Source organism: Peromyscus leucopus, chromosome 5 (genome assembly GCF_004664715.2).
Source record: "Peromyscus leucopus breed LL Stock chromosome 5, UCI_PerLeu_2.1, whole genome shotgun sequence".
Taxonomy (NCBI): Eukaryota; Metazoa; Chordata; class Mammalia; order Rodentia; family Cricetidae; genus Peromyscus; species Peromyscus leucopus.
Genome location: NC_051067.1, coordinates 25,919,214 through 26,063,392, shown reverse-complemented (window position 1 = coordinate 26,063,392; position 144,179 = coordinate 25,919,214). Strand labels below are relative to the sequence as shown.

General features: G+C 43.9%; 2 protein-coding genes across 3 annotated transcripts; both read left to right on the top strand.

Moving 5' to 3' along the window:
* The first annotated feature begins 32,107 nt into the window (after positions 1 to 32,107).
* Positions 32,108 to 79,127, top strand: LOC114710563 (desmoplakin). Of its 2 annotated transcripts, none has more exons than XM_028894724.1 (24): positions 32,108 to 32,587; positions 45,867 to 45,969; positions 48,445 to 48,593; positions 49,497 to 49,671; positions 53,624 to 53,752; positions 54,712 to 54,762; positions 55,946 to 56,107; positions 57,270 to 57,374; positions 57,582 to 57,677; positions 58,819 to 58,944; positions 59,431 to 59,583; positions 61,462 to 61,616; positions 62,339 to 62,465; positions 63,249 to 63,450; positions 64,083 to 64,309; positions 65,160 to 65,326; positions 65,678 to 65,816; positions 66,761 to 66,954; positions 67,838 to 68,000; positions 68,569 to 68,652; positions 69,810 to 69,917; positions 70,463 to 70,561; positions 71,918 to 74,212; positions 75,271 to 79,127. In XM_028894724.1, the coding sequence occupies exons 1-24, from the start codon at positions 32,382 to 32,384 to the stop codon at positions 78,508 to 78,510; spliced, it is 8,655 nt and encodes a 2,884-aa protein (XP_028750557.1). In that variant the 5' UTR covers positions 32,108 to 32,381; the 3' UTR covers positions 78,511 to 79,127. The 2 variants fall into 2 exon arrangements, with proteins under 2 accessions (XP_028750557.1, XP_028750558.1); XM_028894725.1 differs by having other exon boundaries at positions 32,367 to 32,587; positions 71,918 to 72,415; positions 75,271 to 78,510.
* Positions 79,128 to 88,018: 8,891 nt separating this feature from the next.
* On the top strand, positions 88,019 to 116,585 carry Snrnp48 (small nuclear ribonucleoprotein U11/U12 subunit 48). The gene is made up of 9 exons (XM_028894721.2): positions 88,019 to 88,214; positions 93,572 to 93,685; positions 94,322 to 94,382; positions 95,682 to 95,756; positions 100,964 to 101,152; positions 101,601 to 101,722; positions 106,386 to 106,474; positions 106,980 to 107,138; positions 115,731 to 116,585. Exons 1-9 carry the CDS (start codon positions 88,059 to 88,061, stop codon positions 115,777 to 115,779), a joined length of 1,014 nt encoding a protein of 337 aa, XP_028750554.1. The 5' UTR covers positions 88,019 to 88,058; the 3' UTR covers positions 115,780 to 116,585.
* Positions 116,586 to 144,179: the final 27,594 nt, after the last annotated feature.

Sequence of the window (144,179 nt, the reverse complement as noted above, 5' to 3'; positions counted from 1 at the left end):
AATGTCAGTCAGGTGGAGAATTCGCCTAGACCAAGCACCCTTGATCAAGTCAGAACAGGTTTCCTAAAGATTGGGCCCACTAAGACTAATGGACTCAGAATAGGCCAATCTCTTCTGAAATGTGCTTTCTTTCTGTTCTATTTGTAGTGAGAGCTGAACATATAGGGGAGAGAGAGGGGAGGAGGGGGAGGGAGAGGGAGGGGGAGAGAGGGAGAGAGGGAGGGAGGGAGAGGGAGGGAGAGGGAAGAAGAGGGAGGGAGAGGGAAGAAGAGGGAGGGAGAGGGAAGAAGAGGGAGGGAGAGGGAAAGGGGAAAGGAGAGGGAGAGGGAGGCAGGGAGGGAGACAGAGAGAGAGAGAGAGAGAGAGAGAGAGAGAGAGAGAGAGAGAGAGAGAGAGAGCAACAAGCATATTTTGCCTGTATCTAGGAGACTGGGGGAATGGCAGAGAAAAGGGCTGGACTCACACAGTGTCTTCCTAACCTTCCTGACCAGATTGTTAAAGAACTAGTGAGCTGAGAGCAGTGGGGAATGTCTGACATGGTTACTTACAACTTAACCATACTGCAGTCAAGATCTGTCCATTGTGAGTGTACGTGTGCACAACACGGTCACTGAATTACGGGAAGATCTAGCATGGGTTTATAGGTGAACTTGAAATCCTGAGGGACACAGCTCACTCACATCAGGATGGATACTATCCAAGACAAAAATAAAATAAAATAAAATAAAATAAACAGAAAAGAACAGGTATTGGCAAAAATTCAGAGAAATTGGAAGCCCTTAGGACCATTCTTGGGAATATAAAATTTTTTAGCCATTTTAGGAGGCAAAATGTCAGTCTTTCAAAAAAGTAAACATAGAATTATATGACCCAGCAATCCCACTTCTGGGTATACACTGAAAGAATTGGAAACAGGGTGTGTGTGTGTGTGTGTGTGTGTGTGTGTGTGTGTGTGTGCACATGCATGGTGAATGTGCTGAAGTCAGAGAAGAACAAGAATTAGACCTCAAAAGGGTCTCTCTTCTTGTTCACTGCTGTCTATACCAGGTTAGCTGGCCCTCAGGTTTCGGGTGATTCTCCTTTATCTGCCTCCCATTGCTCTAGAGCACTCTGGGGTTACAGATAAGTGTGCTACTGCATCCAGCTTTCACCTAGGCCCTGGGGATCGAAACTCTGCTCATCAGGTTTATACAGCAAGTGCCTTACCCACCCAGTCATCACCACAGCCTAGAAGTAGGGTCTCAGAGAAATATTTGCACACCCATGTTCATTCTAGCCCAAAGGTGAAAGTACCCCAAATGCCCACTAATGGTGATTAAGTAAGCTGTGCTATATTGTACAACAAAATAGTATTTGGCTTTGGAAGAGAGGGAATTCTGACACAGGCTGAAAGATGGGTGAGCCTTGAGGACATTATACAAATTGAAAGAGGCCAATCACAGCACGCAACTACTGCGGGATTCCACTTACTTGAGTTTCCTAGAACAAAGTTCATAAGGACAGAAATGGAGCTGTGGTCCCCAGAGACAAAAGAAGGTAACTATCTTTCTTTTCTTAATGACTACAGTGTTTCAGTTTTGCAAGATGAAGAGAAATCTGTGGGTGGATGGTGGCGTTGGTGGGGCAACACAACAAATGTGTTCAATGTTGCTGAACTGGATGCTTAAAGCGATTTAGATGGCCAATGTGACGCTACGCATATCTTCCCGTAATTTGAAAAACAATTCTATATGCACAACAATGACCAAAACCCTTGGGGACAAACGGCCTGGATTTTAAGGTTTTACAATAAATATGACTTTGACCAAGTAATGGGACCAGTGTGAGTCTGTTTTGTCCTATCAGAGACAGTGATGACAATCGGTCCCTAAGGCTAGCCTAAGGTCTAAGCAAGATCGTACAGGTAAAGATGCTGATATGCTTTTGGCATACAGCAAGTGCTCAATAAGTGTTAGCTATTGCTATTACTGAAACATGCCATTCTTGGACTTCGACAGACAAAGGTCAGAAGAAGCTGGCCATGGGCAGTCTTATCTCAGCTGTCTTTTTTGACTTGGTTCAAAAGGGGGAAAATGAATTTTTGACCATTCATATTCACATCCAGAAATGAATGTATCATAAGACTGTAATCATACACGTGGGTAAAGACTAGCTAAGAGCTCTAGTTAGCATTTTTAAGTTTATTTTTCCCCATGCTGAGAACAGAAGCCAACATCTTGCATGTGGTAGGTCAGTGCTCTAACCACTGAACTCCACCTCCAGCCCTAGTCAGCACTCTTAATTTGTCTTTTCTGCTCTTCGAGCAGAGTCTCTCTTTGCCTCTAGGCCGGCTGCATTTAGAAGTGGTTTAGGTTTATCAGCACCATCAGATTATACTTTCGTTTTCTCTGAGGAACCACTAGACTGATGTCTGAAGTGTGTGGTCCTCATAAGCTTTAGGGGAAAGCCCACAGGCCCCAAGCCAACAGAGGTGGCAGGGCAGATCTCAGCCCCACCCAGAATCCTCATCTGCACACGGGGGTCCCTGCAGGTTCCCCTGTGCTCAGCTGCCAACACACCGCACTCTCAGAGCCTCCTGAGCAAGCTCATCCTCTCTCAGTGATGTTCAAAAGACAAGGACAGGGAGAAAGTGCCAGACTTTATACAAGATCCTAGTATTTAGGGATGGAATAGGCAAACAGTGAAAACGTTCTGTGAAAAAGATTTGCAGGACAGGGGTTCTCAGATGGGGATGGCTTGCCCCCACTGCGGCCTGGGAGTCACATGCAGGGCATTCTTGGTTGTCACAGGCTTGAGTCCAGTGCTTGGAGGCCAGGGATCCTGCAGAAATTCTAAATCCCTCACAAAGACAATTGTCCATCCCACAAGGCCAGCTGCTCTGAGGTTAAGAACTCTTGTCCCAGAACAACCAGGAAGAATGGAAATCAACCATTTTCTCCCTGAAAAAAAAAAAAAAGGGGGTGAGAGAAAAGAGCTGTTATAAATGGCATGATTAGAGGGGAGGCCCAAAGGAAAAATTTGAGAATAAAAAAATCATCTCTTACTTTTAATTATATTCATGAATGTGTGTGTAGTCACATGCCTACACATGCACACCTGAACAAGACTTCATTAACTTATTCATTTATTATTGTTATTGTTTTCGTTTGTTTGCTTATTTGTTTTGAGGTAGGGTTTTGCTCTGTAGCCCAAGCTAGCCTCGAACTCACCATGAGCCTCCTGTCTTAGCTCCCTGAGTGCTGAGACTACAGGCAGGGTCCACCACACCTAGTGTCATATACGTGACTACTATTTGTTTGGTAGCATATTTCTTTTGGAAACATGTAACGCTAGATTTGGTAAAGCCAGAGAGCTTACACTATGTGTTCTGGCTCATGCCCCAATCCCAGCACCTGGGAAGCTGAGGCAAAATTACCATGATCTGGCTACACAGTGAATTTCTGGCCAGTCTGGAAACCTTGTCTAAAACCAAACCAAACCAAACCTGTTTTTTTTAGAGAGGATTTCCTCCCTAAAACATCTAGGCTGCTTTAGTGATACCTTGGCCAGCACCGGTCTGAACTTGTTTCCTATCTTGTCCCACTTTCAGGGGGAATTTGTCCAAACATGAAATCCTTTTAAGCTTCACAGTGGGTTACCCCTGGGAAACAGCTTTACGAGGCACAGATAAAAGTGGGAAAGGGTTTGGGAAAGCTGCCCTGAGTGATCTGTGGAGGACTCTGCGAGCGTAAGAGCCTCCCTGTGTCCTGGGACCCTAAACCTCTGCTGTATGTTCATGGATAGTAACCTCAGCTGAAGACATGGCCAAATAGCCACAGACATGTTCCTGTCATCCAAGAAATGAGGGTAACAACAGAATGTCCTTTACCTGGTTGTTGGGTAGCTCACATGAGAAAGCAAGTCCTCGGGAAATGTTAGCTGTTCCAGTTGGGATCTAAAAGCCAAACAGCAGCCTTGTCGTTTGCTACTGACTTGGGGGGCGGGGGGAGCTCCCACCAGCACAGTTTTGAACCAGGCTTCTCACTTAAGCCCAGCCCATGGAGAATCTCCAACAGTTTAGCCATTCGCCATTTGCACCTGACTTTCAAAGCCGGTAAGTTGGCAAATACAGCTGTCAGCTGTCAGCACCCAAGGGGTGTATCAGGAATCTTTTGGATTACTTTCTCTTCACACCTTCTCTATGGACCTATGGATGATGGCAATCCAATACAAAGAACATTCAAATTCAGAACTACTTCTGTTAGAGTCGGCCACAGGTGGACTGACAGGGTTTGCCAGGAATCTCATCTTCGTCGGTTACCTGTCTGATACCAACTTTGCTGAGCCTGGCAAGCTCAGCCGGGCTTGCGACACCTCTCTCTCTGCTTGTGAAATAGGCCACAAATATGCCACCGAGCTTTCGGGCTGCAGTACAAACCTGCTCTCCTGCCCTGCACGCCAGCGGGTGCAGAGATGCCTTTGACAGACAATCCCTATGGTTTGGGTTACAAGTACCTCTTTAAAAAGGGCAGTGTGAGGAAGAGGTTCCCAAGAGCCAGCCAAAGAACGGGGACAGTCCCTGCTCCCATTACATGGAGTCCCACAAATAGAACAAGCTACACAACTGTCTCATACATGCAGAGGGCCTATGTCTGTCCCATGCAGCCTCTCTGGTTGTTGGTTTAGACCGTGTGAGTTCCCATGACCCAGGCTAGCCATTTCTGTGGGTTTTCCTGTGATATCCCTGATACCCTGGCTCCTACAATCTCTCCTCTCTCTCCTCAGCAGGGTTCCCTGAGGTCAGCCCAATGTTTGGCCATGGGTCCCTGAATCAGCCTCCGTCAGTCGCTGGATGAAGACTCTCTGATGATGACTGGGGTAGTCACCAATCCTATCACATGGCCAAGCTATGCATCCACTGCTGCCAGGAGTCTTAGCTGGAGCCATCCTTGTAGACTCGTGGAAGTTTCCCTTGCATTAGGCTTCTACCCAACCCAGTAAAGCCCCCCTTTCCAGTCCTTTCTCAGCACTGTCCCCCTGCACCCACCATCCAACCCGATACCTCAAGTTCCCATGCCCACCCACCCCCTGTCCACTCAGGAGATCTCTATTTCCCCTTCCCAGGGAGATCCATGCGTCCCCGCCCCCACTGGGCCCTCCCTGTTACTTAGCCTCTCTGGGTCTATGGGTTGTAGCATGGTTATCCTTTACTTTACAGTTAATATCCATTTATGAGTAAATACATACCGTGTTTGTCTTTCTGGATCTGGGTTACCTCACTCAGGATGGTATTTTCTAGTTCCATACATTTGCCTTCAAATTTCCTAATGTTATTATTTTTGACAGCCGAGTAATACTCCATTGTGTATATGTACCACATTTTCTTTATCCATTCTTCAGTCCAGGGGCATCTAGGTTGTTTCCAGGTTCTGGCTATTACAAACAAAGCTGCTATGGACATAGCTGAGCAAGTTTCCTTATGGTATGATTGAGCATCCTTTGGGTATATGCCCTTGCCCAGACTGAATACAAGGGGAGCTACTTAGTCTTAAGGCAGCTTGATAGTCCATGCTTTACACAGGAGAGGCCTGCCCTTTTCTAAGTGAATGTGGAGGAGGGGTGGGTTGGAAGGGGCCAGAAGGGAGGAGGGGGAGGGAGTAGGAGAAGAGGAGGGAGGAGAGGCTGAGGTCAGGATGTAAAATAAATAAATAAAATAAAAATTTTTTAAAGGGCAGTGTGGACTTTTCCTTATTAAAAGTGATAGTTGCTGAGTGTGGCGGCATATGCCTGTAGTCCCAGCCACCAGGAGGCTGATGCAGAAGGACTGCAAGTTTAAAATTAGCCTGGGCAATTCAGCTGGACCCTGTCTCAAAATGAAATGAAGTAAAATAAGTATGAGTGGTAGGAGCTCATCTCAGTGGTAAGATTTTAGCTAACATGGGAGAAGTCCTGAGTTAAGTCAAATTAGCCTGATAAATTTCTTCCCATTTTTTGAAATGAAATTATCTGCTGGACACATGGTTCTAATTGTTCACTGTAACCACACACTAAGGGTGGGGATACCCAGATAGGCACCTGTTTTTTCATGCTTTTGTTTGTTTACAATTTGTGGGATGATGTAGTACACACGACTTATTTCTAAGGGAAGAAGGGTTTATTTAGCCTCACAGTTTGTGGGGTGCCATCTGTCAAGGCCGAAAGGCGTGGCAGTAGATGACTCTGTGACCGCTGGTGGCTGAGGCTGTAGAGCATGCAGCAGCTAGTTATGTCACATCTACAGTCAAGAAGACAATGTTCTTGTTAAATGATGGTAAATGCAAATCCTTTTTCTTTCTGGTTTCTCATATTCACTAGGGAAAATGGACTGATGACCATCCCACTGATGGTCACATTTTCCATTATAATCTGCACACAGCTTTTGGTCTGTGCTCCAGAGGTCTTCTGCTGAGTTTATTGGTCTTTTAAAAATAAGGTTCTGTGGTAGAAATTGGTTCAAATAGGTAGAGTCCCTTCCAATGGAGTTATCAGTTCTCGCTTTTTGTGACAGGGTCTTGCTATGTAGTCTAGGCTGGCCTTGAACTTGCAACTCTTCTGCCTTAGTTTGCAGCATTCTGAGATTACTCCAGAGCATGAGCCAGCACATCATTACTATCACAATACCCTTGAGGATGGGGCATCCTGGGGTTAGGAGGACAGCTGAACAGCAACAGAGAACCACTTGCACTCCTATAAGCTAACCGGCTTCGCTGACTGTCCCTTGTTGGACAGTTTTATGTCAAATGCTCATTATTTCTGCAGCTTGCCCTTCCCTTTTCATTCATCTAACAGAGGGAGCATCACCAGGCAGTTTTTCCTACGACCACTACTGAATACCGAAAGCTTTGGGGATTTAAGAATGGAGAGGAGGGCCCGTAAGAAAGCTCAGCCCGTAAAGGCACTCGCCAACAAGCTTGATGATCTGAGTCCAGTCCCTGGGGCTCACATGATAGAAGGAGAGATGCAATTATACAAGCTGTCATCTGACCTCCACATGTATGATATGGAGGGGCATGCTCCTCTCCTCATTGACACTAAATCAGAAAATTCGATGACTTCCCACAGGAGACGATTCTGGACTAGGAATGTGTGGGTTAGGAAGACCATGAGTCATGGTTCTCATGTGTGAGCATCACCTAGGGAGATTTGATAAGGTCCTGTGTCCAGGCCACACTGGACCAGGTGATTCAGCATCTCGAAGGAGATGACGCAGCTGTGTGCTTTTTAAAGCTGCCTGAGCAATGCCGGTGTAAAGCTGGGGTCAGCCAGGCCCCTGAGCAATGTCTGCCATCATATAGGCTGTGTGGTGGAACCTTCCGGGAGATTTTTGTAAATAAATTAAACTGCGCAAGCCTCACTCCAGAACAGATGAGTGAGAATCGTTGGGACAGGGGTCTGGGCCACTGGAGTTTTCCAAAGCTCTTCCTATTGGTGAAATTATTAAGGCCACTCCATGTAGTTAAAAGGGAGGTTTATTTTGTGGGGTAACTTACAAGTGAAGGGATAGGTTGCAGGGTCTTGGAGAGGTGTAGCGTCCGGTGGTGTTCTCTGGAGAACTCTGCTCGGTCTACCTCCAGTGTCCAGGGTCCAAGAACCAAGAGAGCCAGCACAACCAGATCTCCAGTCTTCAGGGTCCTCTCTCAGCCCTGCCTTGTAGGCGTGACAGTTAACGAAGCCTCAATGGGCTTGGAACTTCCAAGTCAAAGCTGGAATGGCTACCCACTACATCTCCCAGATGATTTGAAAAGCACCAAGTGTTGGAAATCATGACTATATGCACTCATAGATTGAAGCCATGTCCATCTCTTTGATCCTGATTCACACATGGCTGTGTAAGATGGGTTACTTCCACCAGGACACATGGAAAAATGGAGGCAGTATGGCCAAGAAGCTTGAGAAGCTGAAGGTATGGGCCACACTGTGGCTCTGTGACCTGGTATTTTCTGTGCCATGTCCGACAAGACACATTCCTCTTGCTGTGAGAGTTCAGCTCACCAAACTGCGAGCCTGTCCTCTTCCCACCACACAGTGTTCCTTAGCACTTTTCCCTTTAATTAATATTTTTCTGTCTTTTGTTTGTTGATCTAAAGCGGGCCTAATGATTCGGGTGTCTCTTATAAGTGTCTACATCAATACAGATGCGGGTAGTTTTTCATACAAGTTCTGAAAATGTAAAAAGCTAAGCAGCTGTTAATTGCTTCATCATTGTCCTATTGACTTTTCAGCTCACAAACTGAGAACAGCGTGCTCTTTAAAAGAGGCTTTTTGCGCTAGGGAGACGGCTCTGTTGGTATGGCACTTACACTGCAAGCACCAAGTTTGAGCTCTGCAACTCGTGTCCAGGTGTTGGGGTTACAAAAATGGGCCACCGTGACCATCAGTGAGGTGGAAGAGACAGGCACATTCCTGGACTTGCTGGCTAGCCAGCCTTGCCTACTTGGCAAATTCCAGGCCAGTGAGAGACCCTGTCAAAAACAGAAAAAAAAAGACAAAACTGAAAAAGGTAGGTGACGCCTGAGGAATGACAGCCGAGGTTGTCTTCCGGCCTCCACAGACATGCGCACGCACATGAATGCATGTGGGCACAAACACACACAAAGAAACTTTTAAATGTCATCATCTTAAAATAATGGTAATTTTTTATGTTTCATTTTTTTTCCCCTGATGGTTGGTGACATGGCTCGTAGTGTAAGAACACTAGTTCTGCAAGCGTGAGGACCTGTGTTCAAATCCCCTAGCTCCCGTGTAAAAAGCTGGGTGTGACTATGCATGATTGTGAACACAGGACTGGGGTGCAGAGACAGGAGAACCCCAATAGCTTGCTGGCGAGTCAGCATAGCCAAACTAGTGTGCTTCAGTGAGACTGTGTCAAGGCAATAGTGGCTCACAGAGGATTCGTACAGGAAAGCACTCTGTCCTTCTCTGACTATCATATGGGCACACACAGGCACACATGTCCACACACTCACTCATGTGCACACGCCCCCCCCCCCACATACTTATAATTCATGATTTCGTATCATATGCCCCTGCTCAGCGTGTCCAGTCTTTCACAACACATCACTAAAGGCACGAGGAAAGCCGGACCACCATAAACAAGGACGCTATTGGGGACACTCCAGAGAACTCAGATCAGGAAGCAGTTTTAGAAATAATTCTACCAGAAGACGACAGAACACGACCAAGCGTGTGAAATGTTCACAGCAAGGCAGGTACAGGACTGCGGCTTCGCATGGACACTGAATGACGTGTCTTGCTATAGGATAGCCTTTTGACGGTTTCTACCTGTATCAAATGTATATGCATCTGACTCCATGGGCGGTGTGGCCCAGTGCTTTGTCCTCAGGATGCCCTGGTTCCACCCTCAGCATCAAACCCACCCTCTGCATATATGAAATGGTTAACAAACAACTCATCAGGCTCTTCAAGAAGATGATACTGGGATAACTCTGAGACTCAGTATCATAGGTCCTGGCTGCTTATCTGATTTGGCTTCGTGCTCTCCTGCCTTACCACAGGCTGATTTCTCCTCGCCTGAGCAGCTTGCTCTTCCGTGGGTGAATCTTTAATTTCTGGATCAAGCAGGTGGACTCTTTTCCTCCTGCTTCCTTCTGCAATTTCCTGCTGTTTTTTATTTGTTTTCTTTTGCTTGCGGGCTGGCTGATTGGTTGGCTTCTAGATGACTTTTGCTATTTCACGAACAGGCTCTGGTGAGAGATCACCAGCCTTCCTTTGGGCTCTCCCATGACAGAGAGGAGATGCCCCATTTCCCAGGCATTTTGTCAGGATATGGAAGGCAAAAGTGTTTGTGGGGATGGCTCAGCGCATGTCTGGGCTGACTGCTGCTGCGACACTTACCATGGCTGAGCTGATGACAAAGACTGTTTCCAAACTTCTTAAGTGTACCAGATCCTCTGTGTGTGCGTGTGTGTGTGTGTGTGTGTGTGTGTGTGTGTGCATGTGTGTGTGCGTGTGTGTGTGTGAGTGTGTGTGTGTGTGTGTGTGTGTGTGTGCCAGAGATCAACCTTGGGTGTCATTCCTAAGGAGCCATTCTCCTTGTGTATTAAAACAGGGTCTCTAATTAGCCTGGATCTTGTTGAGTAGGCTAGCCTGTTCCAGCAAGTTCCAGAGGTCTGCCTATCTCTATCTCCTTAGCCCTGGAATTACAAGCTTCTGCCACTATGCCCATCTGTTTGTTTATTTGTTGTTTGTTTGTTTGTTTTTATAACTTGGGTTCTGAGGATGGAACTCAGGTCCTCATCCTTCCTCAGCAAACACTTTACTGATTGATCCAGTTCCATAACTGTAGAAATTATTTCATATATGACATCTTGCAGAAATCCTGATGTTTCGTAGGACTGACTGGAAGAGGCTGCCAAAGCGGTAGTGTGTTTTGCAGAAATGCTGATAAACTTGCCTCAAATACCTTGCCAGGCCATCACGTAACTCTGACTTAGCTTTGACTATGAAGGATGATCAGCCGGGCAGTGGTGGCGCACGCCTTTAATCCCAGCACTTGGGAGGCAGAGGCAGGCTGATCTCTGTGAGTTCGAGGCCAGCCTGGGCTACAGAGTGAGTTCCAGAATGTCCAGGGCTACACAGAGAAACCCTATCTCAAAAAACCAAAAGAAAAAAGAAAGAAAAAGAAAGATGATAAAAGGCCTTTTGAGGTTTTCTTTTCATAAGTAGAATCACTGATCCTGTTTCCCATTTCTTTTTTTTTTTTTTTTTTTTTTTTTTTTTTGGTTTTTTCGAGACAGGGTTTCTCTGTGTAGCTTTGCGCCTTTCCTGGAACTCACTTTGGAGACCAGGCTGGCCTCGAACTCACAGAGATCCACCTGCCTCTGCCTCCCAAGTGCTGGGATTAAAGCTGTGCGCCACCACCGCCAGGCCCCATTTCTTAAAGAAAGCTGGATGAAAGGGTAGATACTGACGGCATGTTCCCAGGAACCTGCAGCTCCCATAGTCCTGAAGTATGTCAGTGGAGGAGGGGAATCCCTGGGTGAAATGGGAAAGAAGTCAAGGCTGAAGTCTGACCAGAGAAGAATGTGGGGTCTCCGTCCACCAGAGATGGGTCATTTGCTCCTAGGTGAGAACGTGGCTGTGGCACAGGAAGAGCAGATTCCATCGCTCCGGGTGACTGATCAAGACCTGTCAGTCAGCAGTCTGTTGCTGTAACAGAATCCCTGGGCTCAGCGGCAGATCTGGAGGAAAGGCTGAATTCCGGAGTTTCACTCACGGTCTCTAGTCTTACTGGGGACATTTGGCAGCACAAGTCAAGGTAGCAGAAGAAAGCTGGTCATCTTAGAGCAGCCAGGAAGCAAAGAGAAGGAGGAAGGGATGGGGGTTCCCTTCGAGGACACACGCCAGTGACCTAACTTCCTTCCCCCAACTTCCCATAGTGTTGCAGGTGGGAGACCAAGCCCATTTGTAAGACTCACACCTCAAACGGTAGCAAGTGCTACCTAAGTCCATCAGTGACTGCTGACTGAACAGTCCCTACCAGGTGACCCATGACCTTGGTTAATGACCACTAATCTGGATTCATTGTTTACCAGCAGCTTCATAAGGCCTTTAATGACCTCAGTGAAGAAAACAATTAGGAAAGTACAGTCTAGATGACCCGGTGACCTGCTGAGAGTCTGGACTTTTATCTGGCCGATCGGTTTGGGATCTGAAGTAAGTGTCGCCAATATTTCTTTTAATTATATCAGACGAGTGTCTCATCCCTGTGGGAAATTCCAAATGCTTGACTCAGTAGGCTCTTCATGGTTAGTGTGCTATCCATCAGCTGCACTTTTTAAAGAACATATGCATATGTTTTGAAATTGTTTGTGCTTGTGTGGTGATTTCTATATGGGTATTTAAAGTAAACTCTCATTAAAGTTTAACATACATTGATTAATAGGCACAAACAATAAGCACATCACTGGATGGTTTTTCACACTCATGGACGTGCCATGTCCCTAAGTCAAGAAATAAAATTACCATCACTCCAGAAGCCCCTCTTTGTCCCTCTCTGTCACCATCTACCCAAAGTACCCCAGCTCAAGTTCTAATGCCGTATGCTAATATCTCTGCCTTTGTGGGTTTCTATTATAACAGCCAGCCACTTTAAATACACTTCCATAGACGGAGAACACGCTTGCTAATATTTCACCTCAGCACCGATAATAAGTGGCTCTTTCCTCGCCCTCTTCTTCAATGCCCCAACGTGAACTGCACAAGTTTAATAGAGCATTATAGAGTTCAGAGACTGCAGATGGTTCATTTGTTAGCTTTCAGTTACTGTAACAAGTACCCAAGACACTCAACTTATAACAAGGAAAGGTCTGTTTGAGGTGGGAATTTTGGAAGTGTTAGTCCCTGGTCAGGTGGTCTTGTTGTTTTGAGGCCTGTGTTAGGTGTACTGTCAAAGTGGGGAATTTATGGTAGATGCAAGCCACCCACCTCATAGCTGGGGGGTGGGATGGAGGTGGAGTGGGGTGGGATGGGATGAAGTGAGGGTGAGGGTGAGGGGGGAGTGGGAGTGAAATCTTCTTCAAGGGCATACCTCCGATGATCAGAAGACCTCTCACTCGGCCCCACCCCTTAAAGCATTCACCATCTCCCAACAGCCCAAAGCTGAGCCTCTGGATCTGTGACTAGATCCAAGCTACAGCAGATGGAGCCAGCCTTGTTATTTAACCATTTGACCAAGAATCTGAACATGTCTTGGATGACTGATACATTTCAATGATACTTCTGCATCAAATTTAAGCCAAGTATATTTGCATGCGCTAGACACTTGTGGAATGTGCACACACACATGTGACTTCCTTTTCTCCAGCTTGGTTTCTCTCTTTTTGTCCTTCTTATTTTCAGGAGACATCTTTACTTGGAGCTTCTTGTGCATATCTTCCTTAGCAAGCCTTGCTCTCCAGAGTCGATCATGCTCCCACCTCCATCCCCAGACTGCCCAGAGTGACTTACTGCTTATTACTCAAAAAACATCACAGCCATCAGGAGTTCCCTTGTATTACTACTATTTCCTCCTCCTTTTCTAGACAAAGTCTCATTACGTAGCCCAGGTTGACTTGGAACTTGGGGTTCTCTTGCCTCTACCTTCCCTTACTTCTACTATTAATGCAAAAAGCACAAGGAATGTAGGTTGGAAAGAGACAGAGGACAGTAAAAGAGAACGTTAAAAACCAGGAGGGCAAGTTGGTGTGTAGGCTAGGGAGGGAGACCCTGTCTTAAAAGACAAAAAATACTCAAAAGCAAGGACTGAATGCATGAATTTTCATTATTTGCATGAAGTTCTATCTTAGGGGTTTTCTCCTCCTCTCTTTATCCCTTTGTCTTTCCCTCCCTCCTTTTTGGTGGCTGGGGATCAAACCCAGGGCCCTGAACATGCTGAGCACATGCTTTACCACTGAGCTGCATCCCTAGCCCTCAGCCTGAGTTTTTCTTGGATGGGGTGAGTATCTGCGTCTCTACATGTGTTTGTGAAGTGGTAGGCATCCTGTATGTTCAGCAAATCATTCCAAGACCTACCATGTGCTAGCCATTGTGTTAGAGACTGAGTTCCCAATGAGGAGGTCTATTCAGACCTCAGGGGAACCTGGAATCCCATACTGGAATATTTTACAGATGGGACCCTCAGAGTATAAGTTGCATTTAATACCTTCTGTGTGTGGTTCTGGGGAGCTGGAAGTGTTCTAGCAAGCTACACCCTCAGCCCCCTAACTCCTCAAATTGGGGACTGGGTGGAGAGATGGCTCAGCAGTCAAGAGCACTTGCTCTTGCAGAGGACCTGGGTTCTAGTCTCAGCACCCACATCTGTCTGTAACTCCAGTTCCAGGGGATCTGACACCCTCTTTTGGGCTCTCCAGGCGCTGCATTGGACATGGTGCCCATACATACATACATGCATGCAGGTAAGGTATTCAAACACATGAAATAAAATAAATATATCTTTATTTATAAAAAAACTTTTAATGGATGAGATAATAATAGTACTATGCATGTTCTTCTGGGACAAATGGACAAACTCTGAGTGTTTAGAGGAAATCCAGAGAATTACTTTCTATATTAAATCTAAAGCTGCACACATGGCCCTGGGTTTGATTCTCATCACACACAGACACAGACACACACAGACACACAGGCACACACACACAGACACACAGACACACAGACACACACACACACACACACACACGCACACACAAATGAATAAATATCATTTTAAAAATGAGAGAAAAACAGAAAACAAAAAAATCAAACATATGAAGAAAATGGTAAGCATCTGGTTATACAAGTCAATTGTGTGCTCTTACAATGACTCCTTCTAGATTCACTCAGAAGCATTCTTTAGTATTTCATTTTAAAAAATTGACATGCATGGGTGCGGTATTTTTGCCTGTCTGTGTACTACATGTGTGCTTATTGCTCATGGAGGTCAGAAGAGGGCATGGGATCCCCTGGGACTGGAGTAACATCTGGTTGTGAACCGCTATGTGGGTGCTAGGAATCAAACCCAGTTCCTCTAGAAAAGCAGCCAGTGCTCTTGACCACTAGTTCATCTCTCCAGTCCCTATCCACTGAGTCTTGATATATACATAGTTGCTGTGTAAGGAAGACAGCCTTTCTGTTTCATATTCATTCTTTCTTACTTATGTATTATTTGTTTAGTGTGCATGCATATGTGTGTGTATGTTTATGTTGTGTATGTGTTCTTGTGGGTTGCGTGTGCATGCCTGTGAGCAAGAAGCCCGAGGAGGATATCTGGTGTCTTGCTCTATCACTTCATGCCTTATTGCTTTGACACAGAGTCTCCCACTGAACTTGGAGCTTGCTGTTTTACAGCTAGGCTACCTGGTCAGCAAGCCCTGCTGATTTTCACATCTTTGCCTCCAACCCCCCAGTACTGTAGTTACAGCTGCACCTGGCTACGCCTCGCTTGTTAAAAGTGGGTGCTGGTGGGGAGGTTCCCAGCTCAGATTTTCACACTTACTCAGCACATGTTCCTACCCTCTGAAACTTCTCCCCAGCCCTCTCCTTCTTATTGAAAATATCCAAGCATCAAAGTGTTGTCTTATATCGGAAGCCCTTCCCAAAAAAGAATCCTGGATGCATAAGTGAGGTGAGTCTGCTCTGCAAGGTACCATTACCCTATCTGCTTGGGGCTGTGGGTGAGCAAACTGCTAGATGTGTGGCTCTTCACCCACATGATGTGATTGCCTCAGGGAGGAGTTGTTTTGTAATGAGGCTTATGGGCACTGTCCATAGACTGCATAAAGTTTTATACCCACAATTATAATCTTTAAAAGCATGGAGATGTTCAATTATGGTTAATAAAATATAGCATTTTGAAGGGGCCATACTTGAGATTGAATTCAGGGTACATAGTAAGCACATATAGTCTACTATTTAGCTACACCCTCAGTTCTTAAAATATGAATTTGTATAAAGATGTATTTAAACTCATGGAAATTTGAAAGATATTATACTGTCAGTGAGTAAAGTCTCCCCCACCAAGTTCTGTCTTTCTAAAAGAAAGAATTCAGCCAAGAGACAGAGGTCATCTCAGCAGAAATATATTTAGTATAGTAAAGCAAAGCACATAATGCGAACAGAGACTGAAGTGGCCTGGTCCACAGTGGGAGCTGGGTAGTAAACCACCTGTGCCTTGTGTGTCCCCTGGCCACTTGTTGTTGTTGTTGTTGTTGTTGTTTTTGGTGGTGGTGGTGGTGGTGGTGTGTGTGTGTGTGTGTGTGTGTGTGTGTCTACCTCGGTCAGTAGAGCATGAGACTCTTAATCTTAGGGTTGTGGGTTCATGTCCCACATTGGGTGCCAGTTGTAGGGGGAAGTTTCTCAGTCTCGTCTAGCCCCACGACTGGACGAATCTCTCCCACCCAAGCTCTCACAGCCACTTATAAAATAATCACTCAGAGGCTTATATTAATTACAAACTGTATGACCTATGGCTCAGTCTTCTTGCTAGCTAGCTCTTTCATCTTAAGTTAACCCATTTCTATTAATCTATATTAATATAGATAATATAATATATCAATCTAATTAATAGAATCTATATTAATTAATCTAATTAATATAATAATCTAATACACGTGGCCATGGTGTTACCAATCTGCTGGCATCTTGTTGCTCCTTGGGTGGTAGTGTGGTGTCTCTCATCACTCCACCCTTCTTCCTCTCTGTCTCCAGTTTGAATGTCCTGCCTAACCTTATTCTGCCTCACCAATGGCCAAACAGCTTTATTTATCAACCAATGAGAACAACATATATCCACAACGTACAGAAAGACAAAGACATCCCATAGCACTTCCCCTGTTTTGTCTAATAAAAAAGGAAGGTTTTAACTTTAACATAGTAAAAGTTGGGGCACCCATCTTCAGCCTACAGGCTTAGAGTCTCTGGCAGACTTATTTTGTGAAGCAGGAAATTCCCCAACATGGTGGAGGTATGTTTACCGCCAGCTTGGGAAGCCATGCTCACCAATTCTGGGAAGCAGTGGGTCTATGCTTCCATCAAGCAGCATGTAGCCCATGAAACCTTTTCTTTCTTTTTTTTTTTTTTGTCTGTACTAGCAAAAGCTAAATCCACTGCGTGGCTTGGAGATGCCTCTGTGCACAGCGGCACAAGCTCAAATGCCTCAGCGTCTCTGTGCCATGGCCTGCATGAGAGACACAAACTAGGAGGCTGCTCTTGACTCTGTTTTAGAACCTTTTTTAAAGCTTTCTCAGGTTTTAGGTGGAAATTCTTTTTTTTTCTTTTCTTTTATTTTACAATACCATTCAGTTCTACCTATCAGGCACGGATTCCCTTGTTCTCCCCCTCCTGCCCCCTCCCCTTCCCCCAGCCCACTCCCCATTTCCACCTCCTCCAGGGCAAAGCCCCCCCCCCCCCAGGACTGACACTGACATGGTAGACTGAGTCCAGGCAGGTCCAGTCCCCTCCTCCCAGACTGAGCCAAGCGTCCCTGCATAAGCCCCAGGTTTCAATTTAGGTGGAAATTCTTGTCCTACATTGGAATGCCATGGTTGTCTATGTGGGGGTCAAAAGACAACTTGAGGGAGACTGTTCTCTCCTGCTACCTCCTGCTCTGTGGGTCCCAGGGGTTGAACTCAGGTCACCAGGCTTGGTGACAATGTGCCCATTGAGCCACGTCATTGGCACACATTGTGGATTTTGAAGGAATTTTCATGAATATTTATTTGCCTGGAGGTGATCATTTTCCCCCTCCCAAAGCTTGATGAACCGATCTCTGTTTCAGAACATCTTCGCCAGATGATCCTTTTTAAAAACGCACAAGAGGGAAGGCCAAACCACAAAGTGAATGCTATTAGAATGAAGTTGGGGTCACGGGAAGATGCACACCCTCTTGCTAGTGCTCATATGTGGCACCTGAGGAGGTCCCATGGCACCTTTCTGGTAAGCAGAAAGATCACAACTGCAGCTTCCAAGATTTTAACCACAAACGGGCATTCTGACCACCAGGAAATACAGCTGCTAGGATGCAGCTTCCGTTTCCTTGGCTCTCCAGTACCTGCTTGCCTCCCTGTTCTCAATACTAACACATAATTACTGTTCCCTTCATTGTTTGCTGTCAGAAGTATAATTTTGCTTGGGTGCAAGATACACAATTTTCAATAATAAAATGGTTCTGTATAATTTAAAAGTTCAGGGGTTTATTGAGAGTGTTAGCGATCTGTTTAACTCATGTTTGAGCTCCTCTTACCTCTGTGCAAATGAGGTGTTGACTTTACAAGGCGATTAGAGTGTCTAGAACCAATCTGTGATTCCCACTCTGTACATGCTGTGATAGTTCGCGATTGTCTCACGGTGTTTACAAATCTACGTGGGGAAACAGGAAGTGGGCACACAGAGGACTAAATGACAAGTTAAGAAAACACAACACTGTGAGGTCCGCCAAGAGGCTGTGGGCATAGAAGAAAGGGGAAGGGAGAAAAAAGATAAGAGAGGGAGAAATAGGAGAAGAAGGGAGAGAAAAAGAGAACCTGAGAATGCCAGCCTTGCTAATTAGTGCTCAATGACCATGGAGTGATAGCCTGGTCCGTGAACTTATTTTATCTCAATAAAATCAAGATTACATAATGCCCTTCAAGGTGTTATTCTGGAGATAATGGCAAAACATTTGATGTGTGTTGCCCCTGGAATGTAGGGCACGGTGTTGGTTTCTTTCCTGTGGCTGAGGCGATACCCCGGAAAACAAAGAGGAGAGTTTTGTTTTGTTTTGTCCCGGTTTCAGAGGTTTCACTCCAGGGTGCTGGCTGTACTACTCTGGGGTTGAAGCAAATTGAAACATCACGCTGATGGGAGTGTGTGCTGAAGATTGCAGTCACCAACCAGGAAGCAGAGAGAGGGCAGCATGAGGGAAAGATCAACATGGTACACACCTTCAAAGGCATGAGCCTATGGGATAAGTCCATTGAGTCTATTTGTGATCAAAGGAATTTATGTGGGGGTAAACTCACAACCACAGGAGATTTATCATAGGGTCCAGGAAAGCTGGACTGTGTCCCACGCTGAACAACTTGGTCCAAAATCTCAGCATCCAGAGCCACGAGGTAGCCAAGGGGGGCCAGAGTAGGTGTGTCCCGGGTCTTAAGGGTCCCCAATGGCCAGGCCCACAGAGGCTGGTACCTCAAGGTCATAGGCAGGTGCAATGGCTACAGCTGCCTCATTAGGGGCGATGCTTCAGGGCATGGCTCACACAGCTGCCCACTACATGAGCCCACCTTCCCCATTCCTCAAATCAGGCCCCTCTCAATAGTCCGCTTAATTGTGAAGTCATCAATGGATTGATCTACTGAGTAGGTCTAAGCTCTCATGATCCAGTCACCTCAATGATGGGATCCACTACCTAGAGACCAAGCCTTCATATATGAACTCTTGAGAGTGCAGCAGGGGGAACACAGCTTATCTAAACTGTAACATATACACAAACTAAGTGGCAACAATTGTAGACCAATTGCTAAACAGTCTTATTAAATAAAAACCATGGAGCCAGATATAAGGTTGAAAACCTGAGAGATCAGGGAAATAGGAAAAGCCACAAGCTAACCTCACCTCACCTACACCTAAGTCTCCAAAGAGAGAGACTTGCTTCCTGTATACCCACACCTATATGCCTTGCTGTTCTGCTCCCTCATTTGCTCTCTCTGTCCAGCTACATCACTTCCTCTTCCTGCCCAGCTCTGTCACTTCTTGTCTGTCTATACAGACCTCCAGACCTCTTTGGTTAGTGCTGGGATTAAAGGTGTGTGTCACCACACCTGGCTCTGTTCCCTAGTGTGGCCTTGGACTCACAGAGATCCAGACAGATCTCTGCCTCCCAAGTGATAGGATTAAAGGCATGTGCTACCATTGCCTGACTTCTATATTTACTATAATGGCTGGCTTTTTCCTCTGATCCTTATGTAACTTTTATTGGGGGACACAGTATATTGGGGGACACAATACATCACCACAAACAACTTCCTGTTTTATTAGGCCGTGAACCCTCCAGGATGGGAAATATGACTTGCCTATTTTTGCTCTCCAGGAATCTAGCACAGTGTCTGGTTCATAATAGGGACTTCAAAAAAGTTGCCGAGTGAATAGATGGAAGGATGGTATGGTGAGTGTTTTGTTTTGAATGAATCATGGACTTGAGGAACCTGGGAGAGTCTTTGGATGTGAAGACTCAAAGTCTTGTGAGGAGCAAGTCAGAAGCATTGCAACAGGGGAGAAGCAAGGACCAAAGAAAAGAGGCAGGGGAGGACCAGGTCGTCTGTGCGGCGTAGGACCAGGTCTGTGCAGGGGAGGTTAGGATTTAGTTGTGGGATTTCCTGCCTTGAGCTCCACAGGCCAAGCTGGCAGGGTGTCTCTCATCTGCTGACAGAGAGGGCTGACAGAGAATTTTTAGGAGGATGACATGAGAGAGAACGTCTTGAAGGCTAGCCTGGTGGTGACGTACAGTATGGAGAGTGGCTAGGGAGGGTTAACCTGTTCTACTCAGAAGGTGGTCAAGTCTGACCAGGGTGGCACCCGTCAGTGTGAAGAAGGACAAAAGGCAGATTAAGGAGAGGATGGGACTCTCCTCTATGAATTCTCAGAGTGGCCATTTAAGCCATGGAACCATGCACACGGACTCCTGAAGTGTGATGTTATGAAAATTTCTGGGTGAGTTCTGAGTTGGAGACGAGACATGTTTAAGTTGGAGGATGGACTGAGGAGTGTGGAGCACGTGACATGAGCTGATGAAGGCATTTCCTTATCCAAGGTTCCTTCTTCTCAGATGACTCTAGCTTGTGTCAAGTTGACAAAAACGCTGACCAGCACAAAAGTCAACTTTCATGATTGTTGTGACTTACTCCTAAAAGGTGATGTGTGTTGTTGGTGAGTCCCCTGGCAATCGGACCAGGACTCATCCCGAGTACATAAAATGGCTTTTTCAGAGCCCATTCCCTGTGGTGCCATGCCTTACTCAGCCTTGAGGCGGGGAGGGGGAGAGGGGCTTGGGCCTGCCCCACCTTGGTGTGCCAACCTATGTTGAATACCCAAGGGAGGCCTTACCCCCTATGAGGAGTAGGTGGTTGTGGGATGAGGGTGCCGGAGGGGGAGTGGGAGAAGGAGACAGTGGGGGAACAGTGGCCTATATACATAAACAACCTTTAAATAAACAAGTAAACCTTAAAAAAAGGTGATGTGTGGTCTGGGGTAGAAAAGCACACACAGATGCTGTGGATTATGCTCATTGTTAATAATAAAGTTCATTGGCCAATGGCTGGGCAGGAAGAGATTGAGCATGAGAGACAGAATAGGAGAATTCTGGGTAGAGGAAAAGCAGAGTCAGGGCAGACGCTAGTCAGCTGCCGAGGAAGCAAGACATATAGAAAATGAGGTAACAAGCCACGAACCACGTGGCAAAGCATAGATAAGAAATAGGGGTTAATTTAAATGTAACAAACAAAATATCATACAACACATAGAAGTCAGAAGCAGTTCAAAGACTGAGGATTCATTGCAGCTCATGGCTCAGGGTGGGGAAGGCATGGCCACACAACCCACTCATGTCCCTGGTGGTGGGAGTATAAGGTGGTTGGTCACATCATGTGGCAAGTCAGGAAGCAGGGAGCACATAGGAACCAGAGTTGGTTATCACCAACCTCCAGGGACCCATTCCTCCATCCAGGCTAGGCCAGGTTCCACCTCCCCAAACAGCACCACCAACTGGGGACTAAGTGTTCAAACACGCGAGCCCGGGGTCGGGGTGGGGGGCGTTTCACATTCATCCTGTAGCCTGGACCAGCGGTGAGTACATGCCATGAGCAAAGAAGCCTGTTCCATTCAACTCTGCATATGTGGGTGGGGTGTGGACCGACCTGTTCCAGGGCCTGAAGGATGCTGCCGAGCTGCTAGGTTTTCAGATGGAAAAGTAGGCTAAGAAGACAGAAGAATGGAGAGTTATATCATTAGAGTTTATCATCCAGGGCCTGGCAAGGTGATCAGTGCTAAGGACAATTCTCCTGCTCCTGGGAGTTTTCAACCTGTCCCAAATGAACCAAACAAGAACCAATACACGGAATCTGATTTATATGGCTGGGAAGTCCATTATTTCTATTGTATTTTTCCTTATTATAAAGTTATTATCACTCAAGTGTTTTCATTATATTTTTTTCAGTAATAAATAAAACAATTTGAAAAACAAACAAAAAGCATACAGAAGACCATCTACTTGCTATTCTAAGTTCAGAGATAATTATTCTGAGAGTTTGGAGCATTTGCCGACTAGGGTTTGGTGAGAATCTTGGGGTGCCCACAAATTGTATGCTCACTGACCAAAGCAATCCAGCAGTTGGGTTCAGAGCACAGCACTTTTGGATTAAGAGACCTGAACCTGAATCTCAGCCTTGGTTCTGTCCTGTTGGCAAGCCAATCACGTCCGGACCTCAGCTACATCTCATCATACCTGGTTTGGCCTCAAGGATTAACTCAGACAAAAGGTGGAACAATTAGCAATAAATTATGTCTGGAGTCATCCAGAGTTTGCTTTTCTATTGATGTCAGATAAAATATTCTGACTCAAAGCAACTCGGGGAAGAAAGAGTTTCCTTGGTTTACACTTCCAATGTCACGATCACCAAGAGAAATCAGGGCAGGACTGAGGCTAGCATTCAAGCAGAGACCAGAGGAGAATGCTCTTTCCTGGCTTGTTCTCCAAGGTTTGCTCAGTTTGCTGTCTTATACTACCCATTACCACCTGCCCAGGCGTGGCACAGCCCACAGTGAGCAGGGCACTCCCACATCAATCGGGAATCAATGCCCCTCAGACTTGCCTACGGACTTCTCTCAGTGGAGGGTCCCACTTCTCAGATGATCTTAGCTCTTGTGTCAAATTAACACAAAAGTGAGCTGTGCAAGAACTCACCTTCCTTGTAGTTGTGACGTAGTCCTGAAAGGTGGTGTGTGATCTGGGGCAGAGGAGTGCCTTAAGTGACAGACCCGGAAGTTGGAAGGACACCCAAAGACCAACAGTGGGGACTCTACGGTTATGAACACAGTAGAAAGTTCTGTGGAGATCTTTGATGACAACCTGGAGGGGACTTCCAATATGTGAGAATTGAGGCCTTGAGGACTCAGGGACTCAGGGACCCAGGCAAGTGAGTGCATGTCTGCCTTACAGCATACTAGGCGATGTATCCTTCTCTAGCAAGGAATAAAAGGTCTCTAGCCTGAGACAAGGACAGAGGAGTGGTGGCAGTGGTGGGGGCAGAGGAGGCATCAGGACCTTTGGAGGCTTTGTCTTGGCCAGAGACCCTCTGAGGACAGTAACAATGTCTCTCCTGCACTGGGTATCCAGCCAGAAGAGCTTGTAGTTTAAGATCTAAAAATGATGGGGTCTGGGAGTATGTCTCAGTGTAGAACACTTACCTAGCATCATGAGTCCCTGGGTTCCATCTCCAGGACCACAAGGAAAATAAAACACAAAACAAAAAAGGAGCATCCTGATGTCTTAAAGTTTTATAAAACGCACAGGGAGACAGGGTAGGTTTGTGCCTCTTAACGGCACTCTGAAAGCAATAAAGATAAGAGTAATTCTCTCGACCACATGAGAGAAAACTGTTCCCAAGCTGGAATTCCATATCTGGCCAAAGGATCAATTAAAGTGAATGCTGGAATGAGGACACTTTCAGACAAACAAGTCCTTGAAAAATGGACCTTGCATGTACTCATAGTCAGTCAGTCAAGTTTCTGGAAGATGTGCGTCTCCAAAATGAGGGCGTAAGTGAAGTAAAGGAAAGCCACTGGCCCCAGAAGGGAGGATATAGCTCACACTTGGCAGAGGCCAGAGCTCCTCACAGGAGCTAAGGGGCTCACTTGAAAACCAACCCGAAGATTTCAGCTGATTCCTTTAGGGAATGAAATCAATAAAATAACTATTGTGAGAGTTTGTACTGAGAAGACAATTACTCAACAAGAGAAGAGTTTGGGGATGCGTTGATGATAATAACAGCAACTAAACGAAGAGGGAAGAGTTATAGCTCTGAGGGATGGGGAAGTTGTAATAGGAAAGGATTATGATAAATTTATTGCATAAAACCATCTGCCAGTGTTGTTTACAATAGCCAATAGGTGGAAGCAATCCAGATGTCCGTCAACAGGTGAGTGGGCAAACAGAATGTGGTGTGTCCATACAATGGAATATTATTCAGCCTTAAGAAGGAAGGAAATTCTGAAACATGCTGCAGCTTAGATAAACCTTGAAGGATTACGGTCAGTGAAATATGCCAGAAATGAGGAATGACAGTGTAATCCTACTTATATCCCATCTCTGGGGCCGTCAGATTCATAGAGTTAGAATAATGGTGTCAGGGGTAGTAAGGTGGGAGGAATGAGGCGTTAGTATTTAATGGAGTTTCAGTTTCAAATGGTGTCAGAGTTCAGGAGGTGAATATGATGATGGCTGTACTTAATATCACCAAGAGCGCTTGTAGAGTAAGTGTGAAGACCTAAATTGGAATTCCCAGACCTGAGCATAACACCGGACTCCCTGGAAGTTCTCAGGCCAGCGTCTGTGAGCAGGAGACCTGCCTCTAACAAGGTGAGAAGTGAGGTCTTATCCTCTGACCTCTATATATGTGTCTGGCATATGAACATCTGCATTCACACACATGAACATGCACACACATCATACAAGTGCATACACATTGATTTAAAAACTTTTCATTTTGTTTTCTTTCATGTCTGTATTTACATAAATGTACTCATTTCTTAATATTTATTTGTAATAACAAATGGAAAAATGTTTTATATTATTTTAAGTCCTTCTTTAAAGCCACATTCATCATAATTATAAAGGAAACTTTCAGATACCTCCTTTTGTATATCACATTCTCCAGGGAAGTAAACACTGACTTTTTTTAAGAAGACAGGAGTTTTCTTTTTAAAGTCATGAAATTATTTTTTCCCTATTTAGTAAAGCATAGTCAAAGGTTTGGGGGTAATGACAAATGACATTTCTTCTGGGCGCCATGATGGGAAAGGACGCTTTGTTCCAGTTCACTTGAAGCCAAACTGCTAAGTAGTTAAAACTCAGGAGCGGTCAGGCTGGTTTAGCCAGAATGACGCATCCCTCTCAACATCCACCTTTGTAAGACAAAACTGATTCACTGGTTTGTGGAGCCTGCATGGAACGTGCTTAGCCTTCCTTCCCTATAGTTGAAGTGTGTCTGTCTCCTGACAGTCTAGCTTAGATATTCCAGAGTGAAACCCTGCAAGCGTGTAGACAACACACAAAGCAGAATGCAGGGTCTCCCCGCATGACATGCACAACTTTTCTTGCTGAAGGAAGGGATCAGTTCACTTAAGTTGTGGTGCGGCAGTTCAAGAAGCCGGAAGTAGCTCCCTTGTCTCTGAAGCAGGGGTAGTTCATGCAGGGAAGGTAATTGCACCTCTGACATCTGCAGCCCTATGCTGAGCGCTCAGGACTGTTGGGAACCCTACAAGGAAATGCCTGCATTCCTCAGGGTAGGATCGTTTCCTTAAACACCCGTTTGACATGGTTGTAACTGTTCTACACTAAGTCATTGCTCACTGCCCTCCCTCTCCTCGGTTTCTATCAAGAGTGAATCCTACTTACTGTGGATATGAAAAATTCTAGAACAAAGGTGAATCATCACTTCCATGGAAGGCGCTGGGATGTGTGCTTGACCATTTCCAAAGAACCTTAAACAACAATGAAACGAGACAAAAACCATCAACCACTAAAACACATGCAATACTTTAAAAGCAATACTGACAATATGTTTTAAAAAAAGTGAAAAGTTGCTTATGATAGACAAGTTTCAAGTAAGAAGCTAAACACAAAATTGTGTATATAATCGGACTTCAGTCAGGAGAAATGTCTGTTGTGGGGGAGGAAACCTGGAAGTAAACCAAAGATATATAGTATGATTGCTTTGGGTTGTTGGCATAGTTATAGATGGGTTTCTTAGCCTTCTCTCCATTTCCACTGTCTTTGTGAGTGTTTGTATGGTGGTGGGGGTGTGGCAACAGAATATCACTGTGCATGCTTCAGATAATGGTGTGGGAACTGGGAACTTATCTATTGGGGTACTTGTGAATCTCTAGGACTTTGAAAGAGTCACTTCAGAAACTAGATTATGGCTTCAAATCTGAATCTATGTTGTTTTAGTATATGAACCTCTGATTTCACTTTTTCCGTACATTGAAAACTGTGTTCAAAACCAAACCAAAGGCCAAGGCGCCAGGAAGATGACTCAGTTAGAGAAAAGCACTTGAAACCCATGCAAAAGCTGGATGAAGTTGTGTGTGTCTGTAATTGCAGCATTTCTACAGTGAGATGGGAAGCAGACACAAGAGGAGGCTCCTGGAAACTCACTGGCCAGCTGCCCTGGAGTACACAGTCTAGTGGCAGATGGCAAGAATGACCCTTCTGCAGACAATGTAGAGAGCAAGGCTGACACCTGAGGTTATCTTCTTCTTTTTGTTTGTTGTTTTTCAAGACAGAGTTTCTCTGTGTAACATGTAATTATGTTCTGACATCCACAAGCATGACATTCACATGCACGCACACACACACACACACACACACACACACACACACACACACACACACAGTCTCTATAATGATCAGGCATTAATGCTAGGGTTCTCCTCAGATAGCAAAAAGCATGAATGCTCAAGTCCCTTGCATGTTTTAAATAATCTCTAGTTGTGTATAATTTCCAGTATAATGAAACTGTAGTTTTTACACTCTATAAAGAAATAATGTGTATGTTCAGTGCAGAGGCTTATTTTTCAATCTGAATTTACTGGTAGTAGGAGGAGAAGGATTTCACAGAACTCTGGCTGTCCATGCTTTGTGACTTGAGATCATCAACAAAAGCAGGAGTAAGACCAAATATAACAATGCCTATGCTTTTGTGACCCCAGGAAGCAGGCACATCACTTTATTATTATCAAGTATCCAGACACCCCATTCACTTAGTTTAGGAAAATAACAATTAATAGAACGCTTTCTTGGTTTCAGGTAGATATGAAATCTTGCTCAGAAATGTGTTCTTTCATGCCTGACTGGACAGGAATTTTGGCACAGTGACACAAGATTAGAAACAGACAGAATTCTGATATTTGAAATATCGAGTAACTCAAGGAAGGGTCGAATGTCCTGGGTCTCACTGTTTTCTCCTATTAAAATGCGGGCTTGGATTACGTGACACTTACAATGTGGAAAAGCTTTTGGGTCAGAGCCTCAGAGGAGGTCCAGGCATGATGGGTAAGACCAATTCTACCCAGGCTATAGCCCAACTGGCCTCACTCTGATGTTTCTTCTGTTGACTGTCTTCACAGGGCTTCTTGTGCGGAGAGTCTACAAGTTTTGGAACCATAGGGCCTGTGGATGCAACACAGTGACAGAGTTGCATCTGCAAAGCCCTGGGTTCCAACCCCAGTACCCAAGAGGAGACTACAAAGTCAAGCATCTAACATAAACGATCTTTAGTCAGCTTTCATTTCTGAAGTTCTCCGCGGGTATGAGTTTTGAATTCTTTCAGTCAAGGCTGGGGAGCGCCCCATTCCTGGTTTCCATTCAGTACTTAATATATGCACGTGGTGTCCACTGAAAGCTGAGCTACATCATAACTGAATATAGTTCGAATAAGGAAGTTTGAGAAAATGTTTCCACTCTGGCATGCATTTCAGATTGATGGTTCCTCACCATCACGAAGAACTTAGGAAACTACTTAGAGAGAATATTAAAAAGGGGGACTTGGGGTGTGTGTGACGAGTCTGTGCAGCAGGTCCTTGCCTGGAGGAGAGAAGGCCAGAGATGCCTGATGCCTCCATCTGGGGAGTGGGCAGCAGGCAAGGCAGAGAGCAAGGCATTAAATCAGAGCTTCCCCCCCCCCCCCCCCCCCCCCCCGCTAGCCTAGCTCAAGAGGACTAGGTTCTCTTGCCCTGCTCTATAAAAGCACACTGGGTGGGGTGAGGCTGGGGAGATGTTCACTGGTTAAGAGTGATGGCTGCTCTTCCAGAGGATCTGGGTCCCATTCCCAGTACCTACATGACAGTTCACAATCATCCATAGCACCAGCATCAGGGGATCTGACGCCTTCTTCCGGTTTCCATGGGCACCAAGTATTGTAGGATAATCTTTTTGTACACTGTGAAGATGTGTCTCTGCCAAGACACCTTCTGATTGGTTTAATGAAGAGATGAATGGCCAATAGCTAGGCAGGAGAGGACAGGTGGGACTTCTGGACAGAGGTAGGAACTCAGGAAGAATCAGTGAGGTGGAGATTTGCCAGCAAAACATGGAATCGGTTATATAGTATGGAGGAGAGGTAATGAGCCATGCTGCAGAACATAGATTATTATAAGAGGGTTGATTGAAGTTATAAGATCTATTTGGGAGCAAGCCTAAGCTAAGGCCAAGCTTCTATACTTAATAAGAAGTCTTTGTGTCATTATTTAGGAGCTGGCAGTCCAAAGACAGTCCGACTACAACAAAGTATGCATGTGGCAGATAATACATACAGGCAAAACACCTATACACATAAAATAAAACAAAATTAAAAAAATTAAAAAACACACCATGATGGTGGTGGTGGTGCACAATTTTAACCTCAGCATTTGGGAGGCAGAGGCAGGCAGCCTGTTCTACAGAGTGAGTTACAGGACAGCCAGGACTGCACAGTGCAAGCCTGTCTTAAAAAACAAACAAAAAAAAATATCCACAAAGTTTCAACTAAGCATGGTGGTACATGCCTGTAATCCCAGAACTCAGGAGGCAGAAGCAGGAGGAGGATGAATTCTAGACTAGCCTAGATTATAGAATAATACCCTGTTTAGAATACCAAACAACATACATAAACAAACTACATGAAAATCAGTACAATTTATTAGCTATTACCAGAGTGAAAACCAAGACAAGGGGCAGAAGGAGTGTGTGAGAATTTCATCACTGCAATGGAGAGTGCATTTGAAATGTTCCTCTCAGATCTTTAATTTTTACAAACTATAACACCTTCCTTGGCAATAAACAAAAACCAAAATAGACAAACAGACAAAACTCACTGCAAACAGAAAAATTCTCCTGTTTATCAGAAACTTAAATTAAGAAAAATAAAGATAGTTTTGGCCTGAAAAACATACTTTAACGTTTCCCTATTTCTGAAGTAGATGTTATTTGCTTTATCAAAATGCTCTCCTCAATTAAATCTCTGAAAAGAAAGGTCATATATACTTATGTGTTTTACACACACACACACACACACACACACACACACACACACACACACTTGCAGTGCCGTGGGTCAAGCACAGGCTCAAATGTGTCAAATACTTTCCCTCAGAATCACATTTCTAGTCACTACACATTCTGCAGCTAAAAAGTTATCTGCCATTTCAATAGATCTTTTCCTTTATTGCACATACTTTAGTCCAAGCGTCTGTGTGTTCTGGTTTATTAAAATATTCCTCATCTAGCAGGCAAACTGGCTATTTTGAACTCGGGGGCTGTCAATGGCTTTGGAACAAAGATGTATCACTTACTACAATGAGATAATGAGGGATCCCATGGGATTCTGAGCCAGCAAATGGTATCTCTTAATCTTATTGAAATCAAGGTGTTCTGTTCAGTGTTTCAAATCTGCTCAGGATACGACTGAGGGCTCTTTCCTAACTGCAAGGTCATTTCTAGGGTCAGCCAGAGACAAGGTTGCCTGTCAGGAAACTGTCTCTGTCAGCACAAGGGGAGCTATCTACAAGTGGCAGGGAAAAAATAGCTGACCTCAGTCAGCCCGGCTCGTGAAGACTTCCAGACTTCCAAGCCTGCACTTTGAAAACCCAGTTGTAGAAAACAAGCTTTACGACCCTTTACTGTGTGCTCACAGTTCCATGAATGTAACAGCATATGCAATGCCCTGTTGTGATTGCTTTCCTCATGCAGATTGTGATATTCTACAGGACAAGGGCTGCATCTTCTTCGTGTGTCTAGCATCGAACCTGTGGGGTGGAGGAGATTTCCAATCTAGAGATAAAGATGGAAACACTAAAGCTTCACACCTAGCAAAAAGTTTTTGGTTCAGTGGGTGGTGCCTTAAGCTTTATACACAATTTCCATTTTTTTTTCTTTTTGTTCATCTATTTTACATCCCAGCTGCAGCCTGCAATTTCCATTTTTAAAGAATGACTCCATGTGGTACTTCATCTCTGGTCCTTACTACAGAAGGTCGGCAAGGCAGATATTGCGTTTTCCATTTTCTGAGCTGCATTCTTGCCTGAGTAAATTATAGCACAAAGCTAAGAGCGATGGCCTTCTGATGTTCAACCTTTATCACGACATGAGCCAGCGTAGACAGCTAATGTTGTGTGCATGTCTGGAGTCCATCTTCCTACTGTGCCAACCTACTTATTTCATCCCTTTATCTTCCTGACTCGCCTTAGAGAAAGATAAACGAAATCACTGTCTTCACAGACAGGCGTGCTTGGTTAGTTTTGGAGCCACCAATATTCTTGGGAGGACCCGAAGAAGAGCAGGATGCAGTGAGGTAGGTCAGGATGCAATGATGGCCACAAGTCCACATCTGATGGGCTGCGGGTTTCATTTCTTCTCCTGCTTTGTAACTAGATTGACCAACTGTGAAGTCGGGGTGGTGTGGGCAGCCTGGCTCCTGACTAGCCAATGCGAGAGCTCAGACTGTCTTTGGCTGAGAAGAGCTTTTCTTGCTGCAAGGTGTTTTGTAGATAAATGGCTTGTGTTTAAGGTGAATTCACAGGTCCTTTTCAGTACTGGAGAAAGGGGCTCTCTGAATTGTTTAAACTGAAGTTCTACTATAGCTTTTATGAGAACAGTGGCTACATGCTCTTTATTGCTGTCTTTTGTGCAGTCTGATATCGGCCCTTCCGTACGGTATGTGATAGTTATTTGCTGGACAAACAAGATGTGTAAGAGGGGAAACATCCCAAACCAAATTTTGTGCATTGGTTACTGACACCTCAAATGTCTTTGGATATTATGGGTTGTTTGTGTGGAGGTTGGCATCCAGATACTGATGCTATTTCCGAAAAAGCAGTTTTGTCTGTACTCTTTTGGCCAGGTGAGTTTATTAGAAACAGGAAATCGAGATGGTAGTAGAAATCAGTAGTAGGAGTGCTAACACAGTAAACTGTGGCCTCACTGTGCGTTTGTCTCCTTGGGTTTAAGCTGGTCTGCTCAGGCCAATCTTGAAGCAAAAGTGCAAGCCAGATCTGTCAAAACTGTGTCCAAAAGGTTGAAGTGTTGACGGAGAAGTACATATGGCACACATTTTATGATGTCCCCTTCTCCCATGCGGGTGTGGTTTGATTGTTCTCCCCCCCCCCAAGACAGAGTTTCTCTGTGTAACAGCTCTGACTGTCCTGGAACTTACTTTGTAGACCAGGCTGGCCTCGAACTCACAGAGATTCACCTGCTTCTGTTTCCCAACTGTTGGAATTAAAGGCATGTGCCACCACAGTCCGGCTGATATTTACTTTTTGGGTTGCTTTAACCAGCTCATAAACATTTGAGAATACATTGTACAACCAGGAAAGCTAACTGGCATTATTTAGGAAGATGAGAAATATTTATTGCAAAGTTCTTTAAGTATTGTTTACTAAAGAACATTTAATACTGTCTCAAGTTATCCGAACAGCTCTAAATGTCAAGTGTACGGAGTCTGTATCTAAAGCGACTTCATGGAGACTATGGTGTAGTTAACACATGTCTACTAACCGGGAGTGGACTTGGAACAAATCAGTGGAATGTTCTGACTGGGTGTTACTCATCGGGGATGGTATCTGTCTGGGTTCTTGGGCGCAGAAAGGGACCCAGGTTGGGGCTCAGGAGCCTATCACAAGCGCGCTCATGATTCTTTCAGCGAAATGGAAAGCCGTGTCTTGTCTCTGTTTGAGGCAAAGTTCTTGTATGTAGCCCAAATTAGCCTTGAACTCAGTCCTGCTTCGGGAGTGCCAGGATACAGGACTACACCAAGTCTTCACAGCTTCTTGTTGAAAACGAGAGTCAAAAGGGAAAATAAAAAACTTATATTGTTCTGTCTTCCCATGAAAAACAGCGGGAGTGTTTTTATCCTCATGACAAATCATTTCTGGAGAAGCCCTTTTCGGGGTTCTCTGTAAAACTTGTCTTTACACAACAGAAATCGAACTCCTGGGGCAATTTAAATAGAAGCTGGCGTGGCTTCCCTGAGATAAGCAAAAAGTCAATGTTTCACTAGAGTCGTCCAATCGAGCGGCCCTGCCAATCCGCTTTATTTCCGCCCCTGGCACGTAGGGGGATCCCCAAAAGGTGGGCCACTGTGGCCGAGCTGGGCACCTAGCGCTGGAGCATGTCCCATGGGGTCGCGGCGCCCAGAGGAGGTCGGGTCGCCAGGTCCCCGCCCCTCTCCGCCGCTCAGGCTGCTCAGGCTTAGGTGGCGCAGGGCGGAGCCGCAGGTTGGGGAGGGCGGCCCCAGGCGTCGGTGACACGCGGGGGGCGGGGGAGGCGAGGCGGCCGCACCCGGCCCTGGGAAGAAGCCGTCCAGGTGTGGCCTGGGCGCCTGGTGCCAGCGGGGAGGAGGAGACTCGCGCCGCCTCGACCAACACCAACACCCAGCCGCGACCCAGCTCCTCTGAGCCCGCGCCGCCCTGCGAGCCACAGCTCCGGTCCGGCTCCCGCGCCCAGCCAGTCGCCGTCCCCGTCTCCGCCAGCCTCCCGCGCCCCCCGCGCTCCTCTCCCGGGAGCCCCTCGCGTGCTCCGAGGCTGAGCCTCGCGTATGCCGCGGTGCTGAGCCGCTCTCGGAGTGACCGGCGACATGAGCTGCAACGGCGGCTCCCACCCGCGGATCAACACGCTGGGCCGCATGACCCGCGCGGAGTCCGGCCCTGACCTGCGCTATGAGATGACCTGCGGCGGCGTCGGTGGCGGCGGCGGCGGCGGCGGCGGCGGGGGCGGTGGCACCAGCAGGATGTACTACTCCCGGCGCTGCACGGTCAACGACCAGAACTCCGACGGCTACTGGTGGGTACCCGCCGGCCGCCGCCTAGCTCAGTCCAGGACCTTGGGCCTGGGAGGGGCCCGGCTCCGGGGCGGACCAGGAAACCCAGGTCTAGGCCGAGGAAAGTGCTATGCACGAGGTCGCGGAAGCGCAGGGCCGGGTGTCCAGACGCCCAGCGCTCTCCACTGAGACCAGGGAGCGTGGGTGTGCGGGAACCCGGGCAACCGCCTTACGGTGAGCCTGGGCCGGGTCCCACGGTCCTCATCTCCCTTCTGCCCTAGCGGGTGGTCCTAGGGGCGCCACCTTTCCGCCTCCACTATGAAGGCGAGCCATAGACGGCAGGGACACAGGGCCCTCCGTTGTGTCCGTGGTCCGTCTGTCCCCTGCATGGTGGCTGCGATAGCCTTTGTTCCAGCCGGCAGGTGGGAGGTCAGGCAATGCGGGGCAGCGACCTCAAAACCCAGCTTGCAAACTAATGAAAAGGAAAACTGTGAAGGGGTGGGGTCCCCCTTGCTGTCCTGTGGCCTCGGAGGGGACTCAGGGCTCACAACTCATAGTCACCCTAGGGCGACGGCGGCGTCGGAGCTTAGGTTACTCGGCTGCTCGAGGGTATTTGCACAGAAGTTTGCGTCCTCCGCCCGACCGGAGACTCCCCTAACACGCAAACGGGGCTCCCCTGCAAGAATGGGCTCTGGGCACCGGGTGCAAGCTTGGCCTGGACGGGCCTGTTTCGCTCCCACTTCCCCACTCTGGCCACTCGGTAACCCCGATCGCACCCGAGGCTCGGCACCTCTTTAAAAAAAAAATCGGATAAGTCTCCTGGGTGACTTTGTAATAGGTATTAGTCATCTCTTTGATCTGTATAGAGTGGGCTCAAGTTCTGGATGAGAGGGTGGCCCTGGAGAAAGCACTGTGGCGCCCTAGCCCAGGAGCCGCAGAGGAACCCCACGGCGCAAAGGGCTGGGTCCTCCTCGCGGGACCGTCGGGTAAATACTGCGAGGGAGTCACGGGTGGGTGGGAGAAGGTAATGAGCATCCTTTCACACAGTCCCCAGAGCGGCTTGCTCTCGGTAAGCCCACGTGAGCCGTGAGACTTTGGCGACCCGCCCCTTCCCAGCCCTGCCCTGGTCGCGCCTCTGGGAAAGAGGCGGCTCTCCCACTACCTGAATACTTCCGCTGCGCTGTGCCCGCAGGCGGAGGAGGAGAAACCTGATGGCTCTGGCGGAGTTTTGTTTTGCAAGCAGTTTTAGAGACCCGGCCATCTTTCCAGTAGCAACCTGATTTCTGTTTAAATTTGTTTCTCGAGCGTCAGGGTACTTTGCTTTAGAGATCTTTGTTTTCTGAACAAAATGTGCCCGGGGATTTCCATGAACGATTGTGTCTGGGAACACCAGATTTGAAAACTTGGTTTTTAAAGTTTATTTTAAAATTTGGCCAGTCACCTACATCTCAAATTTCCTTTCTGTCTTAGCCTTCCCGGAATTAAGGAGCCCCCCGTCCCCCTTTTTTTCAATGTGTGGATTACACAATTTTAGTCTGGGACAGAATATGTAGGAATTCTTTAGTAGTTCTTTTCAACACTATGAACCAAGTTATTATTATTAGTCTTATTATTTAGTCTGTTTCTACTAGCCTAGGTTTCTTATCTTTTGTTATTTTTTGCCGTCTTGGGAATCAAACCCAAGGCCTTGCACACGGTAGGCAAGTGTTCCACTCCTGATCTGTTACACCCCATCTCTCTTAAATGACAACCATCAGTGCCTAGTAATTGGATATTTTATTTCCTTGGTTGGCTCCTTAAAGTTTTATAGAGAAGTAATATTTTTAATTTATTCATCGATATGTGAACTGTGATACATGTTTTATTAGGATTCTTCTCTAAAACATTTAATTTGGTGGAGGAAGGATGTATTTTCGTTGGACAGCATTTTTGTGCGCCCCCCCACCCCCGCCCCCAACACACACAAAGGAAAGCCTGTTTATAAACCTGTCAAACGTTGTATCTTCTGGAAGGCAAAAGAGACCAAAGTGGAAAATGACCTCACTTCGAGAGAGGATTTTTTCCCCTTAAGGAGTGATGTTTGTCAGCGGCCACGCTGTGTCAGGGGGTGGACCTTGAGTCAGAGGCTGTCACTCTTCTCTTGAGCCCCAGGTGATAGAGCCCCTCCCCCAAGCCTGCTGGACCTGTCCTAGTGCAGCTGAATAGAAAATGGCCCGTAAATGCTGACTTCTGCATTTTCAATTAATGGAGGCTGAGTGGGGAGTCGGACCATGCACACAGACCTGTTTTTCTGGTAGCATTTTAGTTCTGTGTGGAGGGAGCTGTTTGTTCATGGCTTAGGCTCAGCAGAAACAGGAGGCCCTTGTCAGCCTGACAGAGCTGGGGACTTCTGCTAAATGAACGATTAAGAATTTAATAAGTTTTTTTTTTCCTAAGTAAAATTTATGTATTTTTCCTTCCTCTCCGTACAAAACTCAGTTTAGAAACTACTAGTTGAATTGAAACGTATTTGTCTCTATGGGTTGAGTTAGAGTGGTGGTTTTTGAAATAAGTGTACGTAGCTCTTCCTTATGTCAACCAGTCACTGTCTGTAGAGAACCCGGATCTTGTTTTGCCATTGAAATCACCTTACAGTGTCTCTCCTCTGTCTCTTTTTCATTACTAACTCTTAGATCACATTTATATCACAGTGCAGTTCCTGCTCCTTTCCTCCAGTACTCCCCCCTCCAGTGTTTATTTTAGGTTAGATGGAATCTATATCTACTTCAACTTCTCCTTCTCTTCTACTTAACGGATGGTTAGTAAGTTTTACACACTTGCTAATATAAAAGGTACGAATCTTGAAAATAAATTTTGAATTTTTTTTCTTGCATAAGACATCATACTAATGCTCCTTTCAATTAAAGCAGAATTCCTGGAATCTTATTCTTGTAGCTAAAATACAATACTGATCACCAAAATACATTTGTCACTGAAGTAACCAAATCTCACACTCAGCTCTTCGACCAATCCAAGTGTAGATTTTTGTGGATGGATTAAAGGCAGTAGGCATTAAGCTTCGGAAATATGTGGTTGTAATGCTAAGGCTTATTCTTATCCAGATCTCATTATTTCAAAACCAAAATGGGGGCTGAGAATGTGGCTTAGGAGAAGAGTTCTTGCTTACCATACTCCATCTTCAGCACAGCAAAACATAGTAATAATAATACAATAAAATAAATCAAAACTAACAAGAAGCAAGCCTCTAAACTTCAGAGTGAAATGAACCATTAAGGATTACCTAGCCTCACCTTGGTCTTTCCACATCAACTTTTAGACTGAAGAGGCTGTTGTTACATGTTAATGTATGTAAAATTCCATTTTTCCCCCACTGACTTAGCAAGTATTTTCTGAGCATTTGCTGGATGCATGTGTGAAGTGTCTGGAGAGTTAAGGTGAACCAACAGAAAACAGGAGAGGAGTGTGTACCCTGAGACCATGCAACTGCAAGGATATGAAGGGGTAGAGTTGAGGGTATAGCCCGGCGCTATAGTGCTTGCCTAGGATTCTCAAGGCCTTGGCTTCCATCCTTTGCAACACACACACACACACACACACACACAAGTTGGAGGTGTGTAAAAAGCTTTCACAAGTAGAGATAACATCTGTCATAGGGCATTGGTGAGACTTTATTAAAAAAGTGGTGTTTACTTAGTGTAGTAATGCAGCAGGTATAGATGGGTAAAGCATGGGCAAAGTTCAAGACGTATGTAGAGTGGGCTCCTGGTTGAACATTCACTGAAAAGGGGAAAACGGCAAGGGGAAAGGAGGAAGGTTTTTGGGAAAACCTGGCGGAGGGATTTGGCTGGAGATGGGATCCATGCCAGGTTTTCATTGCTGCCAGACTTGCCTGCATTCTTGGGCACAGGGAGATGTGGTGGTCACCGAGCCTCAAGAGGGCTGTCTCTGTGACAGCTCTGTGACAGGAGGGTAGTGCCATGTGTACAACCTACCAGAAGTCTGGGTGACATGGCCATTGCCCCACTGCAGAAGGACGAAAGGAAAGTCTGGGTGTGGGGGGTGGTGCCGTATGGGAAAGTAGACACTGCCCAGGCGGGGTTACAATGTCACCTGATGTGAGATGTTAAGAGAGTATGAGGACACACAAAGCTCAGAGCCTAGGTAACTCAGAGGATGCATATTCTAATTTTTTTTTTTAAATGATGGTAAAATAAAATTCAGGTAAATTCAATACACAACAGATAACATTAGCAGTGTTATTAAACCTAGGTAAATTGTATTTAAAACATTAGATCTATGGTTAATAATAGTTCCCATCACCTGCTTTAACACCTGCGATAAGCCAGATATTATGCAAGCCTTGTGTAATCGAAAACCTCACAACCAACATCCCAATTTACAGATGGAAAACTGAGGTTAAAGTAGTTAAAACACTTTGCCCAAGGTCTTACAGCTAACAAGTGGTTTAATTTATTATCCAGATTATCACACCATCTGAGAAAAGATCAAACCTCTGTAGTTAGAATTCATCTTTTCTACCTGCAAACTTTTTCTAGCTAACACAACGTTTGACTTTATTTTAATTCTGTTGCATCCTCATTCTGCATTTGGTAAGATACTTATGCCTAATGCATTGCTTTATTTTTGTTAATATTCTTATGAGGCGTTTCATGCGCTTAGAAAAACCCCACCCAACATGATTCTGTATTACACAGACTAATTGTTGATTCTGTGTATGATGCTGGCTGATTGTTCTTTAATGGGACAAAACTGCTCTCAACAGTAGTTTATTTTTTTTTTCTAAACATGGGCATGGTTTCATTGTAGTTCAGGAGACTGAAATGTCTTGGGAAGAGAAGATCCGCTGATGGTTTGATGTCTCAGTGCTGACTTCTTAAGGTGGAGCAAAGAGAAGCTGGGTGTGACTTTGTGAGTCCACCTTGACTTGCATAACCAGTCTTTCCAGATGAGGAACTTCTAGAAGATTTTAGAAGTGTTTCGGTCTGGATGAGTGGCTGGGAGTTCTGCTCCCTGCTCAGCTCTCCTTCTCCATCCTACTGGGTCTCAGTGGCCCTGACTCTTTAAAACTGAAAACGGTCAGATGTGGTTCTGGGGGTGAAACCACAGCCCCAAAGATCCCAAGACAACGAGCCATCATTGGAAGCAACATCAGAGAAAATGCTATCCAGACCTACAGTTTACACCTTGGGTTAGAGGGATTCATTTACTTTACAGCCATGGATGAGAACACTACATTCCATCAAACAAGGATCCCTTAGTGAAAAGTAACAGCAAACAGTCGAATGTTTTGCTTGGAAATAAGATTTTTGACACACAAACATCACAGCTCTGGCTATATCCATCTGGGGGATGAAAAGGAGCAGACATCTTCATGGATGACAGGACAATATATAATGGTTTTTTTTTTTTTGAGGTTTAGTAAAATAAATGTTTTTGCATAGGAAAGTATTTCAAAACCGAAATTTCTATTTGGGCATTGAATTTGTAAAAACCGAATATTTTGGTGTCATTTCCACTGAACAATTAAAAAAAAAAAACAAATAAGGAAGACATCTTTCTCTGAATTTTCTTACTCCTTCAAGAATTCTTTTGTACTGCTAAAATACATCATTCTCACTTAATTGCCTGAAATAGTTGTTTTTGAGTCTTATAGGACTCCTGAATGCCACATACTTGATACCCAATCTGTTCCTTCTTTTTCTTCTTTCCTCTTTAAATATAAATTTATTTTAATGGCTGCACTACAGCATAAAAGTTGCATGTATTCACAGAGTATGCTTCGGAATTTCAATGTATGAATCACAGTCATTTCTCCTGTAAGACCGTGTCTACTTTTTCTGCACACTGTCCTTAGAAGAAGAGCTTGGGGCAAAGACAGAGACACAAAAAGGAAGTTTCAGAACAATGTCTTAAAGGCAGGAGCAGCCCCCACAGGCAGAGGCAGCCGGAGTTCACTTCCACAGCCCTCTGGAGACCTAACTACACACCTAAGGCTCACCCACCCCTGGAGGCGGGGGTTCCCACCTGTTGGAGATGCAGGCAGCCAGGCAGCAGCCCGAGAGGCACTCCCCCTTCGTGATAAAGTCACAGACAGTTTATCTGGGAGTGGTGGAGCTCACTCCCAGTGCCAACTTTGGGGTCTCGGTGAAGGTTGTGGCAGGTGTGGCCAGTCTGTCCCTTCCTCTGGAGGAGCCACCTGACACATAGTAAATGGTGGAGAGTCACCCCAAAAGAAGTGGGACATTTTATTGGAATACTGCCCCCCCCCACTGGGTTTTGTTTGTTTTGTTTTTATTTATTATTTTATTTTATTTTTATTTTTATTGAGACAGGGTTTCTTTGTGTAGCCCTGGCTGCCCCGGAACTAGCTCTGTAGACCAGGACCGCTTCTGTCTCGGAAGGCTGGGGTTAAATGTGTGTGCCACTGCCAGCACCACCACTCGGCCACAGTTCCTATACTGGGACAAAATTAAGGTCAGAGGGGACCTGGGCATTTAAACCTATATGGGAAGAGTCCTTTACCCCTCATGTGTGCATGTGAGCAGTGACTGGGATAGATTCACTCCCCGGCTGAACTGCTAAATCAGGGCGATCAGTTGAATGCCGTCAAATTGTCTCGTATTTGCCTTTGTTTTTCTTCTGTTCTCCTGAGCTGGACAAGCAGGCATTGAACACCTGCATGGGCAAAGCCTTATGTTGTTAGGTGTGTGTAGGAGGGGCAGGCGAAGAAGGTGTGGGGTAGCCACACCTGTGTGTAAATAAGTCGTGCAGAAGTGTGGGCAGAAGAGTGTGGGTAAGCCCTGGGGAGGAGGTATCATGGGGCCTGTCACTTCTGAGGAGTGGCCATCCAACAATTCAGCCTGATGGCTAGGGTGCTAAGTGAGTTGAGTGTTAATGGGCTAAAATTACACTTTTTATTTTTTTTGGTGTGTGTGTGTGTGTGTGTGTGTGTGTGTGTGTGTGTGTGTGTGTTTTACTTAAGATTCTTTAAAGAACGCCGGGTGGTGGTGGCACACACCTTGATTCTTTAAAGAAAATAACAATGTAGGATACATGAAAGACACTTTAAAAATTATCAAGAGAGAATTGATTAGGCCTGAAAATTAGTGCATTTTTAATGTTTTGTGTAGTTGCAATTTCCAACAGACATTTACTGAGCTTTTTGGGGGCATTATTGGATGAATCTGAATACAGAGAGCCATATAACTTCATTTCAGGCATATATACAAGATCCTAATGGGCCGGGCGGTGGTGGCACACACCTTTAAATGCCAGCGCTCAGGAGGCAGAGCCAGGCGGATCTCTGTGAGTTTGAGGCCAGCATGGTCTACAGAGGGAGTTCCAGGAAAGGTGCACAACTACACAGAGAAACCCTGTCTCAAAAACCAAAACCAAAACCAAAAACAAAAACAAAAAAAGACCCTAACAACATAGAGAAAGAAGAAAAGAGAGAGAAAGGAAAGATATAGCATATGGAAGAGAGATTGTGTACACACAGGAAGACATATAGTAAGGTGGCATGGATGTCTAAAGAACCATAAAAGTTATTATGAAGTTATTTTGTAAATAAAGCATTTTTACCTTGTAATGTTTCATGTCAGTCATCAATTTTTCCCCCTATTATATCCTGGAAGCAGATGTTCAGCAAATGTTTCAAGATAGCTAGTTTTGGAATCTTTTTCCTTTTTAAGAAACGAGATCAAACGTAGCTGGATGCTGTTCATACACACAATTGTGTGGTCTGTTTTTGGATTTTACTCCAGAACACATTTTCCTTTTAGCCACCGATGAAGGCATCCTTTTACAAAAGCTTAGAGTCATTCTTGTTTAAACAGGTTTTAGAATGAATTTTTAAAAGTGTTTGCGCAGGCAGGTTCTGTGCGGGATGAGTCACTGGTCTTTCTGAGTTTGAAGATAAAACAATGTCGGGAGAGTTCCTCTTCTAAGGATGACTCTTTAATTACCCAAGAACATCTATCAATTTTAGCTTAGAAGTCAATAGTCATATCATTTAACCCACATGAGCTTTCTTTTTCTTCCCCCTTCTGGTATCTTTTACCTTCAACGTGTATAAAACAAAACACATTTTGAAGTGGAACATAGATGCTGAATGAATGCTTGCTAGTTCAATTCTGAATGTGGTTTGTAAGCTTGCCTCTCTGGGTTGGGAATGAAGCTCGGTTGGCAGAGTGGTTGCCTAGCATGCACAGAGCCCAGGGTACATCCCTGGCACCACATAAACTGAGTGTGGAAGAAGCCTGTTGATCCTAGCACTCAGAGGTGGAGTAAGAGGATTGTAAAAGTCCACACTGCATTACAGAGTAAGCTTAAGCCCAAACTGTGATGTATACCAGCAGTCCAACACTTGCCTAAACTTGCTTGAAGACCAGGGTTTGATTCCTAATACCAAAAAGGAAGGAAGGAAGAAAGAAAAGGTAGTGTGTTCCCTTAAACTGCTCCCAACTCTCATGGTGAGGGATCTGTACTCACTGCATGCCGGGAAGGTGAATATCTAACCTAGTAGGTCAAAATCCTCTCTGCTTGCCCTTCTCCTTGACTAAGCACAGCCAGGTTTATATATGAAGCATCCTCTGGGGCTGAAATGGCAGGGTGGATGCCCCCTTCCCCAGTTGCTAACTCCGGCTGGCCAGAATCTATCTTTTGAGATGGACAGAGCCAATATGCACCTAGTTCTTTCTTACCTCACTCCATTTCCAAAGCTCGTTTTGACTGCACCTCAGTTAGCAGTGGGATTTTTGTTTGCTTGTTTGTTTTACAAATGGAGACTGGATAAGGAAGAGGCTTTCTTTAGGATGAGATAATAGACCCCTCTCTGCTCCCGATGGTTTCTCTTTCTGCTCTTTGAGTTGCCGGTGGTCAACCACTGTCCAAAAATATCAAGTGGATGTTAGCCATGAGTGGTGGCTCATGCTTGTAATCTCAGCGCTGGGGAGATGGCGGCGGCAGGATGGGAAATTCAAGGTTACCCTCAGCCATGGAGCTGGTCTGAGGCCCACATGGGAACATGGGATCTTGTCTCAAAAATAAATAAATAAGTGGGGTGAGGGGAGTGGCTCGCTCCTGTAATCTCAACACTCAAAAGACTGAAGGAGGAGGAGGATTGCCCTGAGAGTAGGAGGCTAGCCTCGGTTACACATTAAGATCCTGTCTCAAAACCAATGTGCAAAAAGCAAAACCAACAGAGAAGCTGGATAAATCTAGGAATAACATTCTGAAGTTTGAGATGCCCTTTACTACAATGTATTGTTATATTTAAATATAACAGTTCTGTAATATTATTATTCTCTTATTGTACCTAATTTATAGATTAGGCATCACCGTATATATGTATGAATAGGGAAGAAAACAATAGTTTTTCAGTACTGTGGAATAGAGTTGTAAGACAATAATAGTAAAACAGGATTCACACCCAGCTTGGGGACTATAATTCTAGCACTCAGGAGGTCAAGGCAGGATTACCATGAGTTTGAAGTCAGCCTGGTTACAGTCTGACTTCTGGGCTAGCCTGTGCTATAGAATGAGCTATTGCTTCAACAACACATAGATACTGGTCAAGATTTCAGACATCCTGCAGAGAGTCTTAGCACTCAGCCACGTGGATACAGTAAATTAGACAAATAACAATGCAGAGCTTTTTACCTTCACTATTCAAACATTTAGTCTTTCTTTTGTTTGTTTCAGTTTGAAAGAACCTTGATTCCTGTGTATCCTCTTCATCTACTAAGATGCAAGGCAAAACACAGGGTTAGTGTATCTAGGGCAGTTGGTGAACGCATGCAAAGCCTTTAGTAAAGGGAAGAGTTTTAAAATTATTAACAGCACACAGAGTCCACTTTTTTAAAAGACTATTCAGATACGCGTGGGCACAGGAAGAGGATAAGACGTCTTGTCTTAGGCAGGATCCAACAGATCTCTAGTAATAGAACTGTATTCCACACTACGAGGGCAGAACGAAGCGGGGCGACCCCAGTGCTTTGACCCAGTGTGTGATCCCCCAGCTCCCTCTCCCTGGAGGCAGCTCCTGTGTGAGTGTTGTGCAGCATACGGAATAGCGGGCTTTCAGAAGCTCCAGAATTTGTGTTTTGTTATCCAAAGAATTTCATCTTGTAAATTGATTTAAAATGTGTATGGCCCTCTGGATATGTTTATTCATAACTGAATTTGAACTTCCTGTATCTGTATATATCTAGAGAGAGAGAGAGAGAGAGAGAGAGAGAGAGAGAGAGAGAGAGAGGTGCTGGGGATTGAACTCATGGCTTTGCACATGTTGAGCTCATCCTCTACCAGCCAACCCCACATTTTTATTCTGAAGTAGATTTTAATTTACAAGAAAGTTGCCAAGATGGTACAAAGTTCTTATGTATGTCATACCAGTTGCCCTTAATTGTCTGTGTTATGGCTCAGTTTATGGTAGTTTTTACTGTGGCATACCTTGTTAAATCGGTAAGAAAGTCTGGCTTTTATTGTGTGGCAAGATACCTCTTTCATTCATGTGCTTAGAACTGGCATTGTTTGTGGACATCACCTCCCAAGCCACCTTGCTGAACAGAACTTTCCAAATGTTTCAGAAGAAAGGTACTCGCCTTTCAATGAAGAAAAAACACTCTCTGTAAATCCTAGTACTTGGTAAGCTGAGGCAGGAGGATTGCTATGAGAGTGAAGCCAGTCTGGGCTACATTAGGGAGTTTCAGGCCTGTCTAGTCTATGGGGTGAGACCCTGTCTCAAATAACTAAAAGAGCAGAAGGAGAAAAAAAAGAAGAAAAAAAAAAGAAAAGAAAACAATTGTAATTATATAGAACTTTCCTAATCCTTCCTTTCCTCCCTCTGTTTCTTCCTTCCTCCTTTATTTTATGTGGAATCTCTCTGTTGCCCAGCTTGGTTTTGAACTCCTGAACTCAAGCCGTCTTCTCCCCCCAGCCTCCCCTAAGACCTTCGTGATTTCTTATTTATCCTAGGATTCTCAACGAGGTGCCTGTGTTTCTCTGTTTTTCTGTTTCTTACGTTTCCTCCTGCTTTCTGGCAGGTACATTGGGAAAGTGTTCTAAGGCAGCTGGAATCCTGTACAAGTTAGGACAACAGATGTAGTCTTGTCTCTGTCCCAGCGGTGTGGGAATCCTGCCAGATTTCCTGTGTAATGCTGAGAGGAAGCGAGACTGGTTGTCCTCACGGGGCAGGAGTGGGGGAGGCTGTCCAGGTTTTGACAGGTGGACGCTCAGGCAGCGTGCTGCCCGGGCCTGCCTCAAGGAGCCAGTGTCGTCATTTGGGAGTGGTTCCCAGGGAAAGCTGGGATCCTCACCCACCTCCAGCTAGTGCTGGCTTGTTGGGGAGCCTTGCTTGCAGGGAGGAACCCCAAATAGGTGGCAGAAAAAAAGAAAGAAAATGCTTTCCTGTGGTGTGGTAATATGTAGTCAGACACTGTGGGAGAGGTTCCCACATTCAGGTGGGCCTCCCCATCTCGGTATGTTACAGCTATTGTTTTCTCAAGTGTTTTCCCCATTACTAAGCTTGTAACCCAGGGCACATACCAGGCAAATGCTGTGCCATTGAATGGAACCCCCAGCTCAACACCCCATTTAACAGTGGAATTCTTTCTTTAAAACCTACAGGGTGGGCTGGAGAGATGGCTCAGCTGTGAAGAGCATTAACTGGTCTTGCAGAAGACCTAAGTTCGGTTCCTAGTACCAAAGTCGGGCAGCTCACAACCACCTTGTAACAACACCAGCTCCAGGGGATCAAATGTCCTCCTGCCTCCGCGGGCACCTGCTCTCCAGTGCACAGATTGGCACACACTAAGATACATAATTAAAAACCAAATAAACCTTTCAAACAAGATAACGAGGGACACACGCAGATTTCATTCTGCTAGAAAGGCATCAAACTGATAGAAGCTGGGACAAGTTGGAGCTAACTAATGGACCAGGTGCCTCTGAAGCCCTATAAGGAAGTTCGTCCATTTTTTTAATTGAAATTTGTTTAAAGTATGTGTATGTGTATGTGTATGTGTGTGCATATGCAGGTGTTTCTGGGGGCCAGAAGAGGGTGTCTGAGCCCCTGGAGTTGGAGTTCCGGGGACTTCACGTATGAGCTACCCAGTGTGGGTGTTGGGAGTTGAATCCAGGTCCTCTGCAAGAGTGTTGGATGTTCTTAATCACTAAGCTAGCTCTCTACCCCCGAAGTTCAGCCGCCTGAGGCATATTCATCCAGCCATTCTCACGTATTAAACACAATCCGATGGGCTTTAAATCTCTTTTCAACCAAGCTGTGGCAGGCAGGGCTGCAGCTTGATTTATATCACAAAATTAAGAACATAGACTGAGCCTCATTGTGGGAAGAAACTTCTCTTCAAGGGCTGTCTAAAGCTACTGAATATGCTTAAAATTTCCATCTTCTCCCTCATACTGTGATTTTTTTGCTCTTCCTGCCTCTTGGTGTGAATGTAGAAAATACTTTTGTAGAATTAGCCTTGCTCTTGTCCCCTTTGTTTTCCTGGACTTGCTAGTGACGTCCCTGGGCCTGTGCTTGACCTGCTGTCATCTTGCCGTAGAAGGACATGTGCTGGGGACCTGGCTGTCGGGAGGGAGTATGAGCAATGAATGACAGACCAGATGAGATCACTGGCTGCCATTGCTGGTCACGTGTGGTCACACGTCAGAAAGTTGTTCTGACTTAGATCTTTGACCTGAGGAGAAATTGGTTTGAAGGACAATTTTGGGTTAATCTATGGAATTTTGGTGGCACACGGCTCTAGTCCCAGCACTTGTGAGGCAGAGACAAAGAACTCTATGAATTCGAGGCCAGCCTGGTCTACATAGTGAGTTCCAGGCCAGCCAGAAATGCACAGTGAGACCTTGTCTCAAAAAACAAAAACAAACAAAACAACAAACACAACCCCCCCCCCCCCCGCAAAGTTCTAGAGATTAAAAAATAGTATGATATCCATTTTATTTTCCCTGACTTGGACAATTGCACTGTGGTTATATAACTATTTGTCTTCATTATTAGGAAATACATTTTGAAATATTTTGGTGTGAAAGGACACTGTCATTGTCAAATGAGTCAGAAAAAGGTGACAGACACACACACACACACACACACATATGCATTTATGGGGGGGACATCAACGTGTGAACAGCTGTGAAGTGTGGAATTTCACAGGACCACTTTCGTGCTATTTTTTTTTTTTGCAACTTTTATGAAAGTTTGGTATTATGTTTAAATTACTGAAAGTCATCTCCTGTCTGGTTTCTTTGTCTCTACAGTCAAACTGGCACCATGTCCAGGCACCAGAACCAGAACACCATCCAGGAGCTGCTGCAGAACTGTGCGGATTGTCTGATGCGGGCAGAGCTGATCGCGCAGCCAGTAAGCTCTCTCTTCTCCCTTCTTCTCAGAGTCTGGTCCCGGCCCACGCCGGTGTCTGAGGAGCTCTCGCCCTCCTGCAGCCTGTGCCTGCCTGCTGTTGGGCTTCTCACGCTGTTAGTGTCTGGGGATGGTCCTCTCAGACCAGACGAGACAGGGGTATTATCTTAATCTATTTTCTGTTGCTAGTAACAACGCCACAGACTGGGCAAACTACAAAAGACAAGAAGTTTGCTTTGGCTTGTGGTTCTGGCCCAAGCGGAGGGCAGCATCTGGTGATGACCTTCTTCCTGGCAGAGTCCCCAGGGGGCAGAAGGCATCACATGGCAACAGACAAAGAGCACACAATACTCCTAGCCAAATTGGCTTTTATAACAGACCCACTCTGAAAATAACCTATTCATCCACTAATCACATGAATTGATTAGTCACCTCTTAGTTAGTTTAAAAAAAATATGATTAGTTCTCACTTTTTAAAAGATTTTTTTTCCTTGACTTTTATTTTCTGTGTCTGGGTGTTTTGTCTAAAAGTATGGTGTGTCTGTGCTCCACATGCCAGGTGCCTGCCGGAGCCGGAAGCGGGTGTCAGGTCCTCTGGAACTGGAGTTACAGGTGGTTGTGAGCAGCCATGTGGGTGTTGGGAATCAAACCTGGGTCCTCTGGAAGAGGAGCCTGTTTTCTTAACCATTGAGCCATCTCTCCAGCTCTAAGTCTTTTTAAAACACTGTGGCACTCACAGTGGTTCTGGGTTTTCTAAAAGCTGGCCAGGGAATGATGGGTGTGGTCCCCTCTCCTAGTTTCTCCGTGCATGATATGTGTTTTCAGCGAAGGAACTGAGATTAGTCTCTCCTGAGTTAACATCCAGAACCTGCCACACTGCAAACATTTCAATCCAGACAATTTATGATTTTTTCCCCGTTTAAAGACTATCTTAATGTTCTCATTTCTTAACTTAGTTACTGTGTAGATTCTCATAGTGCCTAGTTCAAAGAATATGTCCATTCCTGTGTGCTGACACATGCTGGTGATAACAGCCAGCACTTGGGAAGCAGAGGCAGGAGGATTCTAAGTTGAAGGCCAGCCTTAGCTGCATAGTGAAGCTCTACCAACGAACCAGAAGGGATCGACAGTGTTGAGAAGGAGAGCGGGAGGGAAGGAGAGGAGGAAAATACCTATTTTCAGTTCATGGTAAGAGGATTTGGGGGTCAGTGCACTAGTTCAGTTTAACACACACCCCTCCAACTCCTGGCTGACTCCTTCATCCAAGGCAGGGAGTGGGTTATCAGTCCTCAATTTAGGACATGCAGGAAGCCCTGCCTGTAGTTTGTAGTGACTGGGTACATCTACCCACAGTGTGATGGCATCGTGTTGCCAGTTTGTGTCTATGGACATGCATTCAAATGCTAAAATGAGTGCTTGGGAAGTAGTGTCGCATTTGCTGACATCACTGTGTGTAGAGGTAAGGTTCATTTGTCTGCAGCTGAAGAGAGCAGCAAGTGCAAAGTGGAGACCACACTGCTCATTGGCACCGAAGCGGCCGAGGAGGGTTTCTGTTCAAAAATGATTTCAGTGTGAAGTAGAGACCCACAAAAAGCTACAAAATGGGTCTCATGCACCTGTCACCCAGCCCCCTCCATTGGTGACATCTGACACAACTGTAGTGTGTCATTTTTTTCTTAAAGAGCTGAAGAAGTTCTGGTCCTCTGTAATACAGGGAAGGCTCGGCGGGGTTTAAAGCCCCCACCTTGTAAATGGTCCAGCCGTCTTAGCTCGTCAAATTCACGGTAAATAGGAATTGGGTGTAAAATGAAAGATGGAAATTGAAGGAAGGGGAAAATGAACATTCTATAAATTTACCTTTAAAATCCAGCGGAAGGGCTGGCAAGTTGGCTCAGTGGGTAAAGGCTGCAACCTGGCGACTTTAGCTAGATTCCTGGAGCCCATGTAAATGTGGAAGGAAAGAACTGACTCCACATATAAATACGCACACATACATACATACATATATAATACTTTGAATTGTTTTTATTTACATTTATTTGTGTGTGAGTGAGTGAGTGAGTGAGTGAGTGAGTGAGTGAGTGCCAGGGAATGAGTGTGGAGGTCAAAGGACAACTTCCAGGATTTGGTTCTCTCCTTCCACCATGAGGTTGCCAGGCATCAAACTCAGGTTGCCAGGCTTGGTGACAGGCACCTTTACCCACTGAGCCATTTTGCTGGCCCTGTTTTTTTTTTTTTTTTTTAAGGACAGAGTCACTCTGTATAGTACAGGCCAGCCTCAAACTACTGATCCTCCTGCCTCCCCCTCCAAAGGTGTGGGATTTGGGGTGTGTACCATGCATGCTCAGCTCAGTTAGAAACAAGCAGTTTGACTAGGGGGCTTATACTGTCTGTTACATTATGAGGTTTGCTTTCATTGATGCACATGAAGCTTTTCCTTACAATCTTACACATTTTCGTGCCAATTCTTTCTGCCAGGAACTGAAATATGGAGATGGAATACAGCTGGCTCGGAGCAGAGAGCTGGATGAGTGTTTTGCACAGGCCAATGATCAGATGGAAATCACAGACAGCCTGATCCGGGAGATGCGGCAGATGGGCCAGCCCTGTGATGCTTATCAGAAAAGGTAAGGCTTGCCTGCAGAGCATGGTTGGGGGACCTCCAGCAGGTGACCTCAGGCTTTTTCCAGAAGAAGCACACACATACCTCAAGAACACCTGCCTTACTTGGGGCTTTGCAGCATTATCCATTTCAAATATAAAACTGCAACCTTCATCTTTGATGGACCCCAGAGATGCTACAAGAATTAAATAGACCCACAGGAAAATAACTACTCAAAAACTCTAGCTCTTCCTGGAATGGTAGCAGAGCCCTGCCATCCTAGGTACTCAGGAGGCCGAGGCAGGAGCATCTAAAGTTCAATGCTTGCCTGGACAATTTAGTGAGACCTTATCTCAAAAGTAATTAATTGATTAAATAGTTGTTGTTTTTTAAAGAAGGACACAGGATGTGGTGGAGTACTTGCCTTGGATTCTGCCCCCAGTGCTGTAATAATTCTATCATAGTTGGAACGGCCGAATGGGTCATGAGCCTTCCCTCCATTTAGACAGCCACAGAGGTCTGGTGCAGCACCTGACCTTTCCAGAGGCTAATATAGAGCTTTATTTAATCAAGTGAGACTCTTGGAGTTGGAAGTGACCGCTCCACAGTGGAGATGTGTAGTCTAAATTTGCTCTCATGTTGTTGAGGCCCAGGGTACTAGAAAGATAAATTCCAAGCATGAAACTCAAAAGAACTGGAGGCGCTGCCAGGTTAGGCACAGACGGTGACACTTTTCATGATGTTCAGGTTGTAAGTGACTTCCTAGCATTTATACTTCCATGTAATCAAGTTGGAGGTCATAAGGTAAAGAAAAACAAATCTTCCAATGCAACATCGTTGGCCTGTAGATTGACCCAAAGAAAACGCAGGAAAGGGTTTTCATAGGCTATTTTCTTGCGATGACATCGTTGTTTCCCTTTCCTGTTAGACTGCTTCAGCTCCAGGAACAGATGCGAGCCCTTTACAAGGCCATCAGCGTCCCTCGAGTCCGCAGGGCCAGCTCCAAGGGAGGTGGAGGATACACCTGCCAGAGCGGCTCTGGGTGGGATGAGTTCACCAAACGCCTCACAGGAGAGTGTCTGGGCTGGATGAGGCAGCAGAGGGTAAGTGGTGCCCAGGTAAACCTATGTGTGCTGGTTCTTAGACCCCTGAACGCAGGTAGTGCAGATGAAGAGGGTGGTACAGTCAGCCCCAGACCTCCAGCGGCAGCAACCTGCTAAGTCCCGGGGTCATTCTGCAACCGACCTCATCTGTATCACACATAGACTGAAACGAGAGAAAGAATTCTCCGATGGCTCATTTGAAAGAGTAACACGAGAGTGAGAAAATAAAAAATAAGTTATAGAATCTGATCACGTGGGAAGAGCTGGACACGTGACACTGGATGTTTGGATTTGGGTTCCTTGGTGGTTTTTGAGGTTCAGTTGTCTGGCTTGTAAGTCTCACTTGTGTGGGTGAGACGTCAAATAATGGCCCCAGAAGTATGTGCTGGTTTTTTCCCTGCGACTGGAATTCCTACAAAGTATTTTTCAATGCTAATTACTGTTTTGTTGTTTTATGTAGTAATTAAGCCCGATAATGAACAGGTGGCCGGAGAAACATGCCATAATCATGCAGATGGGAAATTTATAATGAAAACCTTCTAACGAGCCGTCCTTCTCTGAGAGGTGGATGTGTTAGAGTAATACATTGTGGAGAGATTGTTATGCAGTGCTGTAAGAACTTGACTAATTGTTGGACCAATTTCTAAGTGGTTCTAAAATTTTTTAGCTATTTTAACATTCCCCCTTACCCTTTCTTTGAGTCTGTGTTGAATCATGCTGCCTAGGCTAGTCTTGAACATGCAGACTCAAGCCATTCTCCCAGGTCAACCTTCAGAATATTTAGGACCACAGGCAAGTGCCGCTTACACCCAACTCAGCCTTTAAAAAGTTTCGGGTGTATTCTTGTGTGGTAATTTTTTTTTTTTTTACTACTAATCATTCACTCATTCAGTTATTTTTTTTTCATTTTTATTCACTCACTTATTCAGTTATTTATTCCATTTACTTTTTATTTGTTTGTTTGTTTGTGTGTGTGTGTGTGTATGTGTGTGTGTGTGTGTATGGTGTTTTGTCTGCGTATATATCTATGTACCATGTGCATGCAGTGCCCACAGAGGCCAGAAGAGGGCACTGAATCCCCTGGAACTGGAGTTACAGAGTGTTGTGAGTCACCACGTGGGTGCTGGGAATCCAACCCAGGTCCTCTAAAAGAACAGTCAGGGCTCTTAACCAATGAGCCATCTCTCCAGCCCTTATTTGCTTTTGTTTTTGAGACAGGGTCTTGCTTTGTAGCTTAGGCGTGCCTTGAACTTGTGACCTCCTGTCTCATCCTCCAAGATACTGGGATTATAGTGTGTTCTACCATGCCTACCCCCACACCCCTATTTATTATGAAGACCGTAAATTATTGTGGAAGGTGGAGCAGATAGTGGGGAGACGTCAGCAATTACCTCAGCAACTTAACTATAAACTTGTTTGCACGTCTTCAGATTCCCTGAAAGCCTTTGAAAACCTCTTTATTTTTTGAGACAGGGTCTCATAAAGCCTTGAACTAGCTATGAAGCTCGTGATGACTTTGAGCTGCCCAGGCCCTGGCCTCTGTCTCTGAACACACATCTCTTGAGGGTTTATATATATTGGTACAGTGGTAGAAACCGAGGGACCAAGAATTATGATCCATAGTTATGAAGGTGAATATTGAAGACAGCAAGATGCACCTCAAATGCCAAATAATGGCTTTGTGAGAGCCATGTGCTTCGGAGTGGGGAGAGCGTAGCACTCCTGAGGAAGACTTGGGTTAATGGGGCTTGAACTGTACCTTCAAGGATCCTTGATGGGAGGCAAGACAAACTTTGAACCAAAGTGATTATGAGACGTCATACTCCCTGATGTCTTCTGAGACAGTATGACAGTTACATTGAGTGACAGCTCAGAGTTAGTCATTTTCTGTATTACTGTGGGTGTAGCTTTGTAAGAACGCTTTGTAGAGCTGGGTGTGGTGGTGCTTGCCTATAATCTCAGCCGGGGCTAGGTAGGGAAACTGTCTCCAACACCAACAAATGGACAAACAACAGCCACAGGAAGAAAAAAATTAAAACAAAGAATATTTGGTAGAAAAAAACCTCTTTATCTTTAAACTTCAGGAAATAGCAGTCTCACGCAAACATAGGATTCCATCGATGAGCGATGCTTTTGATAGCATTTGATTGGGCTTAGGGCTCTCAGCAAACTAAAAGCTGTTTGATTCCTGCTAGAGGTTTGCAGGGATTCTGTGTGGCCTTTTCCTTATCATCCCACCTCCCCCCACACATAGTCTGCATTCTTCACTCACTCCCAGGAGACCCAGTGGAGGCCTCTGCTGATAAGGGAGTCCTTTCACTGGCAGTGTGTTCAGGAGGCCGACACACATCTTCCTGCCAGGGTTCTGCTTTATTTCCCTGCTCTGTGCGTCTGCTGATGGGCGAGCCAGATACTATACACCTGGCAGGTAATGAGCTGTGTGAGCCGGTCCTGGGTCATCTCTACCTTCCCAGCGTGGCACCTGTGGTTTCCAGTTTGAAGCACGGGCAGTTGCGGGAGACAAGGGCAAAGTCCTTGCTAACCTTCAGTTCTCTGACTCTGAAAGGGCTCCTCTCTGAAGCCTTGCCAAGGGCAGAGAACACGGGCGTGGCTTAGGACAATTGTGTTCCTTCTGTTCTTGCTGCCGTTCCAGCTTGGGATGTTTGCCCTTGGCAGGTCCGAGAGATGACACAGGTGATTTAGAAATTTACATGTGCTCATGCAAAAGGAGGAAGAGAGGCTGGACTGGACCAGATTGAAACTTGCCAGATAATGAAACAATGTATTTGATTCTTACCGTGAAACATTCTTACATTTCAGACTTAAGTGATAAATCTAGTCTGATTTCACATCTAAAAAAGCAAATGTAAACCCATAATCCTAGTATTGTTACCAACATTAATCAGAATGAAGAATCTTGAGTTTGCATAGTAACTTCCCTTTGAAATGGACCTCAGAGAGTCTTTACAGTTTGAAAGGTAATTTTAAAGTGCTGTATTTCTGAGCCAACAGTTAACTATAACATTCATCAACATAACTAAGGACTGGATATGCAGCCTAATGGTAAGGCACTTGCCTAGCTTTTGTGAGGCTATAGGTTCAGTCCCCCATATAGCAATAAGAAACAAAAGATGATTTAAAGAAATAAACAATGACAACTTCTTTAGTGATTTAGTTTGAGAGGCAGTGTGTGATTATGTCATTAATGATTTCTGACATGCATTTAAAAATGATTGAATAAAGAAATGTCTATTAGTACTTATAATGCATCATATGCATACTAACTAGTATCTAGTCATGCAAATTTACATTCTCCTTTTTATCCTTTTTTTTTTTTTAAATGTAATCATTATTATTGTGTGTGAGTGCAGGACATAGATGCCAAGGTATAGGGGTCAGAGGACAGTTTTTGAGCATCAGTTCTCTCCTTCAGAATCCTGTAGCAATTCCTTTTACCTGCTGAGCCATTCACCAGCCCCACCCCACCCCTGCATTCTCACGTGTAGATGCTCTTTCTTCAGAAGAATGATCTGGATTGCAAGGAACCCATTACTGAATTTCCTCCTCAGTTCATCCTGGGCTGGAGCCAAACTAATGAACAAAAAATATTTGGCTTCAGACATACTTCGTATAGTTTTTTTCCTTTCTTTCTTTCTTTCTTTCTTTCTTTCTTTCTTTCTTTCTTTCTTTCTTTCTTTCTTTCTTTCTTCCTTCTTTCTCCCCCCCCTCTTGCTTTTCTTCCTTCCGATGGGGCCTTGCTGTTTTGAACTTAGGCTAGTTTTGAACACCTGTGCTCAAGCAATCCTCCTGCCTCAGCCTTCTGGGTGGTTGTCCGTTTTGAGTTTTATCTGAGGCAGAGCTGTGTATGATTACCTTGATCCCTGGTGCTATAGAGGAATGAGTCTGTTGCAGAGGAGGACCACTAACGGGTGTGCCCCCTCTCTCTCTGCAGGCAGAGATGGACCTGATGGCCTGGGGTGTGGACTCGGGCGCGGTGGAGCAGCACATCAACAACCACAGGAGCATCCACAACGCCATCGGGGACTACCGCTGGCAGCTGGACAAAATCAAGGCAGATCTGGTACTGCTCACATCCACCACGGGGCCTCTAGAAGGGTGTATCACTTAGCAGAGTCCATAAAAAGGTGTATCACTTAGGCAGATTTGCTTGAAACACAAGACTATTCTTTTCTTTCCAAGAGACTAGACATTAAAACAAACAAAACAAAACAAAACTCCACTGAGTGAAAAAGAAGTGGAAACATATTATTGGACCTGGAGAAGGAGTTGAAGCAAATGCTAAGTTCATGCAGGACATCAAGAGTTTATGGTTTATGAATAAGTATCGGGGAGGTGGTAGGTAGACTGTTACTGCAGAAGGCAGAACATCACCTACCAGAAGAAAATGAAGTTATCATGTAGCTTATATTGCTGGCAAGTTGTTGAGTTCTCTTCTGGGTGAGAATAAGGTCACATTTGTCCTGAAGGAAATTGTGTCTCATGTTGATACCTCTCCTGTGCTGGAAAAAAGTCAGACTTGGGTCGAGTGGAGAGGCACAGCACACGTCTGATCTCAGTGCTCAGTCCTGTCCCCATGTCCACCTGTCCGCTCCCCCCTACCCCTACCCCCGCTCCATGCATGAAATCACTAAATCACTAGCTGCAATACTTACACCAAAGTTTTCATTTTCACCTTGCCCTGCCTTTTTAACATTTTAAACCTTACTCTTGTCCACTTGAGGGTCGGCCCAGCTTTCTCCTTCATGTCTCTAAGATCTGGAGGATCCAAAATCCTATTTTCTACAGCAAGTCTTTAAGTGATAGAGTATTTACTTTGTGGAGAAGGTATGAGCATCCAGAGAGGGGCCTTCAAGCCATCTGGGGAAAGGTTACTGTGGGTAAAAGGCTTCCTAGAGCAATTGCATCTTTTTACTGAGGGAGCCTAGGCCAGCATCTTACAAGGAGGCGTAGGAGGGCTACACTTTCTATAGACCTCCATGAAGGGGACTAAATCATTCCCTGCATTTTCTTATTTCCCAGCGCGAGAAGTCTGCAATCTACCAGTTGGAGGAGGAATATGAAAACCTGCTGGTAAGCCAATTTATCCTTTGCTGTCAATTTAGTTCAGTTCCTCAGGTGGTAAGCTTCTCCAGTGGACCATACCCTGGCCTAGTGTTCACCGAAGAACCTGGACACACACTGTGTTCATAGATAATAATCTTGTTGCTGTTGCTGATTTTCTTCCGGAATTGACGTTCCAAAGGTTTGGCTTTGGTTTGGTTTCTGAAGGCAGTGCCTAGCACTGTTCTGTTTTCAGGTTAAATTTCATAAAAGTGACTCTTGTTAGATGCATGTAAAGTGATAAAGGACTGCAGCCTTTTTAAACAAATACGAACAGAGACAAAGTGTGTTTTCCTCACATATTTTACAAGCCGGTCATCATCTCATGACAGACAGTGTCAGTTGCTTGATTCCTAAGCAGAGATCTCCACCCTTTTATCTGTATCATCTTAGTTTCAGCTTTCCCATATGGCCTTGCTGGGATCAATGCTTTTAAAACAGGGTGGCTGCTGGTAACACACTACTTTTCCTGTTGGGATGGGCATAAACTGATGGCACCTTAAATTCATGTGGGCAAAGCCTGACTTACCTAAGAGACAAAACTTGACTTCTCCTAGAGTCTAGTTCCCCTTAATTATTTAAAATTATTAAACCCAAACATCATTATCTTTTAATTTTTGTGCATTATAATTGGTGTGTGCATGTGTGTATGTGTATGTATATAGGTATGTATGCATATGCTATAATGCGTATGGAGGTCAGAGAACAACTTTCTAGAGTCAGTTCTTTGTGTGGGTTCTGGGGATTGAACTCAGGTCATCAGGCATATCCAGAAAATGCTTTATCTGCTGAGCCATTTATCTGGCTTCAAATATCCTTGCCTGAATCAAGACTCTTCAGAGGCTGGAGTCGTAGCTCAAAAGCAGAGTGCTTCTCTAGCCTGAGGGAGACCATGAGTTTCCCCCGAACCAGGGGAAAAAAAGATGAGAATTGACCCTTTGGAATTCGGATGTTTGAATCTGAGATTGCATGGCCTCACAAGCATCACAATTTGGACAGGGCTTCTCCCCTATACCAGGTGAATGGTTAAGAGGTTTCACCTGGTCTCGGGTGGTCTGGGTAAAGAACGACACTGGCTTGTCTGCACGGTCTGCAGCGAATGCTGTCCACCTGCCCGTTGTGACCCTAACGCTGCTCTTGGTCTTGTCTGCAGAAAGCGTCCTTCGAGAGGATGGATCACCTGCGCCAGCTGCAGAACATCATCCAGGCTACCTCTCGCGAGATCATGTGGATCAATGACTGTGAGGAGGAGGAGCTGCTTTACGACTGGAGCGACAAGAACACAAACATCGCTCAGAAGCAGGAGGCTTTCTCTGTAAGCGCCCCCACCTTGCCTTTAGTGTGTTGCTGTGGGGTGGGGGCACAGATGAGAGGTCTTTTAAATAAATTGATCAGCCACTTGTAATTTAACTTTGGGAACACTGTTCAGTGATGTAAGATTTATTTAGTTTTATTTTATGTGTTTGCGCGTGTATCCGTGTACTATGTGCATGCAGTGCCCACAAGTGCCAGAAGAGGGCATCAGATCCCCAGGAACTGGAGTTACAGGAGCTTGTTAGCGTCTGTGTGGGTGCTGGGAATGGAAACCAGGTCCTCTGGAAGAGTAGTCAGTGCCCTTAACTGAGCATCTCTCATCCTCTCCCCCCCTTTATTCTTAAAGATAGGCTTTCCCTCTGTTAGTCAGAAAGGCCACTACATTTTGGAACTCAAATAATCATCTTGCCTTATCCTACCAAGTAGAGGGGACTATAGGAATGTACCACTGCTGGCTAATCAACCCCCACCCTCAGGGTCATGGCTTAATATCCCTAAACACAGTGATTCATAGGTAGTGTGGGAATTAGTCCACCCAGAAACCCTAGAGTGGATGGCACTGTAGAACAGTGGATCAAAACCTGGAGTCAGAAATCAGAATGTGTTGAGCACCTGAAAATCTGAAGTCCAGAATGCTCTCTCTGAAACTTTCTGAGTACCACCATGATACCATAAGTAGAATTATTCCACACCTGACTTTAGGTGACAGGTGGCAATCAAAATCCCAGGACCCCCCCAAATATTGTATATAATTACCTTCAGGCTATGTGGGTAGGAAACATAAATGAATTTTATCTTTAGACTTGGGTCCTATCTCCAAAATATTTCTCTGTATATGCAAATGTTCTACAATAGCAAATCCCAAATCTGAAACACTGTGGTCCCAAGCATCTGGAGTTAGGGGTGTTCCATCCGTGTTAGTGGCCATGCTGTCAATCACCTGAGTGGTCTTAGGTCATGCCACAAGTCTTGCTTCAGCTCCTTTCTAACCTTAGTTCCCAGCATTGAAAATGCTGTATTTCTGAGGGCAATGAAATATGAGTCCTTAGCAGCCATCATTTCCAAAATGCAATTTTGTAGGTAGCCACTTCTAAACAGTGTGATGTAACAGAACCCTAACTGTGACTCTCCGTAAAGGATTTGGGTTTTCTTTTCCTTCACAGATACGCATGAGTCAACTGGAAGTCAAGGAAAAGGAACTAAATAAACTTAAACAAGAAAGTGACCAACTTGTCCTCAATCAGCATCCAGCTTCTGACAAAATTGAGGTAGGCTTCATGGGATTTACATTTTCCCTAGGAAAAACATGTTTTGCATAAAAGACATCTTTGTGGGTAAATGATGCTTCTCTATTATGAAGCTATGCCAACTTTATCTTCTGCTTCGGGATCAACACCCTAGGGTAGGGATTGGCACAGTCCCCCTCCCCCCTGTCCTGAGTGGAGAGCTGATACCTTGATGCTTTTTTGTTTCAGGCATATATGGACACACTCCAGACACAGTGGAGTTGGATTCTGCAAATCACCAAGTGCATTGATGTCCATCTCAAAGAAAATGCTGCCTACTTTCAGGTTTTTAGATATACCTTTTTTAAAAAAAAATCTACATTCGTGTGTGTGTGTGTGTGTGTGTGTGTGTGTGTGTGTGTGTGGTGGTTGCATTCCATAATGGGCATGTGGAGGTTGGAGGACAACCTGCTTGAGCTGGCCCTCTTCTTCCATTGTGTGGGTCCTGGAGATAGGGCTCAGCTCATCAGGCCTGGTGACAGGCATCTTTACCCACTGAGCCATCTTGCTGGCCCTGGCTGATATTTCAGAGTGGCTATGGAGCCGTGAGAAGAAGGGTTGATGATGATGATGAAATCTGGTTCCAGCCCTTCTACCATGTAATTGTGTAACTTTAGAACAAGTCATAACTCCAGGCTTCCGTGTCTCATGTACCAAATAGGGAGATCAGACCCATGGTGATCTCCAGGGAGCTTTTCCTAGTCTAAAATAGTATGGCACATGCGTGCATTGTATGGATGAGGTGTTAATAAGCACATATGCTACACAGATGTGGAAATAATGGGGTCATATGCATTGCAGTGTCATCACTGCTTTATCTTTTGAGTATGTTTTTGAAGCAGGGAGGCACTCTCGAAGGTATTGCATAGACCCTACCTGTTGTCCTCGGTTTAGAGCAACACAGATTTGTAATGTGGTCACCAGTCACTCAGTCCTGCTACCAAGTCTGTGAATGTTTCTGCTCTAATCTTTTCCTTTAGCCACTTAGCAGAGGCTTGGGGTCGTGGTGGGTCCTGAAACAGAACTATTAAATGATTGTGATGGTTAGCTTTCCCCTAATTTTAGCAAAACGCCCAGGATAATTAACTAATACAGAGAAAACATTTATTTGGCCAATAGTTTCAGATGGTCCAGTCTGTGGCCCATGGGCCCCATTATTCTAGTCAGTGGAGAGGTAGCACATCATAGTGGAGGATGCAGGACAGAACAGAACTGCCAGAGAGGAAGCGGAGGAAGAAGAGGAGGCTAGGGTCCCATGATTCTCTCTGGGGTACACCCCAATGATCCAAAGACCACCCTTGATGCACTTTCTTCTAAAGATGTCACCCCATTAAGTGCCACTCTGGGAACCTAGCATTTAACACCAAAGCCTTTGGGTGACATTAAGGGCCTTTCCATTGACTGGGGTTGTTGTCATCCCTAACAGTTTTTTGAAGAGGCGCAGTCAACTGAAGCCTACCTGAAGGGCCTGCAGGACTCCATCAGGAAGAAGTACCCCTGTGACAAGAACATGCCCCTGCAGCACCTGCTGGAGCAGATCAAAGAGCTGGAGGTACTGTGCCACACCCAGACCCTCAGCCGCTGCACCCTCAGCAGTGCGTCCAGGGGCGCTGAGGCGCCCCAGACACAGGGCAGGCTGTGATGGAATACAGCGCACACCCAGAGCCTACGCCTCAATTTCTTCATCTTTTAGTGGCATCTGTGTGCCCAGCTGTGGAAGGGAAGGGCCTTTGCTTCAGTATCGCAGTAATTTACCGAAAACAAAGAGTGGAGAGAATGTCGTGACTTGCCAAGTCCCTTGGGAAAGCACACTTCTCATTTTATCCACCTCGGCCCTTTCACAGAGATGGTCTTTCCTGCCCACTTAACTCAACAGGCTCACTATGGAAGGTGATCTTCCCTCATGAGGAATTTGTGCCTTATTCTTGCTAATGGAACTATAGTGATACTTAACTGCCATGTTGTGGCAGCTTCCCCAAGAGGTCGCTGAAACTCACGGGGCAGCCATGTTTAGGGCAGATTGTATTTGTAATTGCAGAAAGAACGGGAGAAAATCCTCGAATACAAGCGCCAGGTGCAGAACTTGGTCAACAAGTCTAAGAAGATTGTGCAGCTGAAGCCTCGGAACCCAGACTACAGGAGCAACAAGCCCATTATCCTCAGGGCTCTGTGCGACTACAAACAAGACCAGGTGTGTACCCCGCGTCCGGAAGCATCGCAGCGCCTTCCCTTTCTTTACAGAAGCTTTTGTCCGCCAGGAGAGCGAAACCAGTCTTGGTTTCCATAGATATCACAGTCATGACTTTTCTGAATAAAGCTATCTCCTGTGGAACCAATGCAGTAACTCTGAGCTGAATCGCTGGGAACTGTCAGGAATCAGGACAGTTCTTCTTTCTCTGGGTGCTGGGGAAGGAAGGCAAGGCTTCACGCTATGCTGAGCATGTACTGTACTTCTGAGCTCCACCCCTCACCTAGACACTGGCTGTCTGGAAAGTTTAAAATCTTCTCAAGGTTGACCGCTTCCTTTGTGTGGTACCTGAAGCTGACTTATTTGTGACCACCCCATCTTTAAGTTTCTGACAAGATCAATGCAGATGGGAAATGGCACTAACATAGGTCCTGCAGAGTTTTGGCGGTTCTGGATCGCACCAATCCTGTAGGCTCTGTGAGAAGCACAGGTTTATAGAGAAATGGACTAGTTTCTGTTCTTATCTCTATGACTCCCACAGTTCTGCTTTCTTACTATAAAATGTCGAAGGATCTAAGAAACAAAATGTGATCATCTGGTTAGAAGAGCTTTATAAAACAGGGGTCTGTTCGTCCCTGTGGACTGAACACGGTGGAGACACATACCTGTAATCCCAGTATTCAGAAGGCTGAAACATATTCCCTCAGATTGAAAGCCAGCCCAGGGTACAGAGTGAGACCTTGTTTCAAGCAACAACCAAAAACAATGTTAAAAAAAATCAGATTAAATATGAGGTGAGAAAAAAATTCCTGTTTCACCAGTTCAGATAGTTGCCTTCATATGTAGTCGGGGCTAAGCAGCACTTTGCCACGGAGCTGCAACTCTAGCCCTTATCTTAAGAAGCTACATGGTGGGGGTGCTGGAAAGATGGCTCAGAGGTTAAGAGCACTGGGTACTCTTCCAGAGGTCCTGAGTTCAATTCCCAGCATCTATAATGAGGTCTGGTGCCCTCTTCTGGCATGCAGGCATACGTGCAGGCAGAACACTGTATACATAATAAATAAATCTATTTAAAAAAAAAAAAAGTTACATAGGACCAAGTATGGTGGTGCTGTGAGTTCAAGGCCATCCTGGTCTATACAATGAGTTTCAGACCAGCCCAGGCTACACAGTGAGAGTCTGCCCTAAAAACAACAACAACAAAAAGACAAACAAACAAACAAAAAAACATGGAATTAATTAATACAATTTATTTACTTTTTATTTATAGGCTACTGAACCGAGGGCCTCACATAAAGGAGGCAGTCACATATGTTCAGGCCTTCTTTTACTTGCTATTTTGAGACATGATCTTGCTAAATTGGCCAGGCTATCCTTACTCTTGCTGGTATCACAGGCAGTCTTTGAACTTGTAACCCTCATGCCTCTGCCTCATGAATAGGTGGGACTACAGGCCTGAGCCACCAGGTCTGGCAGAAGTTCATTCAGAAGCTTTGTTTGTTTGTTTGTTTGTTTTTCAACAGACTAATGCCAGGATGTTTTTATTTGTAAAGTTTAAGAGCAAATGAGTGAGACAAGTGACCCCCCCCCCTCGCATTTTAAAATCTGCTATATAAAGCGTGAACTCAAAACAGGAAGAAGATATGATGAGGGTTTGCCTTGTGGAAGAGGTTTGCTCACATTGCTGGGCAATCTTCCAAGAGTTTCTTTCCCTGACTCCCTCAGGATGTAGCTAATGTCTTAGGTACCCTTAGATGTACCATTCACACAGAGGTACCGCTTGCGCATGTCATGACCGTCTTCACTGGATGGGGGAAGCAAGTGTAAGTGTGTCAGCAGTTCATACGTCTTCATCTTCACCCCCGCTTCTTTGCCTGACAGAAAATCGTGCACAAAGGTGATGAGTGCATCCTGAAGGACAACAATGAACGCAGCAAGTGGTACGTGACGGGTCCTGGAGGCGTCGACATGCTCGTGCCCTCCGTGGGCCTGATCATCCCTCCTCCAAACCCACTGGCCGTGGACCTTTCCTGCAAGTAAGTTCTCAGGTTCCTCGTGGCTGGGACACTGAACGGTGGGGGCAGGAGGGCTCGTGCCTGAAGTGTTTGCTTACTGTAGTCGTCCCCCAGAAAGGGGACTTCAGGAAGCCACTTTGCTGTGCCTTGAAGATTTTATTATTTTATTAAGAGAGACTATCTGACCAGACAGGAGCGCCAGGGGCAAGCATCAGTGACACTTGCCACACCCTCTGAAGCTCCTGTTTTGAAGCTCTTCCCTTTTCCAGCATATAAGTTATTTCAAATGTAGTCATGCCCCTCATGGCAGCGTTTGTTCCCAGCAGGTGGAACGTACATTTTATAGACTGTCCACAGCAGAGTCTTTCGAATGTTTTAGTTCGGAAATCTTGAGCCTCACACAGAGTGGGGAGTGCTGGGTAATGCCATCCATCCCTCGCCTGTCCAAGGTTCAGGGGTGATCAGCGTTTGAGCCACTTGCCAATCAAAACACTGCTAACGGTCAATACAACAAAACATTGGATAGGCCTGTCTCAACCACAATGATTTAAATGATCTGTATGACTGTAGATAAAGTTGAGAATTTACTTCTGGGAAGTAGGTCAGTCTGAATCTATTGAAGTGTTGACGGTTTAAAAATTACACAGTCACTTCATAAGGTGTTGGGTTGATTTCTGGGCAGCTGTGCGCACCTGTCTGGGTTTTCTGATTGGGCTGGAGTGTTCTCCTTCTCTGCCTTCCAGGATCGAGCAGTACTATGAAGCCATCCTGGCTCTGTGGAACCAGCTCTACATCAACATGAAGAGCCTGGTGTCCTGGCACTACTGCATGATTGACATTGAGAAGATCAGGGCCATGACTATCGCCAAGGTATGTCCTCTGGGCTGCCTAGCGGGTCACTTCCTGCTTGACCTGGTCCCTGGACACATGAGGATTTTGTGTCTCACCACATGAGGCCTCTTACCCTTCCACAGGACTGGTCTGTCCAGGACTGTACAGAATGGGGTGGGGCTCGGGTAGAGAGCTTGCTTAGCATGTGTGAAGCCTTGAGTACCTCTGCTAGCACCACAAAACCAGGAGGAATTGGCACATGGCGGGTTATGAGATGAACAGAAACACTCACTGAAGTGACCCGAAAAGCCAGAAATAGCTATGGAAGAGATAGCGTGGGCCCCCAGTTCCTTAACGATAATGGGAATGAGGTCATACATAGCCACATGGCAGAGGGGAAGTCAGGCTGATTCTTGGAAGAGCTCTGAGAGTATTCCTCTAAGTCAGAGGCCATTAAGGGATGGGTGGCAGAGCCTTGGGTCGAGGAGGCCTTTAATGGAATGATAAGTGAGAAGGGAACAGGCTGGGAAGTTTTAGGGCCCCCGCGCCCCTTTATCTTGTGGAATGGCTGTGCTTCATTGTGCTTTATTTACATTTGAGTTTCTGCACAATATTTTGTTGGAAGAAAAATATCCCGTGAAGGAAAAAGCCAGTGGCAAGCTACTGCTGTGTCCCTTAGCAACAGGGATGAAGCCTCAAGGCTTTAAAAAAAAAGTTGGCCTATAATGAGGGTTGCCCCGCCTCCTCTGCCTTGCACTCTTCCTGCATGGGGATATGAGACATTTGTGTCTTCTCAACTCCCTGTACCTGATTCACTCCTAGCTGAAAACGATGAGACAGGAGGATTACATGAAGACCATTGAAGACCTTGAGCTCCATTACCAAGATTTCATCAAAAACAGCCAAGGCTCGGAGATGTTCGGCGATGATGACAAGCGGCGGATGCAGTCTCAGTTCACTGATGCCCAGAAGCATTACCAGACCCTGGTCATCCAGCTCCCTGGCCACCCCCAGCACCAGACAGGTCAGCCTGGACCACCTTTTCTCTTTGTATCAGTCACATATGTGGTTTTGTGGAAAGCTGTTCCTTTGAATGATACTTAGTAAGCTCTGTGTTGATATAACAAAACACCTGAGACTGGATAGTTTGTAAAGAAAAGAAGTGTGTTTAGTTCATTACTCTGATGGCTGGGAAACAGTATAGAGCCTGGCAAGTGATCCATGGCTCTGTCATAATTCAACAGAGAAGGAGAAAGGGGAACAGTAACGTGCAGAAAGGACTGAATGCCTGCAGTGACTTTAGAATAGTGAATCTGTTGGGGACTGGTCAGTGCGAGAACTTAACGACACCCAGGAGATGGGTGTTCATCTTTGCTGAGGGTGGTACCCTCATCATCTCACCATCTTCTGCTAGGTCCACATCTTAAAAGCCCCACTACATCAGTACTCTTTCATTAGGGACCAGTCTTCCAGCACGTGAATACATGGGGGAACCATAAGCCTTATCTGCTACATAGCAGATACATAAAATACTTTGTATGCCAGAGTTTTAGAATTAAGTCACGGGGAATAGGCATATTTTTGTATAGTTGAGGTGCCCGGCACCTTGATAACTTGGCAGTCTGTCATATTTATGGTCCTAACTTATTTTTACAGTCACCAAAACTGAAATCACTCATGTGGGCTCCTGCCAAGATGTCAACCACAATAAAGTAATTGAAACCAACAGAGAGAACGACAAACAGGAGACATGGCTGCTGATGGAGCTGCAGAAGATCCGCAGGCAGATGGAGCATTGTGAGGGCAGGATGACGCTTAAAAACCTCCTGCTCACAGACCAAGGCTCTACACACCACATCACAGTGAAAATCAACGAGCTCAAGGTAGGAGCTGTTAACAGTAAATCTCCTGATTCCACAGGCCCTTATGTTCATCTATGAATGAGGGAAAACCCCATGGCTTACATGTTTATAGGCAAGTGTATACTATGGAATATGTACTTATTTTAAATTATGGCAAGGTCAGGGAGGTATGGGCACATGAGTACGGGTACCCAGAGAGGCCAGAAGAGGGTGTCAGATCCTAGAGCTGAAGTTATAGACAGTTGTGAGCTACCCCAGGGAGGTGCCGGGACCCCCAACTCAGGTCTTCTGCAGCAGTAGTACAGGCTTCTAACTCCTGAGCCATTTCTCCAGCCCAACGTGGAATATTATTCAGTTTTACAAAAGAAAGAAACATTGAGAAGTATGTGAACCTGGGGGATGTTATGCTGAGAGAAATGGACCAAGTGCACAAAGACAAACAGTGTGTGATCTCACTGACACGTGCAATTAAAAAGGAGTCAAACATATAGAAACAGAATTGTAGTGATGACCCAGGATGGGGCCATGGAGGAAGTGAGGAGATGTGGGTCTGCAGTAAGGTATGTCTGAGACCTGGCATGCAGCAGAGGTAATAATGTATTTATTGAAATGTTGCTAAGAGGTTAGACTATAGGTGCTCTTAACTGCTGGGTGCCTGCCACATTACTTGTATATATGCAAATTATCATAGGTGTATACAGTACACACATGCATACCTATGCATATATGCATGCATAGTTATGCATATATGGAACAGTGATTTTCTTATGCATAGCAGAACAGCACGCTGCAGACCTTAAAGGCGCATGATAAAAATAAGTTTAAATCAATTGCACAGCTAGTGAGATGTGCTTCCCTTCTTTTCTGACAGAGTGTGCAGAATGACTCACAAGCCATCGCCGATGTTCTCAATCAGCTTAAAGACATGCTTGCCAACTTCCGAGGCTCCGAAAAATACTGCTATTTACAGAATGAGATATTTGGACTATTTCAGAAGCTGGAAAATATCAACGGTGTCACAGATGGCTACTTAAACAGGTGAGCACAGATAATAGCCCTCAAGAGTAGTTTTTGTTTTCAAATTTTCTTTTGTTTTCCCTTTTGGTGTGGGTGGGGATTGGGGTGAATGGGGTGGAGAGTGGGGTGGGTGATGGAATCCAGTGTGACTACTCTCTCACTGAGCCACATCCCCAACCCTGTCAAGCCTCATTCTTGCCTGACTTCATCTGTTGTATGTGCTTGGCTTTTTGGAGCTTGTGCCTTATAGACGCCCACCCTCCCTTTCCCACCGCTGTAACATCCTCCTGTTTCCTGAATAGTGACGAGAGCCAATAGTCACCGTGTGATTACGTCACTGGAAACCTCATCCACCTCTCTTGTTCTTTCCAGCCTGTGCTCCGTGAGAGCTCTTCTCCAGGCTATTCTGCAAACGGAAGACATGCTGAAGGTCTATGAAGCGAGGCTGACGGAGGAGGAAACTGTCTGTCTGGACCTAGATAAAGTGGAAGCTTACCGCTGTGGACTGAAGGTAGCTCAAAGGGTCGTGACTGTCGCCTGGCCTCCAGGAAGTGATAGGGGACTTGGCCCTCTACAGCAAAGCCTCACAAAGTTTCCATGAGTGTTTTCCTTTATTTCACTTGTTGAAATGACGTTTTATTTGTAGAATAATTGTAGATTTACAGGAAAACTGACAGGATAGAGCCCATATACCCTGTATCTAGTTTCTTCTAGTGTCAGCATCATACATTTGTGTGATCTCTTTGATAGAATTGATGAGTCAGTAATGACATAGGACTACAGGCTGAAGTCCACGCCTTTTGGCTCTTTTTAAAGAGAGGGTCTCATGTATGTCACACTGGTCTCAAAAGCACTATGTAGCTGAGGCTGACCTAGAACTCCTGATCCTCTTGCCTCTCCCTTCTGGCACTGGGATTACAGGTGTGCACTACCCCACCCACAGCCCATACTTTATTCATATGTGCAACTAGGTTTCATGGGGTTTGAGACTTTCTTGCTTTCTTGGCCACACGTGGCTGATGTCAGTCACTGTTAGCAGGAACAGTATGTTCTCCAGTGGTTTGTAATGGGAATTGGTGGTAGAGGGCTGGGTTAGAATAATTTCTTCACTTTGGGACCTCTCAGCCAAGTGTGGTACTTCATGCCTGTAATCCCAATACTTGAGAGGCAGAGGCAGAGGGATTGCCATCTTTGAGATACTGAGGATCAAGCTCAAAGCCTTGTGACTGCTCAGCTCCTGCTCCAATGCAGGGCTATACATTATATGCAAGTATATATTAACTTTCAAGGTTAATGAGATGAGCTAGTATGCAGCTTAGTGGTAAGTGGTAGAATGTTGCTTGCCTCAGCACCAGGAATCGATAAATCAGTAAACAAAATAAACAGTGACTTGGGGGTGGCATACAGTGGCGGAAGAGATTAATTTGTATGTACTTCCCCCCCTTTAATTTGTAGAAAATAAAAAATGACCTGAACTTGAAGAAGTCCCTGTTGGCCACCATGAAGACAGAGCTTCAGAAGGCTCAGCAGATCCACTCCCAGTCCTCACAGCAGTACCCTCTCTATGACCTGGACCTGGGCAAATTCAGCGAGAAAGTGATGCAGCTGACAGATCGCTGGCAAAAGATAGATAAACAGATAGACTTCAGGTGTGTCAGCCTCCTTGCCCAGGGTCTTCCCGCTGGGCGGTTCAAAGGCCACCAGAAGCCGTTGTTGTCAAAAAGCAGTGCCTTTGCTTGGGCAGACTACTTTCTGTCACCTGTTTTGACTATGTTGGATATTTTATACAAGTGTACTCATACGGTGTGTAGACTTTTATGACTGGCTTCCACATCGTGTGCAGCGTCCATGCTTCATGTCTATTGTGGCATGTTTTGTGCACTGTTTATTTAGTCTTATTTTTGTGGGGGTGGGGATTGAACCCATGGCCTTCCCCACTCCAGACAAGTTGCACTACCTCTGATCTACTTCTTCAAGCCCTGGGTGTTTTGAAATAGGGCCGTGCTATGTAGCTTAGGCTAGTTTGAAACTTGAGATCCTCCTACCTCAGCCTTCTGAGTACTAGGATTCACCTGAGGTTTTTTTTTTCTTCTCATCGATCTTTAAAAATTAAATTAACTTTCCACCAGTTGAATTTTGTCTGTGTTTTAGTTTTTTATGGAGGAGGTGGTAAGACAGGATCTCATGTGCCACTGGCTGGCTTCCAATGCCCTCTGCAGCCAAGATTGGCTTTAAACTCTTGGTCTTCCTGCCTCTACCTCCCAAGTGCTACCACACCCAGTTTTTCATCTCTTTTTATGGCTGGGTTCTATTCCTTTGTTTGGCATTGTACCATAGTTGACGGACATTTGTGGTTTTAGTTTGGGGATATGATGAAAAAATGCTATGATGAATATTCACATTTAAGTTTTTGTGTTTGCATGTTTTCAGTTCTCTTAGGTAGACACCAAGGAGAATTGCTGGGTGACATAATGTGTTACATATTTTAGGAACTAATAAGAGTGTCTTGGTAATTGTATACATTTTCCCTAGATTGTGGGACCTGGAGAAACAAATCAAACAGCTGAGGAATTATCGCGATAACTACCAGAGCTTCTGCAAGTGGCTATACGATGCTAAACGCCGCCAAGACTCTTTGGAGTCCATGAAGTTTGGAGACACCAACACAGTCATGCGGTTTTTGAATGAGCAGAAGGTATAAACACACTTGTCATTACAAAGCTGTCTGTGGAGATTAACTGGCTTTAAGCTGTGTTTGCCTCTGGTTTTAAATGATGAATACTTCATATTATAAATCCACCTTGTGAATGTTTAAAGCATGCACAGAGGAGAAACCACTGGGATGTTTAAGAAGAAATACAACTGAAAAATAGTAATAGTGGAGGTTTTGTTTTCATGCCATAGTAAAGAATTGTTATGAGTTGATGTAGTGCATGCCTGTAATTCCAAGGCTCGGGAGCTGAGATAGGAGGACCTTGAGTTCAAGGCCACCCTTCATCCCTATCTCAAAAAGGAAAAGAAAAAGTAAAAAAAGAAGTGATAGGCATGTATAGTAATGCTGGTTGAAAGTATCCCCTTGTAAGTAATAAATCACAGGGCTTTCTTTTCCTTTCTGAATGGAGGAAAGTTCTTCTCCTCTCAAGCCATTACTGAACGTAAGTCTACCTAGTGATAAGCTGAAGGAAAAAGTAACCACCGTAAAAGTGAAATCACACTTGTATTTGTCTGCTTTAACCTTTGTAAATATTTTATTCTCTGTATAGAACCTGCACAGTGAAATATCTGGCAAGCGAGATAAGTCAGAAGAAGTGCACAAAATTGCTGAACTCTGTGCAAACTCAATTAAGGTATCTTGGTTTCATTAAGAATGTTGGCACAGTGAGGGAGGGTATAGAATCGAAATTCACTGTATTCATGGGTGAAAATACCAAAGAATTAAAAAAAGAATGGTTGGTGTTGGCTGGACGATGACTCACTTAGATAAAGGTGCTTGCAAGCCGGGCGGTGGTGGCGCACGCCTTTAATCCCAGCACTTGGGAGGCAGAGGCAGGCAGATCTCTGTGAGTTCAAGGCCAGCCTGGGCTACCAAGTGAGTTCCAGGAAAGGCGTAAAGCTACACAGAGAAACCCTGTCTTGAAAAACCAAAAAAAAAAAAAAAAAAAAAAAAAAAAAAGATAAAGGTGCTTGCCACCAAGTCTGACAGCCTGAGTTTGATCCCCAGAACTCACGTTAGGAGAAAACTGACTTTGCAAGTTCTCCTCTGACCTCCACTTGCCCTCAAAGTAAATACTTTAAAAATTGAAAGTTTGATGTTATTTCATCAAGAATATTAGTAATTGCATTATTTGTTGTTTTGCTTTAACGATTATAAACTTCTTAAGGGTGGCTATCGTGTATATTCTGGCCTGAAGAACCTGTGAAAGGTTGTTATTCATTTACTTGAATTCAGGCTGGAGAGATAGCTCAACCATTCAAGGCCCACACTTCTATATGGCAAAGTTTGGGTCCTGTTTATTTGAATTCATTGCACTTTGGAAATATCCCTGTGAAATGGGCTGGTCTTTCATCATTAGGTTGGTGCTCTAAGCAAAAATGAACATTCCACTTAGTAACAATATTAACTGATTATTGCTAATGGCCTCTGTAGGTAATTTTTAGAAATAATTTGTGATATAAATCTGTGGAATTATAATCTCTTAGTAACTCTTTTTAAGTCAATTAGGACTGTTTTTTTAGCTAGATGTAATGGATTCCATATGTAGTCCTAGCACTCAAAAGGCTGAGGTAGGAGAATTGCCGTGAATTCAAGCCCGCCTGAACAAGACAGTGAGTTCCAGGCCATTCTGAACAGAGGGAGACTTAGTCTCAAAAAAATGAAAACAAAAACAGGTTTTTCTAAGGGCTGAGGTATAGCTTGGTCGTAGTATTTGTCTGGTAGTCGAGATCCTGGGTTTGCGTACCCACCAAAGCAAAAATGCCTTTCTTAAACTTTGTTATTCCGCAGGATTATGAACTCCAGCTGGCATCATACACCTCCGGGCTGGAAACTCTACTGAACATACCTATCAAGAGGACCATGGTTCAGTCCCCATCTGGGGTGATTCTTCAAGAGGTATATAAGTCATTACATATCTCATAATGTCTGTAGTCCCTTCTGCTTGTCTTTCCCTCATTCCCTGCCCAGCCTCCCTATCATGCTTGAATACACCCCCGTTATAGAGTACCCACTGAAATTCAGGGCTTATTGGCTCCCTTCTGTGTGAGTCATCTACACATGACACAGTTTAGGAAATGATCCTTGAAGTCCAAGTGTGTCATTTTTATATTGGACTTGACTTGCTGAATTTGCTGTAAGGTAGACTCCTAGTAGTGGAAGTTACATAGTATATTTCTAAACGACCGCTTTTCCCCAGAGATGTCAGAGAATGTGGACAGTGGGCTGGGGGAAAGCCTGGAATGATGAGGCTGGAACACAGATGGCCCTGGTCCTTTGTGTTGCTATATTTTTAGATTCTGGATCCAGCACAACTGATAGAAGGGAATTTACTCTTATAATGCCACTGTTCTATTATTTTAAGAAAACAAAATTAGTCAACTTGCACAGAGCTTTTCAGAAATGTAGTATACATGGATTTTTTTTTTTCTCATTTCCTCAAGGCTGCCGACATTCATGCACGGTACATAGAACTACTGACGAGGTCTGGAGACTACTATAGGTTCTTAAGTGAGATGCTGAAGAGTTTGGAAGATCTGAAGGTAATTTGTTTCCTTGGAGTTTGGTTGTCTGTTTTTAAAGAAAGAAAGAAACAGCATAGAACCTTATTATCTCTGCTTCATTATAACACAGGTTGGCCAGGCTGCATTTCCTCCAAACTGTTGACACACTTTGAGCCTGGTCTCAGTGCTGTGCTCTTGTGTAGCTGGTCCAAATGAACTTTGTAGCATGAATCTTAAAAGTTCTTATTAATAAAATCAAACCCGAGGCAAGTTATCGGGGTCCATGCTGGTAGATCAGAGAGACAGAACAAACCACAGCTATCTCACCTCGCCAATTCCTCAGCTGGTCTTGTCTCCTCAGACTGGAGGCCTCTGAGTCCTCATACAAATGGGTCCCAGCTGAACTGTGTTGCTCCAAAGCCTGAATGCTTAACCAGCCAAATGCTTAACCAGCCAAATGCCTCTAGTTTCTGGTCCTCAAGCCTTATATATCTTCCTGTTTTCTACCACCACTCCCTGGGATTAAAGGCTGGCTTTCTGGGATTAAAGGCGTGTCACCATGCTTGGCTATTTCCAATGTGGCCTTGAACTCACACAGATCCAGAGGGATTTCTATCTCTGGAATGCTAGGATTAAAGGTGTGAGTGCCACCATTTTCTAGCCTTTGTATCTAGTGGCTGTCTGTTCTCTGACCCCAGATAAATTTATTAGAATACACAATACCACCACAGAACTTAGGAAGTATTTGCTAAATCCTGATTACATTACTTTGCACAAGCCCATGGTTTCATTCAGTGCTTAGCCAAGGAATTTTCTTTCTTTATGTAAGTTTCAGAGAAGCTCACCCTGGGCTAGCTGGATTTTAATCTTTAACATCAAGTAATTATTCAATTTTTTCTCCCTTTTTAAGAGAAGAATCAAGTTCATATGGATATTTGCTCTATATCTTTGAATATAAGATACACGATTCATCAAATCATAAGCTTTTGGGTTTTGTTTTTAAGACAAAAACCAAAAGTATGCTGGCCTCAAATTCATAATCCTCCTGCCTCAGCCTCTGAAGTGTAGGATTATAGGCTGTGCCACTATGTGCAGTTAATCATAAGCTTTTGATCAAGGGGAAAATGACTTTGTTTTAAAAACCGAGGAGACTGAGGTTCAAAGTTGATATATTATTCCCTAAGGTTGTATGAGCAGTTGATGGGAGCATTATGATAGGCATGGAGGGTCTTTGAATTTTTTTCTGGTGATTTTTGTGTGATATCATTGTGTGCATGTGTACGTGTGTATGTGTGTAAAGAAAATACACACAGGGCCGAAGAGGAAAGGTGCTGTTTCTTCCTTGTGGTACAAAGTGCTTTCTTCTCAACATGACTTCTAATTTCCTATCCACAGCTGAAAAATACCAAGATTGAAGTTTTGGAAGAGGAGCTAAGACTGGCCCGAGACGCCAACTCTGAAAACTGCAATAAGAATAAGTTCCTGGATCAGAACCTGCAGAAATACCAGGCAGAGTGTTCCCAGTTCAAAGCAAAGCTCGTGAGTCTGGAGGAGCTGAAGAGACAAGCTGAGCTGGATGGAAAATCAGCCAAGCAAAACCTGGACAAGTGCTATGGCCAAATCAAGGAGCTCAATGAGAAGATCACCCGGCTGACGTACGAGATCGAAGACGAAAAGCGCAGGAGGAAGACTGTGGAGGACAGATTCGACCAACAGAAGAACGACTATGATCAGTTGCAGAAGGCAAGGCAGTGTGAGAAGGAGAACCTTGGCTGGCAGAAGCTGGAGTCCGAGAAAGCCATCAAGGAGAAGGAGTACGAGATAGAGAGGTTGAGGGTTCTGCTGCAGGAGGAGGGCGCCCGGAAGAGAGAATATGAAAATGAGCTGGCAAAGGTAAGAAACCACTATAATGAGGAGATGAGTAATTTAAGGAACAAGTACGAAACAGAGATTAACATTACGAAGACCACCATCAAGGAGATCTCCATGCAGAAGGAAGACGACTCTAAGAATCTCAGAAACCAGCTTGACAGACTGTCCCGGGAGAACCGAGATCTCAAGGATGAGATAGTCAGGCTCAATGACAGTATCTTGCAGGCCACAGAGCAGCGAAGGCGGGCTGAGGAAAATGCCCTTCAGCAGAAAGCCTGTGGCTCAGAAATCATGCAAAAGAAGCAACATCTGGAGATCGAACTGAAGCAGGTCATTCAGCAGCGCTCAGAGGACAATGCGAGGCACAAGCAGTCCCTGGAGGAGGCTGCCAAGACAATTCAGGACAAAAACAAAGAGATCGAAAGACTCAAAGCCGAGTTTCAGGATGAGGCCAAGCGCCGCTGGGAATATGAAAATGAACTGAGTAAGGTAAGAAACAGTTACGATGAGGAGATCATTAGCTTAAAAAACCAGTTTGAGACTGAGATCAACATCACCAAGACCACCATCCACCAGCTGACCATGCAAAAGGAGGAAGACACCAGTGGCTACCGAGCTCAGATAGACAATCTCACCAGAGAAAACAGGAGCTTGTCTGAGGAGGTAAAGAGGCTGAAGAACACACTAGCCCAGACCACCGAGAATCTCAGGAGGGTCGAAGAAAACGTCCAGCAGCAGAAGGCCACTGGCTCAGAGATGTCTCAGAGGAAACAGCAGTTGGAGATCGAGCTGAGACAGGTCACACAGATGCGAACGGAAGAGAGCATGAGATACAAGCAGTCCCTGGATGATGCTGCCAAGACCATCCAAGATAAAAACAAGGAGATCGAAAGGCTCAAACAATTGGTAGAAAAAGAAACCAATGAGAGGAAATGCCTGGAGGATGAAAATTCCAAGTTGCAGAGAGTCCAGTATGACCTGCAGAAAGCCAATAACAGCGCAACCGAGACCATCAGCAAGCTGAAGGTGCAGGAACAGGAATTAACACGCCTGAGAATTGACTATGAGAGGGTTTCCCAGGAGAGGACAGTGAAGGATCAGGACATCACGAGGTTCCAGAGCTCCCTGAAGGATCTGCAGCTGCAGAAGCAGAAAGTGGAAGAGGAGCTGAATAGGCTGAAAAGGACAGCCTCCGACGACTCCTCCAAGAGGAAGATGCTGGAGGAGGAGCTGGAAGGCATGAGGAGGTCTTTGAAAGAGCAAGCCATTAAAATCACCAACCTGACCCAGCAGCTGGAGCAGGCATCCATTGTTAAGAAAAGGAGTGAGGATGATCTCAGGCAGCAGAGGGATGTGCTGGATGGCCACCTGAGGGAGAAGCAGAGGACCCAGGAGGAGCTGAGGAGGCTCTCCTTGGATGTGGAGGCCCTTAGGCGGCAGTTGGTGCAGGAACAAGAAAATGTCAAGCAGGCTCATTTGAGGAATGAGCATTTCCAGAAGGCCATAGAAGACAAAAGTAGAAGCCTCAATGAAAGTAAGATAGAGATTGAGAGGTTACAGTCTCTCACTGAGAATTTGACCAAGGAGCACTTGATGTTGGAGGAAGAACTGCGTAACCTGAGGCTGGAATACGATGACCTGCGAAGGGGCCGCAGTGAAGCAGATAGCGATAAAAACGCAACCATCTCGGAGCTAAGGAGCCAGCTGCAGATCAGCAACAACCGAACCCTGGAACTGCAGGGGCTGATTAATGATTTACAGAGAGAGAGGGAAAATTTGAGACAGGAAATTGAGAAATTCCAAAAGCAGGCTTTAGAGGTATTCACAAATATTTGATCAAAGCTTCACTGTTTCTCAGATAACTGACACCATATCTTCTCTCGCTGCTTCCAGAGCGTCTAACTTTCCCTTTTTACTGCTCATGTACTTACCACCTGTCAGATCTATACTGTGGCTTGCAAAGAATTCTAATGCCATTTGTCCTTCGTCCTGTCACTGCCTTGAATGCTAGTCTGTTGGAACCCTGTGCTTGGCCCTACTTTAAAAACTTTAGCATGAGAAAAGCATCTAAGATATTTCCCATGAATGTTCCACTCTCCTTTCTAGAAAGTAGCTCTTGGCTGGGGTTTTCACTGAGTGGTAGATCATGCACTTTGGTGCACAAGGTCCTGGGTTCAATTCCCAACATCAAAATTTTAACATACTAAAATAGAAGGTGGTTCTTATTTTGTGGTCTGAATGTACATCTTCAATTCAATTTTTTTTCTCAGTGAAATGTATTAATTCTTACACAATTTTAAGTTTCCACCTTGCTTAGATGACTTTTCTGCATGCATTATCCTGTTGTCTTTTGATTATGATCCTAATATTTCTTTCTGTTTGACTTTTCTTCTAACAAGTCCTAATTTTAAAATAACTTCTAATATATTTGACTTCTATAGACAATATTTGTGTGGGGTGGGGTGGGGTGTGGGTATTTGTAAGTTTGTAATGCTTTATTAAATGTGTCAGTATAACATACAGGTGAGGTATAGGTACAGCAGGGATGCTAACTTGGAAGAAAATTACCCTTTTATTTTTCCAAACTATAATTACTGTTAAAAGTAAGGCAGGTCTACAACTTCTAGTTCTGTCTATGGAAAATGAACACAGAACAGTAAGTATGAAGCCATTTACCAAAGTGGCAATCTACATTTTCATAATTCTTTCCAGGAATGTGTAAGGTAACAAATTAACAGTATATGTAGGGAAAATACAGACAGGGAAAAATGAGACTATGTTTAAAATTTATAGGAAAAGAGGTTAAATTGAAATGACCAGATGTTACTATCTAGATAAACAATATTTTTCCCCATTTCTTTCTTTTTAAATTCTAGGCATCTAATAGGATCCAGGAGTCAAAGAGTCAGTGTACCCAAGTGGTTCAGGAGAGAGAGAGCCTGCTGGTGAAAATTAAAGTCCTGGAGCAGGACAAGGCAAGGCTGCAGAGGCTGGAGGACGAACTGAACCGTGCCAAAGCAACGCTGGAGGCTGAAAGCCGGGTCAAACAGCGCTTGGAGTGTGAGAAACAGCAGATCCAGAACGACCTGAACCAGTGGAAGACTCAGTACTCCCGCAAGGAGGAGGCCATTAGGAAGATAGAGTCCGAAAGAGAGAAGAGTGAGAGAGAGAAAAACAGCCTTCGGAGTGAGATTGAGAGACTCCAGGCGGAGATCAAGAGGATCGAAGAGAGGTGCAGGCGGAAGCTGGAGGATTCGACCAGGGAGACTCAGTCCCAGCTGGAAACGGAACGCTGCCGGCTTCAGAGGGAGATCGACAAACTCAAGCAGCGCCCATATGGCTCCCATCGGGAGACCCAGACGGAGTATGAGTGGACTGTTGATTCCTCTAAGCTGGTGTTTGATGGGCTGAGGAAGAAGGTGACGGCCATGCAGCTCTATGAGTGCCAACTGATCGACAAGACAACGCTGGACAAGCTGTTGAAGGGGAAGAAGTCAGTGGAGGAGGTGGCTTCCGAGATCCAGCCTTTCCTCCGCGGCGCGGGGGCCATTGCTGGTGCTTCCGCTTCTCCCAAGGAAAAATACTCTTTGGTGGAGGCCAAGAGAAAGAAATTCATCACCCCAGAATCCACGGTCATGCTTCTGGAGGCCCAGGCAGCCACCGGTGGTATCATTGACCCCCATCGGAATGAGAAGCTCACGGTGGACAATGCCATAGCACGCGATCTCATTGACTTCGATGACCGCCAGCAGATCTACACAGCGGAGAAAGCCATCACTGGCTTTGATGACCCATTTTCAGGCAAGACAGTATCTGTGTCAGAAGCCATCAAGAAGAATTTGATTGACAGAGAAACCGGGATGCGCCTGCTGGAAGCCCAGCTTGCTTCAGGGGGTGTAGTAGACCCCGTCAACAGTGTCTTTTTGCCAAAAGATGTCGCCTTGGCCCGTGGGCTGATTGATAGAGATTTGTATCGCTCCCTGAATGATCCCCGAGATAGTCAGAAAAACTTCGTGGACCCAATCACCAAGAAGAAGGTCAGCTACATGCAGCTGAGAGAACGGTGCAGAATCGAACCGCACACGGGTCTGCTCCTGCTGTCGGTACAGAAGAGAAGCATGTCCTTCCAAGGAATCAGACAACCTGTGACCGTCACGGAGCTGGTTGATTCTGGCATATTGAGACCATCCACTGTAAATGAACTGGAATCCGGTCAGATTTCTTATGACGAGGTTGGTGAAAGAATTAAGGACTTCCTCCAGGGTTCCAGCTGCATAGCAGGTATATACAATGAGACCACGAAGCAGAAGCTTGGCATTTATGAGGCTATGAAGATTGGCTTGGTTCGACCTGGGACCGCTCTGGAGCTGCTGGAAGCCCAGGCAGCTACTGGTTTTATCGTGGATCCTGTCAGCAATTTGAGGTTACCTGTGGAGGAAGCCTACAAGAGAGGTCTGGTGGGCATTGAGTTCAAAGAGAAGCTTCTGTCCGCAGAGCGAGCCGTCACCGGGTATAATGACCCTGAAACCGGAAACATCATCTCTTTGTTCCAAGCAATGAACAAGGAACTCATTGAGAAGGGCCATGGCATTCGCCTGCTGGAAGCACAGATTGCAACCGGCGGTATCATCGATCCAAAGGAGAGCCATCGTTTACCGGTGGACATGGCATATAAGAGGGGGTATTTCAATGAGGAGCTTAGCGAGATCCTCTCAGACCCAAGTGATGACACCAAGGGCTTTTTTGATCCGAACACTGAAGAAAATCTTACTTATCTGCAGCTGAAGGAAAGATGTATCAAGGATGAGGAGACGGGGCTCTGTCTCCTGCCGCTGAAAGAAAAGAAGAAGCAGGTGCAGACGTCACAAAAGAACACCCTCCGGAAGCGGCGAGTGGTCATAGTCGACCCAGAAACCGACAAGGAGATGTCTGTTCAGGAGGCCTACAAGAAAGGCCTTATTGATTACGAAACCTTCAAAGAGCTATGTGAGCAGGAGTGTGAGTGGGAAGAAATCACCATCACTGGATCAGATGGCTCTACCAGGGTGGTCCTGGTAGACAGGAAGACCGGCAGTCAGTATGACATCCAAGAGGCTATTGACAAAGGCTTGGTTGACAGGAAGTTTTTTGATCAGTACCGATCCGGCAGCCTGAGCCTCACGCAGTTTGCTGATATGATCTCCTTGAAAAACGGAGTCGCCAACAATGGCGGCTTGAGCGGAAGTGTCAACGATGATGTCTTTAGCAGCTCCCGACACGAATCAGTAAGTAAGATTTCCACCATATCCAGCGTTAGAAATTTAACCATCAGAAGTAGCTCTCTGTCTGACCCCCTGGAGGAGTCAAGCCCCATTGCAGCCATCTTCGACACAGAAAACCTGGAGAAAATCTCGATTACAGAAGGTATAGAGAGGGGCATCGTGGATAGCATCACCGGTCAGAGGCTTCTGGAGGCCCAGGCCTGCACCGGTGGCATCATCCACCCTACCACGGGTCAGAAGCTGTCACTTCAAGATGCAGTCTCCCAAGGTCTCATTGACCAAGATATGGCCACCAGGCTGAAGCCTGCCCAGAAGGCCTTCATTGGCTTTGAAGGTGTGAAGGGAAAGAAGAAGATGTCTGCAGCCGAGGCCGTGAAAGAAAAATGGCTCCCCTATGAAGCAGGCCAGCGCTTCCTGGAGTTCCAGTTCCTCACTGGAGGCCTTGTTGACCCGGAAGTGCATGGGAGGATCAGTACAGAAGAAGCCATTCGGAAGGGTTTCATCGATGGCCGTGCAGCTCAGAGGCTGCAGGACGTCAGCAGCTATGCCAAAATCCTCACCTGCCCCAAAACCAAATTAAAAATCTCCTACAAGGATGCCATGAATCGCTCCATGGTGGAAGATATCACTGGGCTGCGCCTCCTGGAAGCCGCCTCCGTGTCCTCCAAGGGCTTGCCTAGCCCTTACAACATGTCTGCGCCAGGTTCCCGCTCTGGGTCGAGGTCCGGATCACGCTCAGGCTCCCGCTCTGGTTCCCGCAGCGGGTCCCGGAGAGGAAGCTTCGATGCTACGGGGAATTCCTCCTCTTCCTACTCCTACTCCTACACTTTCAGCAGCAGCTCCATTGGGCACTAGTGGCCAGAAATGGTTGCCATACTTTAGGATCATTTGTATGAATTTCTACTTTATCTCAAATAACCAAGTAAACCTGGTGCTTGCAGTATAGCGGTAGACCGTTCTGTGCTTAAAACGTAGCTGTGATAAAATTCCAGTAGTAAAGGCTCGTTTGGTTCCAGCTTTTGGCTCAACTAAGGTAGTACACTTCCATGTAGTGTGTGTGAAGTGGTAATCACTTGTAAGGATAGCACAAATTGAATTTAGAATTTATTTCTTCTCTGCTGTGTTTGGATCAATTTTCTGTAACTTTTCTTGGCCTGTAAGGCCCAATTTCTGCGCTTGGAGTTAGAAATTAGACTGATTGCTGGTGTTTCAGTCCTCAGTTTGCTGTTTCTCAGTTCCTTAATAGTTATACTTTCTGTAGTAGGAGAAAACTGCCCCTCCCCGGTCAACCATTTTGCCCCAGTTTCCTTTAGTTTGAGAACATAGATTGTATTACCCATATACTCTTCAATGCACTTGTTAGTCAAGTTAGTCAAGGTTTTCTGTTTATTTGGCTTGTCATCTTCTATGTACTTTAAAAAGGTGTCTTCATGAAGTTTGCTGTTCTGGCAATAAACTTTTAGACTTTGGAATTTTTTGTGTATTGATTTAATAATGCCTTATACTTACAAAGACATTTAGTTAGTGGCTGGTTTTTATGTATCATAAAATAGGTCTAAACCATTTGTTTACTAACTTAATAAGAAAACCCCTCAAAATACAAATTTGAACTTTTTTTTTTTTTTTTTTTTTTTTTTTTTTTTAAGAAGAGATGGTCTTCTGAATTTAGTTCTTTCAATTTAGCTCCTTGGAAAGAAGCTCATGGAAGTAGATCATTCTAGAGACCAAAGCCCTGTTCTGGTTTATTCGGGATAAGTTTAGTAATAAATATATAAAAATACTGGGAGAAAATACAATAGCTGAGATTCCTTTCTGGATAGCCTCAAAATAAGTAATGTTGTGTTTTATCCTCCAAAAGGGAAAAAAAAATGTTCTTAAGTCTATGGGAATGGTCCCAGAAGAGTTCTTGACTCTACATTGAAAAATAATGAAATGTGAGCTTATATGTAAGGAATGATTTATTCTGCCTCATGGCTTCAGTTCATAATCCTTGGCTCCATTGCTTCTGGGAGCATAGTGAGGCAGAACTTCATGGCAGGGGGGATATATGGTAGAGGATACTTCAGGGTGGACAGGAAGGGGAGGGGAAATGGAAGGGGCATGCCTCCAGTGACCTACTTCCTCTATCTAGGCTCCGCCCCCTAAAATTCCCAACATCTCTAAGTAGCTCTACCATTTGGGGACCAACCCTTCCACAACAGGCCTGTGGAAGACATTTCAAACACGTATGGTGTCTGGTATTAGGCAAGGTACTGCAAGAATTCCGTAGAATTTACAAGTCCACTGCCTGCAAGGCATTTGCAGTTTGGGTGGGGACGGGACACATAAACCAGTGGGACAACTGCCATCCACCAACACAATATACACTAATGAGTTTTGTATAGATAGAATATAGAAGAGCAAATAAAATGCTGAATAAGCAGAACAAGAAAATCACTAAGATCAGATATGCTATTGGGGACTTTTGGTACCAACTGAAAGTTGGAAGTTACTTTATTTTCATTGAACATGGTATTTTTCCTTCATAGTATTCACACACACACACACAGTACATCTCCTCTTTATTTCCATCTCCTAATTTGGAGGACTTGAAGTTAATTGCATCCACTGAGTTCTGTATGCCATGCCATAGGTCTTCGGTTAGAAAAACAGTATGAAAATAGCCCTTGTTAGTCTAAGAGGAAGAAGAAAACTTTACATTTGTTTAATTAAACCCAATTCACAGTGAAATAAGCAACAAAATGGAGGTGATGCTTAAAGAGAGATGAACAGCGTTATTATAGAGTGGTTCCTCGGGTTAAAACTAACCAGAGAAATAGGGTCAGTCGGCAAATTTTCCCTGTGTCCTCTAGGTTTCTGCAAAAGTTGCCACTAAACTCTGAGGTAGATGGGACTTTTAGGCTGGCAAGATGACTCGGTGCATAAAAATCCTTGCTGTGCAAGCTTGAAGCCCAGAGTTTGATCCTGGAAGCCACAAAAAGGCGGGAAGAGAACTGGATCCCCAAAGCTGTCCTCTGACCTCCACACACATGCTTTGGTACTGACCAAAACCAACTTGGGGAGGAAAGGGTCTATTTTTCATCTTATAGGTTACAGTCCAAGGCACGAACTTGAGTAGAAACTGTGAAGGGATGCTACTTACTAGCTTGCTTTCCATTGGCTTGCTCAACTTGCTTGCAGCTAGATCTGGGACTAGCTGCCCAGGAGTGGCCCTGCCCACCTCAGTCATTAATCAAGGATATGCCTCACAGAAATGCCCACAAGCCAACCTGATAGAAACAATTTCTCAATTGAGATTCCCTCTTGTCAGGTAACTCAAGATTCTGTCGAACTGACAAACACTAACCAGCATGCATTGATGAGAAATTTTAAAGTATTATTTAAAATATAGGACAGTCCTAGAAATAGCACAGACTTGACCTGGGTGGAGTTGTGACTTCTTTCACACACACTGGGCATCCATAGAAACAAATTCAACAAGAGTCATCATGTCATCTTCAAAATTGTTCTTATGTTTTCCCTATTGGTACCACAAAGAGAAAAGGGAAAGAAGCTACGGGTTTGATGAATAAGGAAACCAAGACCCATTTCTCTTCATAATGAGCTTTATTGGAGAGAAAAACCTCACGGAAACCAAGACCCATTTCTCTTCATAATGAGCTTTATTGGAGAGAAAAACCTCACAAGCAGTGGGGTCCATGATCAGGCCTTTGGGGGACACAGCATTAGGAAGAAAAGCTCAAAGTGGAAGAGAAGAGGTCTCCCCCATGGACAGGGAGAACTGGAGGAGAAGGAAAGGGAGAGGGAGAGGGAGAGAGAACAAATCTTCAGAGAAATCCCCCCAAACAAAGGAGACTCTGACTTTTAGTTTGGGAGAGTGCCAAGGAGCCAGGTACTGGGTAGAACCGTAAGTTTATCTTGCAGCTATGGGGGTGGGAGTGGGCTGGGTGGGCTTGCTTCCTACCCCACCTCATCTGTGTGCTCCAGCCTCCACAGCAGGGATTTGTCAGCTGCAGCCTGAATTCTGGGAGAGAAGGGGGGACGGAGGGAGGGAGGGAAGGGAGCACAGCTCCTGGGTCTGTGATCTAATGTCTACCACTTGGCCGTGAATACTAACTCTAGAACTCAACCCTAGCTCTCCATCTGCTTGAAGCTGCTGGCCCACTTTGCTTTTAACCGGTGCCATGTTTTCCTCATAACACTCATTACTTACGTGAATGAATTTACTTTTTTTTTTTTTTTATTTAAAAAAGTGGGAACTATGCTATTTGCCTTTGGAAACAATTGGCCACCAAAATTTCCCTCATAGTCCTTCCACTGGTGGTAAAGGAAGTGGGAGGGGAACACAGATCTGCTAACCAGGCTTATGAATATAAGAGAGATTCAGTTCTGGGGATCAAGACAAGACAGGAAGACTAAAGGCCGACTTTTACAATAGAAGAGATTCACTGGTGTATAAAGCTAACCCATAACACTAATAGAGCTGGGCCAAAGACATGGAGGAGGAAGGAAGAGGATTCCCACTGGCCAAATCGACAATAATTTGGACATTAACAAGAATTATAACGACAATGAAATAATAATACGAAATTTTAAAACCTAAATTCACCCCTCCCCCAGTCCCATGGTGAAATAAACAAAATAGAGATATGGACAGAATGCTAGGGTGGTTGGTGTTACCTGTCAAGCTGACAAAATCTAGAATCACCTAAGATGAGCCTCTGAGCATGTATCCCTCTGTGAGGGACAGTATTTTTTCATGTGATTTTTATTATAAACATGTAGCATTCATCCTTATTAACAATGGCCTTTCCTTAGATAAACATGGCCCCAACCATCCATAAGATCTCCCTGCTGACACACCTGCTATTGAATTGGTTACTTGACGAAGTCACATGGTGAGCTCCAGGAGGGCTCATGAACTTGCTTCTGATAATGGAATTACAAACAAAAATGTTTACATTTTGTTTTTACGGAATTGAGCTCACTTATATCAAATTCCGATTTAGGAAATGACTGTGAAACTGCTACTCTGGTCTTAACTTCTGCTGCAAGCAGATTTTAAAATTAAAGTGCTGAGATGAGAGGATATGACAGGTTGGATTGGAGCACACCCATGGGTACATTAAGAAAATTAAAAACCTAACACAAACATGTCCTGAGACCAACCATGGAACAATGTCATATTGTAGGTGATGGGAAGTCATATTTTCTTTTAAATCTTAAAGACTAATACTTAATCAGATTGTTGATTTTTAACCCTGATAAAAAGCTATAACTAGATGATCATGTTCAAGTTACATTATGTGGACTACAAAAGAAGCAAGAGGGAGGAGCCCTTATTCTATAAAAATGATTTCTTTGTCACTATGAAAATACTAAATCCCATTAAATAAAATTTCTTGCAATGTTATTAGTGAATGAATTTGCAAAACAAGGACTGGAGAGAAGGCTCAGAGATTAGGAGTGTTTGCTGCCCTTCTAGAGAACCAAAGTTCATTTCCCAGTACCCACTTGGTAGCTCAGAACCATCTGTAACTCCAGTTCCAGTAGCTCTGACACCCTCTTCTGGCCTCCAAAGGCAGCAGGCACATATGTGGTACACAGACATATATATAAGCAAAACATCCATACACATAAAAAATTAAAAATACATTGTTAAATAAAAGATATCCAAATCAGTATGTATGAATATTGTCTGAATACTGCAGTACTATACGTTACCAACACCATTATGAATGAACAGGACACTTTAAAAAATGTTCAACTATCAACGAGCAAACATTTAGTGGCAGTGAATACAGTGTGGCCTGTGACTACCTAGTGACACTGAGTGCTGAATACAGTCACTGGAGGCCAGCTCTGGCCTTTCCAGGATGACCACTCCGAGGATGAGAAGCCAAATAGAGCTCAGGCAGGAATTTGGTCTCTCATATCCCAACACAGTGGCTGTGTCTTTCCTTAATATTATTGCTCAAGGGATGTGGAACAGATTTCCACCAAGCAATAGTGTTTATAAACACACACAGTTCCCAAGCTGCAGGGGAGTCTGCAGCAGGCCATTGTGTGGAAGGCTCAGGTGCTCACATTTTCCACCAGCTTCACTCAGGTCCATGGAGACAACCTGACTGTCAGCAGAGCTGTTTGCAGTGTGGGTGGAGTGCAGAACTGCACTCTGAAGTGTGTCAAAGGAAGGATCAATCATTTGTAGCTCTGCTAGTGATGCTGATTTCTTCAGGCTAAAAACTCAGAAAGCTTGTTCACAGATCTAAAAACACCAAACTGTGGAAATCACCTTACTCTCAGGGTGCAAAGGAAAGCTTGTTAAAGCTGAGATTGACATCAGATGTCAACCCCTTTAGACATACAAATCCTTTCTGCAATTTCATACAGATGATGCTTACTGTGGAAGTGATGATGTTTTTCCACCATCAAACACTTCACTGGGAATGAAGGTTGCTTGTCTATCACACCAGTCTAGCAGCCCTAGTGTGACAATGGTGTGACCACCGACTCTGGCTTCATTGGCAGTGCCAAGGCAATCTCAGGTACACAGTCTTGGATCTTTCGGCTTGCTTTGTAGGTATTTTGGAACTCCTTGGGTTCTTTGCTTACCATTTATCTTTGAATAGTTTGTAAAGGATTACCTTTTAGTGGCAGGAATTTCAAAGGGAGGTTTCCTAATGGACTGGACAGAATACTAGTGTCGTTGTTGCTTAGGTCAAGCTTTCCCAAAGATGATAGTGGGGCTGTTTCCTCTGGGAGAGTTTAACTTGTCCCTCAGGTCTGGCACAAGGGTCACATCCAAGGCTTAAGACATTGCTCCTAATGCAGTGGTTCTCAACCTGTAGATCATGATCCCTTTGGGGGGGGGTCACATTTCTAATATCCTGTATATTAGATATTTACATTATGATTCACAACAACAGCAAAATTACAGTTATGAAGTAGCAATGGAAGTAATCTTATGGTTGGAGGGTGTCTTAGAGATTTTTATTGCTGTGAAGAGACACCATGACCACAGCAACTCTTTTTTTGTTTGTTTTGTTTTTCAAGACAGGGTTTCTCCGTGTTGTTTTGGTGCCTGTCCTGGATCTCACTCTGTAGTCCAGGCTGGCCTCAAACTCACAGAGATCTGCCTGGATCTGCCTCCTGAGTGCTAGGATTAAAGGTGTGAGCCACTCACCACCGCTCAGCTGACCGCAACAACTCTTATAAAGGAAAACACATAATTGCGTGGCTTACAGTTTCAGAGGTTTAGTCCATTATCATCATGGTGGGACATGATGCCACGCAGGCACACATGGTGCTAGAGAAGGAGCTGAGAGTGGAGAGGAACTACATCTTGATCCCTCAGGCAACAGGAAGTGATCTGTCTCACTGGGCAAAGCTTGAATATATATGGGACCTCAAAGCCCGCCTCCACAGTGACACACTTCCTCCAAAATGACCACACCTATTCCAACAAAGCCACACTTCCTAATAGTGCTACTCCCTTTGGGGACCATTTTCTTTTAAACCATCAAAGGGAGGGGGTCACCACAACATGAGGAACTAAATTAATGCATCACAGCATTAGGGAGATTGAGAACCACGGCCCTGATGTTTCAGTTTATTCTTCATCTATGTGTAATTATTTCAATAGCCTGCATGAAGGAAATTCTGGTAGAACACTCCATTTATTTCTTTATTTTTTTGCAAATAAAGTAATTCTAGTGATTCCACACTGGCCAACTCAGAAGGCACAGGCTCTAAGAGATTTGAACTACAACCCAAATGATTTAATCTTTTTATTTTTTATTTTTTAGTTTTTTTTTTTCGAGACAGGGTTTCTCTGTGTAGCTTTGCGCCTTTCCTGGAACTCACTTGGTAGCCCAGGCTGGCCTTGAACTCACAGAGATCCACCTGGCTCTGCCTCCCGAGTGCTGGGATTAAAGGCGTGCCGCCACCACCGCCCGGTGTTAATCTTTTTATTTTGCTTATTACTTTGGGCAGACACTTTAGTTGTCTACTATACAGACGGGATTGCAGCAGAATGGATAGAGAAATAAAGTAGCAGGCAGAGTTTTCAGATGATTGTTTGAAAGACTTAAATCTTCTTAACTAGAAGGGTTCAAATCCCTCTAGTACACAAGTTGGTTTATTTTGCTAGATATACAGCACCTTCAGGTTTCTTATGTTTCTAATTTCTTTATGGCACATTTTCAGTTTATTATGGCTGACACTATGTTTCTGAAGGTTTTCTAGCTCTTTCATAGCAGAAGGAAGGAAGGAATGCCAGCTGATCATCATGCACACCAGTAACAGCTAGAGCGGGCAAGAACCAGAAGCCATTTGAGAGTGACTGAAGCTGATTGCTTTCGATGACAAGCTTGGGCAGATCTGTCTGCTCCCACTGTCATTCAGGAGATCATTCCCAAGGTTCCTTCATGCCAGATTGAGCTGGCTGCTACGTTAATGCAGTCTGTACCGTTTCATGGCTTGGGCTCAGGACTGAACGAGAAGGGGAGACATTGCTGAGTGTGGGGTGCATGCACTTATACCACACTCTCTGTTTCTTTACTGTGAGTGCCACGTGACTAGACTCTTCAAACTCCTGCCGCAGTGGTTTCTCCTGGAATGATAGACTGTGACCCTGAACTGTGAACTAAAACAAACTCTTTTCCCCACGTATTAGTTACTTTTCTGTTGCTATGATAAAATAAAATGTGTTCAAACACATAAACCTATTGGGGATGTTTCACAACACCCTCTTAAATAGCTTTTGTCAAAGTATTTTATTAGAGCAATAGACAATAAACTGAGACAAATGGCTATTTATAAATGTGAACACATGACACTATGTGGGAACAATGATTTTTAACTTGTAATAATTGTTGCATAAATCCTAATTTGTCTTAATAAAAACCCGGAGCCAGATATCAGGGTGAAAGCTGAAAGATCAGAGAAGCAGAGCAAGCCGCAGCCACCATCTCTTACCTCACCAGCTCCTTAGCCTGAAAGAGAGAGAGAATCCCTGTTTCCTCCCGCCTTATATTCCTTTTTCCACCCAGCCATATCACTTCCTGTCTCAACCTTCCTAGTGGTGAAATTAAAGGTGTGTGCCACCATTTAAAGTGGCTCTGTTTCTCTTTTAGACTGGATTAATCTCATGTAGCCCAGTGTGGTCTTGAACTCACAGAAATCCACACAGATCTCTGCCTCTGCCTCCCGAGTGCTAGGATGTGTACTACCATTGCCTGACCTCCATGGCTAACTCTGTGGCTGACTCTGTCCTCTAATCTTCAGGCAAGCTTTATTTCTTAGCTTACAAACAATATCACCACAAACAATAGTTCAGTGGAGGGTTGGTTATATGGACATGTAGGGAACATATTCTTATATGTTACTATAACATATTAACTATAGTCATGGCATTTTGTAAAGCTCCTCCATTTTGGTTAAACAATAACAAGTGCTGAAACTAAAGTAATTTCGTGTCCAGAACTACAGTGACTAGCTTTTTTTTTTTTTTTTTAAAGATTCTTGCCTTCTCTGTGCTACCCATGCTCAGAAATGATTTATCTGTCATCTGACATTGTTTCATCCACCACTCATTTTGTTTTCCTAGCTACCACTAGTAACAGCCCACTTTCAGTCCCCTTTCTCTTTTCTTCTCTGTAACTACCTCAGACTGGTGGTGCAAGTCGTTAATCTTAGCATTCCAAAGGCAGAAGCAGGCAGATCTCAGGTCTGGTCTCCAAAATAAGTTCCAGACCAGACATCCACTGCTACATAGTGACACTCTGTCTCAGGGAGAGGAGTGGGGAATTGGAGAGAGAGAGAGGGAGAGAAGAGGAGGGTGGCTGAAACTAAGAGATTGTAACTAATTATAGCCAGTTGGTTAAAACATAGTACAATTGCTGTAAGAAGAACTTGGCAGGCAACAATTAAACTGTACGTTAGCTGATTTTATGAATTTTCTGTTTGATCATGCACTGCAGTGATGTAGGAAAACGTTCTGAGGACGTGCATACTAACATTTGGGAAGAAGTGTCAAGATATAAAGACATTTAGAGTAATTAAAAGTGGCAAAATGCTAATGAGCTGGAGGAAGGCTACACCGACACTTTTTTTTGTTATTCTTTAAGCTTTCATGTCGATATAAACCATTTTTCCTAAATATGCTGACGAGGCGTGGGGAATGATGTTCTGGGAAGACAGGATCCAAGTACAGACCAGCTGTCGGCAAACGAAGTCTGGTCCGGAAGAGCCCGGAAGCCACCTTTCAAAACTACCGCTCCCACCCTGCCCGCGGCCCTTCCTATAGGCTGGCGCCATCCCTCGGCCCCGCCCACAGCTCCCAAAAGCCCGCGCGCGCGGCCAGCAGTTCGGCTACTTCCGGCGTGAGGCGAGCGGCGATCATGGAGGCTGAGCCTCCTCCTTTGGAGGAACGGCGGCGGCTGCAGGAGGAGTTGAGCGAGTTCGTGGAGAGCTGCTGCCGGACTCTGGAGGAGGTGACGGCGTCCCTGGGATGGAGCCTGGATCAGCTGGACCCTGGGGACGAGGCGGCGGCCGAGGTGAGGGACGAGGTGGCCCGGCCTCTCCGGGGCTGCGGGCTTCTCGTCGAGGGGAAGGCGCCCGTTGGGTCCAGGTCTCTCCGAGCGCTCCACCCCGGTGCAGTGCAGAGGAGCAGGGCTCGTCGGGTGCTTGTCCCGGGGGTGCAGCTGGTGGGTTGGACGATTTGCTTTGTCATCTGTCATAAGGATTCCGCGTTGCGTTAAGAGTCAGTTTCGGGAAAGCTTGGGTGTCGAGTTCTGTTTTCACTGCCTTAAACCCGGACGCCTTCCACTCGGACAGTACCGGTTCTGGGACGATTAAAGGGACGACACCAAGGAATGGTAGCTAGGAACTGACTCTTTTTTTTTTTTTTTTTTTGGTTTTTCGAGACAGGGTTTCTCTGTGTAGCTTTGCGCCTTTCCTGGAGCTCACTTGGTAGCCCAGGCTGGCCTCGAACTCACAGAGATCCACCTGGCTCTGCCTCCCAAGTGCTGGGATTAAAGGCGTGTGTCACCACCGCCCGGCTAGGAACTGACTCTTAAGAAGTGTGTTTGAGTGAATTATCGTGACTTTTGTATTGATGGACCCAGGGTGAAGGGGAATTTGCATTGCGCGGTTGATATCTTATATCCCCTGCGCTTACTATGCTGAAATAACAAGGTTTAAGTCGTACGCCAATGGAAATATTTAAGATATGTTTGATTAAGCCGGGCGGTGGTGGCGCACGCCTTTAATCCCAGCACTTGGGAGGCAGAGCCAGGCGGATCTCTGTGAGTTCGAGGCCAGCCTGGGCTACCAAGTGAGTTCCAGGAAAAGGCGCAAAGCTACACAGAGAAACCCTGTCTCGAAAAACCAAAAAAAAAAAAAAAAAAAAAGATATGTTTGATTTACATATAAGCTAATCACCATTAAAATCCAAGTGGAAATTATAAGAAAAATACTCTCCTTTGTTCCTTCACAATTGTTTTTGGAGTTGTGAATTAACCTATTACAGCTCATGAATTAAAACCTAGTAACGGAGCCGGGCGATGGTGGTGCACGCCATTAATCCTAGCACTTGGGAGGATGAGATAGGTGGAGCTCAGTGAGTTCGAGGCCAGCCTGGTCTACAAAGCCAGTTCCAGGACAGCCAGGACTGTTACACAGAGAAACCTGTCTTGAAAAACCAAAACCAAAACCAACCCCCCCCCCCCCAAAACAAAACAAAAAACCCTAGTAACGGTTCTGTAAAGTGGATTTGGGGGAGAGCTGAAAATTTTGAGCTATGCATTAGATAACTTATGAAATTTCCAGGCCATTGAACAGGACTCACCACACCCTTCTGTGTCATTGGTTACTCAGCTTCAGGGTATTAACATTCACCTAACACTTTGTATATGGCACTACATTACTTCATTTAAAATTTACCTTAACCCTTGGAGGTGAGAATGATTGGCAGCAATCTGCAGATGAGGAAACAAAAACATCAAAGTTTTCAACTTTGATAAACTGATCCTAAGTGGCAGCTGGGGTTTGAATGCATACCTTCTGGCTTCCGAGAGTTTGTGTGCTTAATTGCTATGTAAACCTCCATTGTAAAATCCCCCATGACAGTAAGCTGTGGGGTACATGATTACCTGATACTCAGAAGAGTAACTGGCATTAAAAAATCCTGGGAAATGACACTGATAATCCCTAGGATAGGTGCAATCCAGATACTTAGTGAATCCCCATGTTTCTGTGACACAGCGTAGTGGAGAGCAGTGACATGGTGGAGAACTTATGATGGCGGTGAGGGGTACAGAGAGATGACAGCTGGTGAGTTATCGTGGGGCAAAGTCTGTGATGGGTGGAGTTAAATTTTTTTTTTGTTATATTAGTTATTATGGGCTATGATGGGTCAGTAAAAGCTTCTGGGAAAATGTTTCTCAAAATCTGTGTGGGTATGTATGGGGGTATGGCCTGGGTTATGGGTCATTGACTTACCTTGTTCAGGCTCTCTTGTTGTCTTGATATCGCACACACCATTCTAGCTGGTTCATGAGCTTCTGGGCATTTTCCAGTCCATCTCCTATCTCATAGTGGGAGCACAGACATTGCAGATACATACTAACCATGCCTGTCTTTTGCATGGGTTCTGGGGATTTGAACTCAGGTCCTTATGCTTACTGAGTCATCTCCCTAGCCCTGACCCGCTCCCCCCCCCAAAAAAAAATTCAAAGCTGAAAAATAAATGAGTAGAATTGGCTAGGTGACGCACAGAGAAAGCACACTTAGAATTCCAGGCTGAAATGATAAGATTAGAGGGCTTCAAGTACTTACGGATGGCTAGAACATTAAGAGGATACTGGTGGCGAGGCAGAGTGGTGCACACCTTCAATCCCAGCACCTGGGAGGCAGAGGCAGGTGGATCTGTGTAAATTTGAGCAAGCCTGGCCTAAATAGTGAGTTTTAGATCAACCAGGACTCCATGATATAAAGGGGGAGTGGAGTGATAATAGGTAGGTGGTTAGAGCCTAAAGGTTCTTGTCAGCCATATTAGAGAATCTTGGTTTTGTTGTTGACTTTTAAAATGAGGGTCAACAGGGGAGGAAGCATAGACAAATTTTAAGTCAGGGAATATCCAAATCACATTTGTGTTTTAATAAAATACCTACCTAATAGAGTACCTAAATAAATATTTAGTACTTACTATGTACCAGGCCCTACTCAAATGTTTTCTGTGTATAAACTCACATATTTATATTTATTTAATCTCCATGATATCTTTGTGAGATGAGGGTCTATTGCTTCCATTTTATAGATGAAGAAACTAAGTCAAGGAAAGGTTGATTATGTTGCCCAATATGTTATAGCGAGTAAATAGCAGAACTGGGGTTTCAGAAATAGCTGCGTTGTGGAGAATGGAGTAGAGAGCAGCCATCCTGGAAGCAGAGATAGAGAGCAATTAGATAGCTGTTGTAATCCAGAGAAGTAACATGACATCTTGAATTGGAAAAGTGCACTGGGGACAGAGAGAATGAAGATTTCAGACATTTAAGAGTGAAAAATGTCAGGGCTGGGCGATTGCTTGGATGTGGTGATTAGGGAGGAGGCAGTGTCTTGCTTGAGCAGGTGGCGCCTTTCACTGAAATGGGAAGAAGGCAGGTTTGGGTGCTACAAGGCTTAGTTACTTTTTTGTGTTGCTGTGATAAAATACCCAACAACAACAAGGTAAGAAAAGAAAGTGTGGGGCTGGAGAGATGGCTCAGCGGTTAAGAGCATTGGCACTCTTCTAGAGGACCCTGATTCAAGTCCCAGCACCTATATGGCAGCTCACAACTGTCTTTAACTACAGTTCTAGGAGATCTGATACCCTCACACAGATATACATGCAGGCAAAACACCAATGCACATAAAATAAAAATAAAGCATTTAAAAAAGAAAGGATGGTATAGTGATTAGTTTTGACACAATGCAGAATCACCTGGGATAGGAGTCTCAATAAGGAATTGTCTAAATTAGGTTGGCTTGCGGGCATCCCAGGGAGGGATTTATTAATTGAATTAATTAAGGTGGAGAAATTCACCCTGAAGGTGGGCAGCACCACATTATGAACTGGGTTCTGTACTAAATTAAAGGGAAAAATAACCCAGACCCTAGCAGGTCATACATTCTTTGTCTCATCCCGTAACTGTAGGTGTGAATAGCTGCTTCACATTTGCTCCACTTTGACTTCTCTGCAGGATGGACTGTAACCTGGAACTGTGAGCCAAATAAACTCCTAAGTTGTTTTTGCAGGATGTTTTCTCACAGCAATAAACACAAAACTAAGAAGGCTTACAGTTTAAGGTAAAGTCTGTGATAATAGGAAAGTCAAAGCTACAGGAGCTTGAAGCAGTTGCATCTGCAACCAAGAAGAGCATGAACCTTTGCTCAGCTCATTTTCTTTTATACAGTTTAGGAACTTGGCCAGGGAGTAGTTACACGGTCTTTTCAACCTCGATGAACCTAATCAAGGTGCTTCTCCGTAGATAGAGGCCCAGAGGCCCTCAGTGATTCTAGATTTTATCAGTTTGACAATTAAGATCAACCATCACACAAACCATGAATATATTGAATTTATTTTTGTTCATGTTGGACTTTTAGTACAAGGTACTTAATAATTATAAAACAATTAAAGAAAATTATTGTGTGTATATGATATGGGGTGGGTCAGGACAGTTTTGTGGATTCAGTTTCTCTCTTCCCAACTTTGTGTGAATTCCAGGGATTGAGCTCAGGTCGTCAGCCTTGCTTGGTGAGTGCATCACCCTCTGAGCCACCTTGCTCCTGGTATAAGGTACCTAAGAGAGAAACATGGTCTGATGAGATAGATTTGGGAAACTTTGAAAGTATAGTGAGAATTGAAGCCAGATTATTGCTAGGAAGCATGTTATTGAAGAACAAGAGGTTAATGATTAGAATTACACGAAATACCAGCATTTAAAAGGGGCGACTGCAGGAAACCAAATAAGAACCGGAGGGGTAGAAATAAACATTTATTAAGAGCTAGATGTGGTGTTGAATGGTTGTAATCCCAGCACTCTGAGGCCAGCCTGGGCTACACAGCAGGAGCCTGTCTCAAAAAACAAAACAAAGGCTGGGGAGGTGGTTGATAACATGCCGCTAAGGAAGCATGAGAATCCTCAGAACCAGTAACCTCAGAACTGGAGACGTAGGGGCTTGCTGGCCCTAGCCAGTCTTGCCAAATGGGTGAGCTTCAGATTTAGTAAGAGAACTTGTCTCAAAAAATAAGGTAGAGAGTGACTGACAGAGACACCTGATGTTGATCTCTGATTTCCACATGCACACTACTTACACACGTGCCTCTATATACATGTGTACATACGAACAACACAAGAGAGAGCAAAGTGTATTAGGAATACCAGGAGCTCAAATACAACAACTGTGATGTGTGCCTTGGCTTCAGTAGCAGGAAGATTGCTAGTGGCAGGTGTCAGTGAGGTAGTGATGGCAGAGGTGAGGAATGGCTATTCGGGATGCTGTGGAGATAGTGAATTAATCATTGAGAAAGTTAAGCTCAGCTGGGTGGGTGGCGCACACCTTTAATTCCAGCACTCTGGAGGTAGAGGCAGGTGAATCTCTTGTGAGCCCACCTGGTCTACAGAGTGAGTTTCAGGACAGCCAGGGCTGTTACACAGAGAAACCATGTCTTGAAAAACAAAAAGTGGGGAAAAAAGGAAGAAAGTTAAGCTCTGAAGGGCTGGAGAGAGGACTGAGCCTTTAGAATGATGCATTGAGAGAATTTTCTTTTTTATTTTTTTAATATAAACACCCACATTGAAGGGAGATCTGCAGAAAAGTACTAGAATGATTTTAAAATACTGTTCTCCTTCTGTTTGATTTTTTTTTTCAGGATGAAATCACGATATGCCCTTATGATTCCAATCATCACATGCCTAAATCATCACTAGCAAAGCACGTGGAGTCTTGCAGATTGAGGAAGCTGGGCTATGCCAAAGAGGAAGAGGTAACATTTGTTTATTACATCATATTGTGTCATTCATTCGTTAGTAAATCAGGAGAGTGTATTGTGAGCTCTGGTAGAAAATGTAGTACTTTGCCCGACTTCACCAAGTGTTAGATATTTAAATAGTGGTATTGTTTATATCAAATCTTAAAACAGCCAGTTGTGCAGTCCTTAAGAATACTAGCTAAGCCGGGCGTTGGTGGCGCACACCTTTAATCCCAGCACTCGGGAGGCAGAGGCAGGCGGATCTCTGTGAGTTCGAGGCCAGCCTGGGCTACCAAGTGAGCTCCAGGAAAGGCGCAAAGCTACACAGAGAAACCCTGTCTCGAAAAACCAAAAAAAAAAAAAAAAAAAAAAAAAAAAAAAAAAAAAAGAATACTAGCTAAACTGGGTGGTGGTGGTGGTGGTGGTGGTGGTGCACACCTTTAATCCTAGCACCCTGGAGGCAGAGGTAGGTGGACCTCTGTGAGTTTGAGGCCAGCCTGGTCTACAGAGTTCCAGAACAGCCAGGGCTACACAGAGAAACTCTGTCTTGTTAAACAAAAACAAAACAAAACAAACAAAAAAAAAAAAAAAAAAGAGAGAGAGAGAGAGAATACTAGCTAAAGTTTCTGCTTTTGTTTTTTTACTGTATAGGATGAAATGTACAATCCTGCTTTTTTCTATGAGAATTTGAAGATTCCTTCAGTTACTTTGAGTAAGTATATTAGATTATGATTGAAAAGTAGTTGTGGGAGCCCACAAAGGTTTCCTAGTGAGATCTGAGCTTGCTTTACACCACAGGGCTGCATTAGGGGATGGCTTGACCACGTGCAAGGTCACCAGGTGTTTGGGATGGCTTACACTTGGCTGTACTGGGGGAAGGTCTTTTGCTCCACCCCTTGGCATTCCTTTAAAAAGCCCTTTAGTAGAGACAGAGGAAGCTTGTGGGTTTGGACCCAGGCCCTCCCCAGGCCTTCCTGTTTTCTAACGGTCTCTCTTTCTGTATATATATATATATATATATATATATATATATATATATATATATATATATATATACATCTATCTACAAATTCCTCATTTCTCCCTGCTCAAGAGTACCCTGGGGGAATAAGAGGGAGCCGGTGTCTCTCAAGTAGTCTAGTTTTTGTATTAATTTTTCTTTAGCAAAAAGAATGGATATTATAGACATGCTTATGATTAATGATAATAGGCATAATTAATACACAATGAAGATAGTTCATGTAATGTAAAAGTAAGACTGGGCTTATGTTAACAGGGAGTGAAAAATTCTGCAAAATCTTGCATAGTAGACCAGATATGATGGTACACACCTTTAGTCCCAGCACTCGGGAAGAAGAGGCAGGCTGATCTCTGTGAGTTCTAGGCCATTCTGGTCTATAGATTGAGTTCCAGGACAGCCAGGACTGTTACACAGAGAAACCCTGTCTTGAAAAACCAAAACCAACCAAACAAAAAATTATATTGTAGGGCACATGCCTCCCTTCTTGGTAGTAACAAAAATATGACCATACAACATTGACTCAAGATGTGAGGGAGGGTGGAATCATGATCCACACAATGTGGTCTGAATGTAAAGGGAAGATGGAAATGAAATATGTGTTCATTATTTGCAGTATACAGTTAAAGTCCTGACTGACACAGAATGTCCTGTCAACTCATATGCATGTAACTTTTGGTGAGATGTTGCCCTGTTTATTGCCTAAGTTTCAGTATTTTTTGTAGTACTGGAGACTGAACCTAGCGTGCCTTATTTGCCAGGGAAGCACACTATCCCCACACCTTAAAGATTATGATAAATCTAATGCACTTCAAATGATGTCTGGCTCTAAAAGATGTTAGTTATTAGTTGCTTGAATTTGTACCTGCTGCTCATGACTGCCTGATTATGTTTTCTGAACTCATTGGAATCTGATCACCTCTTGGGCTGTAGCTAGCTCAGAAAGAATTCTTACTGAGGTTACAAGTCATGATTCTGATTTCTCTTTTTCAGATAAGGATTCACAGTTCCAGATAATTAAACAAGCCAGAAGTGCAGCTGGGAAAGATGGTGATTGTTACAGTCAAAGTAAGTGTTGTTGTTAAGTTCAGCTAATTGGTGAACCAAGGTACTTTTTTCTCATGTAAGCATGGTTCTACTTCTTAAGAAAACCTTTGTGAAATGGCCACATTGGAAAAGGATCAGTGTTACATTTAACAGAGGAATAGCTTACATTGTTTCAACTTGATTATTAGCTATTTCCTATTCAGATACACTGGAGGCTCCCTCAAATACCATCTCAGCCAGGGGTGCTGTTTTGGCATTATCTGATTGATAGGTGTGGTTGCCTTGTGGGTAAGTTTTTTAAAAACAGATTATTTAGTAAGTATACTGGATAAGAGTGTCTTCTTTTGTTCTATTGGGGTGCAAGTACCTGACCCTGAGAGCTTTCTGAGAATATTGAAATATACATATCGCTAAACATAGAGTTTCCATTGCTGCTCTCAGACTGTTCCCTACTAAGTTTGTATTTATAACCTCGGAGATGTGGAATGCCCCAGAAAAAGCACAAGCACTCTGTGTACCTGTAGTCTGAGAGGCTTTGTGGGTTCTCATGCCCAGCTTGGGAGCTGCTTGAAATGTTTCTGCCTCAGAATTGGACAGAAACTAGAGTTAAAAAAAAATTAGCTACAAGCTAAAGGAACAGCTTCGTCCAAACAGAAGGAGGCAAGTTAATAAAGAATTTAGATTTTTGAATCTGGGTGTGACATTTAGTCAGAGCACAACCGTCTCCTCTTACCAAGGTTGTCTTTCTGTGGGAGGCGGGCCACTCCTTTCTCAATGCTCCCTGCCTGTCCCTGGTCATCATGCAGGTTTTCTCCTTTGTCAAAATTCAGTCTTTCCCTAAAACTCTTCTAAGAAGCCATTGTGCTGAGATCTGGACTTGATTTCTCTTGAGTTGCACTGTGGCTTTAGAAGGAAAATTGTTTTGTCCTTGGCCTGTGTATCTTGTGTTAGTTACTTCCAGTAGCTGGAAACACATTTTTCATTTGTGTGTGTGTGTGTGTGTGTGTGTGTGTGTGTGTGTGTGTGTGTGTGTGTAGGGTGGCACATGTGCCATAATATTATGTAGAGGTCCAAGGACAACTTTAGGAAGTGACTTCTTTCCTTCCACAGTGTAGCTTCTGAGGGTTGAACTCATGTGGTCATGCTTGGTGGCAAGCATCTGTACCCACTGAGCCACCTTGCCAGCCTAAACACATTTCTTGTATTTTCTTTCAAAACTTCTACTTTGGTTTCTGTTGGCTTCAGCTCAGCTTTCAAATTTACAGATTACTTATCTGTGATCACTTAAATCTTTTATGATCTCTGTTGTTTCTGTTTGTTGGCCCTGTTAGTTAATAGACCAGTAGAATTAATTTAAATTTTTTTTTGTTTTGTTTTGAGAGTCTTGCCTTTTAAGACTTTGACTCTTAGCTGGTTTAGGTAGATTAATGAATTTGTTTTGGAGTTGAAAGAGTACTTGGATCGTGTAATCCAGTGTCTGTATTTTACAGACAGGAAACAAACTGGCTGATAGGGCCAGTTTGAGAAAGTCCTTGTGTGTTTGTTCTAAAAGCCTTGGGTGTTTTGTTCTTTATTAAGATTCTCCCTTCTGCACTTCCTCCCTTTGTTTCTTTGAGACTTGGTCTCTGGCCGAGGCCCCTCATTCTGACCATGCTTACCTCAGCCTCCCTTCTGAATGCTGGAGTTCCAGGTGTGTTTGATTCCACACATCCAACTAATCCTTTTATTTAAAACTCCTTTATCCCAGAGCTCTTTTGCATGTTTCATTTCTTTTCCCCAGAAACCTTTTGCAGTGTTGGAGAAGTGTTTTAGTAGGTGAAGAAACACAACGGGACGAAACTCATCCTTGCTGGGCAGCAGCAGCAAGGCTGCCTCCAGAATGGAGTTCTGACTTCTGTCACAGGCTCTCAACTGAGAGGGCTAGAACCGATCTGCATGTAGTGAAAGTTGTGGACTGTGGCTCTTTTGATGTCCATATGTATTACATCATTGTGAGAACATCACACTGCACACACATGCACCTGCTAATGCTGCTCATCATTCATTGTTTGTTAGTCTAAAGAAGTAACTTGTGAGATTTTGTTCTTCTGTGTAGTGGAACAGTTGTCTTATCTTGAGAATAGACATGGCAAGTACTACAGTAATTGGCAGACATACTGTCCAAGAAAAAAATAATGTGCAGAGAGTGTTAGTGAGTTTTATGTAAGTAAGTGATTTAGAAAAGGTCACAGGGTATGGATTTATAGAACTAGACAGTACAATTTAACATTGAGCTCAATTCATCACAGAAACAGAATTATTTTGGGTTTTTTATTTTATTTATTTATTTATTTATTTTTTTTGTAGTGCTGGGCATTGAATTTAGGGCATCTAAGAATTACTTTGAACTTAGAGTAGAGAGACTTATTTGACTTTGAATTTTATCTTAGGGTTGATTGCTTTGAATAACTATGTGATCTGTAATCCTCTTTTAAAAATGTGTTTAACTCCTATGAAGGGTTCTATATTTTTTTTATCAGAATTATCTTTGTGGTCCACTTATGTCTTAGATATTTTCGCATTTTTGACATGAGGACAAGAATCTCTTTAACTACCTTCTTACTGATTTGTTTATGTGAACATGAAGCAATATGCATTTCCTCATCTTATTAATAGTTTAAGATGCACCAGAACGGAAATCTTTTGGCAGCAAATGTGTGTTTTCATTGTGCCTGTTGCATCAGTCAGACCTAAGTTCTGCTGACCTCCATGTGATGTGGAAAGCCTAGGCCTAGGTGTTTACTTTCTTGTGCACCTATTTTGACTGGTTTATAACAAAGATTAATTTTGATCATAAATTGTAATTTTATATTTAGTGGTTTATCTTTTTTTCTCTAATATTAAGCATTCACGTTGCTCTAAGTTTCATGACACATATTTGAGACATGGCCATGATTTGCTATCAGTGTCTTATAGAAGAACCTTGGAGGACCATTTGGGCAAGTTAGTTTTCTCCCATGGGCCTTGGTTTTCTTTTTATCTAATGCTAGGGATTGTCTCTGTGTGGGTGCTCTGTGCAGTTGTGAGTGCCACGCCGAGACCATTCCTTTTACTAAAATACATGTGCCATGGGTAAGTTTTCCCGGGATGGCAAGTGCCAGCCAGGAGGACTGTGCATTCAGGTAAACTTAAGTCTGGTTTGAAGTGATGAGAGTTCTGGAGGTGAGAAGAGGTGGTGAGTGCAGAGAGTGAAGTCTGGTCCAGTGTTCTGAACCGTGTAAGTCAAACTGATCAGAAGGATGGATTGTGTTTCATGTATTTACCACAATTTTAAAAATTCAAAAAGAGGACACAGACTTATGGAAATTACAGCACATAAACCAAATAGGGAAACTTAGTTTGAAAATTTACACTCCTATAAATGAAGCTTGCTTAAGTGTGTTTATCTTTTTTTTAAATCAAAAATAGCTGTTTTGAGAGATTTGAAATGTAGTTTGTTGCTTAACCTTTTCTGTACTTTTTCTTTTTCAGTAATTGGGGTGAGTATAAAGAGGAATTAGGAACCTGAATGTACTCCTTATTTAAAGATATGCAGTATCCTTTTTGCAAATGATATCCTTTTAAAAGTATCACTGAACTTCTGACTTTTTCTCAATAACTGTCACTCTTAGAAGTCTTGGTTTGGAATTCTGATTGAATTTTAATAAGTTTAAGTATTAGTTTCTATCATAAAGACATTTAAGATTAATTAATAAAAGAACTTTGAGCTTGATTACTATACTGTTTTCTAAATTTTGTATTTTTCCTCTCAGATGTTTATAGCTGATATTCAAAGGAATCAGGCTTGCCGAAGCCGGTTTTATAGTGTGTGTTATGTTTAACACCTGGCTACATAAAGTCTTTTGATAGTTCCTCAGCATCAGAGGGAGTCCTCCTTTCCCACTCATTTTCAACCCCTTGTAACAATGTCCAGGTGTGATCGTCTGCATCTGTTCAACCACAGCCTCAGTACCACTGTGTCCTCCTTAGCTTGTGGAGAAGTGTGAAGTCATTTCTTTTTTTGTCTTTCTATTTTTAATATGCTTAGTTTTTAGTATGCTCTTATTTGAATTCTTCTTTTGCCTCTTAGCCAAGATGTTAATTACGTCTGGGGGAGAGCCACTGTTAACTCCTTTAGGATGACCTTGCAGACATTAGCATTCCTTTAGTAGTGATGTTCTGTTTGCAGTAGGAAGACTTGTTTGAAACTGCTTTGTTTACAGTTACAATCATTTTATTTCTTTGAGACCATTTGAATCTCAAAACAAATTTTTTCTTCGATGTTTTAATACATCACATCAAGGTATTGTATTTATTTATTGTTCGTTTATGAGCAGATTTTAGAATGATCATAACTATTAGGTGCACTGCTGTTGTTACCTTTTCTATTTGATTTAGTTAAGACAGCATACTTCCTCTTTCGTAAAGTGAAACTAGTGTATAATCTTGTCCTGGTCTTAGGAAGTTTAGGGTTTCTACTGTAAAACAGTCTCACTGTGTAGCACAGGTTGACCTCTTGCTTTGTAGTCCTGTCTGTGATCTTCCCATCTCCTGAGAGCTAGGATTGCCAGTGTGCCACCATACTTGGCTTAATTTAAACATTTTTTTTATTCCCTACTCTAGTCCTTGCACAGATGTAATGAACTTGAATATTGAACGTCTATCTTAATGTTGCATATGAGTTTTTTTACATATTCATAGCCCCTTAATTTGTTTTCAGAAGGACTAAAAATGTACATTGCCTATTAAAAATATTTTCAGCTTTTATGAGAAAAAAGAGCATATAACAGAAGTAATTCATACTTTTGTAATAGAGGTTGTATTTAAATTATACAAAGGCTTTCTTGGCCTGTTCTTGTGGCTTGTGCCTGTAGTCCTAGCTACTTGGGAAGCTGAAACAGGAGAATCCCTTGAAGCTACAGTCTGCATCGGCCTGGCAAACATGGCAAGACCTCATCATGAAGGGAAAACAGGCTTTCTGATGAGCAAGTCATTTCCTGTGGTTATTACTGCCTGGTTTCATGGACCCCATCTTAACCTTGTTTGAGGAGAATTGCAGACATCCATGAACATTACCATTTACTGCATCCTTTTTCTTTGTTGTAAAAAAGTAGCTTATGTTAATATTGCATTATTATTTAAATATTTAAACATATTTAAAGTATAATTCCACATGATCCATCATTTACTTTTGTCTTCTTTTATCTTAGGAATGTATTCTTCAGTGCCTGTTGAAGTTCCTCTGAATCACAAACGATCTGTTTGTGACCTTACCCAAGCAGATCGTCTTGCCCTTTATGATTTTGTCATTGAGGAGACAAAGAAAAAGCGATCTGGTTCTCAAGTCATTGAAAACGACAGTGATCTGTTTGTAGACTTGGCTGCCAAAGTCAATCAAGGTTTAAGATGAATATCATTCTTTACATTTCTTATTCTGTCTCATGAGTGTTAGTAGAGTGATTTCATTTTTGTGCCACTTGATCTGGGGTAAGGTGGTTTTGTATCATCTCATATTAACATTATCAATAATGATTTTGCTTATAAAAGGAGTTTTACTCTGACTTCTACTTTAAATAGTTCCACCTATAAGAATGCTACTTGTGTGTAATCTGTGAACTTGAACAATTCTATGTTTACCTAATGGGTAAAAAAAAAGGGGGGGGTGACTAAAAAATAGCCTATTTGTGTACATAATGTAGAATATTTTGAACCTTTTTGTGTGTTACCTTGAAACATACTGAATGGAATTATTCCTAACTATATTCCTAACTATAACTTCTTAATTAAAACTGGGTTATGAGCTTGCAATGCTCTTGCAAAGGACTCAGGTTTGGTTTCTTTCATTAGATAATAGCCGGAAAAGTCCAAAATCTTACCTGGAAATCCTGGCAGAAGTGAGAGATTATAAAAGAAGACGCCAATCCTATAGAGCCAAGAATGTTCATATAACCAAAAAGTCATATACTGAGGTAAGTTTCACATAATTTTGTAGGGCTTGTGTGAGAATAAAAATTTCCCAGTTTTCTAAGTCTGTTTTATGCCCTTGGAGGTTTTCCTGAAGTGTCCTCAGAATACCACACCCAGTTTGTACTTGCCCCATGTTCTCAGGCCCACCTCTTTGCCAGGCAGAGGCTTTTATGGGCACTCATATCATCTGTGATGGTTGTGTAACCTTTTAATGACACTTCTTTTTGAGAAAGTGGTTCTGTGCTGTCATGAGAGTATATATACATTTGGGCTTTCACCTGCCCTTGGCTTGAGAGAGGGTGGTGAATGAGTCAAGACTGTCCTGGAACTTGATACATAGACCAGGCTGGTCTTGAATCACAGATCCTCCTGCTTCTACTTCCTGAATGCTGGAATTAAAGGCGTGAGCCACCATGGTCCTTTGCTTGAGTTTTGACTCTGCTGTTTGTTGTTGATTTGCATGAGTTATTTGAGCTTTTTTATTTAAAAAGTTTTAGATTTTATTTATTTTTTTATTCTATGTGTATGTCTGAGTGTGTGTGTGTGTGTGTGTGTGTGTGTGTGTGTGTGTGTGTGTGTGTGTGTGTATGTGCATTATGTATGTTTAGGTGCCCATATAGGCCAGGAGAAAGGGTGCTGGGAATTGAACCTGGGTTCTTTTGAAGTGCAGCCAATGTTCTTAGCACCCTTTCCAGCCTCCGATGAACTTCTCAGCAGTCTTCTTCCAGCCTCCTGAGTGCTGGGCTTAAATTCATGAGAGCCATGCCTGCTGGGAAATGTCCTGATGTCTACTGTAAATCAGTCTCTCTGTGATAGATACCAAGATTAAGTTTTAGGTGTCATTTATTGGGGGAAAATTGATGACATTTTTGATATATAAATTAATCTACCCAGACCCAGTTCCCATATTAAACTCTGATTGTTCTATACGATTTCTTCCCTGATTTCAAAGTTTTTACATTCTAGCCTCATTTTGTCAGTATTTTATTTTACTTTTGTCCAACATGTCTCTGAAGCTTTCTGGTGACACATATTCTTACCGCCGTGCCCTGACACATGATGCTGCTTTACATGAAATGCTCTTCTGCCATTTTGAGTCTCAAGTGGGTGTGAGGGCCACTCATCCACGTCCACAGTGTACTGGCTGCTTCTGAGCTGTCGCTGGTTCATTGAATAACACTTTGCCACACACCCAACCTTGCAATACAGTCCTTTTTATAATTAGGATGTATTTTAGACTTGCCTATCCCAGGAAAAGTCTGGAATTGTATGGTGCTTATAGGTCCTCAAATACTTGGTTCTTCACTAGGTCCCCTCTGGTCTCATATCTTTGGAATCATGTTAATACTGGTATTCTCTATCATTTTATGATTGACCTTTTCTTCCTTCCTCCCTTCCTTCCTTCCTTTTTTCCTTCCTCCCTCCCTCCCTCCCTTCCTTCCTCCCTTTCTTTTTTTTTTTGCTAAATGAATTAAATTATTTAGTTACTTACTAAATGTTTTCATTTATTTTACATACCAATCATAGTTTCCCCTCCTCCATTCAGAAAGAGGCAGACCTCCCTTGGGAGTCAACAAAGCATGACATATCAAGATGAGGCAGGACCAAGCTCCTCCCCCTACATCAAGCCTGGGAAAGGCATCCCAGCATGGGGAATAGGTTCCAAAAAGCCAGCTCATACCTGAGGGACAGGTCCAGATCCCACTGCTTTGGCCCCACAAACAGGCCAAGCTATACAACTGTCACTCACATGCAGAGGGCCTAGGTTGATCCCATGCAGGCTCTCTAGCTGTGGGTCTAGAGTCTGTGAGCTCCCACTAGCTCAGGATTGACCTTTTCTTATGGAAATACTTAAACATACTCAAGTAAACAGCTCAGTATAGGAGTTTATGTTCCTTAACTATCTACCTCCTGCCCCTACACTTGATAATTTTCCCCTTCTTCTGGCTTTGTTTGTATTTTAACCTCTTCTAGCTTCCATTTCATGCCTTGCATACTTTTTGTTTGCTGTGGACTAGAACCTGAATTTTGACAAGTTTCAGCAAAAAATTACATATTATAGCTATGCCTAGCACACTGCTGTAGGGTGTGCAAAGGTGATGACAACAAGGTATCTGAGCTTTGAATGCTTGCTGTAAGTGAAACGTTACAGATTGTGTGAGTGCTGAAGTATGGGGGATAATGGTTCTTCAAAGGCTGGATTGGTGTGAGGTCTTAGAGGCCATAGCTCTAAGGGAAAAGGGAAGTAAGGAAGCTTAAGGAAACTCCTGACTTTTTCCTGTGTGGCAGACCTGTGCTAGGTCTGACCTAGGTGTCTAAGCTAAGGTTTCTGTTGCTATGTAGAGACACCATGACCATGACAACTCTTACAAAGGAAGACATTTAATTGGGGGTGGCTTACAGTTCAGAGGTTCAGTCCATTATCATCGTGGGAGGAAGCATGGCAGCGTGCAGGCAGACCTGGTGCTGGAGAAGCTGCTGAGAGTTCTACGTCTGGAGAAGAGAGTGACACTGTGCCTGTCTTGAGCTTCTGAGACTCCGAGCCCACCCGCAGTGACACACTTTCTCCAGCAAGACTACACATCTAATGATTGTGTGGGAGCCGTTTTCATTCAAACCACCACAGTGGGCTTCAGTGAGCTCCAGGAGAGCTATCAAAAAGTAGTCTAGTAAGGCTGCTTAAGAGGCACTAGAACTGGAAAGGACTGCTGGTGTGTGTGGCTCATATAAAAAAACCAATGTTGAGTGTCTTGGGGATGGCTGGAGCTTAGGGTTCCATGAAAACTGCCTAGTGTGCTCACTAAGGCACTGTGTGCTGTCCTAAAATCATGGAGGGCTCCCAAGCTTTACTGAAAGTTGACATTGTTCTGTGTTTAGCTTTTGGAACTATTGAAAGTTTCTCTGATGGAGGGGAAAATTGCAGTCAGGTATGAACTGTGGTGGCTTTCTCTTTGTTTTTTGAGACAGGGTTTCCTGTGTAGTCCTAGCTGTCCTTGAACTCACAGAGATCCACCTGCCTCTTTCTCTCCCAAGTGCTGGGATTAAAGAAATGTGCTACTACACCTGACTCTGTAGTGTCTTTCTTTGGTAATTGCCCCTATTTCCTATACTGTGAAACATTTCCTTAGTAGGCAGGAGAGAAGTATGAGCTCTGTTTTGTTTTATCTGTCTTCCCTGACTAGTCCTGTGTTTGATAGTGTGGAAAAGATAGAAAAGAAACTTTCAAGTGGTTCTCATCAAAGCTTAGGGACTTGACTCTTTGGGAGAGCATCTGTGAAGTAACTCATATTTCACACTCTGTCTTTCATCTTGGTTTAATTATAAGGTTTAAAAATCATGTGCAGATGTTCTCCTCCAGAAGTTATGGAGCTAGGAACAGCAGTAAGAATTCTGCACAACTTTACATCATGGGTGTTGTGTCTTGTGTACTCACTGTTTCCATTCACTCCCTTCCTTTTTGTTCCTTCATTCTTTTTTTCATTTTTAAAAAATTTACTTGTCACGTGATGGGTTTCATTCTGATGATGTTTTCATGTACATGTACCATTATTCTTTGTCCTTGTTTATAAACTCCTCATTGTCTTCTGTGGTCCCTGCCCACCTCTGCTGTCCCCTCCCTCACCTCAAGTGGTCCCTCCTTCTGTCTTCATGTCCCATGTATTCCATTACTCTCCTCTTTTTATCCACTTGCCCTTTCTTGACAGTGTTTCACCCCATAGCCCAGGTATTCTAGAATTCCTTCAGTACTGGGATTATAGGCATAGCCACCCAGCCACCATTTTTCCTTTCTGTACTTCTTTTACTTATCTGTACATTTTTTCCTTTAATTATTCAAGAGTACGTTCCATACATCATGATTCTTTATCCCAAAGTAGTATGTGTGTGTTTCCAGAGAATAAGGCTGTTTTCTTACATAGTCATAACATAGCTCCAACTTCAAATTTAATATTGAAATAATGCTGCCATCTACCATTTATTCACTAGTGTGACCAATGCCTTTTTTATAGTTCCTAAACACATGCATCTCATAGTCCATTATATCATAGCCCTTAGTAAATTTTTGAGTGATGACAAGCAGAGATTTGTTAAGGTCAATCAATCCACATGAGTCTATTTAATGGGTAATAGGGATTTATTGAGATATAAACTGAGAAAATAAACTCACGAACACAGAACCAAGTAAACAGCTGAAGTTGTCCTCTGTTATGTCTGGGAGCAAATGCACCTGGCTATCCGATCACGCCAGGATGAAGGAAACACATAACCCCTCCCCATTTTTTTTTCTTTTAAAGAGGTCACGTACAAAGGCAAGAAGCACTACCTCTTTCAGGCTGTATAGCTCAAGGTCATGGATAGAGCAAATACCACTACAGAGATTTTTCTAAATAATTTTATTTTTAATTACATGTATGTGTGTGGTTATATGCACATGAGTGCCAGTGCCCAAGGAGGCCAGAAGAGGGCATTAGATCCCCAAATCTTCAGTTATAGGTGGTTGGTTGTGAACCACACCACATGGATGCTGGCAACCAAACTTGGTCTTCTGGAAGAGCAACAGATGCTTTTAACCCTGAGCCATCTCTCCAGCCTCTATTTTTCTGGTTTTATGATCTTAAGTTTTAGAAAAACTTCCTTATCTGACATTTGTTTTTTGCTTCTTCCAAGGTAATTCGAGATGTGATAAAGGTACACATGGAAGAACTCAGTAACCACTGGCAAGAAGAACAGGAAAGAGCAGAAGATGGTGCTGAAAAGTGTGTCATTGTCTTTACTAATGAAGCATTTGCTTATTTAATTTTCTGTTTGTATTCAACCCAGGGCCATGCACTTGCTATGTAGTATGCCTTTCATGTGCTATAAATTGTGGGTGTGCAGCACTATGTCTGGCTTAAAGTAGTATCTTTTTAAAGAATCTTCTATATGTACTATTAAACCGTAGCATTTCCAAGACTCTTAGTAACATACTGTGATTCACTGGTGCTTGTTTATTGTCAGTGCTCAGAATTATTGTACTTAGCGCTGTGACGTTGCCATGTGTAGGGATGAACAACCATATTAGGGAAATAGTTATAAATAAGTTATATTATAGGGGCTGTTTGTTCAGTTGCTACCTTTGTGGAATATAAAATTATGCTTATTTATTTACACGCTAGCTGCCTTTGGTATGATACAGAATGTTATACATTAGGTCGATGGTCTGTGTGTGCAATGGAGGCCATTGGTGAAAGGAGCTGATGGCTGTTCCTTTCCGTGCTGCAGGAATGAAGAGAGGCGATCAGCTTCGGTAGATTCACGACAGTCTGGTGGAAGTTATTTGGATATGGAAAATTCACGACATAGAAGGGCTCGGAGTAGAAGTCCACACAAACGAAAAAGAAATAAGGACAAAAATCCTGAGTCAAGAAGAAGGAAAGAGAGGTGAGTCTGTCTACCCCTGACATCATTGTTGTCTTTGTCCAGCATTGTTGACTTTGTTGTAGAATGCAGGAAAATCGACTGTAGGAATAAGATAAGGTAGGGGAGGAATTAATGGACTCTTTCAGACTCACCATTGCTCAGTTCAGTCTACCCCCGTAGAGTCGTAGTTCCTAGTTCTGTGTGTGTGATAAAACATTGCTTTCCCCCAATCCCTTTTCTTTGTGGTTTTGGAAATTAAACCTAGAGACTGATGAATAGTAGGCCAAGCGCTCTACTACTGAGCTGTAACTTCAGTCCTTTTCTATATTTTTTTAAAGTTTTGAGACAGAACCTTACCATGTTACCCAGGCAGGACTTGAACTTGTGATCTTCTTGCCTCTGCCTGCCACGTAGGCTGGATTATAGACTTGCATCACCAGGTGACCATCTTGGTGCTCCCTCTTTTTTTTTTTTAAATCACTTCTTAACCTGACATATGAAAGTAATGTCTGGATAAGGCAGTGGTACAATACCTGCTTAGACCTTTCTTCTGTTTGTATTGTCCTCTCATGTTTCTCATTCTTCATGCTAATTCTCCAGATGAAATATTTTTAGAGTCAGAGACATTCCAATCTATATCAGTCAATTTTACCCTTGGTAGTATAATTTTGATAACTAGAAGACATGAATTAATTTTTAAATAATAAATTTTAAATATCTAATCTTGTATGCCAGCTGCTTACGGGGCATCCTCCTGGGTGTCACATTCACCAGGGCTCTAACTAAACTGTTTCTCAGTCTGTCCTCCTTCCCTAGTATTCCTGTCCAGGTTGGTGGAATAGCCCTCTCAAATTTACTTAAGCCGGAAATCAGGTGGTCCTTAATGCTTCCCATCTGGTCAGGTCCAAATTCCTGTCCGTGCGGCCGTGGGCCTCCTACTGTTCCTGTTGCTGTCTGTCTAGACCAGAGAATAGCGGTTGTCTTTTGAGTTGCTGTAGGTGTCTCTAAACTTACCCTTTGTGAATCCATTTCTCCTGTGCTGCCAAGTGAATTCTCTTAAAACTCAGCAGCAGCAAAATTCACATTGCTTGGAATGGTTTCAGCACTTAGGATCAGTTTCTGCTTGTTTCTTGTACTTTCCACTGACCCTGTGGAGTGCAGAGTCTGCCCTGGGCAGCCTGACTTGAGTTCTCATCCCTATCTACGCCATTTTGCACTGTGTCCTTCTGCCTATTTTTTTTTTAAAGGCTTGCTTGGCAGACTTATCTTTTCCTGAGCCCTCTTTTACTCAAGCAGAGAGGGCAGATACTCTTTTTTTTTTTTTTTTTTGATATATATTTTTTATTTTACAATATCATTCAGTTCTACATATCAGCCATGGGTTCCCCTATTCTCCCCCCTCCCACGCCCTCCCCTTACCCCCAGCCCACCCTCCATTCCCACCTCCTCCAGGACAAGTCCTCCCCCGAGGACTGTGATCAACTTGGTAGACTCAGTCCAGGGAGGTCCAGTCCCTTCCTCCCAGACTAAGCCAAGTGTCCCTGCATAAGTTCCAGGTTTCAGACAGCCAACTCATGGAATGAGCACAGGACTTGGTCCCACTGCCTAGATGCCTCCCAAACTGATCAAGCCAATCAACTGTCTCACCTATTCAGAGGGCCTGATCCAGCTGGGAGCCCCTCAGCCTTTGGTTCATAGTTCATGTGTTTCCATTCATTTGGCTATTTTTTTTCAATAATTGAGTAAAACTGAAATTTATTATATGCCACAGTCGTCCTAGGGACCTCCATGCTATATATATAGCCTCTATGGTTCTATGGGTTGTGGTCTGATTGTTCATTTTATATCTAGAATCCACCAATGAGTGAGTACATACCATAACTGTCTTTCTGGGTTTGGGTTACCTCACTCAGGATGATTTTTTCTAGTTCCATCCATTTGCCTGCAAATTTCATGCTTTCATTGTTTTTCTCTGCTGAGTAGTACTCCATTGTGTATATGTACCACATTTTTTCCATCCATTCTTCCGTTGATGGGCATCTAGGTTGTTTCCAGGTTCTGGCTATTACAAATAGTGCTGCTATGAACATAGCTGAGCATGTATCTTTATGGTATGAATCAGCATTCTTTGGGTATATGCCCAAGAGTGGGATGGCTGGGTCTTGAGGTAGTTCGATTCCTAATTTTCTGAGAAACCGCCATACTGATTTCCACAGTGGTTGTACAAGTTTACATTCCCACCAATAGTGGAGGTGTGTTCCCTTTGCTCCACATCCTCTCCAACATTGGTTGTCATTGGTGTTTTTGATCTTAGCCATTCTAACAGGTGTAAGGTGGTATCTCAGAGTCGTTTTGATTTGCATTTCTCTGATGATTAAGGATGTTGAGCATTTCTTTAAATGTCTTTCAGCCATTTGTAGTTCTTGTTTTGTGAATTCTCTGTTTAGCCCTTTAGCCCATTTTTTAATTGGGCTGTTCAGTGCTTTGATGTCTAGTTTCTTGAGTTCTTTATATATTGTGGAGATCAATCCTCTGTCAGATGTGGGGTTGGTGAAGATCTTCTCCCAATCTGTTGGCTGTCTTTTTGTCTTATTGACTGTGTCTTTTGCCCTGCAAAAGCTTCTCAGTTTTGAGAGGTCCCATTTATTAATGGTTGTGCTCAGGGTCTGTGCTGTCGGTGTTTTATTTAGGAAATGGTCTCTGGTGCCAATGCGTTCAAGAGTGCTTCCTATTTTCTATTAAGTTTAGTGTAACTGGATTTATGTTTAGGTCTTTGATCCACTTGGACTTGAGTTTTGTGCATGGTGACAGATATGGATCTATTTGTAATCTTTTACATATTGACATCCAGTTATGCCAGCACCATTTGTTGAAGATACTTTCTTTGTTCCATTGTATAGTTTTGGCTCCTTTGTCAAAAACCAGGTGTTCATATGTGCATGGATTAATGTCAGGGTCTTCAATTCGATTCCATTGGTCCGTATGTCGGTTTTTATACCAGTACCAAGCTGTTTTTATTACTATAGCTCTATAGTAGAGTTTGAGGTCTGGGATGGTGATGCCTCCAAGGGTTGCTTTATCGTATAGGATTCTTTTAGCTATCCTGGGTCTTTTGTTTTTCCATATAAAGTTGAGTATTTTTCTTTCCAAGTCTGTGAAGAATTGTGTTGGGATTTTGATGGGGATTGCATTGAATCTGTAGCTTGCTTTTGGTAAGATTGCCATTTTTACTATGTTAATCCTACCTATCCATGAGCATGGGAGATCCTTCCATTTTCTGATATCTTCTTCAATTTCTTTCTTTAGAGATTTAAAGTTCTTATCAAAAAGGTCTTTCACTTGTTTAGTTAGTGTTATCCCAAGGTATTTTATATTATTTGTGGCTATTGTAAAGGGTGATGTTTCTCTGACTTCTTTCTCAGCCCTTTTATCATTTGTGTATAGGAGGGCTACTGATTTTTTTGAGTTGATCTTGTATCCTGCCACTTTACTGAAGGAGTTTATCAGCTGTAGGAGTTCCCTGGTAGAGTTTTTGGGGTCACTTATGTATACTATCATATCATCTGCAAATAGTGAAAGTTTGACTTCTTCCTTGCCAATTTGTATCCCTTTGATCTCCTTTTGTTGTCTTATTGCTCTAGCTAGAACTTCTAGTACTATATTGAATAAATATGGGGAGAGTGGACAGCCTTGTCTTGTTCCTGAATTTAGTGGTATCGCTTTGAGTTTCTCTCCGTTTAATTTGATGTTTGCTGTTGGCTTGCTATAAATTGCTTTTATTATGTTTAGAAATGTTCCTTGTATTCCTATTCTTTCTAAGACCTTTATCATGAAGGGGTGTTGGATTTTGTCAAAGGCTTTTTCAGCATCTAGGGAGATGATCATGTGGTTTTTTTCTTTCAGTTTGTTTATATGGTGTATTACATTGACTGATTTCCGTATGTTGAACCATCCTTGCATCCCTGGGATGAATCCTACTTGGTCGTGATGGATGATTGTTTTGATGTATTCTTGGATTCGGTTTGCCAATATTTTGTTGAGTATTTTTGCATCAATGTTCATGAGGGAGATTGGTCTGTAGTTCTCTTTCTTTGTTGCATCTTTGTGTGGTTTGGGTATCAGGGTAATTGTAACCTCATAAAAAGAGTTTGGTAGTGTTCCTTCTGTTTCTATTGTGTGGAACACTTTGAAGAGGATTGGTATTAGTTCTTCTTTGAAAGTCTGGTAGAATTCTGCACTGAAACCATCTGGTCCTGGGCGTTTTTTAGTTGGGAGACTTTTGATGACTGTTTCTATTTCTTTAGGGGTTATTGGTCTATTTAAATGGTTTATCTGGTCTTGATTTAATTTTGATATTTGGTATTTATCCAGAAAATTGTCCATTTCTTCCTGGTTTTCCATTTTTGTGGAGTACAGGTTTTTGAAGTATGATCTGATGATTCTCTGGATTTCCTCATTGTCTGTTGTTATGTCTCCCTTTTCATTTCTGATTTTGTGAATTTGGGTGCTCTCTCTTTGCCTTTTGGTTAATTTGGCTAGTGGTTTGTCTATCTTGTTGATTTTTTTCAAAGAACCAACTCTTTGTTTCATTGATTTTTTTGTATTGTTCTCTTGTTTTCTATTTTGTTGATTTCAGCCCTCAATTTGATTATTTCCTGGCGTTTATTTCTCCTGGGTGAGTTTGTTTCTTTTTGTTCTAGAGCTTTCAGTTGTGCTGTTAATTCATTGGTATGGGATTGCTCCATCTTCTTTATGTGTGCATTTAGAGCTATGAATTTTCCTCTTAGCACTGCTTTCATAGTGTCCCATAAGTTTGGGTATGTTGTACTTTCATTTTCATTGAATTCTAGGAACTCTTTAATTTCTGTCTTTATTTCTTCCTTGACCCATTGATGTTTTAGGTGGGCATTATTCAGTTTCCATGAGTTTGTGGGTTTTCTATAATTTTTGTTGTTATTGAGTTCTAACTTTAAGGCATGGTGGTCTGATAAGATACAGGAGGTTATTCCAATTTTTTTGTATCTGTTGAGATTTGTTTTGTGTCCAAGCATGTGGTCAATTTTTGAGAAGGTTCCATGGGGTGCTGAGAAGAAGGTATATTCTTTTGTGTTAGGATGGAATATTCTGTAGATATCTATTAGGTCCATTTGAGTCATAACATCTGTTAGGTCCTTTATTTCTTTGTTAAGTTTCAGTCTGGTAGATCTATCTTTTGGTGAGAGTGGTGTGCTAAAATCTCCCACTACTAATGTGTGGGGTTTGATGTGCGTTTTAAACTTTAGTAGTGTTTCTTTTATGAATGTGGGTGCTTTTGTATTTGGAGCATAAATGTTTAGAATCGAGACTTCATCTTGGTGGATTTTTCCCGTGATGAATATGTAATGTCCATCCTGGTCTCTTTTGATTGATTTTAGTTTGAAGTCTATTTTATTAGATATTAGGATAGCTACACCAGCTTGTTTCTTAGGTCCATTTGCTTGGAAAACCTTTTCCCAGCCTTTTACTCGGAGGTAGTGTCTGTCTTTGGAGTTAAGGTGTGTTTCTTGTATGCAGCATATGGATGGATCCTGTTTTTTTATCCATTCTGTTAGCCTGTGTCTGAGGACAGATACTCTTACCTAGCACGTCATTGTTTGCTGCACTTAGTGGCTCTCCCTGATAGAGTCTTCGCTTCTGGAAGGCAGGGTCTGTGTCTGTCTTAGTGTTCTTGTTGTTGTTATTGTTTGTTTGTTTTTTTGGGGTTTTTTTTTTTTTTTTTTTTTTTTTGGTTTTTTTTGAGACAGGGTCTCACTGTGTAGCTCTGGCTGCCCCAGAACTCACTCTGTAGACCAAGCTGGTCTCAAACTCACAGAGATACGCCTGTCTTTGCCTCCCAGGTGCTGAGATTAAAGTTGTACACCACCATGCCTGGCTCTTAAGTTTGTTGTGGACAGTACTATTCAACACTCGACTTTCACATGATGTGTCTTTCCAGGGCCACTGGTAAAGAAGAATTAGTGAATCTTTTTCTAAAAAGTAATTTGACAGGCTGTGGTGGCACATGCCTTTAATCCCAGCACTCGGGAGGCAGAGGTAGGTGGATCTCTGAGTTCCACAGACAAATTGTCTCAAAAAAAAAAAAATTTAAAAAAAAGTTATTTACCTATATGTATGTGTGCCTGCGTGAGCTTATGTGCACCCAGTGTGTGCAGATGCCTGTGGAGGCCAGAAGAAGGCATTGGATGCCCTGGAACTGTAGCTATGAGCACTTGTGAGCTACCTGGATGATGGGAACTGAACCCTGGTCCTCTGCAAGAGCAGTGAACATTTGAGCCATCTCTCTAACCCTAGTAAAGCTTTTTGTGTTGGCCTGACAGTTTTGCTGATCTTACTGTCGTTCTGTAGGTCTAAAGCTAACTGTGATTAGTTCTTCTCTTAGGAAATGCTTGCTTAGTTACCCCTTCTGACCCCCACAAATGAACTCTTGCCCATCTAGTAGAAACTGCTTTGGTTCTTTTCGGAGTTGACATCTCTAATCAGTCCCTGTAAACTTACGTTGCAAGTCTTCAGTGTGAATATGAAGTAGCAGAGGGTAAGCAGTGAATGAGCAGGAAGTACTTCTTAGAGTAAGGCTGACATTTACACATTCATTCCTAAGATAGAATGAGTTCTAGAAAGTTGAGATGGCAGCCAGAATAAGGAAGTCAGACAATTTAACTTTTTTTGTACTGTTCATATTTTATTTGAAATGGATTCTCTGGTCATCTAACATTAACATATATTTAGTTATTTTAAAGCAGACCTCCAAAGTATAATCCTATTTTGCTTACCATTTTCCCTTTCTTTTACTTTTGAGATATCTTCTCCTCCTCCTCCTCACTCCTCCCTCCAAGCTCCTATATACTCCTCTTTCTCTTCAAATTCATGGCCTCTTTTTTCATTAATTGCTGTTACCTGCATATGTGTACATGCACGTACATTCCTAAATATAGCCTGCTTGGTCTGTGTGTTACTTGTCTGTGTTTTCAGAGCTGACCACTTGGTACTGATTGATAACCAAATGATGGCTCTTTCAGAAGACTGTTTCTCCTGCTCTCCGCATTCCTTAGTTGCCTTTAGTTCTCTGTAGCCTTGCAGTTTTCTGGGCTTTTCCCAGTCCACTTTGGCATGTCTGCTGCTGTCCTTGCTCCGGTCTTGTTTAGGTACTTACGTTAGTGAGACTTGGAGTGTAGCTTCTGAGATTACTTGGAGACACAGTCTCTCCCTGATCCTCTGCCTCTTATAATCTGTCAGCCCCTCTTCTGCAGTGTCCCTGAACCTGAGGTGTGGGAGTATTTTGTAGATGTAGCCATTGGTACCAGGCTCCACAGCTTCACATTTTGATTAGTTGTGGTTTTCTGTAATGGTCTCATGTCTGATGTAAAGAGAAATTTCTGTCATGAGGGGTGAGGATTACATTTAACTGAGGCTATAAGGACAAATATTTTGAGTATAGTTAGGGTTATGGTGGTTTAGTGAAGTGGGGGTTTGAAGGTTCTCTTCCATAATCTAGGACTTCACCAGCCCTGGATAGTTGGCTAGGTTTCCAGTACCAGGCATGATTTCCCTCTTGTTGAACTTAATTAATTTTCTTAAGTCCAATTAGAGAGCTTTTAGTTACCAGCAAGGTATTTGTGCTACCTTAGGATTATCATGCCATGCTTGTTGTTGCTATGGTCCATAAGCATGTTAGTTACTTCTCTCCTTTGGAAGCTTGCATGGTGCCTTGAAGACTATGAAAGCTAGTCTTCAAGGAGAAGGATTCATTCAGGTCAGTTCCAGCTCAGGGGTCTCTGGGCCCTGTGTCTGAAGTACATGGTGCCTTCAGTAATAGGTCTTTACCTTCCACTTCTGAACATGGTGTCTTCAGGAATAGGAACTTAGCTTCTTCCTCTGAGGGAAAACGTAGGACAATAGCAATAACCTATCATGTTTGGGGAGTTTCTTGGGCAGTTTTCACCAACAACTCAGAAGAAGGCTTTCCATGCCTGGTGTTGGGGGTTTTGTTAAGTGAGTGGTCTTTGGCTCTTGGAGGGAGCATTGTCTGCCCAGATGATAAAATTTCATATAAATCATATATTTGTAAATAGACTTAGGTAGGTGTATTATGGTTTTGTTTTTGTTTTATTAGCTAGTTAGTACTGTGATTCCTTATAGCATTTTTTGACATCTTTATTGTTATTTTGCCCTCTTATTTCTTTCTTTTGTATTTATCTCCCTTCTTCTTCCTATTTATAGCCTCCCCATTTTGCTTACCTGTATTTTAATCTTGATCTTAATTTTAGTAATTTGACTTTTCCTTTTTACTCTTAAAGTATTGTCAGCTGGAAGTGGTGATGCATGTTTTTAATCTCAGTGCTCAGGAGGCAGAGGCAGGTGGATCTCTGAGTTCAAGGACAGCCTGATCTACAGAGTGAGTTCTAGGCTAGCTGGGGATATGTAGTGAGACTGTCTCAAAAGAAAGTATTGTTCAGTTCTAAATGCATGTTTTAACTTACCATAATTTATGTCTGTTAAAAATATATTACTGCTGAATTATTACAAAGCTCTAATATTAAAATGTCTCATTTATAATTTTATGCCTATTTATTTCAGGGATGGAGAAAGACACCATAGTCATAAAAGAAGAAAACAAAAAATATAAACAGAATGTGACTGCATTAATTATGCTTATGGAATGAATATGCTGATGTTTTAATTATAATCTTTGCATAGGATAAAATGGCTGTTATGATTGTGTAATACTGATTATATTAATAAATGCTTCAAACTATGAATCAAAATTGTACCCTACATGTTTACATTTTCCTTAATATTTTAATAGATTCTTATTACTATTTGTTTCATCGTGTTGGTAATTTATCAGTTTTCTTTTTTTTACAAATCAGTACTTGAAATAGGTAAATTATCCATGAAAACATTCTCATTGTAAAAAGTTAAAGGTTAGGCTAGATTCTACCATAGCAGTAACTGCTGTTTATCACTACACTGGAGCATTGTAATAGGGCAAAACAATCTAATTGTCTTTCTGAAGGGGGAATGGCCTGGCTAAATGAACTATGGTGTAGTTAGTCATAGGTTAAATTTCTGTATTAGCATTAAAAGGAATAGCCTTGATCTGTGTTCACATGGATAGATCTTTAAAATGTAATGCTACGGGGGAATTGCAAGTGGTAGGTATATTTAAGTTAGCATTAGATCCATGTGCAAAACAGTACTATATATTTCTTATGGATATATATGTATATGATTATATTTTAAAGGTTTATTAGAAGACATTCCAAATTCCTAATTATATGTGGGAAAAGATATAGAAATAATTGGGAGAGATAACAGGGTTGGGAGGTTGGTCAAAGGGAACTTGGGCTTGTCAATAATATCAATAATATATACTTATGTTTTATTTGATAATTAAAATTACTATAATTTTTGTGTCTTGATGGATTGAAATACTGTGTGCACACACTAAAATGTGCTTATTTTAAATAATCCCATCAAATGTGACTGGTGTATGTCTGCATAAGCACCGTAGGTGTGGAGTGATCTGCTGCCTCCAGAAGTTTTGTACCTGCCATACGCTTTCTCTACCCGACACGGGGCAACCAGAGCTCTGGTTTTGTTACTGTCGGTTAGATTTCTCTTTCCTACAGCTTTGGCAGTGCAATGCCCCAGTGTGAGCTCTCCCTTTGACACAGGGGTGTTGGTGTTTATTTGTGTTTTTGAGCCCAGGTTGGCTCTGAATTTGAATTCCTGTGTCAGTCTTCCAAGTGCTGGGGTTATAGGCTGTGCCACCATGCTTGGTGGCTTCACGTTTTTTGGTTTTGATCCTGCTGTGTATGTTGATAGCACATTCCTTTTTGTTGATGGATACTGTGTTCTGTTTTATCTAGAACAATCAGTTAGGTCCAGTGCATTAAGTGTTAAGTGTCTTTCACTTAAATTAACAGTAGCCTGGACATTTGAAACCCAGGTAAAGATTGCATTTCCAAACAGAAATAAAAGATTACTTGAATAAGTAGTTAACAAAGATTGATTGAATTTTGACCAGATTTACTCTTAAGTTCCATACATGAGAGAGAGGTTCAGCTCTTTTTGTTTTTCTAATACGTGCTTTGCTGTATATCCCACGCTGGCCTTAAACCCAATAACAGTCCTTCCGCCTCAGCCCACCCAGTGCTGGGATTACAGCTGTGCACCACTCACTACACACACTGGTTTTTACAAGTTAGAAATAACCGGTCATTTTCTAATATGACGTTCCATTGGACAAATTTTTGGAATTCAGGTTTTAAAGCACCTTCTCCCTCCTTTATGGTACTGGCTTTGAACCTAGGGCCTTGTGTGTGCTAAGCATGTGTCCTACTACTGTGGTAGAGTACTCGGCCCTGAAACTCAGAACCTCAAAGCCCATGGCTGGGGAAATAGCTTAGTCAAGTCCTCGCCATGTTGAGTTCCATCCCCAGAACCCATGGTTGGTTTATAATCCAGCTCCAGGAAAGTAGAGATAGGTAAGTCCCTGGGGTTTGCTGGCCTGCCAGCCTAGCTTACATGGTGAGCTCCATGTTCACTGAAACAGAAACAAGACAAGGTGGATGCTGCCTGGAGGTGGGCCTCTGGCCTCCACATGCATGCACGTAGATGTGAAGGTACACCCACACACAGAACACACCAAACCCAAGGGCCTAGGAGTTCCAGTACTAACCACACAGAATTGCTGCTTTTGTAAGTCAGAACCATACAAATTACTAGCAGTTTAACATTGTATGCTCAACTTATAATTTTGTTTAAATTATGATTTCTGCCACTAGGAGAAACTGAAAAGTAAGACTGGATAGCTTATTTAGATATTTTATAGAACAAATAAATGGAAAGGAGTGGTATGGAGGAAATGGGGACAGATAGGACAGGATGGAGAAAGGAAAAGAACTAAGATGTAGGTAAAGTTCCTTACAGGTTTGTAAATGTAATCCGCTGATGTGGAGTTAGGTGAATCGAGAACACAGGTACTTGGGCTGCTTTTCATACTGTTTGTGCTGTGGACTGCGGCATTAATGACCTCGAGAGCAAGGCTTCTATGACTGTAGCTCCTGGGCCTGGCACTCAGCAGCTGTTCATTTGTTATTTTAAATCCGACAGAAGCATCTTCAGACCCCGCATCTTGCACTTAGTATTGATTTATGAGCTGCTGCTGTTAGTCATTGCTCTAGCTGTCCCCTCCCCCTTTTGTGTGTGCTGTGATCAAACCCAAGGTCTTATTCACACATACATACATTAGGCTTTACCACCAATCGGCATCCCAGCATTTCTATTTTAAAGACAGTCTCACTATGGAGCCCAGGCTAGCATCAGATTCATAGTCCTGTCTCTACCTCCAGCTTCTATGCCTGTTCAGGCCTGACTCTCCCACCAACATTTCTAACCTCTCAATATTTTTTTTCTTCCTGAACTTTGTTAAATGCACTAAGAATAGTTAATGCTTACTATGTACCTAGTGGCCAACTTCTGAGACTTCAAACACCAATTTGATGGCACATGCTTTTAGTCCCAGCACACAGGATGCTGAGGCCGAAGGGTTGCTTGAACACAGGGAAACCCTGACTCCTCAGTCATGGGGGCTTACTCTGAGTAACTGGTCTTGTATTCTTTTTTAGGTAAGAATGAGGCAAGGTATGGCTTCCAGTCACAGAATTTCTCTAATAGAATGATAAAAGCAGCTAAGAATTGATTTATAGGCAGAAGGTGGCAGGTACATCAAGAACCTAATACTCAGAGGCTGAGGCAAAAGGATTGCTTGACCCTCAAATTTGAAACTGGCCTAGGATAGAGATTTAATAAAAATATTAAGTATATAGGTTTAAGACACCAAGGTATAACAAGAATTCAAACTATGTTGTGAAGCAAGGAGTTGGGAAGAGAAAATTATTGCCTTAATTAATGTTTAAAGGTTTGTAAACAGCTTGTACACACGTTCCATGATTTGCTTGCATATCTACAGAAGGTTGGTAGGGGAAATAAGCTTAATTCCCATTTTCAAGGACAGACATTGAGAGACCTGGGAAGAGGTATGCTCATGTATGAAGGAGAACTTGGGGATCAGACACTGAAGTGTCTCCTGCCTGTACTACTCACAGTGTCCCCAAGGTGGCTATGTACCCGAAGGGCACTCAGTGATCGTGGCTGATTCAGTTGAAAGAACCCTTGTTATCTCCTCTCACCCTTCCTTCTCTCAGTTCTCATCAAGGTTCCATTATGTTCAAGCTGGGCTTGAAGTCATAATTCCTGTCTCCACCCTCTTGAGTAGATGGAGGGCCTGGCTGCAGGCATGTGCCACCATGATCATGTGTTCACTGAATGAAACAAATATAAGTCTTAAAATTGTTCCAGGGAAGCAAGGAGAAAGTTTTCAGAACTTCTGAAATGTCTAGGGCTTGATTGATCGTTAAGGAGCCGCAGTGTGGGGAGATACAGCTTGCAGTGAATCTGCCGCAAGAGTTTAAAAGGCAGCTGTCCTCCTTCAACACAACATAACTTTGCCTACCTTATCTAGGAATTTCACTTTCTCAGCTACTTTGTTAGTCAGCAACTTCAAAGGCTGTCTGTGATTCTGCTGGGTCAGTGACAATGGGCCCGGTCCTGGTACACTCTGTTTTCTATTTCACTCTTGACTAAAGCAGCAGGGCCAAGCAACTGTGGATTGAAAAGCTCTGAACTCATGAACTGAGATGAAGTTTTTGACCTTGTTTAAGTAATGTTCTCAGGTGTTTTGCCACATTAATGGGAAGCTGGCTAGCAAATAACATACAAACAGGTCCTTTGAAAAAAGGAACCATTTGATAACATATTTTTCTTTCTAAGTATTTATTTAGTGGCTGGAGAGATGGCTCAGTGCTTAAGAGCACTTATTGCTCTTTCTAGAGGGCCAGAGTTTCGTTCTCAGCAGCTACATGTTGGCTTACAACCACCCATAACTCCTGTCCCTGGAGATCTGAATCCCTTTTCTGTCCACCTCCAGCACCAGGCACTATATAGCTCTGGCTGTCATGGAACTCACAGATCCTCCTGTCTGCATCCCAAATGCTGGAATTAAAAGTGTTTACCACTATGTCCTGCAAAACCCAGCTCTTCATTTAACTGAGGCATGGTCTCACTCTACAGCCCCTAACTAGCCTAGAATTCACTATGTAGCCTAGGTTGGCCTTGAACTCATGGTGATCTTTATACCTTGGACCTGAAGTGGAGATTATATGCATGTCCCACCATGCCTGGTTAGGAATCATTATACTAAAAGAAATGATAATAATATTAGCATTATGAATGAACAGGTATCATATACCACACATGTTTTCTGCATTATTTCTCTCCATCATGACAGTACTCATGGTAGATTATTTAGTTTTATTGCCCCCTGGATTTTGTTTGTGACCTAGTAAGTTTAACCAGTGCTATCAGCATGAACTTGGAAGTGGAACTATTCCACTGGAGCATGGTAGGCTCACCAATGGCCACACACCTGAAGACGATAACTACCCCTCCACCAGGTAGTGTCTCATGAGTCCCTTACTCATCCATGACAGGGTCAGTCTTGTACAGGAAAGTCATTGAGCCTTGAACAGGCTTTTGCCACATGCCAACTCTTCGGCAGTCTCCCTGATCACATCCCTTCTCTTCTTTCACCCACTCTGGACATTCACTTTGCTGATTCCTGTGTGTATCATACCCTTGTATCTGTCCCTCAGCAGACACTGCTGGTCTTGCTTCTCAACTGTTCCAGACAATATTCTCTGCACCTAGCTCTCTTATGCTGCCACACTGTGCATCTGTGGATACTTCCCTCCCATGCCCACTGTGTGCACAGCTCCAGCTCGATCCCTTTTGCTTAGGAACATCTGCCTGTGCTGCCTGTCACAATGCTCTCTCCACATGCCTCCTCTCTGGTGACAGTTCTCTCCCCACATGCCTCATCTCTATCCCATTGCTCTCCCCACATGCCTCCTCCCTGTCACAATGCTCTCTCCACATAACTACTCTCTGTCACAATTCTCTCTCCACATGCCTCCTCCTGTCACAATGTTCTTTCCACTTGCCTCCTCTCTGTCACAATACTCTCTCCACATACCTACTCTCTGTCACAATGGTCTCTCACATACCTCATGCAACATACAAAAACAAATGTTTAAAATTAAAGAGTTAAATACTGGCTGAATGTTTGATCTGGTAGGATACAGAACATTTTCAACATTGTTCATGGTGAATGATATTTTGATTTTATGATTGTCAATGCTGAGAATGACACTTCCCCTAAACATATAGTACAAAATGGCAGAAGTGTTTGGAGCCATCTCAGAAACTGAAAACTGTTTTGTCTAAACCCAAATAAAAATTCTAGCTATATTACAAAATAGTCACTTCACTTAAAAGTTCTCTACAAGAGGCCAGGCAGTGGTGGCGCATGCCTTTCATCCCAGCACTCGGGAGGCAGAGCCAGGCGGATCTTGGTGAGTTCGAGGCCAGCCTGGACTACCAAGTGAGTTCCAGGAAAAGGTGCAAAGCTACACAGAGAAACCCTGTCTCGAAAAACCAAAAAAAAAAAAAAAAAAAAAAAAAAAGTTCTCTACAAGAAAATGTTAAAATAGAATGCTAGCTTAGTGAATGCATTGTTCGTGAAGAATAGGAAAAATGTACCAAATACAAAAGATTAAAAAGCTACAACTAAACTCTGAGCTAAATAACTCATGATCAGAGTATATCACAGCTAATACTAATAATATCAGTGGTTGAGAAGCTAATGAATGAGGTGAAAATACTAAATCATGAAAATGTTCTTTCTCAGAGAAAGCTAATGAAGAATGTGTTTCATGAAACATCTATGTTCTTGACTCCTTTGAATAGTAACAGTTTTGGTGAACAAATAATCTTGCCAGAAATATTGGACTAATAAAAAATCTATCAGAAACATCAGTATTGTTAAAAGAACTTATGACAAATACAGCTTTAAAAAATTAAGAAGGGGGAAAATTGAGAGTTTTGCGATGAGTGTGGACAGAGGAATGTCAGCTCCAATGACGCTCCTCTAAAAGGAACTGGAGTGAAAAGCAGCTAAACTAATTTTCCTGATATTGAGGTTCCATCGGGTAGTTTGGGGGTAGTAGGAGAATAAGGAGACCTCCAGACTCCTGAGGAGTTTGGGATGAAGTTTCAGCAATGTTTTTGGTACACAGGGGAACCTGCTGAAGGCTGCAGGTCTGGAACCCCACTCCAACTTAGACAATCATGGGAAATTGTGGAGTTGCCAGTTGAGCAATTCAGAAACAGAATATTCCTTAGGAGTTTTTCTTTCCCTCATCTCCTTTCTTCTTATTTGGGTTTGCTGTAAACTGAGATATCTCTTAATAGAGTTTTTATAAAAGATCTGGAATGCATAAAGTACTGTTTAGCAACAACACTCACTAAATCCCAGGGTTGAGGGAGAGCCATTGAAGAATTAGGCTCTTGTTTCCAACTGTCAAGAGAACTTTCAGAATATCAAAGCTGACTATAAACTCTGAACTTTACTATAAACTCTGAACTTTAGAAATGATTTGCGTACTTCCTGTCTTGTTAATGGGTTAGCTAAAAAATCTTTTCTAGGAGCTAATAAATCTCTTCTAAATATTAAGAAATCTTGTTTAGATGCCTGCTAGTGTAAGTTAGTTCTAGATGTCTGTATTGTTCTATAGAGTTTCCTCTTAAATATAAACTTGGTAAATAGTTCTTCTAAGAGATATGTGCTAATAGTTTCCTTATGAATGTAAGTTTATAAGATAGTTATATAAAGTTTGCTTTTTTTTTTTTTTTTGGTTTTTTAAGACAGGGTTTCTCTGTATAGCTTTGAGCCTTTTCTGGAACTCACTCTGTAGCCCAGGCTGGCCTTGAACTCACAGAGATCCACCTGCCTCTGCCTTCCGAGTGCTGGGATTAAAGGCATGTGCCACTACTGCCCAGCTAGAGTTTGCTCTTGAATATGTTTGTAAGAAGTAAGCTTGTAAAGAGTTGTAAATATGCATAGTGATGTAAGTTTGTAAGAAGTGTAAATATATATAGTAAATGGCCATGCTAGTTGTAAATACATATAGTAAATAGTCATGATAGTGATAAATATGTAATGCTTATACTAAAATTATGTTGATGTTATAAACCAGAGTTTGGTAAAAGCTAAGGGAATCTTTAAGTTTGATGTAATTTATCTGATGCATTTTGCATCAAGAGTTTATTGATTTAAGAAGGGCTTGGCACAGCTAAGGCTGTTACAGACATTTACGACCCATTCCAAAAAGATATGCCATCTCTATCATCCACTACTCCTGTACTGGGAAGTGTGGCAGCTATGGAGATAGCTGTGGAGGTTGTAAGCTTAATAGGAACCTGGGCCAGAGCTGAGTTAAACTCAGTACTCTCTCCTACCAGAGGCTGAGAGCCAAGGATGGGCAACTTTCTCTTGCTAGGTTCCCAACCTAAGCCAGAGGGCACTTGATGGAAAGTGTGCCTCCAAGATGGGTAAGGGTTGTCTGGCTGAAGGGGACAACCTAAGACAGACCTCAGCTTATCTGAGGGGCCTGAGGGCTCTTTAAAAAATAATGAAGAGGGACCTGTGGTAGCCCACAAAGGTTTCCTAGTTAGATCTGAGCTTGCTTTACTCAGCAGGGCTGCATTAGAGAATGGCTTGACCACGTGCATGGTCACCAGGTGTCTTGGACAGTCTGCACTTGGCTGTGCTGGGGGGAGATCTTTTGCTCCACCCTTGGCATTCCTTTACAAGCCCTTTAGTAGAGACAGAAGGGGCTGGTGGATTAAGATCCAGGCCCTCCCGAGGCTATCCTGTGTTTTCTAACCGTCTCTCTCTCTCTCTTCTGTACTTCCGTCTACATATTTCTCACTCTCCCTCCTCAAGCATACCCTGGGGGGAAAGAGAGAGCTAATCTCCCTCTTATTTAGGGTTTAACAAAAGTACCCAGGCCACTAGAGTGGAGAAAAGCATATCTCCCATCCATTTCAAGTCCTCAAAGAGATCTGATGGGTTAGAGTTCTTTCCCATCAGTTCAAGCCAGGCATCTTGGGGAGGATGTGGGAGTAGTCACAGCAGAATCTGTTGTGGGATGGTCTGTATGTCAAATTATTCTGATTGGTCAATAAATAAAACACTGGCTGGGCGTTGGTGGCGCACGCCTTTAATCCCAGCACTTGGGAGGCAGAGCCAGGCGGATCTCTGTGAGTTTGAGGCCAGCCTGGGCTACCAAGTGAGCACCAGGAAAGGCGCAAAGCTACACAGAGAAACCCTGTCTTGAAAAACCAAAAAAAAAAAAAAAAAAAAAAAAAAAAACACTGATTGGCCAGTGGCAAGGCAGGAAGTATAGGTGGGACTAACAGAGAGGAGAAAAGAAAGAACAGGAAGGCAGAAGGAGTTACTGCCAGCCGCCGCCAGGACAAGCAGCATGTGAAGATGCCAGTAAGACATGAGCCACGTGGCAAGGTATAGATTTATGGAAATGGATTAATTTAAGCTATAATAACAGTTAGCAAGAAGCCTGCCATGGCCATACAGTTTGTAAGCAATATAAGTCTCTGTGTTTACTTGGTTGGGTCTGAGCAGCTGTGGGACTGGCGGGTGACAGAGATTTGTCCTGACTGTGGACAAGGCAGGAAAACTCTAGGTACAAGAATCTCAAATATTGGTTTGCATTTCAAACTATTCTGGACTTATCCTATCCCCTGCCCAGGTTAAAACCAACTGCCTGTGCTGTCTCTCTCCAGAACTAGGTAGTGAAACATTGGCATGTTGTTGCCTCCTCCAAGCATCTCTGAAGCCATTTCTTTTACTGCAGTGGAATGAAGTCTCTTTCCTAAGAAGTTCTTCAAAGTCCTTAGGTTTCTAGGTTCAGAGATGAAAGAGCCATGTTTATATGAGAGCCTCTGGCTCTGTGGTTTTAAGTTGCTGTTCACGTTAAAAAATGCAGGCAGGTGGGTTTTTGTTCTTTTTTTTTTTTAACCCCCTTTGGAACTCACCCTCAAAGGAATGACTGGGGGAATTGAATCCATTCCCTCAGCAATAGTACTGCCTACAGTCAGGGAACACAGACTTTGACAGAGTTAGGAAATAATGAAGCACTGCGGTAGGACACTGGGGGTGGGCAAAGTTAACTAAACATCTGGCAGGGTCATCACATGAAGCCTATGGGTGGTAGAACCTCATGGTGGGTGTTAGGCCCCCATGGTGGGTGGCAAGCCCTCATGGTGAGTGGTAGGTCCCCATGATGGATGGTAAACGCCCATAGTGGGTAGTAGGCCCCTATGGTGGGTGGTAGGTCCTCATGGTGGGTGGTGCCATTGAGAGATACAACCAGGGGCTGGAGAAATGGCTCAGCCATTAAGAGCATGCACTACCCGGCTGAAGTCCCAAATTCGGGCCCCAGTACCCATATTGGGCTGGGCTGTTCACAATCACCTATAACTCCAGCTTCTAGAAGATGAGATACCTCTGGCCTCTATAAACACCTTCACTCGTGCACAGCCCCCCCCATACTTACACATAATTAAAATTAAAGTAAATTCTTAGAAACCCAACTAAATGAACACATAAGAAGCAGTAAGGAAATACATTAAAGCAGTTTTCCTTGTCCATTGTCAGCATATCTGGTACAGCGATGGTACTTAGTGACGGTAGGTAGAGGGACTTCTAAACTTAACAGACAACGATGCAACTGCCACTCAAAACTCACATTTTATGAAGTATCATTGCATCGAACACCAAAAAACTGTATGTGAGGAGGCATTAACAATTGATAATGGCCTGAAAACTGTCCAGACTGACTTCTGTGAAGGACAAGGGACCAAATTGTTGGCAATCCCAGGAATTCCTCAAAGGAAAGACTTTTTGGAAGATGGACATGTCAAAGCCAAATGGTTGAAATTTTTTTCCTTCTAAATTTGAAATGCGTTATTTATAGGATCAAAACAAAATTTATGCCATAATATCCAGCATTTCCAGTGAATTTAAACACTCACTTGAATGAGTTCAACTTGTGCCTTCAAGGTGACACCGACTTACTGCTACAGTGTTTCAGATCCCTATCGCCTTCCAGATGAAGGCTCCGTATGCTCAAGTCAAGGCAGGCAGCTTTATGCGTTTTGACACATGGGCCAAACAGTCCTACCGATATGAAAATATGTGGTTTTGCTTTTTGAGTTTCTATGAAAACCTTGAAGACTTTTTTTTTTTTTTTTTTTTTTTTTTTTTTTTTTTTTTTTTTTTAGTTTTTTGAGACAGGATTTCTCCATGTAGTTTTGGTGCCTTTCCTGGAACTCACTCTGTAGACCAGACTGGCCTTGAACTCACCTGGCTCTGCCTCCCAAGTACTAGGATTAAAGGCATGTGCCACCACTGCCTGGCTCTTGAAAACATTTTAAGATTTCTGAGAAAGTAATCATTATTTTGATATATTTGTGACCCCAAGTTTAGTCAACATAAATGTGGTAACTTCCAATTTCTGATGGCACACACAGAGCTACAATCTAACTTAAAGATTTGATCATGCCTATTGACTAGAGTTGAGCCCTCTAATTGATTATCCAATACTGAGTGGTCAGCCCTGAAATCATATGCATACAGCCCCACCAAACAAATTTAGCAGACTGTATTTATATATTAATATATATGTATATACAAATGGTTATATATATATATACATATATATATAATTTTTTGAACAAAAAATGAAAAAAGAGGCTATCAATTTGAGAGGGAATAAAGGGAGGGACAAGGAAGGGAGGGATGATGTAGTTATATTTAATGTTTTTTTTATTTTTAATAAAAACAATAAAAAGGAAAAAACAAAGCCAAAGGTTTCCCCACAGTGAAAATGTTCAAAAGTAAAATTAGATAAATATAGGAAGGGGAATACAAATTTAAAAATCCAACAAAGTCAAAAATAATATTAAAGGTGTACACTAACACAGAGGACAAGCAAGAAAAAAAGAAACTAAGGAAAAGAAATATTGCCCCTATATGGAAAAAAAAATGCAATGTAGGCAGGAGAACAATTAAAAGAAAATGAAAAACAGAAAAAAAATTAAAATGTAGTACTGTAAAAATGCAGCTAAGTGTGTGTCAGGGTGGCGGGGGGGAAGAATCTTATGGCAAAAGGAAAACGATTCGTCATTTGAACAGGTTCTTTGTGGGACCTCACAGATTGGAGACTCAGCTATCCTGAGGGTGGGGGTCTGGTGAGCTTGTCGCTGAGCCTGTGTGGGACAAGCGTCTGATGATGGAACTTCTTCACAGGGCTTTGTTTTCTTTCTTTGTGCACTGGGGCCTCTGCTGGGCACATTGAACCTTGCAGTTTGTGGGCTCGGCAGATTCCCTAGCCCTCCTGAGACACTCCAGAGCATTTGAGGTGCCTTGTAAATGTGTTGGCAATGTGGGAGGCAGCTCCCACCGTGATTGGTACAGCAGAGGACCTGCTTTGTACTTTCAAAGCCTTTTGAGTGGTAGTCGCTCTGCTGGAGGAGCAAAACTGTGGACATCATGCACAAGCCTGGAGCTTCATCATTCAGACCCTCCATTAGTGAGAAGCAGGCAGATGGCTTCAGGATTGGATCCATTGGCTGGCCTCAGGCTCAGAGCCATCAGACTTCAGGGTAATGCTCTGTGGATGAGATCTGCTCTAGGTTACTAAGAGTGGGGTTGTGTCTTCTTCTGTACTTGTAGCCTGAGCCAACCTCCAGCTACCTGTACCCTTTGACTGGTTGATGTCTGTTGCTTTTCCTTCCTCCAGCTGCCTCTCTGGGCCTTCTCTCAGAGGCTCGAGCAGGCCAGATTGAGATCCCTACTTGCAGATATTCCCTGATCTCAGAACCCTAAGGATTACTCAGCCTTCAACAATAGATTCTTAGTCACGATGGTGCCTGGCCCTCCAGATGATAGTGACAAAATGGAGCCTATCTCTGCTGTCTCACCAAAGCAGGCAACTGGGTTTGAGCCTCGGGCTTGTCCTGAGGCTAGGGCTGCCCATCTTTAGTGTGGTGTTTGGAAGTGGTTTCTAGGGCTGACCACCCTGGGGAACTGCCCACCTGAAGCTGTCTTCAGCTTGCTTCTCTGTATCACTGTAAGACTCTCGTGCATGGGGCCTGTGCCAGTCTTGACAGTGTTTCCCTCTATAGCCTGCTCTTAGGGTTACTGTTGCTGTGATGAAACACCATGACCAAAGGCAACTTGGGGAGGACAGGGTTTATTCCACGTACAGTTTCATATAACAGTTCATCACCAAAAGTAGTGTGTAGGATGAATCTTAAAAGTTCTTATTAATAAAATCAAACCCGAGGCGAGTTATTGGGGTCCATGCTGGTAGATCAGAGAGACAGAACAAGCCACAGCTAACCTTACCTGGTCAACTTCTCAGCTGGTCTTGTTTCCTCAGACTGGAAGCTTCTGTGTCCTCATCCCAGTGGCTCTCAGCTGAACTACTGCTCAAAAGCCTGAATGCTTAACCAGCCAAAATGCTCTAGTTTCTGGTCCTCACGCCTTATATATATCTTTCTGCTTTCTACCACCACTCCCTGGGATTAAAGGCTGGCTTTCTGAGATTAAAGGTGTGAGTCACCATGCTTGGCTATTTCCAATGTGGCCTTGAACTCACAGAGATCCAGAGGGATTTCTATCTCTGGAATGCTAGGATTAAAGGTGTGAGTTTTTTCTAGCCTTTGTATCTAGTGGCTGTCTGTTCTCTGACCCCAGATAAGTTTATTAAGGTACACAATATTTTGGGGAACACAATACCACCACAGTAGTGAGGGCAGGAACTCAAGCAAGCTAGGAACCTGAAGGCAGGGGCTGATGCAGAGGCCATGGAGGAGTGCTGCTGACTAGTTTCCTCCCACCTGGCTTGCTCAGCTCTCTCTCTCTCTCTCTCTCTCTCTCTCTCTCTCTCTCTCTCTCTCTCTCCCTCTCCCTCCCTCCCTCCCTCCCTCCCTCTCTCTCTCTCTCTCTCTCTCTCTCTCTCTCTTTCTTTCTTTCTTTCTTTCTTTCTTTCTTTCTTTCTTTCTTTGAGACAGGGTTTTTCCCTATAGCCCTGGTTTTCCTGGAACTTGCTCTGTAGACCAGGCTGGCCTTGAGGACCACAGAGATCCTCCTGCCTCTGCCTCCTGAATGTTGGGATTAAAGGCATGTGCCACCACCATCTGGCTCAGCTTGCTTTGTTATAGAATCCAGGACCACCAGCTTTGGGGTGACACCATCCATGATGGGGTGGACCCTCCCCCATCAATTAAGAAATTGCCTTACAGGCTTGCCTACAGCCCAATCTAATGGAGGCATTTTCTTTATTGAGGATCCCTGCTCTTAAATGACTTTAGCCTGTGGCAAATTGTCATAAACTATCTAGCACAAACCTGCACTACTGTTTTGATCTAGATAAAGTTAGCTTGCTTCTTCCGCATTTCAGCGTGGGCCTTTATTTCAGTTCTGTGGATGAGAACCAAAAACCTGGGAGCTCCCGACGAGGACCGCAACCACCAGCAATACCCTTAGGCTTGACAACTTGGTAGAATGGATCCTGGAACTCACAGAAAGACTTAGCTTACAGTCCTGATTTGTTACATAGGGTATTTTGAAGGGTGAAAATAGTTACTCAAAGAGTACATAGGGTAAGGTCCAGAAGGCCTGGAGCTTGGAAGTCTTGATGAATTGGAATATGGTACCATCCCCAAACTTGAATGTGTTCAGTGATCTGGAATCTCACTGAGCCCTGTCCTCTGGGTTCTTATGGGTGCCTCCCTATGAAGGCATAGTTGATTAAATCATCAATAAATGGTGATTAAATGCATCTTCACCCCTTCTCTCTTTTATTGGAGGGGAGGCTAAAAGGTCCAGCTCTCTAAGGCCTTGATTGGTTTCCCTGGTAACAACCAGCCTTCTGAGGTTGTCCTGGAGCTTCCAGTCACAGTCTGCACACTAACATTTGTATCCATTAAGGTTCTCCTCAGTGTGACCCATACCTGTTGGGAAATAACTTATGGAGGAAGGATTTACTTTGGTAATTCTATGGTGGCAGGAACACATGGCTGGACCTCCTCATCTCACAGGAATTAGAGCAGAAAGTGGAGACCGGACCGAAAGCAGAACTGGGCTTTCTCCAGCAATACTCCGTGACCTCTCCAGAGACCAAGTGTTCAAACACAGGAGCCTACAGGGGACATTCCACATTCAAACTGTAGTAGTGTTCAAAGAGGCACCCCACTCCAGAGTAGTGCCCAGAAACAAAAAGACCGCATATGTATTTCACAAACCCCAGCATCACGTTTCTCTGCCCTGGATCTGGTGCCAAGCATCTCTTGCCTACACTGCTATACCATCTCCTAATCGATCACCTATTCTCCTCATTCTTAGATTAGTCATACAGACAGAGGCCAAAGTAACTGCCTGCCTTTCTCTCCTCAGTTCTTCCCCCGTCCCCAGTAATACCAGAGATGGTTTCGGGGGCCCTTTTAAGACTTTATTATTTTTAGATTCACAGCAAAACTGAAGTGAAACTACAGAAATATTCCATCTACTCCCCATTCCCACACGTGGAGAATTGTCCCATTGTCCCCACCCCCACCAGAGGGAAGCATTTGTTACAACTGACGAACTTACCGATGGCACAAAATGAGTCTGCCTTAAAGGAAGTGTGGGCAAAGGCCGACTCTGAGCCAAATATGGATGACTATGAGTGAATTGTGGGTGACCATTCACATTACCCTGAATGACATGTCTCATCACAGAAGAGGTTCCCTGAACTTTTATAGTCACAAAACAGAAACATCATAGATGACATCTGAAGGCACCAGGCAGGAGGCTATGCCTTCCGGTGTTCTCTTGGTAACAGGGTTTGTGGAAGCCAGAGGTTGACCAAACTTCGCGCTACCCCTGAGTAGTTTACCTGTTAGCCATGAGAGTATTAGGTTACAAACAAAAGCTAAGGGATTGTGTATTAAAGGGCTGGATATAGCCTAAGATGCCTTTAGCTCTAGACTTGCGACATTACGTCACAATCACAATTTTTTACTCAGCCAAAGTCAAAATGGAGAACTTCAGCTCACATCGCCTTGATGCACTATTAGCACGCACACTCTGTGTTTATATTTGGTTTCATCCTGGTGTGGACTATTCTATGGGTTTGGACAAATGGCTAGTGACACATAGTACCCTGAAGAGTAGTTTCAGAACCCTGCAAACCATCTGTTCTACCCATTGAACTCCCTTCCCCCTCACTCATAAAAACCATCCATACTTTCATTCTCTGCATAGTTTTATCTTTTCCAGAATGTCAGTGTCACATACTAGCAAACACATTGTGTGTAGCCACTTCAGGAAGGGGTTCCTAACATGTGAAGTTTGAAGAACAGTCAAACCATAGCACTGCCCTCCTCAGGCAGAGTAAGACACACATGCTCTCACCAGGATGTTAAGGCTCACGTGGTCTGTGTCCACACTCTTGCCCTGCCTCCCACTCTCTCTCTCCTCCTCCACCAGGTGACGATTTTCCTCCAGCACATGCCCTCCCACCCTGAGCTGTCTACTTGGTGAGCCTGAAAAGCTCGTCTCTGTCCCCTGGGTTTCTACTCAAAAGTTGTTTCAGCAGATTGTCCTTCCCAGACCTTCCTATCTAAAATAAACTTGTCATCCTCCTGTCTCGGTTTGCTGAATACTAGGAGTATAGTCTTGCCTTATTACATCTGGCCAATTTGTTCCTGTTTGAGCTGCAAATATTGCTAAGAAAAAGACTAGTATGGGCTGTTGTCGCTTGTGAAAGAATTTTAGACTTCTGTTGAAAAAGTTATTGTGATAAATGTTTAAGATTGAAAGTACTGAGAGCTGGGGCCATCATCCTTCTCTAATTGATGGACAACAAACCCAAGGGACCCAAATGAGACATCAATTGTGTTAATGGCTACAAGACAACTGCTCATTAAACCTCAAAGAACCTGGCCCCATGACACCAGGCTGGAAATTATACCTGAGACCTCTCCCATCTTCTTCAGTTTGAATTTGTGTGCATGCGCAGGAAATAGAGCTCAGAAAAACAGAAGCAATGTGTGTGTGTGTGTGTGTGTGTGTGTGTGTGTGTGTGTGTGTGTGTGTGTGTTGAATAAATGTACATGTGTATGTAGAAGGAGAGAGAAGTCAGCCCATGCATTTGTATTCTGGCACATCCACAGTGGGTGGGGTAGACCAGCAGGCTGGAAATCTAAGGAAGAACTTATTTTCCAATGAAACCCAAAGGCCATCTGCTGATAGATTTCCTTCTTGCTCAGTGGAGGTCAGCCTTCTTCATGCGTCTAAACCTCCAGTTAACTGGATGAGCCCCATCCACATTAGAGAGGACAATCCACTTTACTCAAAGTCTACTAATTTCAGTATTAATCTCATCTAAAAACACCCTCACAGTAATACCTGGCATATTTTCAAACCAAGTATCTAGGTGTTGTGTCAAATTGCCACATAAAACAAAAACAAAAAACAAAACAACTACAAAAAAAAAAATCAACTTAACCAGGACCTGACACGTGGCACACATCTTTAATCCCAGCACTTGGGAGGCAGAGGCAGGTGGATCTCTGTAAGTTTGAAGCCAGCCTGGTCTACAGAGTGTGTTCTAAGCCAGTCAAGGCTACATAGTGAGATCCTGTCTCAAAACAAACAAACAAACAAACAAATAAACAAACAAACAAAACAAAACAAGAAATTTAACTAGCATAGGCAGCTGGTTGTGGGACAGAGGCTGACCCCCTTCCTGATGAGAGGCTCTGCTTATCAGAGTGGGGCTCCACAGGAGGCTGCAGATGGAGAGTTCACCGTCCTACAGCTTGGGAGTTTAAAAGGACAAAGTCAACCTGGGCAAGGGCAGGCACTACCTTAGATGTGTTCATTCGGATTGGGGCCAGATCACATTTCTCTGGGGCCTTCTTTAAGAAAAAAGAACCCAAGAGGCTGGAAGTGGAGATGCCTGCTAGCATGTGTAAGGCCCCCAGTCCATCCCTAGAAGGGAGGAGGTGGAGGAGGAAGAGAAGCAAAAGAGGAAGATGGAGGTGGAATAGGGGAAGAAGGAGATGGGATAGGAGGAGGAAGAGGAGGAAGAGGAGGAGGAGAGGAAGATGAACTAGAAAGAAGAGAAGATGAGGAGGAGGAAAAGGAGGAAGAGGAGATGGCAAATCTCAGTACCAAACCTTGGAAAGGATCCTGGACATAATCTTCTTGGTCCCCAGAAGTCCTCTATGAGAAAGAACGCAGGGAGAGCAGGGAGAGGATGGGCTCCGCCCCCAGCAGTCTTACTGTAGGTAAGGAATATGGATCGATATTTGCGTTTTAACAGATGACTAAATGTTGGAGGAAGATTTTGGCCACTGGCCCTGCCTTGCCGTTAACTCATAACACTACCTCCATGGAAGCACAAACATTTGGGCTTGTCTGAGTTCAGATGTCTTTCCTCTAAATCAGGGGTTGGCAACCTCCCCTTTGCAAAAGGCCAAAAGTAAATACTTGAGGCTTTGTGGGCCATATGGTTCCTGTTGCAATTACCCATCTCTGCTATTGTAGTACAGACCAGCCCTAGGCAATCCAATAAAATTTTATTTACCAAGATGGGTGATGGGCCAGGCTTGGCCAGCCGAAGCTGCAGCTTGCTGACCCCTGCTTTAGACCACAGGTTTCAATAAAAAATGAAAAACACCACCCAGGATGTTTTCTTCAAGTCATCTTAATAATATTCATTCTGTAAACCCCATAAAGCAGTGGTTCCAGTTAGAGTCTGGGCAAGCAGAAGGCAAGTGAGAACCCTGCCCATGTTGGAGACCCCAAAGGAAGTTCCATGGGGCGCCTTGGGTCCTATACTTCAGTGTGACATCTACTCCCTCATCTAGATGGCCTGCCCCCTTCATGCTGGTGACCAACCCTTAGCTCATTTTGCTATAGCATCCCTTATCACACTGTTGCAGCAGCCTTGAGGGCTTGGGCCACAGCCATCCCACCCCCACCCCACTCCCCGCCACTCTAGTGGCCAGTGTGATCTGGGGCACAGGCAATAGCTGTTCACACAACACACTTGGAAATCCAGTTAGGCACACACCAGTCACTGGCTCTTGACAGCCAGACAATGGACACATAGGCACCAGGGCAGAGAGAGAGAGAGAGAGAGAGAGAGAGAGAGAGAGAGAGAGAGAGAGAGAGAGAGAGGGAGAGAGGAGAAGGGAGGGAGGGAGGGAAAGAGGGAAGGAGGGAGGGAGAGAGGGAGGGAGGGGAGACTAAGACTTTCTTCACAGTCCTATCCCACTCCACCCAATCCCTGTGTCTCAGGTGAGAGAACAAGATCACATGTTCATCTTCTTGCTAACTTCTAAATTCTAAGCCCTGACAGACATCCACACTCACAGACCTTGATTTTAGTCTGTTCTGTTTTAAGAAATAAACATTCACTCTTATGAATAGTTATACACCCCCCACCCAAAATAAAAAAAAACAACAACCAGCAGGGAGAAGGCTGGTGGAGCTGTGGAGTTGGCAGTGTACACGCATGTGTGAGGGTGAGGCTATCAGCATCTACTGTTCTTGCCTGGACGAAGAAACCTGCAGTAGCCATGGAAACATAGCTATAGATGGTCCTTCATTTGGGCATTGAATCATGCTTGGCCCACACCCTTGATAGAGGGTGAATGAGGTAGAATGGTGGTTTCGAGGGATCCCTCTTGTTCCCACGCTCATAATCTGAGATCCTGACATTATAGCATTAGCTGCACAAAAGATTAAAAACCACACACATGGTGAAAGTATTTGCTAAGGCCAGATGTGGTGATGCAGGCCTTCACCATGCCTTTAATCTCAGCAGGTGGATCTCTGGGAATCTGAGGCCAGCCTAGTCTACATAGTGAGTTCCAGGACAGCCAGGGCTATGTAGAGAGACCCTGACTTAAAATAAGATAAAATATTAACTAAAACCCAACTGTGCATAAACTCTTCCTCCACTTAAACGTCTGTCCCGGGCATCTGTTGTTGTAAACCCTGTGAGACGCCACACCAAAACAAATGGACTTCTCAGGAAGCTGGTAAAAGGGACAGTAGGTCAGTGGTCAGCCAAGAAAGTTCTGGAAGCCAGCACAGAGAAGGAATGAGGGAGAGAAAGTTCACCGAACAGGAAGAGAGTTTCTTCAAAAGGGAGGGATTGCGATAGCAAAGGAGTAGTCAGACATGTGGGCAAACTGATGGAGCAAGGCTGTGTCTGTAAAATGGCTGGAGCAGAAACGGAGGTGTCCTCCCACATCAAAGAATGTGTCAGAAGTGACATTCCTCCTCCGCAAAAGCCTGCTCCGTGTGCTCATCCTAAAAATGAATGGATTTTAGAAATAGTAACAAAAGTTCTGTTTGATAGTAGATCAAGAACACATTTAAGTTGATTTTTCCAGATAAATTTTCAGCTCAAGCTTTTTTAATTATTTGTTATGAAAGCACATTCCCCCTTTTAATTCTTCCACCTTTAAAATCCATCGTCCCTTGGTATTATTTGGACTCAGATAATGAAGACTGTTTTCCATAATGTTGGAGTGGAAAAAACTTTTCTTGTGATCAAGATGTCAATAGAAAAGGCTGTCAGGATGTTCTACCAAGATTTTGATACTTTTTTTGCATAACAAATTAAAGATAATGAGGCAATTCAGTAAGGGAAAGTATGTGTTAGTGTGAACAGTCATATGCGGCCAATTACCAGATGTTGTGGGTGTTCCTTCCACCTATGGCCTTGGGGTACCAGCCCCTAGGGCATGACCTCTTGGCTGGCTTAAGACCTGGGGAGCACATATGCGGGTCCCCTCTCTCTCACATGCTCTTGGAGGGTGGAGACCGAATGAGGTGGTGTGAAGCAGCATGGGGCCGGTTCTCAGCCTTCCAGGACTGGGTGACTGAATTTGCCGTATCTTGCATTAGTGAGTTGTTCCTCCCACTATAATCCTTTAACAAATAGTTCCTTTGTCAGTAATCCACGTGTTTTTCTGCATTACACAGAGAAAGCAAAGACAGATGGAAAAAAGGAAAAGCAGCTAGGAGTCCCCGAAACAACACAGGCCGTTGCCATTGCCCCGGTCTCCTGCCAGAACTAGATGGTAAGACCTATTGCTGGAAATAAAACAGACATTGGTTGTGCGAGATAGAGAGAAACCAAGCTGGTCCTGACCTGAATAATCCTCCCCCTGGGTAGTTTTCATAGTGCTCAAAGGTACTTACTATTCAGGCTGCGAGGAGAGAAAAGCCATTAATGCTGTGTGCTATCACACTGACTTGCAAGGCAAGATGTACCCATGGGAACAATGGTAGCATGACAGTTATGGGAGCAACCAACCATTTCCTGATTGAATTTGAGGTGTGCTCCACAGGAGGGAATTCATGCCTGGTCCTCTAAACTGGGTCAAAAGCCCATGGCTAGAGAGGTCATAAACCTTAGGGAGAACCTACCACTTTTGTCTTGCTAAATGTAGATGGCAAACTGCCTTCTAAATCTTTATGCTTCTACCCGTAGATTAGTAATGCTCCAGAAGCTTCTCTCTGCAGTGGGCAGCAGTTAATGCAGAGACTCATAACTGGTCAAAGTGCTGACAATAGGTGACTGTTGAGTGTTCATCCCTAAATGGGACATCTGTACCACCCCCACCCCCATCCCCAGGTTCAGGGAACATCATTGAAGAGGATGGTGAGGGATGGTGTGGCATGCTGTCTTCTGGACATGACATGGCCATGGATGAACTCACCACAGCACAGGACCAAGCCAGCAAGATCAGCTGACATTCTAACAGGCAGCGCTAATGGAGTTAGTGAAAAAAAAATTTTTTTTTAAAGGAGAGGACATGAAGTGGGGATGTGTTGGGCAGTGTCTGAGGGGACTGGGAGGAGGAAGTAGGGGTGCATCGATCAATATACACTGTTTACATGTATGAAATTGTCAAAGAATGAATAAAATCTATTGTGTTTTTTAAAAAGATAAGGCAGAAACAGAATTGGCAAAGATCATGGTTAATAGGTTCAGAGAAGGGGGTGGATAGGATGTGCTGAAGACCAATCAATACCTAACTCTTGATGGTCCTCAGAGGCTGCAAAAGTACACATGGAAGTCATTCAACCACCCGGCATTGGTGTGGGTACGAAGAAACACACACACACACACACACACACACACACACACACACACACACACACACACACACTCATATCTGTTTTTGTCTTTGGGAGGCCCAAGTTAGTAGTGTTGAGCAAACAGAAATCGTATCTATCATTTGACTTAGTAATCTCACTGCTAGCAACGAGGATCATCCCTCAGGGATACACAACATGTCCACACAGGATGCTCTATCTGTTGTTTAAGGTCTTATGACTGGCAAATGTTGGAAATAAAGCTATCCCTCTTTCTGGGTCAGGGTTTGTCTTCAGCATTTTACACTGACCTTGTCCTGAATGGCAGCCCAGTAAGTACTTTCATTGTCCTATGTCCTCAGGGCACCCACCTGAGCACCAAGCCATGCAGGTTATTCAAGGCCATTCACTAGTAGGAGGTAGAAGTGTAACATGAGTCCAGCAATCTGACATGAACCTGATTTGTAACACTTACCACACAACCCGTAGGTTTGATTGTGAAGTCCTTACAAGACAGATTATAAAATGAAACAGATGGGTGGCAGCGTAAATTCATTTTTAAAACATGCAAAATGCTTATGTGGTGTTTGTTTGTGTGTGTGTGTGTGTGTGTGTGTGTGTGTGTGTGTCTGTGCGTGCGCGCGCGTGTGCTTGCATAAATGGGCAACTGGAAGAAACATACAAATTGTTAATAACGGTTGCTTCTACCAGGGTGCATTTGATGTATGCAAGGACGAGGTAAATTGATATAGGAAGAATTTTTGTTTCTACTGGAGAAGTTGTCGAAGATTTCAGAACATTGTATTTCTTGAGGGGGATGGCAGGTGTTTCTGGCCTGGTCTGTGGGCAGTTTCATCGGAGGCATGATGGCTGGCTCCGCGGCTGACTGAGCTGGATGGAAGCAGCCATCGGTGTGATGGCAGCAGCTGAGGAAGGGGCTCAGCTAGGTGAGCGGTGAGCAGCAGCTCTCTTGAGAGGTGCAGCGGCTCCCTTGGGAGGTGCAGCGGCTCCCTTGAGAGGTGCAGCGGCTCCCTGGAGAGGTGCAGCGGCTCCCTGGAGAGGCTCAGAGGCTCCCTTGAGAGGTGCAGCGGCTCTCTTCAGAGGTGCAGCGGCTCCCTGGAGAGGTGCAGCGGCTCCCTGGAGAGGTGCAGCGGCTCCCTGGAGAGGCTCAGAGGCTCCCTTGAGAGGCGCAGCGGCTCCCTTGAGAGGTGCAGCGGCTCTTTTCAGAGGTGCTCCTTGACTGGCTTCAGGCCTGGCCATGGACATGAAAGAAAGCTAGCTAGCTGCAGAACCATACTTTCTCTGGCTGAAGGTCCCAGAGAAGGATCCTTCTTGTTTCTGAGCTTCCGGTGTTGTGGCCAATCCTCGCTGTGCCTTGTGAGCTTATAATCTGCCTGTACGGCTGCAGGGCCCTTTTACATGCCTCTTCTCGCAGGATCGCCGGTCACAGTGGACTTCCGGTTAGCACTACTTCAGTAGGACCTCCTCTTGCTTTGACTATATCTATAAAGTGTATATCCAGGGAAAGGTACAGTCACAGATGCTAGGGTTAAGACTTGGATGCACGTTAAAGGAGCACAATTCAATTAATAAAACAGACTAAGGGCTGAGAACGACAAGGTAGAAGTTTCAGGGAGCCTTGTGGTGCTCAGCCTTGGGTGGCCTACTTATGACTTATTTTAAATATACTATTAATTATTACATTATTGATTATTATATTATTAATACTAATAATTATTATATTACTAATAGTATATATTAAAGAAATACATATAATTCATTTTTTGACAATGTCATGCATGCATGTAATATATCTCGATCATACCCACCTCAGCTTCCCGGTCTCACTCTCCTGGGACACTGCCCGACATGTTCCCCTTCTACCTTTATGACCCACAGTATAACCATGCTGCCTGCTGGAATGTTGACTCGTCTTGGTCTGCACTTGTGCAGGTCACCACAATTGCTGTGAGTTCATGACTAGAGTGACATGGCCATGGGACTCCTACGTTACAGCCCCGGGAATGGGAAGGAAGGAAGGTAGGAGGGGAGGACAGAGAAGGGGAGGGAAGAAGAGGGGGGTTTATTTGACTCACACAAGATGCCCTGCATTTGTATGCAAATTAAAAATACATAATTTAAGAAGCAGTTTGAGCATGGACATCCTGCATGGATGGACAGCTTCCCTCCAAAAGATAAGGGCTATTAAATGAAAATCTCAGTTGCCTCTTTCTACTTTTTCTTCTATGATTTTCCCTGAGCCTGAGCGGGTGGGGGTGGGGTGGTTGATACAGATGTCCCCATTTAGGACTGAACACTCAACTGTCACCTATTCTCAGTCCTTTGGCCAGCTATGAGTCCCTGCATTAACTGCTGCCCACTACAGAGAGAAGCTTCTCTGGCCATGGCTGAGGCAGCACTGATCTATGGCTATAAGAATAAAAATTCAGACAGCATTTGACAACATGTCCATTTAGCAAGAGAACAGTAGTAGTTTCCCCCTGGGGCCTCTGACCTCCCCAGCCATGAGCTTTTGGTCAAGCTTACAGGACCAAGCATGAATCCCCTCCCGTGGAGCCTACTTCAAACCCAATCAGAAAGTGGCTGATTATTGCCCCTTAACCTTCGCGCTCCTGTTGTACCCGTGGGTCCATCTTGCCTGGCAGACTAGTATTGTGTCTTCAGGCTTACCACTTATTTTCTGCTCCAGTGGTCTACATAACACTCTCGGGCATTGGGAAAGCTGCGCAGCAGAAGGAAATTTCCAGGTCAGTTCCAGCTTGATTTCTCAAGTTTTTTTTTTTAAAAAAAACTAAAGTGTTTTTAGTTTCAGGACAGAGAAATCTTACCTGTTTCCAGTAGGGTCTTACCATTAAGTTCTTGTGGGCAACCAAGAGCAATGGCATTAGCCTGTTTTGCTTTGGTATGTAGCTCAGGTTGGTCTTGAACTCATGTTCCTAGTGCACCAGTCTTCTGTGTGCTGAGATTATAGGAATAAACCACCACATCCAGCTTAAATGTCTTTTTCTCTTTTTAAGATTTTGTTTTTCTAATAATTCACTTTATTTTGTGTACATTGGTGCTTTGCTTCCATGTATATCTGAGGGTGTAAGATCTTGGAGTCACAGACAGTTGTGAGCAACCATGTAGGTGCTGGGGACTGACCCTGGGTCCTCTGGAAGAACAGTCAGTGCTCTTAACTGAGGGGCCATCTCTCCGGCCATTAAATTCCTCTCTTCTTCTTCTTCTTCTTCTTCTTCTTCTTCTTCTTCTTCTTCTTCTTCTTCTTCTTCTTCTTCTTCTTCTTCTTCTTCTTCTTCTTTTTCCCCAAGACTGGGTTTCTCTGTGTAGCTTTGCGCCTTTCCTGGAACTCACTTGGTAGCCCAGGCTGGCCTCGAACTCACAGAGAGCCGCCTGCCTCTGCCTCCCGAGTGCTGGGATTAAAGGCGTGCGCCACCAACGCCCGGCTAAATTCCTTTTTCATTTAAGCCATAGTTTAGATCTTTCTTTTGCTTATTGCCAAATGCATCCCTAATTGACATATTCTTAACTACCATATCTATCCATCCAACTGACCAGCCATCCATCCTTCCATTCATCCTGTTAAACAATTTTGAGAACGTGCCTATAGTGTGCTATTCAGGGAACTAGATGGGATATACTTCAGAACTGAGGTGAGGAGAGAGAATGTTTAGTGTTTATTAAGTAGATGCAGGAATGGATTTTTTTTATGGAACTTACACAAGCAAGTACACAATTAAAATGGGGCTGGAGCTTGCACCTAAGTTGAATGTCGGGTGCAGAGTGGTTTCCTGGTGACTGATCAGGGTGATGAAAGTACCGAAGCCAAGGATACTGAGAAAGTGAAAAATAATTGACTATGATAGACTCATGGAAGCTAGAGGAGGTGTGGCTGGAACTGAGGATGGCAATCTGGGGGTGGGGGCTGAGAGAGGGAAGGGAGAGAAAAACCCAAGAAGGTCAATCTGGAGACCTGAACATGGACATGTGCAATCACTCTAAAATGGTAATAATGTCTAAAGTGGGATGACTGTGTGTGTACTTTCTGGGGTAGGAATTGTGGTACTGGGTGCCTTCCTCCCTCCCTCCCTCCCTCCCTCCCTTCCTTTCCTTCCTTCTTTCTTTGTGTGTTGGAGGCCGGGTCTTGCCTTGAACTTGCAGTCTTCCTGTTCCAGGCTCCCTCGTGCTGACATTCCCCTGTACAGCCCCATGTGTGGCTGGGAAACCTTTCAGTTTTTAGCAAACCTTTCCTTCTGTATTAGATGCTGGTCTGGTTAATGCTGGATTCTCGGGTCAATGGCATGCGCAACGTCTAGGCTTTGTGCTTCGTGGAGCATGTGTTAACACTCATGGGATGTCTCCAGTAGGTCTTGTGTTCACACGTCATCCTTTTGCAGCTGTGTTTTCTGGACAGGGCCTTGGAAAGCTGGATAATACCCAGGCTTACCCCTGACACTCAGATTCCCACTTTATGTCTTGCTTGCCAGGGGAACACGCATAGGTAGCTTTCATTTCCATGAGCCCCTTTCCCTGTATTCTAAAATTAACCTAAACACTTCAGAGAAAGAAAGAAAGAAAAAAAAAAAACCAACCAAAACCCACATGATATATAAAGTGTGTTCTGCTCAGAGTAAGCACTCAAAATTGGCCGAATATGTGTGTGTGTGTGTGTGTGTGTGTGTGAATTGAAATGAAAATCATTTAGATCCAGTATCTTGAGTAAATCTGTCGTCAAGATTGTGAAGGAGTGATTAGAAAGTGGGTTGATTTTGTGTGTGTGTGTGTGTGTGTATGTGTGTGTTATGTACACCCTTGTGTGTGTACATGCATCCCTTTGCCACAGCATGTGCACGGAGGTCAGAAAGCAACCTTGGGTGTTGGTCCTTGCCTTCTCCTCTGTGTGAGATCAGGGTCTCTTTTTTCTTGTTTGTGGCTGCATACACTACCTGGCCTGGGGACTTTTGGGGATTCTTCACCTCCTATCTCCTCATAGCTGTACTGGGATTACAGATGTATGCTACCATGTCTGACTCTATTTGGGGGTTCCAAGTCAGGCCCTCAATCTTGTACTCACTGAGCTAGCTCTCCAGCTCCTAGGTTGAACTTTGTATATGCCCTGTGGTGAGTTGGCTCTGCTCTTGCTTCTAAATATGAACACTTGGACAGGATTGTGGCTTTCCTGGACAATGTGGCTTGGAGGTGTTCATGGAGGTGCTCTAGACTTGGCAGTATCTATAAAGCTGAGGGTTTCTCTTGAGGTTCTCTTGTGGGATTTTGGAAGAGCCCCTTAACTTGGATCACTCATTTTTCCTTCCTTCCTTCCTTCCTTCCTTCCTTCCTTCCTTCCTTCCTTCCTCCCTCCCTCCCTCCCTCCCTCCCTCCCTCCCTTCCTCCTTCCTTTCTTCCTTTTTATTAAATATATTTTCTGGGTTTTTTTGTACCGAGATTCTTCTCCTTCTAGTCCTATTATTCTTAAGTTTGATCTGTTCATGGTGCGCCAGATTTCCTGGATGTTTTGTGTTAGGAGTTTTTAGATTTAACATTTTTTTTTTTTGATTGATGAGTCTATTTCTTCTATTGTGTCTTCAACACCTGAGACTTTCTCTTCCATCTCTTGCATCCTGTTGGTGATGCTTGTGTCTGTAGTTACTGTTCGCTTTCCCAGATTTTCCATTTCCTGAATTCCCTCAGTTTGTGTTTTCTTCATTGCTTCTAATTTGATTTAAATGTTGTGAATAGTTTCCTTCACCTGTTCTTTTTTTTTTTTTTTTCTTGGCTTTCTTGGAATTCCCTCTAATTTTTTTGGTTGTCTTTCCCTTGATTTCTTTAAGTGAGTTTTTCATTTCCTCTTAAGGACTTCTATCATCTTCATAAAGTTGTTTTTAAGTTGTTTTCTTATGCTTTGGCTGTGTTGGAATGTTCAGTTCTTGCTGTTGTAGGATAGCTGGGCTCTGGTGGTGCCATCTTGCCCTGGCTGTTCTTGACTGTATTTTTATACTGGCATTTAGGCATGTGGGTTTGGGATAATTAGTTTTAATCCCTGATTCCTGAGTTTGTCTTTGTTGGATAGGTATTTTGTTCCTTGGTTTCTGTTTCCTCTTTGGTTTTCTAATATTTGTGGCCTGGATTTCTGGCCTAGTTGGGAGTCTCTATCCAAGATGGGAATTAGCCTTCTGGTGGATAGCTTGGCCTTTGGTGCAGCAGGGGTCTCTGTTCTTCTGACTAGTGCGGCCTGCACCTCAGCAGCTGAAGGCTGTTCAAGTTGGTGTGGCTTGAGCCTGAGTGGCTGAGTCCACTGGGGTTTGGGGCAGGGTTCAGCAGTGGGAACTGCGATGAGCTGAGATGCTGGGCTGTGGGAAGGGTCTCGGGATACAGAATCTAGGGAGCCGGGTAGCTCCATCCATAGTTGGGTCACTCACCAGTTCTGGCCGCTGTGGCCTGTGCCTGAGTGGCAGAGGTTCACTGGGACTGATGGCAGTGTGGGCCTGGGAAAGGGTCCCTCCCTCCCTCCCTCCCTCCCTCCCTCCCTTCCTCCCTCTCTTTCTTTCTTTCTTTTTTAAAAATTTTAAAAGTTTTTTATTAAATTTTAAAATTTATTTTACATACCAACCACAGTTTCCCCCACCTCTTCTCCTCCCCTGACCTCTTTTCTACACCCCTCCCAACCCCCACATCCACTCCTCAGAAAAGGTAAGGCCTCCCATAAGAATCAACAAAGCAGCCGGGGGAGGGGGGTGGGTGGGAGGGGTGGGGGGGTGGGGGGGTGGGGGTGGGAGGGGTGGCGGCGGTGGCGGCGGTGGCGGTGGCGGCGGCGGCGGCGGCGGCGGGGCACGCCTTTAATCCCA

Bases quoted from the DNA above. Each gene is read 5' to 3' on its own strand.
- LOC114710563 (XM_028894724.1), top strand. From the start codon at position 32,382: ATGAGCTGCAACGGCGGCTCCCACCCGCGGATCAACACGCTGGGCCGC. The intron at 59,584-61,461 runs GTGTGTACCCCG...TTTGCCTGACAG, and splicing joins GCGACTACAAACAAGACCAG to AAAATCGTGCACAAAGGTGA. The intron at 66,955-67,837 runs GTGTGTCAGCCT...CATTTTCCCTAG, and splicing joins GATAAACAGATAGACTTCAG to ATTGTGGGACCTGGAGAAAC.
- Snrnp48 (XM_028894721.2), top strand. From the start codon at position 88,059: ATGGAGGCTGAGCCTCCTCCTTTGGAGGAACGGCGGCGGCTGCAGGAG. The intron at 101,723-106,385 runs GTAAGTTTCACA...GCTTCTTCCAAG, and splicing joins CCAAAAAGTCATATACTGAG to GTAATTCGAGATGTGATAAA. The intron at 107,139-115,730 runs GTGAGTCTGTCT...TATTTATTTCAG, and splicing joins TCAAGAAGAAGGAAAGAGAG to GGATGGAGAAAGACACCATA.